The sequence below is a fragment of the Spinacia oleracea genome, chromosome 3 (genome assembly GCF_020520425.1).
Source record: "Spinacia oleracea cultivar Varoflay chromosome 3, BTI_SOV_V1, whole genome shotgun sequence".
NCBI lineage: Eukaryota > Viridiplantae > Streptophyta > Magnoliopsida > Caryophyllales > Amaranthaceae > Spinacia > Spinacia oleracea.
Window position 1 is genome coordinate 61,969,174 of NC_079489.1, and position 144,179 is coordinate 62,113,352.

Genomic DNA, 144,179 nt, shown 5'->3' on the forward strand with positions numbered 1-144,179 from the left:
TATTCTGCGACCCTATAGGCTTCGAACTCCAATTTCCGGATTGGTTAAACCCTGGTTTCCCTTGGTTTTCCCCAACATTTTACTCTTTTCTTTTCTCCCTAACAACAATATTTTTCTTGTCCCTTCTAGACAGCAAACCATAAATATGAGCAGTATCCAAAGATGTAAAGGTTTCCTTACCTAATCCTAATTGGATCTCCTTAGTCAAACCTTGCTTAAACCTCAGAGCCTTTAGCTCCTCTGTGGCTACAATCTCAGGTGCAAACCTTGAGGATATTATAAGTTTGCAATAGTAATCGGCAATGGTCATACTTTCATCCTAAGGTTTATGAATTCTTGTGCCTTTTGCTTTCTCATAAAAGGAGGATAAAACTTTTTTCCTTAGGGCAGTAACAAACGAATCTCAATTGAATCCCTCAACAGCGCTAAGTCTAGCTCCATTTTCTCTCAACCATAAATCAGCTTCATCTTTCAAGTACAGTACAACTTGACCCACTCTCATGTTCTCAATACAGTTCACAGCCCCAAACCGTTTCTCAAACTCTCTAACCCAGTTCTCTAAAAAGGTAAGATCAGTTTTCCCCTTAAAGTATGGTGACTTAACTTTGGCTAGTCTCTCGAACATGTTCCCAGCAGAATCAGAACGCTCAGTTCTCTCTTGGGTCAGCTTTTCCGCCAAGAGGCGAATAGCAACAACTAAGTCATTATTATTGGCCATTCTATAACACGCCCTGAAATTAATATACTCTATCTTAGGTTCTAAACACTACTTACATGTCATTCTATATCAAGCAATATTTGATTTGACCATAGAGATCGCCTCAATAAACAATATTCACATAAAATCATTTACGAAAGTGCAACAATCATTTACGAAAGTGCAATAATCATTGCAAAATAATCCTCCTCGATCATTCGTGAACGACATTCACATAAAGGACATCCGATCGAGGCAAAACAAATCAAATTCAATCATCACAATTAATAATAATAAAAGAAATTATTCCTCTTCGCGTGCCCAAACTAAATCATTAACCACTTGGATAATTAAATATTTAACTTTAATTCCTCAAAAGAAACTTGTAATCCTCAAAAGAAACTTTTATTCCTCCAAAGTATATTAATAACAATTTCTAAACCATAGTAACGTACTTGTCCCGAAATAAAATAAAAGCGCTATGCAATAAATTTAAACTACCGTTGGGCGACTTGTCCCACATTATTCCCAACATAAATAAATAATGAAACAATCCTAGAGGGAAACATTATCAATCTTGTTCTTTGATTTCTTATAGCTTTCTGGAGTAAAAGAGCTCGTATTTAAATTAATCATCATCCTCAGTATTAAAATATTAAGCTAGTTTTCTCTGCCTTGTGGATCTTCGTAGTCTCTGAGACTGAGGTCATCCTCTAGCTTAGTATCACTACATTATAAATATCAACTCTAGTGTGCCCTCTAGCACGGTCAAACTCACGAAGGGTTTCCTCATCCCTATCAGGGTCTCCTGTTCTTAATATATGACGCATTGTGCGTTCAACGCTGGTGTAACTATTAATGTCAGACTCATAATCCATTTCATTCTCATGATCACTTAGTACAATTGGGTTGCTCTTGAATCATAGCAAGATATTCACATCTAAACACTACTTTCTCACAAAAATATCAGTTGTCTCTATATCGATCTTTCTCGAGAGATCCTATGTTAGTGTACTTGGAAAGGAATATTTTATTCCTGAAATGAACAATTACAGGTCTCACTAATGACTTCCCAACCAAATCATAATCAAAATTCGATAACACAATAAGTTCGATGGAATCAAACAATCTCTCTAATGCACATTTAAATGCAACGCTTAAACATTTAACACATGCACATAGCAAGTAACTTCTTATGCTAGCAATTAACTACTAATGCACATATAATTCTATCCTATATGCCCTTTCCTATATTGCCCATCTCTCATAATAAATTATAATAGTTCAAACATTGAAGAATTTAAAGAATAAAACAAGAACGATTAATAAGAAATAATTTTATTAAACGAATAAATAATAAACGAATAAATAAATAAAGATTTTTTTTTTTTTTTAAACGAATTAATAATAAGAAATTTTTGTTAAACGAATAAATATTTATTAAACGAATAAATATTAAACGAATAAATATACTTAAGGAATAAGATTTTTATTTTTTTGAATATATTTAATTTAATTTCGAAAAGAAAGAAAAACGTATTTAATTCATAAAACGAAAAGTTTCGAATAAATAAGGTAATTTCGAACTTAAATAAGAAATATTAATATACTTTCAAACAAAATAAAATGAATTCGGTCCCCCAAAAAAAGGTACGCATTTTTGAATGATGTAATACGTAGAAGAGGAAATTCGTTTTAGGAAAATAGCTAGTTTAGGCGCCTAAAAATTATTGAAGTAAAACCATAAGCTTCTAGATACCACTTTGTAACACCCCGACAATTCCCTTTTTCTAAAACAACCCTTTTATAAATATAACTATAGAGAATTATCAAGGCATTATCGCCCGTGTGAAAACGTAACGGCTTATTCAGAATTTTGCAGCGGAAAACATAAAACTAACTTTTAGGTTCATAAATAATCGATTACATATTAATATTAAGTCCAAAACCAATTAACGGAAATAAGGAAATACGAATAGTACGACAACTTTCAAATCTAAGTTAACAAACCAAATCACTTAATAAAACAAATATAACTACGAGCTCTCTAATCCCGATCCCAATGATGCATCATCTTCAAACCTGCAGATGGACAATGCTTATTGATCCTTAGAGACTGCTCACCAAAGATTGGGTCATCACAGGATCAATAAGGCATAGCCATGATCAACATGCACAAGCAAAAGCACGTAATCAGCAAAGCTGAGTACTACATACTAAATCAATAATAATCCTAACATGATTCTATTAAACGAACAACCCTAACATGATACTAATGAACATAATTAAGGGCAGACAAAACATGATAATTTGACGACCATACTTGACTAGACTAGGCTAGACTTATAACAATAATATTATTTTAGTTGAAATAGACAATGGACCGAGTTTTCTAGCTAGAGGCTTCACTAAGGAAGACGAGGTACGGGCGCGACTCCGTAACCTCAGTGACCTGCGATATCGAGGAACGTTTGAATAAAAATAGGACACGCTGATCAATCCGGTCCGAATTAAAGGCCATGGGCTACCACCATGAACCCCAACTCCTGTTTGTCCGTCACTTTAGACGTGCACAGTCTAAAGCTATTGCTACTCAGTTTCACTTTACATGATTTACAAATTAAAAACCTGTTATGACTCAACAATCACATAAGGCATACAAACCACATGTATTCACAACTGTTTTTATCTTGGAATTAAGTAAGTGATCATAAAGGGGTCAAACAAGACTCATTCCAATTAAATCCAACCTTTCCTTTAATACTGATTAACCCCTCTATATGGGTACAAGGTTTCAACTTACTAAACAAGGTCCTCGGCCCTCATAAAGTAGTGAAAAGCTAAAAGGGAACAACAATCAACTGATCTGAATCAATATATACAAAGTAATCTAGTGTTCCCAATCAAACATGTTTGCATCAATCATCCATACTAACATGTTATAATTCTCATTATGCAATATAGGATCAATATGTCCATGCAACAGTATTAAACATGCAATTTCAACCTGACTAAGTTCGTCAATAATATCAACATCACCAAGTTCAACAATACTATCAACATAGCCAAGTTCAACAACGAATTCAACATGGTTTCAACAATTAGCACACATTCCAAGCACACAGGTATGTACGTACCTTGTGTAAACAAACTGCAAGACCACTTTAATAATTCAAAAGTCGCCTACAGAGAATTCTCCGCCTAAAACAACCAACAAATATTCCCAATCAACTTCTAATCATTCACAACTATACTAACACATTCTAACTACATCCTAAACATATTTAGAACTTTTCTCCAATAACAAAACTTGAATATTTGATTTCCTAGCATAACAATTATTGAATTAAAGATTGAAATTCGTTGAAAACTCTTTGCAAATATCATACTTAAATTTTCAGCAATATAAATTCGTTTACAAACTTCCCAAAACCAACTTATCATGCTTAGAACATAAAAATAATAGTTTCAATAATTCATACTCATTCTACCATGATTTAAAACCATTAAAACATTAAAATTCATGCCTTAAATAATTCAAATTCTTGTTTCAATCGAATTATGTAATCTGAAATTTGATAATTTAATTATGCAAACAAGTAAGTCTTAAATTCGTAATTAAATCATAAAATCATAAACTTAACTCAAGAAAAATATAAATTGAATTAATAAAACGTAATTAAATAATTAAATTAGCTTAGGGTTTAAAAGGAATTAACCAAAAGAGGGAGAGAGCAAGGCTGCCAGCAGGCAAGGCACGGCGGCAGCAGGTACGGTGGTCGCTGGCTGGGCGGCACGATTAGCGGGTACAGCCAACGGTGGTGGCGCGAATGGTGGTGTAGCTTGCGAAAGAAGAAAGCAAAGAAAAGGGAAGCAAGAAGAACGCTGGCCGAAGGCAACAACGATGGCTGACGCGCAGCTGGTCGGTGGCGCGGCGCGGGATGGTGATGCGAACGAAGGTGGGCGGAGGTGTCTGGTTGAGAAAAAAGAAAACAAACATTAAGGAGGAGAGAAAAACAAATTAAATAAAGAAAAAAAAAAGAAAAACGAAAGAGGAGAAGGGGGAGGACGACGAGTACCGACGACGGAGGAAGGAGGTCGGCGGCGACGACGGTGGTCCAGTGTGGCGGCTGGCTGACGGTTGAGCAAAGGGAGGAGTGCAGATTTGGTGTTAGAGGGTTCACGTTACGTGAATAGTGAAAAGCTTAGGTCTCTTTCTTTGGTTTCACGTGATTTGGAAAAGGGGAGGGAGTATTTGTTTTGGGTTTTATTGGTTTGGGCTTTATCCAATTGGGCTAGGAGTAGGATTTGGGTTGTTGATTCCAAAATGGTTGGGATTGTTTTATAATTTCAATCGAACGTGATTTCAAAATCCGAATTCGTTTTAACGTAAAATTCAAAAATAAATTTTGATTTCATAAATCATTAAAATATTCAAAATGTAATAAAATAATTATATTTTAATTACATATTCATTTCTAAAATTCGTAAATTACATTTAAATATATTAAATATACGTTAAAATATATAAATAAAATATAATAAAATTACGGGGGATTACAATTACAACCTGTTGGTGGGTCGTAATATTTCCTGATTAGATGTGTCCTATAAGTGGGTCCACACTGTGTATATTTTTGTTTAACGATATATTTTTTTTTGAGATATCCAAACATGATGTGGTGTGTGGCGCAGTCTGGAAATGTGATTTTGATTGCGCGCTCCTTGTTGGAGTCTATTTTTTGCGAGCCCCCAAGCGTTGGGGCTCGTCGGTTGTTTTTTTGTATCTTGTAATCATGTTTGGGGTCACGCTCGTATGTGCGAGCGACCTCCTATAGTAGTGTGCTATTTTAGCGAAGCCGTGGAGTGCGACTTTAGTTTTCAGGCGACATCCGGTTTTGGCTTGGCCCGGATTATCCCTTTGACAGACAGACAATGACTTGACGACACATATTTTTGGTGTTTCGAAGAATGACCATGATATTTAACTTGCTTTTTTTGAAAAGTGTACATGAGCGTTTTCTGAGACGAGTCTAAGTTTCGACCAAGTTTTAATGTTATTATTTTTTGCTTATTTGGGAGCTAAAGGTGCTTTGGGCTTGATCCTTCTTGCAATAGGGCCTCGTATTTTAGCAACACGGTCTTAAGTCTTTTCCTATTCCGTGTTTTGTGAAATCTGGGCCTTGGGCTGCATTTTCAGCGCCCAAGTTCAGGCGTCAAACATTTCGGCGCCCAGGCGTGGGCGCTGAAAGTCCTTTCCTGGTAATATTTGACTTTCGGATTTCCTAACACGTTTCCGAATGGGATCAGGATGTCATGGGGTGCGTTCAGCTATATATAGGGGCTAGATACGTCCTTATTTTCCATCACTCTCAAATTCTTTCTCTCTTTTTGCTGTGCTCTAATTATTTACTGCTTTTGCCATGTCGATCCCTACTTTCTCACTCCAACGGACTGTTAGGCGTTGGCTACGAGCCCTTACTCCCACAGAAAAAGCTTTGTTAAAAGAATACCACTTAGAGGCACTTTTAGGCTTACAACAAATTAATATTGATTATAACTTTCTGCATGCTGCCCTAAGCTTTTGGGACTCTGATCATCATGTTTTTTCCTTTCGGGGCAATGAAATATGTCCTTTGCCCGATGAATTTGCTGCGATCCTTGGTTATCCTACTAATGCTACTCCTGTTACCCCTGGTACTGTTGAAGAGGGTAAAGCAACCATAAGGGCTTTCCTAGGGTTAGATGATAACATGTTTGCTGAAATTGTCGTAGATGATAAGGTTAACTTGGCGAAACTTGTAAAACATCACTTTAGGCCTAGTAAGAATATGACTGAACAAAAATTGAACATTCGAGCCCTTGTATTTTGCTTGTTGAATCATTACTTGCTGTCGAATAATAGTGGTGAGTTCGGTGACATAAGGTTGATCCCCTTGATTAGCCAGATGGAAAGTTGCTATTCTATTATGCCGTTGGTTGTTGCTGAGACTTTGCTGAGTGCGGATGAGCTGAAGAAGGATGCCAAATCCGAATTTTTTAAGGGAAGCCCCCTATTACTGCAGGTAATCCATTTTTTTCTTTGCGCACACATACGCCACTTTTATATATTTCTTTTTGCCTAGGGCTGAGTTTCAGCGCCCACGGCTGGGCGCTGGTATTTTTGGCGCCTGGTCCTGGGCGTTGAAACTGCGCTCCAGGAACCGTTTTTTCTTTCTTTTCATTCTTTTGATTCGATCGTACCTGTTTTTGCAGATTTGGCTTGCGGAACGGCTTAGACTTTTGGAAGCTCCTGCCGATCCTAAACATTATCGCCCTATAGCTTTGGGTAACCGAAAATACTTGCACCAAGGCCAGGACGAGGCCGAATGGACCTCCTTTTTTACTTATGGCATTTGTTCTATTAAGTGGGTGGTACCATGGTGGGGTTTGACTACTATGACAAGGGGGTCTGATGTATCGGTTTATGTTTCTTTGTTGGGGCTTTCTCGTCCCATTTATATTTTCCCTTACCGAATCATGCGTCAATATGGTTTAAGGCAGACTATCCCCTTTTCTGATACGGTACCACCTAAGGTAGCGGCTTTTCACAAACACGGGTCTTAGCGTGGGCTAGGTATTATGATGGTCTCCCGCGTTGGGCCGTAGCTACAAATGGCTTTGTGGGTCTTTCTGAAAACTATAAGTTGTGGATGAGTTCCGATGACAAAGATGTGAGGACCGAGGCTCGAAATGGGGAGCCGGCTGAGCTTTTGATACCTCGTATTCGTGTTAAGTATGAGGGTCCTGATTCTGCCAGACCTCGTACCTATAGTTTTAAGACTGTGAAAGCTCGTCCTGATCGAAAGCGAAAGGAAGTTCCTCCCCGTTCCAGTGTCAGGCCTAAAAAGATGCCTAACATGAAGGGGCCTGCTGTTGTTAAAAGAAATGCAAGCTCTCGCGGAGATCGTCGCCGGAACAATGTATGGGTTAGGAAGGCTCAGTCGCCTGTAGAAACAGTGGCTAGCCCAGTTGATGATATTAACCCTTCTCCCATCATTGCCTGTGCCTTCGAGGCTGAGCGGGCTATAATTGAGAATGTTTTTGAAGCCTTGACATCTTTGGAAGTTAGTGTCCAGGAGCCGGTTCTTATGGAGATTGATATTGGGGCAGCGCAGAAGACTGTGGGGGTGGATCCTGCGAACATTGCTCTCTACAAGACTTTATTTGATGATCCGGAAGAACTAGAGTAGTGTAGTTCTTGCTAGGGTGTAGGTGCCCTTTATTTGTTTCAGTTGTGTTTGTTTTTTCCTTCTAGCACTTTGTTTCCCTTCTTATTATATTTTAATAAAGGCGTATTTTAGTTTTCATTTAATTTTGTTTCTCCTCTTTTATATGTCTAACACTTTTTTTACGCAAAGAATATATTTTTTATTTGGACCGAATCCTTGGTAAGGATTGCCTACGTATCTTGTCAGAATCAGGTCGCGCGTAGTTCTAGCTTTAGAATAAGTTCTAGTATGCCGGATTTCGGTAGATATGTCCTGAAGTGGAAACATATTACTTAATCGGTCAAATGAGTGAAGTATTTATCATTATTTTCATCTGCCATTTTTTTTTTTTTTTTTTTTGCCATAGGTTGCGTAAAATTCGACTAATTTGTTGGTAAACCTATTTGGATACGTACTGTACCCCCCCAAGTGTTCGTTGTTTTTCCGTTGCGTGTGGATAAAATGACGAGCACTTCCGAAAAGGAAAACCTTTGGCAGGCAGAGAGTTTTCAACGCCCAGGCTGTGGCGTCAAAAATTTCGGCGCCCAGCCCTGGGCGCTGAAAATGACTTGGGCGGTCAATTTTTGACGTTTTCCTTCACATGTTCTTGCGTTTATTTCTATTTCTCTTTTTTTGTTCCTTGGTATTTTGCTTCGTATTTAAAGTTAATTTTGAGGCTATTTTGGAGGCTTTTTTGACTGTTAGCGTGAAACGCATTTTTGTCCAGATTAATTTTTTTCTATTGGTGACTCAAAACAGTTTTGAAAATGGAGTCAGGGTGCGGAGCTTACGAAGATCTTTGTGTAGGCTTTGGAGGTAGGTTGGTAGTGAAGGGTATGATGGAATCTATCTATATTTTTTGGTAACATTTGCATTTGTTTTAAATTTGATTTCCTTTGATTTTGGGTTGCATGGATTGGCTCTTATGATGACATTGGTTGGCTTTTTAGGTTTTGGGGATGTGGTTTATTTTGTGGGTTTCGGGAACTGGTTCCCATGGCACTATTTCAAAACCGAATGGGCTTTGTTTGTTGGGCCTAGAGTGGGCCGCCTCTTTATTTTTGTATTTTGCAAGTACATTTGGTGTTTATTTAGTGTTAGAACAAAATTTTTAGGAGAAATATTACGCCTTTATTGATTTGGAAAGTAGGGAAAACACACTGAAATAAAATTGACCCATATTCTAAGGGGCCTTAGGACCATCTAAAGTCTCTATTATTTTTTTCTATCAATCTAAAGAACTACTAGGCGTTTTTTACTAATGGTGCTCTATATGGCTCAAGCCTGGGGTTTAGTCTCATAAAACTTCGGTCCTTCACCGGTACTCATCTTGAATTCCATTCCTTTTGCGTTGACCCACTGATATGTCTTCACCCATCCGTTCTCGACCTCTTCTAGTGTTGATGCAGGAGAGATTAACCGGGTTGGATCGAAACCTTCATCTTGTAAAGCTAGGGTAGTCATCACAGTCTCGTTCTCCATAGGCATCGATTCGTTAAACAATGTCCATAGAGCTTGGTTGTCCAATATTTCAGCTGTTTTAGCCTTAGCGAGGTGGGGTGCCTCATCCCAGGTGTGGCAGTCATGGAAAATTTCAAATCCGGGTTTTAGCAAGCCATCTTGAACGAAGGGTTCAGGGAAATCACAGCATGGGTGTTCTTCTCCTTCCCGAACGAACATCCCGTTAAGGGTCCTTTGATATGGGGGAAGGAGGGTGGTTTGTTTGGTTTTGTTAAGGCGTAGCTTAGATAGGCGGTCAGCAATATCTTCCTCCGTTGGTTCATAACCTAAGCCAAAGGGAGTAGATTTGTTGGGAAAAGGATGGAATGTGCATTCCTTCTTCCTTATGCCCAATGGGGTTCCTGGAAAATAGCCTTGAGCTAACAGCATTCTAGGGATGACTCGGGATGCATGCGGGTCTAGGAATGCTGGATCATAATCTTCGATGAACTGGATTGTTTCTTCCATTTGAAACCCATAAAGGTCGTCTGCAGTTTCAGCCGTTCCAACCATAGTACAACTGACGTCGAGAGGAGGGGCGCGGATTTCTAGTATTACCCCGTTATGGTTAAGTTTAACCATTTGGTGCAAGGTAGAAGCCACACCTCCTAAGTCATGGAGCCAAGGTCGCCCCAAGAGGAGGTTGAAAGTGGGCTTGATGTCGATTATTTGAAACTCCGTGGTGCGTGCCACAGGCCCAGTTTGTATGGTAAAGTTGATTTTTCCCAATACAGGCCTTCGGGAGTTATCATAAGCTCGTACCCCTTGTGAGGAGGTTTGGAAGTCATCGCTTCCTAGCCCCAAGCAATGGGCGGTTCGCAATGGGCAGACATTAACCGCCGAACCATTATCTACGAGCGCTAGGGGGATGTTTTGTCCTTTGCATCCAACCACTAGGTAAAGGGCTTTATTGTGAACACCCCCCTCTTTGGGTAAGTCTTTATCAGTGAAAACTATGGCCTTTTCTCCGGCATCTCTCGTGACATGGCTGACCAATGAGTCAGGTGTGATATCTGTAGGTACTGAGATGAGGTCAAGTGAGCGAATAAGCTTTTCGCGATGTTCCTTTGAAGTACACATAAGATCCCAGATGGTAATCTCAGCCTTGGTTCTTTTTAGTTGCTTCAGGAGAGGATTTTCAATGACTTCCGCGACGGTGGTGTGCCGTCCATTCTCAGGAGTTTGCCTAACCAGGATGTCGTCCATAGGAGGCGGGTGAATATCCGGTTGGTATATCCTTCCGGATCGGGTGAGGTTGTCGACCTCGGGCTCCTGAGGGGTGGTGTCAATGAGAGCATACCCGGGCCAAGTTTCAGTGAAGAGGTCCTGGCTCGAGACTTGAGATAGGTAAACATCTTCAGCATCATCATTCCACACACCGCACACTTCCCTCTCGATTCAATCCATAGGGACCACAGCGAGTGGTGCACCTTGGGGTGTAATATACACCGTGGGGTCGAAATTCTGTGGTTGGTCGAGAGAGATGTGACAAGAGCCGAGTGGGCTCTTGTTGTTGTTGGGTTTGCCAACGTTAGGGAGAGGTATCACTTCATCCTCTATCATGTCCTGGATCGTATGTTTTAGAGTCCAGCAGTTTTCAGTGTCATGCCCATTTCCTTGATGGAATTTGCAGTAAGTACCTTCGACCCAATATTTGTTTTTGACAGGAGGGTCACGGGTGGGGCCTATAGGTCTCAACTTTCCTTGATTGGTTAGTCTTTCAAAGGCTTGTACCAAAGTTGACCCGAGTGGGGCAAACTTTCGGTCTCGGACCCATCTTACAGGGTTTCTTCGGGCGGGAGCCTCTTCTACAGCATGGACTTCTTGGGCTTGGGATGTGTTACCCCGATTATAGGTGTTGGTCTTATATGTGGGTTTGCTCTGTATGGTTTTGGCGAGGTCGTCCTCGATCTTTATTCCCACATCATAAACTCTTTTGAAAGTGTCGAGTCCCAGGTACCTAAGGTGTTGTCTGTAAGCCGGGTCCAGGTTGTCAATGAATTTTTAGACCAATTCTGTTTCGGGAGGCCTATTGATTAGCTGGGCCGCCTGGTCCCTCCATCTAGCAAAGTAGGTTATGAAACCCTCATTTTTCTTTTGGAAGAGAACTTCCAGCTCGCGCATGGTGACTTGGAAATCCATGTTCGACGAGTATTGCTTGATGAAGACATTGACAAAGTCTTCCCAAGTGGGGAAGAGCTTAGGGTCCTGGTGATAGTACCATTTGAGCGGCACAGGTTCTAAGGACAAAGGAAAGGCAGGTAAGTACATGGACTTGTCCACGCCTTTCAAGTTCATGGTATTCACAAAGCTCAGTAGATGATCACGGGGGTTGTCCGTGGCCTTGAACTTTGGTAAGTCAGATGAACTGAACTTTTCTGGTAATTTGCCAGGAAAAGGTTCAGGCTCGAAGGAGAAGTATTTGCTCCCCATGGTTTGCTGTAGAACCATTTTTTCAATCCTCTTCTCGTTTTCGAGGTCATTTTTGGCTTGCGCAGCCGCTAAGGCTTCGTTTTCCATTTTCAGTTGGCCCATAAGTTGGGTCATTTGGACCATCTGGTCTCGCAAATCTTCGATGGACATGTTTGGAGGTGCGAATCGAGGTTGGGGAAGCGGAGATCCTTGAAATGAGGGACGACGGACGGAGCTTGGAGTTACTAAACCTGGTGTTGGTGATGTATCTTCGAGACGCACTAGCCGTTGATTCCCTGATCGGCACCAAGTGGCAGGACCAGTCCTAGGCATAAGATAAGCTAAAGTTTAGGTTCCCAAAGTTTCAAGCATTACTTAGTCTAGACTTCGACTCTCTAAATTGGTTTTTTTTTTCGCTCTTTCTTCTGTCGGTACACTTTTTGGTTGTTTTTTTTTTTTTTTTTTGGTCATCCTTTGGATTTTCGAAACACTTGCCCGTGTGACATTCATAGTTGTTAGCATGTTCGGTTTCGATGTCGAGCATTGCCGTCGTAGGAGGCCCAACAACGACACAAGGAGTTATTAATTTTTCACGAGTCGCTTTTTGAAATCGAGTGCTTTTCTTACGCCCTCGTAGCAATTTTTTTTATGAACATTTTTTTTTGCGCTACGTATTTTCCTTTCGCTCGGGCACCGAGGCTGCTGCACCTGACCAGAAGGCCAAGCAGCAACTTCAGCGCCCAGCTAGGGGCGTGAGAAATTCTGGCGCCCAGCCAGGGGCGTTGAAAATGCGTCCCTGGCTGGTTCTCGTTTTCTGTCTTCTGTTTATGCGACTTCGACTTGCGTGCTTGCCTAATAACGTCCTTTACGCGTAACAGCGTTTGTGGGATTCGTTACAGGCCATCCCGAGCGTCGCTTATTTTGTGGCGATCATTCGGGTTTGCGGAACACGTGTTTCGGTATAACTCTTTGGCCAATTAGTCTATGAATGTTTGGGCAGTTTTTAAGGTCGTTGGTTTTCTAGGATAGTTTGTCACACACAATCACATATTTCGCTAAACATAACTACATTACAAACATGGATTTGAAAATTAAATATGCCATGTAGTTTATGATAGGCTTCTATGGGTAGTTTATTTGCGTCTGGCTTGGTACCGCTTCTATCGTAGATCCAACACATGCCCCGGTCGAGGTAGTGTCTTCAACAGACGAATTTCGCTCAAGAGGCCAACCCGCAAGTGCAAGCCAAGGGGGCATGCAGGCGAGAGGGACCTAATGAGCGAGCGATTGGGTTCGGGATAGGTGTACTACCTGCACAAGTACCGAGTGGGAAACATGTGTGGCGTATTCACCCCCCTATTGGCGAAAAAAAGGTATCCTTATTCCCAACTCCCGAGGGAGCCGAGATTCGTTATGATGTTCTGCCCGTTCACATTAATATGCTGATTTTCAGGTCGTCCCAACTTGATGGGGAAATAAACGCGGGGTAGGATCGTTTCACCCTTCGGCTATTTTGATTACCTACAAGCACGAGTATTTCCTTCACTATCCCCAGTGGAGTCGCCACTGTGAGGGGGTCGAAAAAGCGCGAGGCTAATGCGTGACCTCGTCCCTCGTGGGTGTGACGATTCTTTTTATTCAATCAAGTGTAATTGGATTTCCTGTGAGTATACACCCAATTGACTAGTAATATAGGAGTCGCCATTCAGTTTTTAAGGACAATGAGAAAAACTGACAAAACCCGGTTATCGTGACATAAAGGGAGTGCAATTATGTGTGACCACGACGGCTGTAGGTTCCCTTGTGATCCCTGGTGTGGGGATCTCTCAATATACACCCGCAAGGTAGAGATTGAGGGTTCGGGGGACTGTAACTACCGAGAGGAGTAATTCGCTCGTCGATAACTCCAGAGGCAGGATATCCTTACTAGCTCAGCATAAATAATTGAAGGGACATGCGTTAACTATTAAACTAATCTGAGTTGATTTTAGCAATATGCAACATATAATACTAATTTGATCGTGATTATCTGATTTAAGTAGCATTAAGGGATCTAGCCTGATAATCCGATTTCCCAAAAATATTATATTTGTTAGGCGTGATAGAACAATCAGATTAGGTTAGTTTAACAGTTCATAAAAAGGGCGAGGAAAGCAGTTAAATCATCGAAAAGGGACACATTACGACGCACCCTTGAGAGGTGCGTCACGGTTCTCAGAAAACTAACCACTTTGACTTTGCTATTTCTCCTTTTTATTTAACGAATCTCAATTATGGGACAAGATACGTTCTGTTCGATTTATGGATCGATTGCGACAGAACGCGTGAACAGTTTCGCAGCGAGAGGCTTAGGCTAAGGGTTGGAGTCAATACTCAGAACATAATTGTGTGTTGTTGTCTGTTCTTTCACGTCGAAACTAGGGGCCTATTTATAGGGAAGAGTTCGTGGAAAGATAGAATTGCAGAGTTCTAATCCACAAAGAATTAGGAAAAGAGACGTACCCAGGTATTTTCAGCGCCCAGGCTTGGGCGCCGAAGATTTCGGCGCCCAGAGCCAGGCGTTGAAAATAGGGTCTGGGCAGTTTTGTTTAGTCAGATTCGGATTCCTAAAATCCGTAGAGTTTGAGATTAATTCGAGTCTTTTAGCGCGTATCAATTTTATGAAGGAATGCGTCTGGGCCCGTTACGAACTCTAGGCTCGTTAGGATTTTAATTAATACGTAACTCTTATTTCCGAATCCTATTAGGAATAGGATTCTCCCGGTTTTCTATCTCATTTAGGATTTATGTTGGAATGCAACACCTAATTCTGACAGGTTTCTATCCTTTATGATTTGCCACTTTTAGAAGCTACCTTTTACGGCAATTACTATTTTTAGCAGGTTTCCATAAATAGCAGGTTTCGGGTGAAATGAAATGGGGAATCGAGATTCGTTTATTTTATAGGAGATGCGTTGTCAAGTGGAGTTTTTATGCTTTCATCATCGAACCTTTCCCTTGCGGGAACGGGGACAAAAGTAGGTGTCTACACTCTATCTTCTCCTTTACTCTCAACCACAAATCGAATAATCCATTAATGATGATGTTATACCTCTAAGCCAACTTCAACATAGGAGATCCTTCTCTCCCTTACGCACAAAAAGGGTTATTTAGAAAGATGTCAATGACATGCGATAATCATCTGAATTATGCGGGCTAATAAGCAGAATATGGTAGTGTTTGACTGATGAACTTTTAATTCCCAGGTGATTACGATCAGAATGGAGAAATTTAATCCATTCAACGTGTTGTTTAAAACTGGCTTTTTGTTTTTAATTTATGCTTCGGAAACTAGAACACTTCTCATTTACAAGGAGATAGTTCACCATATGAAGCAACAACAAATCAAAATGAAAATCAACAGAAATTAAGGGATTCTCAGATGCTAAAATTAGGAACTTAATATGTGGACTACGAATTGACTAATTTTTCGGGATCGTTGTTGTAAAAAAGATTAAGAAAACCAGATTGAAGTTATAATTGTAGAAATATTGTTGTATGCTCCCCTTGACACGTTCATCGGAATTGAGATTAGCCGATTAACGCAACGCCTCGGAAATACAGAATTAAAAATAATTGATTAACAGAATAGTTGCAGAAATGTAAATTAAAATTCGAGAGAGTGGAAATTGCGATGACGGAGGTTGAAGATGATTCTGGGGAGGGGGGATTAGGGTTTCTTCAAAGAGCGCGAAGTTGACGACTAGAGTAGATGTTCTTGCTCTTAATTCTTAAATTGTAATGTTCTTAGTGATATTTAGTTTCTGATTGTAAGCTTTATTCTACTTGAATTTTGTAATTTTTAGTGGTTATACTATTGGAAATCTCTCACTGAAAAAACGAAAGAAATTACAAAATCAAACCTGGTTTCATCTGAAGAAATGGAGGGTTTATTCGAAGCAGAGCAAGTAAAAACAGGGAAGAACAACTTCTTCTTCTGTTACTGTTACACCCATAAATAGAGAGAGAGAAACCTTCCAAAAACATATTTTTGGTGAGAAAATCTGGAGCAGGTGTTAATCCTACTATTTTGAAAAGAGAAATTGTGGGGTTCCCATCTCATAAAATGCGAAACTTGGGGCACAACGACCATAATTTAGAGGACAATGTGAAGGGTGAAGAACATCAGCAATCAAAGTTCGTCAATGGCGAAAGTTAGTGTTAAACTGTTTGATTAAGGATACCCGTATTTTAATTTTTGGTGGGGTTACCCAAATATTTAAAGATTTTTTGAAGTTATTGAATATGGTAGTAGCTGTGTTTAAATAAGGGGTATAGGAAGTTAAAGTTGTTGAAGAAAGTCGTAGGGGTGAGGCCCACAAACGAAGAATTTTGACGTCTGTTGTTAACTGGTAGTGTTAATCAAACAAATGAAACTTATAAGGTAGGGAAATATAAAAAAGTTTTTATAAGGTAGTAATTCATAGAACGTACAAATATTAAGGTAGTGTTTCACAAAATTTCCTTATTTAATAGATGGAAATAATTAAATGTCGTAGCTAAAAATAACTAACAATGTAGTTAATGTTTTTCCTAATTACTGTTCAAGAGTTATAATTACTCTTACTTTTGATATACTTAATTTTTTTATTTCAATAATTAATAAGATATATATATATATATATATATATATATATATATATATATATATATATATATATATATATATATAATAGAAAAAGTTACTATATGACCTCTAAAGCATATTTATCATATTGTTTATTGTATAATATAGTAATTGTTTTATAGTTAAAATTACTTTTTTATATGATATAGTTACTCTTTGGATTGAGTAATTATTCTTATTTAAAAGAGAGAGGACCCTTCTCTTACGTGGGACATGGTGGGACCTACTTTCAGACTTAGCCAAGGAACGAGATTTTGAACATGAGAAAGACTGAGGCCTGATTCAGGAGGGGCTCCTCTTTCTCACCGGAACATCTTAATATTCTAAAGTATAATTAGTCCCCAACCTTAAAAATGAAGGATCAAAACTTTCCAAAACCCACGCAAACGGAGGCCGATGACCTCAGACTCATAACAGGGGTAGAACAAAGCTTTTCCATATAGCAACTTCCTCCATTATAGGAAGCCTCTGTCATTAGAAGAAGACCGCCTTGAAGTTAGAAAAAAAAATGAGCATTCCGGCGTTACGCGCCTTTTCCGTAAAGGAGCGAAAGGTTAGACCTTAGAAAGTAAGCGAACAACATAATGAAGAAGACTGCGAAAGTATGGAAAAAATATGGGAAGAGAACAAGGAGATCTAAGCATATATTGCACGAAAAGGAAATCCGATTTCGGTAAGACTTGATTTGAATCGTAGTTCGGATTCAAGTTGGTTTAGTGATTATTATTATGGTAAATTAGTATATCAAGATATCAATCTGAGATCTTATTTTAGTTCGATACGTCCACCTACGAGACTTACCTTTGGCTTTCGCCTCGGTAGGTGTATTATTATACATTTTCAAAAAAGAACATTCATTAATTTATTTCTTCCTCGTCTACCATTATTATAGGGGTATGGGGTTCGAGACAAAGAAAGATCAAGGCAGCATATTGAAGAGTCAAGACCAGGCTCCCTAATAGAATGTTTAACCGATCCATTCCGGATTGGCCGAATTGGTACAGAAGTTGTAACATGGGAAAACTACAGTCGGCCAACAAAGCTAGTTCCTATTCGAGCTTTTCTATTCTCTAGGCCAAGATGTTTCTTTTCCAGGAGAACTTTTCTAGGCGCCGTTCTTGGCTAGGCTAACTCTTATAGATAGAAAGATAGAACGCAGACGAGTATCAAACTCTTAAATACTCTAATTTGCATCCGGTACGCCTGTTACAATTTTTACTGCCCAATAGCCAATTTGGTCCCAAGGTAAGGAATAACCAATTACTCCAAAAGACGCGGTCAATATACCCAGATGAATGATCTTACTCCTGTTAGAATGGTTGAATGATCTTACTCCTGTTAGAATGGTTGAAAATGCTTTCACTTGGTGTAATAACCAATCTGGGGAGGATAGGATCTATTATTCTCAATTGGGATTGGGTTTTTATAAACGGAGCCTGGATATATTATTATTATTTGGAAAATTTGTAATTATTAATCCAACCTTTGCCTGATTTTCTTTAATTAAGCCTACCTATGCGATATTTCTAAATAATCCAACCTTTATGACCCAACTACTATTATTAAGCCTAACAAGTTACTAACCTGCTATAGGCGGTATAAACCCTTACGTGGCATATAACAATTATAATTCCCCCCCCCCCCCCCTTATTTTCTTTAATTGCTATTTTAATTTTCGTTCCTCTCTCCTCTGCGATTTTCTGCTTCATCTCTGCCCTCCTCTCCATTATTTCTCTTCTACCTCTTCTCCACCATTGTCGATCCCTCATACCTCTCCATTCGAAGTTCATCAAAAATAATCAGCAATTGCTATGGCTGGGGTAAAGCAATTGCCTGTTGGATCTGAATCTTCTTCAAATTCAGGGTTTTTTTTCTTTCTAAATTTTCAACAAGACCACAATAACCAACATCCCACAACATAAAAAAAAAACTATATTATTGCAACAACTCGGGTTTTTACGAACTGACCATCAAGGAAGCCCAAAATTCAAAATTTACCAAAAAAGGAACAAAAACGCTAAGGTTCGTAAGTTCACCTTCAATTGTACGATTTTGGAGACGAAATTTGAATGCGTGTGGATGAAGTCACCTATTTCCACAAGAAAATCGCTGATGATGTCATGAACCAGTACAATTGTGGTTGAAGCAGCAGTAATGGAGGAGAGAGGAATTGAAATACGGTACAGAGAAGAGAAGGGTTAAGGGTTTTTTGAAAAAAAAAATGAAATCCTTGTTTAGGTGGCAAGTGATGATGACGTGTCCAATATTTTAGGAGGGAAACCAACTTTAGATTGTCAACGTTTTTAACGTTGACTTTGTAGCAGGTAACCGATCATCCAGGCTTAATAATATTAGTTGGGTCATAAAGGTTGGATTATTTAGAAATATCGCATAGGTAGGTTTAACTAAAGAAAATCGGGCAAAGGTTGGATTAATAATTACAAATTTTCCTTGTATTTGTAGCAGGTAACCGGTCATCCAGGCTTAATAATAGTAGTTGGGTCATAAAGGTTGGATTATTTAGAAATATCGCATAGGTAGGCTTAATTAAAGAAAACCGGGCAAATGTTGGATTAATAATTACAAATTTTCCTTATTATTTTCATAGTTACTATTCTGAAAATATAATTACTTTATTAAATATTATAGTTTCTATAATTTACTCTTTTTGTCTGCAAGAATGCATATATAATTACTCTTATTTTTTATACAATACGTTACTCTTTTTTATAACATTAACTATATGATACTTCCTCCATTTTTTTATTATTGCACCATTTGGGTTAGGCACAAGATTTAAGAAAGGGGGTTAAAAGGTGATAAATGACAAATATACCCATGTGATCTAAGCACAAATGTGATTTAACAAATGATGATAAGGATAGAAATGTCATTTTATGTGGATAAACTTACCAAAAAAGGAAATGGTGCAATTAATATGCAACTTCCAAAAAAGGAAAACGGTGCAATTATAAAAAAATGGAGGAAGTATATAATAATAACTATAGAATAGGAGTTACTATATGATATAGAAGAGTAACTATTTCTATACGATAGAAATATTTACTATATGATATAAAACAATCAATATCTTTGTATACTTGGATTCTTGTCAAAATAGTATCAAAAAGTTATTGTATGACTATTAGAGTAATTATATTACATATAAGTACAACTATATCAACTTGAGTTACTATATGATCTTTGAAGTAACTATGTCACACTTATTAATTATTATATTGTTAAAATTTACTGTATTACTATATTACATATAAGTACAACTATATCAACGTAAGAGTTACTATATGCCGCGCGTTTTTTGGATCACGTAAACGGTTCTAGTACATGTCATCTTTAAATGTTGTAAAATACCATTGTACCTGGTCTATGCAAGTGAAATTGTATTTTCCGTGGATGTAAGACATGAGTAATGGACATCTAAAACAATATTCTCGTGACAAAAGTTTAAAAAAGAATGAGAAAAAGCATTACAGCAGGAACAATAAATACCGGTTGGTGAGGGTTTAGGGAGACTACACAATTTGAATTACACTGTAAAAAAATTTGTATTATTTATCAAACTGGATCTACAGAGCCCCACAACCCCCTCAAAAAAAAAACCCAACTAGAGCACATTATCATATATTCACAAGCACACCGTTCAGTTGGGAGAGGCACCAGTATCCTTAATCCCATCCATGACTTCATTTAAGGATTATTTAGCTGTGAGAATAGAGAGCATCTACGGCATAACAATTCGAGGGCTGTATCATTTTGAGAGTTGAATGGAACAAGTTTAGAGGGCCAGCACCAGGAACTTTGTGCAGGTAATGGACATAGGTGAGGAAATGTCTCATTTCGGACAAGGTTAATCATGTAATGAAAATAATGCTTAGGACATAGGATTCTGGACAAGCTTTGGATGAGTAGAAGCATAGACGGAAGAATTTACATCAGTTGTTAGGTGAGATAGAAGATGTTGTGCATCTGGTCGCAAACTTTCTAATGCTCTACTAAACAGTACCAAAACCTCTGCTCTAGGTTTACTTGTAGACTGCACTGGCCCAACCTGCCCTTCATAATGCACAACATGGTGCCTGAAACCAAAAAGAACAGTAAGTAATTGGTGAGGACGCAGGTAAGAAAGCAACAATAGATTGTACAGGAATAAGTTCAGATTCGTTCCAAACTTGCAACAAGTTCTTAGAACTAGAGAAGTACCAATAAATTTCAGTAAATTCAGATAAGTTCAATGCACAACAAAAAAAAGATCTGATAAAGTTAGAAAAAAGTTGCAACAAGTTCAGATGAGTTGTTTACAGGTGAATAGAACGAAGCCAAATACTTACAGGAAGTCAATCAAGTCAATTATCTCCGATGCCTGAGCAGGCACAGATGGTTGTGCGGTCTTCCCAAAGACATCCACCATTGAACCAAGTAGTAGAGACAGAGTCTACAAGATCACATAAGGTACTTCCAGAAGTTAGGATAATTAAGAAGGAAAATGGAGTCAGATAACTGAAAGATACTGAAATACCGAATTGAATACATTATAGCCCGCTGTTAAAAGAAAAGGAAAACCAAATTATTCCTGTGCTCTAGATTAAGGGCAACGATGACTAATAAATCCAATACCTGAGTACTCCGAGACTCTTTTGAGTTTGTATACAAACTACATGCCGCATTCCGCATTTCGTTTCCACAAGTTTTATTTGAAATTCCAATCCGTTTCAAAATATAAGTGGAAAATCAAACAATTATACAATATCTGCCCCTAGATCAAGGACAACCCATAGCATTGTAGTCCTCAATCTAAGGCAAAGGAATAATTTATTTTTCCTTTTCTTTTAACGGCGGGCTATACCATACTCCATTTTCCAAAAAGGATCATAAAATCGTACAAGATAAGATCCTACTTAGGATCATAATTGATCCCATATTTTAGGATCGCAAAATTTCAAAAATATCGAGATTTTAACAACAATGCTTTGAACTTTAGACTCCAAAGGGTTGTATAAGAATCCAAAACCTATATATTGAGTCCATACCAAGTCCAAAATTTCCCATGTTTATTCCCATGTAGCTATTCAAATAAATTGGATGTTTTGCAATTCATCCAAAAACCTACGCCGCTTGTTATTCAGCCTCTTTATTTTAACCTGCGATATCATTTGACCCTCAAACACAGATGAATTTGAACAAGGAGAGTTCAATTTTCTAACCCAGAGCAATACATAGCTGTACCCAGTCATTGTGGTGGGGTCGAATAAACATGGCCAATGTGTTCCACAACCTCTGAAGGAGACACTAATTAGATGAACATATATCATGATTTAATAGGAGATAACGCTATTCCAAGATGACAGAAATGCCAGAAGCATAGAGGATGTGCCTGCAGAAAATTTATGCAGAATTTTAGGGAAGAAAGGGCAAGTCATCTGCTGAAGATGTCTTGAACCATACACATCGTGCAATGGGGAATTCGTTGAGTTTCATGAAGCACGTATTAGAAGCTCCTCAGTGGATTTAGGAACTGACGATAGGTTTTTATGCATGATAGTACTGGATCTGGTGCTTTATTTCGCAGCACAGAATTATAGAAGCAGATCTCCAACCAAGTAGTCAGAAGTTTAAGGAAAACAACCTTGGAACTTTCGAATTTGAAAGGCCTAAAATCGAAGAACTTTCATATGACGAATATTGGCTAGTACTTTAGAAAACATTGGATAAATCAACAGTTCAAACATGATTCTGTTGAGGTTTCAAAGACAGGTGTTTTTCTCTATAGCTTAAGGTGAACACAGATCTTTCAGGAATACGTAATTCCTCTAGTGTCTTGACGAAACTTCCCTAGTGCTCATAAAGGTGTCCCAATTTATTCGGTGATAATAATGAGATTAGACTCAGTTTGAATTTGAGACTGTATGTAATTCGGTGGCTGTAACTTTAGAGTGCATAATCTCTACCATTTGAAACATACTAATATGCTCCTCTCTTTGAAACTCTGTCAATTCTGTGGAACCTTCTCGAACTGTGGCAAATTTGAATAACAACGAAGGAACAAATGCCAGAATGGCTATGTAGAACGGATGGGAGACATGAGCCACGGGGAGGAATTTGACCCGAGCCAACTAGCCAAGAAGCACTTATTTGAGAACACCGACGGAGAAGATGTCGACGGTAGGGTATTTTGGAGGCGGCTTGTATTATTGGAGGGCCATGTTACTTGGATCCTGGACACTCGGACATGGGTACGAACACAGGACACTTCAGTTTGGACAAAAATCAAGATTTTTTTTTCACAAAATAGCCGAGTCGGACACTTGGGTACCCGAGTCCGAGTAACATAGTGGAGGGAGGTTTAAGGTTTTGGGCGGAGATCAGGTAGATCTCAAGGAAGGTGGGTGGTTCCTCAGGAGGGTGTTGGTGACTTGGTGGTGGAAGAGGAGTAGGGGATTTCATTTCTTCCGAGAATTTTCTTGAATGAATATGGAAGATAGCAGCTTAAAAGAGGTGGGAAAAGAGGGTTTTAATGGGTCTTATGGGCGGTGGCTGTAATTGTGGAAGAAGAAAATGATGCGCCCCCGGAGTGAAAAGAAACGGTATGAGAAATGTTGCAGCACTGTAGTGAATCCCAGACAATCAGAGAGAAACTGATGGAGTATATATGCTCTTTTTTTTTTTTTTTTGAAAACAAATTAGCTTTTTTTGCTGGTTTTGAAATAGAAATAATCGGGAGTATTGGTTGCTTTGTTTGCAGGAGAAAGTATATGAATTTGGGAGAATTCATGCTTTGGGGGTTGGGCTGGGCGATGGGTTCTAATGGTGCGTGGGGTGGTTGGGCTGGGCAGATGGGGCCGAGCAAGGGCAGTGGGTGGTGGTTGGAGACCATGAGTGTCTTAGTGAGGTGTATTGTTTTGACAAAGTGGTGTATATTAACTAGAGGTCTAAGGGGTAGGTTAGTAATTACATAATCAGGGTTAGAAATATGCTCAATTAGTGGTGGGTTAGCAAAAAAATTAGTTGATAAACGCACTTAGTGTATCAAACAATACCATAAGGTCACTGAGTTAAATACTTTTTTTTTAGTTTCCACCATGTAGAATTTTCAAACCTCAACTCCCCCTTTCTAATTTAGGAACACCTGCTAGACAAATTATATTGTTTTACAGAAAGGTAAGGGAAAAGGTGATAACATGAAACATGACAAATTGTAGTTTGTAAGTTCCTTACCTTGTTAAAGAGTGTATGAGCATTCGCAAGTCTTGGGAGCAATGGACCCATTATACGGAAAACAATCCTCAGCATAGCCACTGAAGTAATTGGCCTGAGTTGCTTAATGATTACATGTGCCCCTTCAAGCCATTCTTGTGGAAGATTGCTAAAGAATGAATGGAGCAAACCGACAACATTTCCTGGCAAGTGGCAAAAACAATTAAACATTATAAGAATCTTACAAGGTATGATAGTAAACATAGTTTACAATTAAAAAATAAAGTTAAATGTTTAAGAAATATGAAAGACCGCATTATAATTGAAAAATTTACGTTAATTTTATTACAATTATTCTGCATAGTGCATTGTACTTTGGATTTGAAATAGGTTGCAACTATTTAGAGATGTTAAGTTAATTGGACAAAACTTTTTTTGAGAAAAGCGGTGACCAAAATATCCATCTTAGATTGTACAACAAAGATTTAGTTTCCGTACCATGCTATTGGGATATGTAACCAGTTTTGTTGTTGTCTGATAAATAAAAGGTTGAAATAAATTTTATGTCCATGTCTCAGGATTACCTTCGCTTCTCATTTACAAGACTTATGCAATACCTCAACACAACCCATTGTTGTTTAATTTTGAAGCAGAGACGAACACCACAGCACAGTGAGATACCACTTCACATAGTGGCTGGGCCCTGAAGTTCATTAAAGCAGTTTGTCCTATTACAGCTGCCGTCAAGGGCGGACCTATGTAGACCCCGTGGGGTCCATAGGGACCTCCATTATTTTTGGAAAAAAACTGTAAAATTGATATTGGGGTAATTAATTGCACTTGAAATAGTTAAATTATGTGTAATTAACTTACATTAATTACAATAAAATATACTTGTAGCATATTGGTTGCTTTACTATTATGTTACACATTTTGTCTAGGTTCGAATCCTCCTAAAAGGATGTTAAATATGATTTTTTTCCCCCTTTTTTTGTCTTTTACTTGTCCTTCCTTGATCATCTAAATTCTTCATGTATATTTTTTTTTCCTTTTTCCTTCATCTCTTTTTCTTTTTTTCCTATGGTTCATGATTTTGCTTTTACAAAAACACACAAAAAAATTCCACTTTTATAGACTTATAGTTGCATATTTCTTAGACTTAGAGGCTTAATTAATTCTCTGATACGTATACAATAGCATAATGCCCCATAACTGCTAATATTCCTTTTTTCATTAGTGTCTTTGTTTGTTATTTGTAGGGCAATTATTGTAATAAAGTAAATCTCCTTCAAATATGAAAAACTCGTTTTTTCCATTTTAAATTGATATCGCCCCAAGTTATTGTTGAAATTTGGACTAGGTGTTGAGTTTTATTGTTACGAAAACCCAAAAAAAAAGTTCCTAAATCCAACACATATTTTATCATGGTGTTTTTAATACTTCGACTACTTACCTCTCACCTTAAACCCCCTAAAGGAGTAAATATGAGAAATTAGAAATCAAATAATAAAATTTTTTTGGACCCCCATTTATAAATTCTTGGATCCGCCCCTGGCTGTCGTTATGTCTTAGCTACATCGCTTAATTGTTTTTGTCTCGTTCTAGTCTATTTTAAATAAAAGGGGAAGGGGGGAGATAGAGAAAGACATTTTGAGAGTAATTGGATTAAGTGGGAGAGTTGAGACCAACAACAACAACAACAAAGCCTTAGTCCCAACATGATTTGGGGTCGGCTAACATGAATCGTCGTAGGAGATCGTCAAAAAAAACAAGGAAGAGAAAATGGAATTAATGAAAGTAAGATAAGAGAAAAATGTATATATATTATAGAAGCAATATTGTAAGAGATAATAAAAATAAGTAAAGTTTAAAATAAATGAATAAGTAAAATAAGTATACTTCAAAATAGCATGTAAATTAAAAAAATATTTAAAGAATTTTAAAAATAAAATAAAAATAAAAATAAGAATAAAAATAAAATAAAAAATAGAAAGAAACAAAAACATGAAATCTGTTGTATAAATCAACTGAAGTCATCAATGTATATTCTCTTCCTCCACTCTGTCCTATCCAACGCCATATTTTCCTCAATCCCAAGAAAGCTCATATCGTGCTCAATCACCTTCCTCCAAGTTTTCTTAGGTCTTCCCCTACCCCTTGCAATTCTATCACTTTGCCCCCCTTCTATCCTCCTAACCGGGGCATCACTTGGTCTTCTGCTCACATGTCCAAACCATCTTAAACGATTTTCCATCATCTTAAACTCAATCGGTGCAACCCCTACTTTCTTCCTAATAATCTCATTCCTCAAACGATCCTTTCTTGTATGCCCACACATCCAACGTAACATGCGCATCTCCGCCACATTCATCTTGTGCACGTGACAATGTTTCACTGCCCAACATTCTGTGCCGTATAACAAAGCCGGTCGAATTGCCGTGCGGTAAAATTTTCCCTTCAATCTTTGGGGCATGCCTGAATCACATAGGAACCCCGTGGTATGGGCCACATCGTCATCCAATTCTCCATCCTTTTGGATAATAGATCCTAAATAACGGCACATTTCAGAGCCTTGGACAATTTTCCCATCTAAGATAATCTCCCCTGTCTCTCTAACTTGGACTCCACTAAACTTACACTCCATATATTCCGTCTTGTTTCTACTCAGCCTAAAACCCCGAGATTCCAAAGTTTGTCTCCATAACTCCAACTTACTTTCCACTCCTTCTTTTGTTTCATCAATCAACACAATATCATCTGCAAACATCATGCACCAGGGAATACCATCTTGGACTGACCTCGTCAATTCGTCCATGACTATAGGAAAAAGAAACGGGCTAAGTGCGGAACCTTGATGCACTCCAATCGTAATGGGGAATTCTTCGGTCTTACCAACACTAGTTCTCACACTCGTGCTAACTCCCTCATACATGTCCTTGATGATATCAATATACTTCCTCAGAATTCCTTTCTTACTTAATGCCCACCAAAGGATTTCCCTTGGTACCTTATCATACGCCTTCTCCAAATCTATGGAAACCATATGTAAGTCCTTCTTCTTATCCCGATAATTCTCCATTAGTTGCCTTATAAGATGAACGGCCTCCATAGTCGATCTCCCAGGCATAAAGGCATAAATCCAAACTGGTTCTCCGAAATTTTCACAGTTTTCCTCATTCTTTGCTCAATAATCCGCTCCCAAAGTTTCATAGTTGAGACCATGGTGTAAAAATGCGATATTGGTCGCGGTCGCGGAATCGTTTCGGTGATGCGGTAACGGAACGGTCTCGGTGGTCGCGGATCGTGTCGCGATGGTCATACATGATGAATTAGTGAGAAAAATAAAAATTAATTAAAAAATAAGAGTAGATTATTGAGGGATTAAAAAGAAACAAATAATTCAAAGATACTTGTATGAAAAAAGAGTATAACGAATTAAAAAGATAAGGCAAAATAGGTAGGTGAAAGTGAAAATGATGCAAAATAATGTTTATGGAAATAGATAAGTTTCTTTTCTGTTCCTAGGGATGAAGGTTAATGCATGAATTAAGGGCGATATCTCTAGGTTTTAAATGTCACCAGAGGCAGCATATTAAATATCAGTATACCATCGCGAGATTCGCAACTTCTATGTAAAGGTTTTTGAGCTCACACAACTAGTATGATAATAGGCCGCGACCGTTCCGTTACCGCATCACCGAAACGATTCCGCGACCGCGACCAATACCGCATTTTTACACCATGGTCTCAACTCTCCCACTTAATCCAATTACTCCCAAAATGTCTTTCTCTATCTCCCTAATTACACCTGGCCAGGAAGGCAGGTGTAACTAGGGAGTGGGGCATTGGCTGACTTTTTTACTTTTATTATTGTATTAAATATAATATGTGGCCAGGAAGGCAGGAACATATCTATTTTCACTTTTAAACTTTTATTAAAATATAATATGTGATATTTAACATGCTGCCTCTGGTAGGATTCTAATGTATATAGTGAGGTACGGAGTACTTTTCCTTTTTAGGAATAAAGTGAGGAAGTTTTTGAAATATTACGTTTAATGAGAGGTATTTTCTTTAATATGTAAATATTGAAATAATTGTTATATTTAAAAATGGGCACATATTATATTTTAATAAAAGTTTAAAAGTGAAAATAGATATGTTCCTGCCTTCCTGGCCACATATTATATTTAATACAATAATAAAGTAAAAAAGTCAGTCAATGCCCCACTCCCTAGTTACACCTGCCCCAAGCCTCACCCACCCACATGTTTTATTACTGTATTTATTATTAATAAAAGAAAAAAAGTTATCCAGTAAAAAAAAAAGAGGAAAAGGTATCCAGTAACCTAAAGCCCTGCCGCCCAGCAAGCCATCTCCTCCATCTCTCCTTCTGATTTTCTCCTTGATTCTAAAAATGGCCGAAACCAGAATGCTCTCCCAGAACCTTCTCTACAACATCCATGGCGGTAAGCTTCACCCTTCTACTTCTCTCCCAGGATAAAATACGAATTCTCTATTTCTCCTCCTTTTCTATGAAACAATTAGTCAATTTGCAGTCATATTGGTAATCCTCGGGCGAGTATCGGTATATCTCGGGAGATTTTTGATCGAAACGGTTAAACCGGACGAGATATCTCCTTTTTGTAAAACGACGTGATAAATCGGCAATTCTCGTATCGGCAACCTCAAAATCCGGTACAACTCGGCTGGTACGAGTTAACTCGGTCGAGTTTTTATTCCATGGTTGAGACCTCTCGAATGTCTCTTGGTTACTCTGTTTTATAAGGCTTGAAGCTCTATCATCAATATATCAATCAACCCTTTTCCATAGGTGATGTGTATTTTCTTGTTTGAATAGTTGTGCCGGCCAAAGAATTAACCAGCTCCTTGCACACTTGGTATCAGAGCAAGCACGAATCAGGGAAGGAAAAAAAACACACCATGTACTGTCTCACACACAGAGGATAGATGCCTTGGATATTGGATTAGTAGAGATTGGCAGCGTATGGACAGCCTTGAAGGTAAAATCCAGCAAGTCCTAGGGGAGGGTATGGCAGCCTTCCAAAAAACACTAGCCGAGAAATTCATGGCCAAGAGTGAGGAAGATACCAGGAGAAATCAAGAGGTTGTTGAAGAATAGACCGCTTCCGGGCTAGCAGATGAACTTGATGAAGAGGGATCAAGAGTGATGCCAGGAAGAGATGAAAGCATTGGTGGTTGGGCTCTACAAGACCACTGGTCCTCGACCACATATTGTGATATGAGAGGAGGCTAAAACTTCGGCAAAACGAGGAGAATAGGAGGATGTAGATGCCGTTGTTCTAAAGGAGCGATCCGGATGGGTGGATACTCTCATCATTATCATTACCCCATTGCCTCAAAGAGGCTCCCGCAAGAAGCGGGGTAAGGGGGGGTCGGGTGAACGCACCTTACCCCTGCAATTGCAGAGAGGTTGCTTTCAATTGACCCAAAAGCGATAACGGGACGACAACGGGAAGACCATCTTCTACTTCATGGAAAGGAAGCGAAGAGGTTTTAAGAGCCATTTTGAATTCGTCCATCACATCCCACAGCCAAAAGAACAAATGAATCTTTGGCTCCATACTTTGTGAGAAATATTTCATGGTCTTCGGGATCAATGAGGAAGAAAGATCGACGCGACGGATGTAGCCATGGAGGGCGACGCCTTGAAGTGGTACCAATGGGAGAATGGAAGAACTCCAGTACACTCTTGGTGAGAAAACCCGGATTTTGCAGCAATTTAGGCCTTTGAATGTTGGATCTCTCGATGAGCAACAGTTGGCCACCGTTAGATTTCCTCCATCTTGGAATATCAGTTGTGATTCATAGAGCTGCAGGCTCCATTAAACGACGTGTCGGTAGTTGGATCAATGGTTTTACGAAGGAAATCAAGGCGAAAGTGAGGCTACTTAACCCTTTTACCGTGGAACAAACCATGGAAGTAGCAGCTCGAGTCGAAGAATGGAATCGGGTTAGCGAGGTCAGGAGGGCAAGAACATTTTCCTCGGGCTAGGTCCGACCCGAATCTTTTTCTATATAATGGTCGCGGGGTCTTGCTTCTGGGTCGGGTGCAGACTTAAACCAACATAAGACATGAGGGGTAGGGTTAAGTAACCAACCAAATCTGCATACCCAAGGCATGTTTGGGCCAACACTTCAACAGGTTCTCAAAAACTTCAATCGATCTAATTCCACCTACACAAAACCAAGGGGGGCATTTAAGAGATTAATTGAGAGGGAACTCCAGGAGAAAAAAAACGAAGGGATTGTGCTTTAAATGTGACGGAAAATGGGAAATTGGCCACCTTTGCCAGCGGAAAGAATTAAGCGTGACCTTGATTAACGAAGATGAGGCCACTAAATTGGGAGGAGGGGAGGAGAGGTCGGAGACGGAGAACCTCCAAAGATGATCGAAGAACTCTCAGCGGAGGTAGCTTTGAACACTGTGATAGGGTTGTCAAATTCGAAAACAATGAAATTGTTGGGTGTAACAGGGGGGCATGATGTAGTAGTTATGATCGATCTTGGATCCACGCACAATTTAATCTCTTTGAAGACGAGTCGGGAGGTTTCGTGGTGGCTTTGGGCAATGGTAAATCGGTAAAGGAGATAGCAGTTTGGAAGGAGTGGTGTTGTTGTTTAACGACGAGGTGGTGTTGAGGGAGAATTTCTTTCCTTTAAGCTTGTGGAATTGGGATTACGGTATTCAATGGCTAGAGAAGCTGGGAGTGGTTATTAGAAATTAGAAATCCCAGAAAATGAGTTATCAAGGGCCATACTATCAATTTGCGACGCTGACTCAAACTACAATTCCCTTGAAAGCTTTGATTCACACCTTGTGTTAAGCTGCACCTAGTGTTTCATGTGTCCCAATTCAAGCAAGCATACGGTTAACAATACTCCTGTTCAACTAAGCTCGGACCTTGAGTGGATTGTAAAATCGGAGGAACTACGAAAGGCCCATAAGAACGGAGAGACTGTTGCGGAAGTGTTGTTGGAGTGGAAAGGCGTATCCGAATTTGAAGCTAAGATGTAAAGATGATTGTGCTATGTTTTCTAGAGTTCCACCTTGAGTACAAGTTGGGGGTATTTTTATTTGGGGAGGGGGGGGGGGGGGGGTTGTATTGCAACACCTCAACACAACCCTTTGTTGTTTCATACTTATGCAAGGAGAAGAAGAGGAAGGTCAGGACAATGTTAATGGAGCAGTTTGTCCTGGGATTCAATGAATCAGAGACAAACACCACACCACAATGAGATAACACTTCACATAATGGATGGAGCCCTGAAGTTCAGTTCATAAAGCAGTTTGGATTAATAGTAAAATCCCAAAAACATCAACAAAAAGCATGTAAAAATATAAAAAATTCCTACCGAATACGATGAAGAAAATTATACCTATTGCCGTGGAGGTATTATCTTGAGCAGCCCATGTCGGATCTAGTAAAGCATAATTAACAGCTGAATCCAGCTCACTAGGGGACCTTTTCCCATCAGTGAGCCACCAGGTCTCTTTAACAAGACGTGATACCTCAAGATAGAGTTGTATGTGGAAATCCTGTGGAAGCTGAGCCAGTAAGAGACCACAAGCTTGGATCAGCAAGCAAGATAACTGTTGACATGTATAGCCACTACGAGAAACAAAGTTGGACGTATTTAGTCCAGAAACTGGCGGGGCAGATCTGCTTGCATTCATAGAGTCTGTGCTTCCACCAGAAGGGGATGTTGGCAAAACAGAGGTTTGTCCCGAACTATTTGAAGTTCCATGCAACCCATTGCTGGACTGAATTAGTGTTGATTGGATATGGACAACAATTTGTACAAGTGACGCCACAATTTGGGATGCAGAAACTGGAAGAGAAAGCAATTCCATTACAGCTGTTTCAAGCACCAGCTGAGTGTATGTCCCAGGATCTTGGATCTGATAGAACGCTTTCTGAACCTCAGAAACATTTGTTTGCCCAGATTGATTTGTTATAGAAGTTTTGTTTGGCGGACAGCGAGACGAAAGGTATGAAGCATCTAAGATTGATCCTGATTTTGAGCTGCTACCAAGGGGAGGAATGACATTATTCACCAGACCCAACAGCAGGGAAGCAAAGTAATCCGGAGGAGGGCATGCTGATGAATTTGACAAGGCAATGTGCTGTGGAAATGACTCTGAAAATGGAATCTTAACCAAGTTTTGGATCACAAAAGGAATCAGCCACCAAAATGACAAGAAAACAATCAAATTAAAGAGACAAAGAAGCCTTCTTTTACCTTGGAAATATCAAGCACATTCAGTATGCGAACGATTAGCTTTCCTGGAAGATGGCCATAAAAATATGCTAGTATGTCACGGACAAAAGTAAACCTCAAAGGATGGTAGGCTAGCAATTGCTTATACATCACCAGAACTCTCTCAGCATGGTCCATAGCGTCATTTTCAATGAGTCGATAAACAACCAAAGGAATGACAGGCAGCAAACGGGCAGCAATGTCATCAAAAATAACAGGAAACCTGCAAGATAAGTGAAAAGTATAACTCTTCAATCAGTCTAACCACACTCAACGTTAATACAGAATATGCGAAGTAGGCTATGCTTAATCAGCCCGGACACCACAAAGAGGGTCCTTGTGATAATTGATGAACAACATTTATGTCGCTCGTAGCTTAGGATTTTCTTTCCTTTTCGTTGTTTTATTCCGTTTCTTACTCATTTCTTCTAGATTTTTGCCGTTTATATTTGCCTTGCTTCTTTATTTACTTACTTATTGTGTATATTTTATGGCCTTTTATGTGCTTCTTATTACTTGTAATTTGCATAGGCGATCCCGGAGCAAACAACATTGCATAAGAGGTTTTTCAGAGAAAACCGATCTGTGCGCACGCACAAAGACTGCACATGAAGAACTGGCAGCTATGCGCATGCACAGCCTCATTTTGTGCGCGCGCATAAAATGGGGTAAAATGAGGCAGGAACTTCTCCAAAGTCTGTGCACACGCACAAAGAACACTATGCCCACACACAAGATACTCGTTCCCACACAGCGCCCCAAGCATTTGCACGCATCGCCTCAGGCGTGCGCACAAATATTGTGTACGCGCACACTGCGAAGGAATGGTGGATTTCTCTCCGTCAGCTTGTGCGCGCATATACTTTCCCATGCGCGCGCACAACTGTCCGGAAAATGCAAATTTTTGTAAATAATTCTAATTTGAGGGAAGCATATATCCATATACTACCTCCGTCCCAAATTAGTCTTTACACTTATCATGACACAGTTTTAGAGGATAAGTTGTTTCGTTATCAAATATAATTTTTTGAAAAAGTAGATATGAAATGAGATAGTGGGATATTATTTTATTGAAAAGTAATTGTGAGATAAGATAATGGAGTATTTTTTTAAATTGAATGTGAGAGGGTATAGGGCCCTTACTTTTTGGTAATAGAAAGAGAGGTATTAAAATAATCGGATATTTCATGAAATACCCCCGAGTTATGAAGTAATTCACCAAATGCCCATCAAGTTCCAATAATTCACTAAATAACCCTGACAATTGACTTAATGTCCCAAATACCCTTACTTTTAACGGTCCGTTAGTCCGCCGTTAGCCTAGTTTCATAATTCCCCAAATACCCCTATTATTAAACTTATTTCACCAAATGCCTCAAACTTAAAATTAGTTATTCTGATGTTCCAACGGCTAGTTTTTTCGTTTGAAAAGTAGTTGTTGGTCTTGCTTGGCTATAAAAACCCACTTTCTGGATGTTTCTTGTAATTTAGATGTTGTTTTTATTTGTTTTTCTAATTGCATTAGATTTGTGTCATGAGTTTTTTTTCAAATTCATCATCCACACACAATGAGTCCACATATATTAGAGTACCTAACCAATTTTGCTATTGTGATAGGAAATTTGTCATCTGAAGCTCCGATACAACACTCAATCCGCAAAGGTTGTGTTACAAGTGTACAAGCGTGATCCTTGCAACAATCTGAGATGGTGCAAGGGAGTAGTTGAGCAAGAAAACAGAGGGCAGCAGCATGAAGGACAATACAGGGGAAGCTTAGACGAAGGAGAAAGTACTGAAAATAGGGGAAACAGTAAGATGCAATAGGACTTGAAGCAAATGAAGAAAAAGCTAATATTGTAATGTCAATACAAGGCATCTTACTTTGATTTTGAAATGAAGAAAGGCTAATCCTATTTATGTCATGGTTTGGGATGGACAGGCAGAACTTAGGACTCGGTAGAGTAAGCAAGTACTTTTAGCAAAGAAAGGTCAAGACTTCAGAGAACTCTTAGCAAAGAAATTGGGAGGCAAACAACATGTGAAAGAAGTCCGAGGGCAGGGTCTTATTATTGGTATAGAGTTGGATGTATAAGTTGGCCCGCTAGTTGATGCTTGTCGAAATTCGGGAATGTTAAATTGTTAATATTAACTACTAGAAAAGGAAAATATAGTGAGATTGGTTCCTCCACTGACCTTATTAGAACAGGAGCTCGAAACAGATTCTGAGATTCTCCTCAAGTGTTTCCCGTCCCTGGGTTGAAGCGGTGGAGTTGAATTTGTGTACGATGAGTCGATGCCTGTCAAATTTCCTTATGACATCAATAGATCCAAAGCTCATAATTGGCATCGTAGCTGTAAATCAGGAATAAGTTTCCTAGTAGCTTCTCTTTGGATTATGCCTTGGGTTTAATGTACAAATTGTCATTTCAAGATATCCCACTCGTTAATCAGAACATTGATTTTCTTTGTTGCTTGGATTCATTTCATAAGTATCTTTCTCCCTTATTATAAGGCTTAGTTTGTTATTTTGATACCTATAAATTACGTAGCTTTGTATTGAGTGGAACACACAATCAACATTATTATTTTCTCTTCGTACTACGTTTGTTCAAAATTAGCCTTTAGATATTATCACAACTTTAGTGGATCAAGAAGGCATAAGAAAACAATAAGCAATGACTAATTTTCAAACGAAAAAGCTAGCCGTTAGAACATCAGAATAACTATTTTTAAGGTTGGGGCATTTGGTGAAATTAGTTTAATAATAGGGGTATTTGGTGAAATAAATTTTTAAAAAAGGGGCATTTGGTGAATTATGAAACTAGGCTAACGGCGGACTAACGGACCGTTATCCGTAAGGGTATTTGGGGCATTAAGTCAATTGCAGGGGTATTTGGTGAATTATTGGAACTTGATGGGCATTTGGTGAATTACTTCAAAACTCGGGGGTATTTCATGAAATATCCGTAAAATAATTGTGGGATCTTTCCTAAAATAGAATTGCAAAAACTAATCTGGGACGGCTAATAATGGAAAGTGTAAAAACTAGTCTAGGACGGAGGTAGTAAATAGTAAGTTTTCTCTTTTTTAGAGGACATTCCATTTTTTTGATATTTTTCAGATATTCTTAGAGAGAGCTAGGTTTTAGTGTTGATACTCTTTGGATTCTTGAATAGTAAATTCTCTATCTTAATCTTTCATTGTTTCTTTGCTTAATCTTTTTTATTTTCCATTATTTTTGTTACAATTCCATAATATTGAAGAAAATCTCAAAAACAAGTTTGAATTTGATTCATGTTGATTTTGTTCAATGTTTTGCATTGATTGTGCCTTATTAAGTTGATTTAATTTGATAAATGTGGATTTTGTTCAATGTTTTGCATTGATTGTGCCATTCACTCCATACTATTATGGTTTGGTAGTTTCTTCCTTAGCAAGTAGAGAGAGATTTAGCAGAATTCAAGCTAGTGTTTGTGGTTGCTTTGATCATAGCATATATTCCAATTCCAGTTTGATTACGACATTAGTGATGATTACATAATGAAGTTGCTCATGAATTGATTGATGGCATTGATATGAGTAGTGACTAGTCATTCCTAGGGGTAGGGGTGTGGATATAGGTAGTAATTGGGGAACATAGAGGGTTGATTCATGCTAGTTATGAGATTAAACGATTTGGTGAAAAGGATCAGTAGTTGCAAATGTCAAGCTAGTAAATGAATTGGAGTGCTTCTTTGCTAATTTGTAAAGAAATTGAGGGTTAGTAAGAGCATACGGGTTAGCTCAATCATTAATACAGTCATTCTAGTTCCATGATGGAGCGAAAGCTTGCTAATAGAAATAGAGGACTATGGCTTTTCGCCGAAAGGCTTCAAAAGCTTATAACTTTGGTTGACTCCCTTTTGTACTTAGTCTTTACAATATCAAGCATGTTGCTCACTTGTCTTTGCCCTGTGAATTCATATTGAACCCCAATCCCCTAGTCTTTTATTCTTGGTCAATTCTTAGATTATCTTAGTTACTTCTTTGTAATTCAAACTCTTTTCTCTCTTTCCTAAACTAGGTCTTAGTTGATAAACCAAGAAAATTCATTCTCTTGGGATCATCCCTACACTTACCACTATAGTCAATACAATGCGTTAGTTAGGTGTTTCTACAAATATTGTTTGATTACGTGGCATTCGTAAATGACGCGAAAATCGCCTATCAATAATATTTTAAAAAAGTAGGAAACCATCGCAATGCTACTGCAGATCCGTCGAAATCAAAAAAAATGCTACTGCAGATCCGTCGAAATCAAAAAAAATGCTACTGCAGATACATTACTCTAAAAAATTTGGCACTCCTCCTTAGAGAGTATGGTCTTTTTGTGACACCAAGTAGGACCATCGCAATGCTACTGCAGATCCGTCGAAATCAAAAGATTGACCCTTGTTTGCTAAGGATGGCGAATCAAACAGTGTCAGTCAAGGTCTCGACACAAAAGAAAAGGCCGAGCGATTATGTTATAATATATAAACAACTGGATGCCCAATCATCCCCATGTTTCCGATTTGCTTGTACAAATCCATAACCCATGTCTCCCTCCCGCACAAACAAAAATAAAAGAGCAAAATTTCTATACAAACCAAGAAATTATGAATTTTACAAATAACCATTCACTATGGTTACTACGTAAAAGGTTCTTATTACCTTCAAAGGAAAAAAGTGTAAGAAACGGTGGTTGCCCAAAAGGAAGAAAAAGTGTTAGTTTAAAATAAACATAATCAACACTATACTATCCCCTTATTATGTTACTAGGACTTCATTAAATCTCAAGTACCCTTGTCAAATCCTCTAACACTCCAACATGGGTGTGGACCATAGATAAAAAATGCGGTATCGGTCACGGTCGCGGGATCGGTCGCGGAGTCTCGGTGTATTTAACTTTTGGAATAAATACATGTGAAATTTTATACTCTAACTGAGTTGGAGGGTTGGACTCACAGCCTCTGATGTGTGCTAGTCCAAGTAACATAGTCCCACTGCTCCTCCAGCCCACCACCACACTCAGAAGCCCACCCCCATCCCCCACCAAAGTTGGCTTTCCCTCCCATCCACCCCTCCCCGGATCCCGTTGTCCCCTTCCTCACAGGATTATTCAAAACTTGTCTTCCATATTTCACAAAATTGAAACCATCATTGCATCCACCCTAATCTGTAGAGCAACCAAAAAACACTAGTGAATTTGCCACATTCCCATACTCCTCTGAATGAAAGGAAGCCCCAACATATTGATGGATCAATGGTTTTGCCACTCAAACCCTCGATCTGAAAATTCTTAATTACAATGCCTTTCATGGTCATAAGCACAGTCTGCGTTAGAGTTTTGCAGAAACCCAATTACATGGCATCCTAGATCCTCAGCAGCCTGCTAGCCACTGCCCTCCGAAGATGACTACAACGAATTAATACAACTTAATTGAATAAATGATGGCAACTGTATTCAAATTCAATTTCCTATGCATTTAACCAAAAGAGATCTACCACACTGGTTGAGCATAATGTTGATAGAAGGAACAGAAATCACCTTTCCTTCCAAGAGAGATGATGTCCTAATGCCTTTTGCAGATCTACACGTTTGAACATTCCGGAGTATAGCCAATGCTCAGGGGGACCACGGGTCAAATAGAATAATTTCAATCTTTGCTGAAGTTCTTGTCTATCGAGCAGACTGATCTGCGAACCATTTTTGCGAGCAATTCATCATCAGAAAAGATATAGTATATCATAAGAGTTGACTCCCAATTTAAGAGACTATCAGCTGGATGACTTGTAAAAAAAATTATAGTTGACAGCTCCTGGAACTACATCATTTTCATATTTCACTATTTCAGTAACTAAGTCCATCATCAAATCAAATAGTTACTCTAATAACACCATATCATAAATGTCAAAGCATCCAATAGGAAAATATAATGGAACCGTGGATACTAAGGAGATTATTGCAAGGAAACAAAACTATCTTAAGGAGACAATATGAAAGCTCGAGTTCCCACTTGTAAAGACACTTAACTAAAAGAATCAGTCAAAAGATGAATTTATTTTGTTTATTTGTTAATATAGAGTCCTACATCCAATTGCCATGCTCTTGCATATCCTCAGCAATACTCGTGAGGAAGAATAATCAATTGTATTTGGACTAACCATTTTCCCGTAAATACAACTTCGTTAGATCAAAAGCAAGAAAAAAACACAAACTGAATCCACTTATACGGACAGGCTTGTTCCAGCACTAGAAATAGAATACAATACGTTATATGGGGAAACAAAAGTGGCAAAAAACTAACCACAATGTGTAAAGCATGTGCATCATCGTCACGGTCAATTAATGCAAGGATTAAAATATCCAAAGGAAGCAACTCATGAGTCCAAATAAAAAATGCCAAATTTGAAGATGCTTTCAAAAGAAGGTCCTGCAGAAGAGAAAATGAGATTATTAATTTTAAATTTCCAATTGTGAGTCAGAGAAAAGTTCAAAGATATATAAGGTGGCAAAAACCCACAGCATCACCTGCAAGGGATGTCCACGCTGAATTTCTACATGAATGTGATGAAGCAGAACATCAACCATTGTGTAAATGTTTGCAGTCACTTCTTCAGGAGAAAATTCTCTCAACACACGTGCCTGTGCTTAATTGCATGGAAACCTCACTTTAGGATATAGAAAAACAAGATCGCATAGCTTTCTAGACATAAGAATTATTCCACACACAATGAGGACACCATTTAAAAAGAAGAAATAGAAGCAGTCAAATGCAGGTACCAGGTTTGCACTATTTATACTTTCAGGGTGTCCATGCATTAGTATCCAAGCACCAGCACAAAGATATTGCCTGTGTTGAGGAAAGCTATGACTGATGTATGTCACTACATAAGTAGGATCGGCTGACGGTGAAAGAAGCTGGGTGCATTGATTGATAACAGTAGTCTCCGCCTGCCATAAACAAAAGTAAATTATAGAATCAGAAAATAGGTATCTATCTAAACAATTCTATGCTTAAGAAAATCAGTATAAACATACAGAAAAATACAGATGTTTTAAGCCTTCAGAGAAATGTAATATCGCGAAACTGTGAAAAGGCATAACAAGTGATCATTATGCTGCCATGCAAAGCTGATCACCATGAGTACAGCATGACCAAGAAAAGGTTTAGAAGCAGCATCAAAATTGTGTAAATCAAACTTGCAGCTGGGACAGACTGCTACAAGATAATTAACTAAATAAAAAAGGTTACTAAACCTGCTGCCATGCTTGAACGGCCAGCCCCCTTTTATCTGCACGGCCAACTAGCGTGTCACGCAGAACGGGAGGGAAATAACGTAGAGTTTTGTCAGACCAAGTATGTTGACTACTCGACAATATTTGCTCCACCATTGCAGGAAGATAAAGCAAGTGTTCAGATTCAGCTATTCCACGGGTCTTAATTATAATAGCGAGAGAAGTGATAGCAATTCGATTCAAAGTTTCAGTGAATTCAGTAGGACCCTGCAATTTAAAAATGATAAAATAAAAGAATGATACCCAGAGAAAAATATAACTTAATAAAAACATGTAAGCACTATCAAGAGCCGAGCACCTTTCCTTCCTTCTTCACTGAAAAGAAGTCTCTCAGGGACAAGATCAGGTTCAAGCACAGGTTTTCAGCCAGTCTAAATAAGCGATGATCCCCACGTTTCCCTTTCAAGGCAGCAACAATTTTTGTGACATCATACATTAAGCTTTTGTTCTTTCCTTCATACCTATATATAAAGGCAAGTAATATATCATCAATTTCCATCACTCAAGACCAGCAAAACAAAAAAGGGTACAACAAGAGGAGACCTGCTCCCAAATAACAGAGAGAACTATATGAAATGGTCATCTAATAGTTCCTCCGGATTCCGGAAACAGCTAGTGCAACTAAACAAAAACAAAAGATATAACAGAAATATAAAGAGGTATGTCACAAAATCTCATTCCATCTATCTCATTGAAAATTTTGACTACGGAAGAGTTCTCCAATAGATTTCACATAACTAACCCCTCGATATATATAGAACCCATAGAAAAAAAAACCCGGATGCGGTTACGTTCGCGGTAACGGTTGCGTTGTCGCGGAAATCGCTTGTAACGGAAGAATATAACGGATTGTGGCTGACGCTGTGTGAATTTTTTGAAAAAAACCACATTAGCATGTCTAAGCCTTATTATTACATTTTAAGTCTAAAAAGTATTATATCAACACAATGAGTGAAAATAATGGATCGACCATTTTTGGAGGCAGAGGCTTACATGAACTAAATCAAATGCTGGAAGTCTGGAACACAAAAGCAAAAGATCGGTTCACTGAGGCGAAAGCTGGCCGAAGCACCTAAGATCTCGGGCTAAAACCTTCACCCACGATGGCAAATCAAACTATTAATGATTTATGATCTTCCCTCCAGAGTTATATATGATAGAAATTTCTTCAGAAACGGAACTAGAGAAAAAGAGCTTTTATGGAGTTGGCTGAGAAGAAGGCTAAAAATATTGATTGGCGTTGGAAATGCTCAAACAGACGTTCACATCTAGGGTTTATTTTTCTGAATGGGGTTCCTTTTCAGAGAGAAGTCAGAGCTTCTGTCACCCCGGAGCAAAAAGCATATGAATCCTTAAAAGTAATAATCTTGAAAAGAGTGGTCTAGAACTCTAGATTCGTTTGTCAAGGAGAGTAGGGTACCAATGGAATCATCACTCCATAGGAATACATATATAAAGAAGCACACACACACAAATAAGTCAAACTCACCGATAGAGTGGGAGCAACCGATAATTCAGAATCTCTAGAACCAAAAGTGTCGCAAGTGGCTTGCTTAACGTGCTTGGATTCCTTTGAGTCAGATGCTGCAACAATGAAGAGATAAAACTTACACACTCAAAATACATACTTATATAAGTTGTAATCTTGTTTTATATCTTTAGAAGTTCAAATAAATCATCCGCATTACGACAACAACCAAGCCTTAGTCCCAAAATTGTTAGGGTCGGCTGATATGAATCGTCATAAGGAACCGTCATAAGGGTCAACTAACATCCGCATCTAAATAACATAATTTAAATATTATTCAGGTATACTGTTGTATGACACATAAATGCATGAATTGTATCCTACATAAAATTTCTTCGCCATGATAAACAATAAAAATAAAATAGAAAATAAAAAGGGAAAAACAAACTGGATAATGAAGTGAAAGATTGTAGTTGTTTCTTGTATTGAATGTTCATGTGTTTTCTTTACACTTTGCACACTCCTCAGTGATAAAAAAAATTATTAAAGAAAGGGATGTACCTCATGTACTTTTTCTGCAGATTTCTAGTTGCCTCTCTATTTGCACGTGTCTATTTATAAAAGTATATATCCCCTTACTATGGTAAAACATAAAAATAAAAACAGCTATACATCAGCCAGTTGATGGAAAAGAACTGTACACTGAAATGTGAGCGAAACAATGAATATGGCGCGATGAGAAGCAACCTTGTATAGGTTTCAACCATTCCGATGCTAGGAATGACCTGTACACATGAGGGGAAACTTGTCAGAGCCAGAGGAACATTCCAAGTCTATAATTTTGCAATGCACAAAAGCAATTGTTCCAATTTCAGATCAATATTCTTACACAAATGAAATGCAAGTGTCAGCAGGAAAGCAATATGATCTAATTATCCGGTATGTGAAATGGGCAGGAGTATGTAATTCAAGAGGTTGTTTACTTTGAGTTGTGTAGGAATTTGTAAATTGGTACACTTTTTGGTTAATCATATGCAATAAATCCACAATTTCTTGGAGAATTCTCATTGATAAGCCTTTTATAATTTCTATCTCTCTTTGGTCAACAAAAAAAACTTACTATCACTAATAAGCCTATACCAATTATGCATAATAATGATGAAATTAATGAGTAATTCCGGCCTATTTTCAGTTAAGAATTTATTAGACACAAACCATGGTCAACCATCCACCTCCCCTCTCAATTTCTCTCTCCTTAACAACGGTGTCATCTTCCTCTCCACCGCCGCAACTACTACTTTCAGATTACCCAAAACCTCCGTTAGGAATTCTGCTCCTTTTACCCGCACCACCACAACCAACTTCTTCCTCTCGATGCCTTTCTCCACCGTATTGGACCCCAACGAACGCCGCGATTATCGACGCTGACCTCGATAAATGTTATTCCCTCCTAAGCGGTAACCTCGCTTACTAGCAAGAGTTGTCGATTACTTCTACAGCTGCTGCCTCCATAGATTTAAAATGTGCGCCTAGGCGCGATTAAAGCGAGGGGCGAGTTGAGGCACAGTAGAAAACGCTTCAGCCTTCAAAGGCGAGGCGAACTACAGGGGTCGCGCGCTTTTTGCGCTTTTCCTTCGGGCGTGAGGAGGTTGAAGCGCACACTTTATGGGATTTGGGCATGCTGAGTTGTTTTTCAACGGACAAAAGAGTTTGCAATGTTTTAAAAAGACAAAAAGTGGATGTGACTACTGACTAGACCCATACACCCTTTTTTCACTGTCAAGAGAAGATAAAAAAAAAGCCATATTTTACAATTTTTTCCTTCCTTTGTCAGTAAATAGGTGCTAGATTCAGTCTCCTTGCCCACTATTCCCTCTTTCAATGCATTTATTTTTTGTCTTTTATAATCGTAATGTACTGCTGTAATGACACCAATTACTCTTTCTTTTTTCCATTTACTTTTTTCTTATTACATGCAACAAATCATCCATTACACACTTACATTCACAAATTTCTTTATTATTCTTCAGTAACCAAGTACAGTAGATGTTTGTATGATAGTTTCTTTATAGTCAGCTGCTTTATTTAATTTCAGCATTAGTGTTGATATAATATTAATCATATTAGTACAATTATTGATTTGTTCTATAGCTACAATGTTTTTACTAGTAAGAAGTATATTCATGAATCGATACGCACAAGTGCGCCTCACCTACAAAAAGTGTGTGCTTTCGCCATTTGCCTAGGTTACAGAGACCCTTGGCGCTCCGGTGCGTCCCGCGCTGTTTAAAACTAAGGTTGTCTCATGTTTCTTCATCGAAAACTACTGTCAAGTCCGCCATACAATGGTGGTAGAGGAGGCGGAAGTGCTGGTGGTAGAGGCGGCAGTGGATTTTTTAATGGTTTTGGGGGTTAAACATAGTTAATGTTTACATCAACCTTTAACGGAAAAATCGACGGAATTACTCATTAATGTCATCATATGCATATTTAATATACGCTTATTAGTGATATTAGTTTTTCTGTTGTTGACCAAAGAGAATCAGAAATTATAAAGGCTGCAATGAGAATTTCCCTAATTTCTTATTTGGACTTATCAAAAAAAGTTATCATAATTTGTAGGCTTACAACTACTCCCTCTGTATTTATTTAAGGGATACACTTGCCTTTTCCGGCCGTATTTATTTAAGAGATACACTTGCCATTTTTAGTAACTTATCAACCCCACCATCTAATTAAATAATCTATCTACACCCCACCCCCACTTCTCACCCCCTAAAATGACATGGTCCCCACTTGTTTTACTTATTAAAATATCAATCCAACTCCACTTGTTTTGTTACTTTATTTCACTAATTTTTTTTTCTTAATACCCGTGCCCGGCCAAGTGTATCTCTTAAATAAATACGGAGGGAGTATTACTTTGACCTTATTTTCAAAAATAAAATAATCATGTTACGGAGTTTCTGAAAAATGCTTTTCATAACAAGGGGTATATACAAAATTCTAATATTTTAGATATTTAAAAGAAGCTCCATTTTCCAGTAGAGTAAACAAGTAGATAAACTTTTAATTTTTACCTACTTTTTGGCTTAAAAATAACTAATTGAATAAAGCTATCTGAAAAAGGGATGAGTAAAAAAAGAAACGAATTCATTTTATTTGTACAGTACTTCCAAAGTATGACATGACTGTCAGCCTCCTCATCCTAAGGCCCCAAAATAATCCTTCGTATGACAGAAAAGTGGACGAAGGGTAGAATCAACTGTGAAAGAAAAGACTAACAATCAACAGCAGGTGCAGGCTTGTAGCGCTCAACGGTAAAGAATGCTGGAATAATTAACTGCACTACTGGTCATACTAACCAATTCGCCTTACGCTCCAAGCAATGAGAAGTGAAATTTTCTTGTCCAAGAAAATCCCCAACATTTAACAGATGTAGAGTTTACCATTTGAACCTTAAATCTGAAACTTTTTTTAATATCTGGCTTTCTCCATGCAACAGATTTGTTACTCATTGACACACAGTGATGTCCAAATGTTAGATACGCCAAATGAACCGCTATCCGGTTTAAACTCAGACATGGTTCATGGAGGTAGGAAACTAATTAGGAAAAATGGAGTTTGAATTTCTACAACTTTTAAATTTAGCCAAAACTCAACTTAACGAAGTCATGATGGTTGGATATGATAAAATTCGCCATTTAATTTCGAGGAGGAAATCCTTTCCAGATAGCACAACATTGCACTTGCAGAAATCTTTTCCTTCACAACACACGTAATTTTGAGTAATTGTGTATAATAAGCAGTTGACTTTGCTGCAGATACTTGTACGTGCTAAATAGAGGACAAGTTGTCCTCATTAGGAGGCCCTAAAAGACGAAGTTAGCAACTCATTTCTCTGTCGACGAACATGTCCCTTGTAGCTTCTAATATTCCCTTGATACTCGTATTTAGTTAGAAATGGCAGAATATACAAAGAGGATAAGGTGCCCTCAACAAGAAAAATGCGCCACGTGATTGAAACCCTAACTCGAGTAATCATTCTTAGAATAAACTTACATCCAGGCTTCTTTCCTTTTCCTATTGAATCAACTAAGTATACACTGAGATGCTGAGAAAAAGGCTGGGCTAGAGCATGAGCCAAGCATCTAATTTTTTCGTTCTAAATGTAAGCTGATAAACCAGTTAAGTGGGAAGAACTGGGGTGAGAAGAATCATCGATGTATACTCCTTTTGACCCCTTCTTAAGCATTGTCTCTCACCATAACAGGGGTATCCATGCCAGAAATCAGAACTTCCTTTCAGATGCATTGGACTATCCAGGTCAGGCTTTTGGATAAGCTTATAAACTAACAAAGAAAATAGAGCTCCAATCACCGTTGACCTGAATAGCTTTATAGATAAAAGAATCTACTATTGAATAAAGAGTAAAACAAAAAAAGGAAAATCTGAGGCTAGAACTAGTAATAGCAATGAACCAAGATTCAAATATATACAGCCAGTAAAACGAGTGGTAATGAATACCCATTCAATGATTTAGCTAGCTTGGCTAAATGGCAGAGTAATTCAGTTTGAAGTTTAATGAGATTTAGGATACCATAAGTCCATATTATCAGTATTAACGGAAAATCTATTGCCAAATTTAGTCATTGGTATAAATGGAAGAAACTTGCGAGATAAGCAATAACTCAAGGTCATTTAGATAGTCTATTGCCAAAGATTTGGACTTGGAGCACAGAAGGGAACCTTCACACAGGCATAAATGAGCTAAATTATAAGCCAAAGATCTTAAGGAAATCTAGTATACTCCATATAGGTCAATAATAGCATGCAAACTAAATTTGCAGCGAAACCCCAAAACGCATAAAGACAACTCTAGGGCACGGAAAGAGAATGAACGCAGCTTATATCAATGGCCATGGAACGATTTCTTAATGGAGCTTCTCAAATCTACCCCTAGAAATGGTGTTTCAGAAACCTTAACCGTACTACAATTCAACAGTTACTTCCTCCGTTTCTTAAAAGATGCATCATATTGACTTTTTACACTATACATTTCCCAACTTTGACCATAATTATTACTAACATGTAAAAACATATTTTGTACTTTTTATTGTTATTGGGTTAATCTCAATATATATTTTCAAAATATCTAACTTTTATTAATAAGATTGGTGGTCAAAATTGATATATAAATAGTGTCTAAAGTCAATATGATGCATCTATTGTGAAAAGGATGAAGTATTAAGTTTGCAAGCTAAAATCCAAAACAAGCAAAACAAAAACCACAAAATAAAGGAGTACCTGTCCAGAAAACAAGGAATCCTCCATTTGATATGCAAGTTTCATGCACAAATTGATTGAGAATCCAGATAATAGTGAAATTGGCAGAGGACTTGTTTCCCGCATCATTACTAGTCTCTCATTTGACTGTATACCAGAGACTGGCAGTACTTCTGTACCAGCAGAAGTAAGCCAACCCATCACCATCTCACAAGCAGGCTGTGCCATTGTGTAAGATACAACCCAAAACATTCCAATTGATCTTTCATCCATATTCATGTAATCGAGCATCCGTTCACCTGTACCAGAAAATCATAAAAAATCCAATTCGTTACGGATTTCTAGAGCAATTAGACATTAAAGTAAAAATGTTTATTCTATAATTTCTAAGGAAAATTCTCTTCTTTGCATTAGCAATGCAAATACACTTGTGCACTTACCTGGTAAAAGAAAAAATTGGAAGTTTAAGATCCGCATGAATTTAGCAATTTACATATTCTTCTAAGATCTTTGCCCTATTTCCACAATACAAAGTACTACCTCCGTTCCCGAATGATCTTTACGCTTATTAAGGAACTTTGATGAGCATGTGATGGTGGGTAACAAATAGAAAAATGAGAGGCTATAAAATTGCCCAACAATATAAGTGGGTGAAAATTAACATTAAAGTATTGTGAGTGGGTAAGTTGTGGAGGACTCCCGTGATAAAAATATGGCAAGTTGTATGTTGCGGTGGGCCAAATGAGGGTATAAATGTAAATTTATATGCCAAAAATGGAATAAAGTAGAGTGTAAAGAACTTTCAAGAACGGACTAAAACGGAAAGTGTAAAGAACTTTCAAGAATGGAGGTAGTAACTTTTTACCGGTGAAAAAGTTCTTACAATATACTATCATTTTTTAGAGAAATAGTGGCACTTTACGTAATACTTAAATTTTATAACAACAGATACTTATTATATAGAATCTAAAAATCAGAAAAATGAATGCAGCACTGTTAAAATAAATGAATGATCCTACAGAAATCAAGACAGAAGACCATGAAGATGATGCGGGTGTTTGAAGGATGTAGTTGTAATGTCTACCAAAATAGAAATATTCTCCTGTTCTCTCCACCCACTCAGTCACTCCTTTCTTTCTCCACTTCTCTAAATTAGGATCAAATTCATCTAAGGCCAACTTAATTGTTTTGATATCTCCAAATCAATGAGAGTACTAATGAAGGGGTTTATTAAGGATTCGGCAACCTTATTTTGTAAATCTCTGAATAGATTCTTCAAATTAGAATCCTACCAAAAAATAATGAAGTTTAAATGGAAGTGTTTAGGAAAATTCTAAATCTCTGTTTGGCCCTATGTTACTCGGACTCGGGTACCCACATAGGACACTTGGAGGTACGTGTCTCCGGTGCCCATCCCATGTCCGAGTGTTAGAGGATCCGACACGGGTACTTGAGGTAAAATGAAGAGTCCAAGTAACATAGCTTAGGCCCGATGATGCTAGCAGCCTCAAAGCCAAGAATAAACAACTTAGCACAAAACTAAAATCTTCAGCTTCCCCAACCATATTTTAAGTGATACAAAGAATTCCTATTACCCATGGATAGCCGAGCTATTGACATATTGTGATAAATCCACAACTATTTGACTGAAGCAACATGTACCATTGTAGTATAATTGACAGTTACCTTTGCTCACTTGCCTCCACCACTCATCTATTTGCTTTCCTTTCTGAAGCTGCTCATTATTCAAGTGATCTCTAGTTAGCGTGTTCAAAGACCAGATCCTCAAGTTCTGGCAACTGCTGATAAAGTCAAGCAGTATACTCTGTGGGCTGTTCGGGTCAGAACTCTTATCTTCTCTATGAAATGACAAGATCTTTTTTGTTGTTTCAACCTGTATGCAAGAAACGAAAACTCACACTATATACAGCCAAAAAGTGGGTTCAAAGCAAAGAAAAGGCATCAAAAGGGGAAAAAATACATCATTCCTGCAGCTGTTAAAAATTAGCTTACGCGACAAATATTATCACACGTAAAGTGCACCAGTAATAGTCATACTTACTGCAGGCACTAGTTATAAGTCCCTGCAAAACTATTTTATCAGCCTGCTATACAGCCTTTAGGATGGCAGAAAAGAGGGAACAATTTTAAGAATAAAGAAATTTTAATCTTAATAATCCAACTTTTGGACGGTCTTCTTAAACAGTCCCACCTTTGGATAATTCGGGAATAATCCAACCTTTAGGGATGTCTTCTAACAATAGTCTTGACCTCTTGGTAACCGGAATGACGAGTAAACATGACACGTGTATCTTTTTTACTGGTTTAGCTTTTTTATTTTATTTTAGTTAAAAAAATATCTCCTCTTTCCCCCTCCACATCACCTCTCCTCCTCCATGTCCACTTCCCCCTTCCTCTTCTCTGTGTTCAACTGTTCATCAATGGCATCAAAAATCATTAGATTTTTCTTTTCTTATATGCATTCCTAAGCCCTTCCTCGATTAAGTTTCTCTAAGTCTCTATCTCCCTCTTATTTCACATTGAATTTAACTTGATTTTCTCTTTGACTTTTTCTATTCATTTAATTTTTCGTTTTTTCGTCGAAAGGTTGCCGAAAGGGTTGGGAGGAGTGCATTCATTGATGTCACTGCACAGCACCTCGCCCTTTTTCTCTCCTCCTCCCCTTTCACTAAAACCACCGCCAACCATCGTCTGGTTGGATTTTTTCTTTCAAAGGTCTTAGACTAGTATTGTGATTTGTTTAGAGTGATTTGTTTAGAGTGATTTACAAGGCAGCGGTTCTTGAAACGATATAAATGGGATCTATGCTTGAGCAGTTTGTTTGTTTTTCTTTGTGATTTTGAGGTGCAACGAAATAATGAATTCTCAATTATTTCAACGTTATGGGTTACCAACTTACCATCTAGCTTATTGCAATTTGCAAATAGGCAACAAAAGTTCTTTTTTGTTTTTAGAACTGGAAATTACTGTAGCCTCTGTTTTTGTTTCTTCTGGTTTCTAGTTTCCTATTAGCTGACCAACGCTAATTATATCAGGTTCTCTTGAAAATGTCAGCTCCTAATAACTCTTTCTCAAAGAGAAACCCCGGTTAATCTTTCTCTGATTTTCTCTCTCCTCTAGTGGTGACCACCATTGTAGCATCTGCTAAACATGAAAGGTAGGTAGTTTGACTTAGATTTCAAAAAAATTACAGGTTTGTCAGGTTGTAGGTTATTAGAACCATTCTAAGAAGACACCCCTAAAAGTTGGGATTATTCCTAAATATCCAAAAGGTGGAATATTTTAAGAAGACCGCCCAAAGGTAGGATTATTTTAAAATCAAATTTTCTTAAAGATAAAAGGGATCATTAGCTAGCTATAAACAGCTGGAATGGCCTGGAATACCTTTCTGGAATCATTATTTAGAGCGTTCATAACAAGCTCAACACGAATTATTTGTGCAAGCAACCATGTAACATGATTTGTCCGAAGAATATGGTAGTCATCTTCAATGAGGCGCAAAACAAGCTTGTCCACAAAATCTACAAAGTCAATGCAACCGCTCTTCATCAGAAAGAAGAATATGTCTGAAAAGATAAGCCACTCCTGCCAACAATTTGACTCTGAAAATACATAGAAAAATCAATTAGCTCAATACAATCGCAACTTATTCTGACACAATATGATGCAGAATCACAGATTAAGACGCTAAAGAAAAAGGAAAAAAAAAAAACCACTGTTATAAACATGAGATCAACAACATTGGACATTCTTATGCGGTTATGCCTAGTGAAAACACTAATTAGGATGCTTAAGAAAATTGGGAAATATAAGTATACAACCCTTGGGGGTATTACATTCAAACTTCTGGATCATAAACCCTGTAAGTTGTTGGAACACTAATTTAAACATATATCAGAATATTCAGTTTACAGTAACATATTCCAATTGAACCACGGAAATTGTTGTAGTTAAATTATTAAATTGGCCTGGTATATTATATATTTTATACATTATATACAGAAAAATGTAACACTTTTTAACCTACACCTAGTACTTCTCTACAGTTCATATAGCAGTATTTCATTCAGGGGAATGAAAATAAAATAGAAATCAACTTTTGTATAGACAGCTGAGTGGTTGATAGGTCCAATCTTGAATACAAGCATGGTTCTTCAGCATGAACTACCAAGGGTACAATCCCTCTCCGAAGGAATACTTTTAACACCACAGTAAGTTATATTATTACTAGAGTGACCTAGAAATTACATTGCAATTCTTAGAAATGGTACAACAACGCATTAATGTATTACTACATTAAGCTTTGTGAACCTAACATACAGAACATTAAAAGCCAGACGATCACAATCCGGCTGGTGTTCTAATATATGTCTTGGCACGCATAAAATCCAGCTAATATTCTAGGACGTGACTTGGGCACGCATGGGAAGGTGGGGGCTGAGAAAATTAAGTAGCATTGTAGCATATACCCTAGAAGAGATTCAGGAGTCTCAAGATGTCCATTGATCCAAGCCCCTGTGATACCAAAGAGAGAAAAGGCCCAACAATACCACACACTATAGCAATACTTCATCAATCAGATCAACATCCAATTTAAAAACTAGGGCATCACCAAAATAATATTCAGAATATTTTCTGCTGCCTCGGCCCTTGGGGAAAAGCTGAACCGCAAATGGTGCTCAGACAGCAAGGACAAGGAGGATACTCAAACGATTCAAGGCTACTTAAGAAGGAGTCATAGCCCATTTTCTGTTATGTTACTCAGACTATTCACAGCACTCAGTGTCAATCTAGGTTGTCAGCCACTTCATGTTAATGGCGTGCCCCATCCCATATCTGACATGTTTGGACAACTACAGGGGTCTAAAAAAGCTCCATACATAAGGCATGCCAGAAGGCATACAGCTTTTTCTTACATTACAAACACTAATAATAAAGCACATGTGGGACACCTCTGGAACAGATGACATAAGTTTTCAACCGGAACCTTTCAAAAGAACAAAGAATTTCAAGAGAAGTGATTAAATAAGGGAAAAGGAAGAGAAAAGAAAGTAATCAAGAACAGAGGAAAAGAACCCAAAGGGGGGAAATTTTATTCATCGTTGGCTTGATAGTTGATACTCCTCAGAAACATCTTGCAACCTGTCTATTACCTTTTAATATAGATGTAGCCCCGTGTCCATATCCACTACTATTGGACTCGACATTTCCAGTGTCTACACCATATTTTTACCCAGATTTTGTATCCAGTTAGATGAAACTAGTGGTTTCCCTGGTTCGGTACTTGGTATTCAGACATAGGTGTGCGTTGACACTTGAAACTACATAATAAGAAAATTTTCACAAAAATTGAGTCTGATAATTTGGCGCACACCATGAACACCCAAGTCTGGATACCTTAAATATGTTGCGGAGGTTCTGAAAGATCAAACATATTCAGTATCTCACTCATGCCTAGAAACCCTAGAAAAACAGTATTCCAACTAACCATAGCAAAACACTTCAGCCATAAAACTAGTAATCTAGAAACTCAGTCCAGATAATACAAGAAACTGATCACAAGGATTCAAAAGCCATTGTCAGCTAACCATCAGAATTTGGTGGGAAGGGGCTGACTTCAAAAGTATGAAACAAGTTTCAGCTTCTTTTACAATGTTTACGACTTGTTGACAACTTGACATTACATTGAAGAAGAGGTAAGTGACATGGAACTAAATCAAGGTCATTCTGTTATGTAAAGGGCATGTGTTACGCCATAGCCTTCAGGTTACCTAATAACCAAAAACAGCACATTTCATATTTCTCCCTATACTTTATATAAAAATGCTCCTGTGTATAGATTTTTGACAAGAGAGAAAAATGAAAAACGGCCAACAAGTGTCTTGCCTGAATTTGTCAGCTTCAAAAGTTCAACAATTCTGTCAATTGTTGCCTCACAAATCATATCCCATGTGAAAACGGCTCCAGGAGAGGAGGATACATTTGGATGTGGCCGGTAACAGGGCGCGACAAGCAGCACACGCTTCCACCAGTCTGGAGAGGGAGTTGTGCGCAGAGCATGTCGGATACACCGCAAAGCTCTATCCCAGTCTAAAGTACCTTTTTGGATACAAACTGCCAGATCCTGCAACATGGTATATATGAGCCCCATAAAGACTATTACGAACGAATCAAACACTAAAAAGAAGCATTAACAATTAAAAAACAAACTACTTTGCAGGTGTCCAAATAGAAACTAATTATTCAAATAAAATACAGAACCTGATTATCCAAAATCCATTTCATGGACCCTTCGAAGCAAAAAAGCAACTGAATAAAATAATTGGATATTCCACCCTATCTTTGTGACTACTTCCTCTCATGAATTTCCAAAATGCCTTCACTCTCCAATCCTCATCTTATAGATGATTTCAATGCCCTTTAGCAACCTAATACTTATCTTCTCATCGTTAATGCATGTTTTGTGTCATCCTCAATGCCGGGCGGGACAAATCATTTACAAGAACAGTCAGAATAAAGATGAAGACACCTTGAATTTTTTGTTGATTTGTTGTCAATCTGAGCTGATATTAGAGTATTTCAAGACCTATGAGTTCTAGTAATATTGTTTAATGATAATGGACAGACAAAGGAATGACGGGTAAATCAACACAAGTCCAAAACGTTTGAACAAGAAGAAGGAAGACAGAAGAGTTGGTTAAGCATCTCATGTCTCCTGTTGTTGGTTTTATTTCTGTGGCTCTTATATTGTTTCTGTAGCCCTTATATTTAGCCTTTTTGTGGATGAGCTAGGTGCGGCCTTGTTCTGTAAAGTATGTTCTTAATGAATTGAAAAATAAGCAACCATCAATATTTTAGGGTAGGGATGATATCAAGAGTAAAAGTTCCGCTCTTTGAGGCAATTTTATAGCTGGAACCAAGTGTCAAGCATTGAGAAACACTTGGCATGTATTGATGTTGTAGATTAACCGTTACATGTTGGCGTTAAGGCATGACATCTTTTACCTCAGCCTTTGTTTGTACATGGATGACATCCTCTTGGTGTTTTCTAGTATGTCTATAACCATACGTATAAAGGAATTATACAAAGGTTTGGAGTAAATGGGCTAGGGTACGATTATCTAATAAGCTCAGCCAAGTTTAAATTTTTAAAAGAACAAATATAAAGTAAACATTTTAAATTTATCCAATAAAAAGAATAAAACTAATTGATTAACAGCTTATATCAGTACACCAAAGAGAGGTTTTTGAGCTTGTTAGAGTTCTACTAATTATCTTTTAGTACTTTGGTGCAGGAAAAAATATAAACAATGGAGACAAACTTTAAGTGTCCTGATCACCGTTACCTGATTCGCTAGTATGAGATTGGGTACGGGTTCGCCATTCGTTACCTAATTTGCTAAATAAGACCAATGTACCATTTTCATGTTATAATTCGCTTTTTTGGTTCGCGGTTCGTGGGGTGATTAAAGAATTAGGTAACATTGGTCCTGATAAAAGGGCTGCTGAGGTCTCCAACAGATAGCAACATGAGAAAGGTAAGCCACTATTAAATATTAATCATTTTGAGCAAGGACGGATTTGGGCAGACTGGAAAGAATACATGAATTTTGCTGATACTAATGGTGGAAGCTCACATGTCAGGGGGTTGTACAAATGGATTAAGGCTGCGGGACCTAATTCCAAATCTAAATGGATCATTAGTGGTTACCTAAAGTATCCAAGCTGGATAAAGGATGATTTCAGAGTTCTAACATGCAATGAGGACATGATTAAAAAGCTTTTGCTTCAAATACAGTTTAACAGGGTCCTTTTTGTGTTAAATGTTGAAGAGTGAGTTATGGACAACCAACATAGTTAAGGCGGGTTAGGTAGAACTTACGTATCCTAAATTCACCTTAGCAGACACTCCCAGTAAATATAAGCGACTAGAAGGTATCTTAGTCATCTAAGTTCTTGCTCTTGATTCGGGGTTTTTTTCCTTGCCTTTTCCCTCTGTTGTTGAGTTTGGACAATCTATCATGCGAAAGCAGCAGCAAGCAGCCAAGGATACTAAAATAAAGAAAAGAATAAAAGTATTGCTTTGGACAAACCAAAAAGATGCAACGTACATTAATAAGAAATTTAAGTTTTAGACAAGTGGTCTTGTTTCCAATACACATGCAAGCTACATCAGCGACAAACCCTCACTATAAATTTTTAATTGACAGCTCGCACTTCATAGATACCTCAGAAGGAAATCTAGAGTAAAGACAGTACAGCTGAAGTTAGGCAATAATTAACCTACGGGCTAATTAAACCAAAACATATGACAAAACAAAGATGATTTTTCACACAAGATAATTCTATATCAAACCCTCTTTTTTTATGACAAAAACTAGTTGTTAAGCAGTTGGGACAGGTTTTTAAGGCAAACTACCATAAACGAACACAGAAAATGTGTTGCAGGAGAAATTTAACTTATAATAGCATTAATATAATCACCTCTCCATGCAGTGGCTCCCCCAAAACACTTGGATATGTGATGGGTGAATAGCGCAAATTTGTTATCACCTCGCCTCCGAAATGAGGAGTTGCTAGAGGTAAAAATCGTTGGGTACCAAAAGTAGGACAGTGTAGGTGGTGGTCTAACATTTGCATATGCATAGCCATCATGTCCCGTCGTCGGTGAATCTCCATAATAAGTGTAAACAAGGATTCATCATCTGGTATGTTTTCAATAAACTGTAATCCGCTGCGCAGTAACTCATAAAATGGTACCCGACATTTGTCCTCCTTGACTAACAACCACACAACATCCAAACAACTATGAAGCCAATCAATGAGAGCCTTGTCAGGTCTCCAAGATTTTGTGATATCAGAATCATCACTGGCTTGATGTCTTTGATCCCAACTGACCAGCCAAGCTTGCATGTGACATAATATTTCAGCATGTGTGGCAGGTTTCAAAGTAGAATCTAGACTGATTAGAATAATTTTACAGCAGAGCTGACGCAGACTGCTTATGGCACTATCCCTTATAGCTGAACTAACCAACAATGGTGACTGTTGAAGGTTGCTAGAAATCTCATTCAGTTTTAGTGGAGATGATGTTAGAGCAGATGATGGTTCATTAGCAGACTGAGCAGGGGATCCTATACCCTGAGCTGAGATTAATGGGGATGCAGGATTAGACTGAAAAGTAGAGGATATTGATATTGTATTTGTGGATGGCGGCATCCCAGGTTGAGATACATTCGCTGAAGTGACAGCAGGTGTAGCTTGACTACCTTGACCAAATGACAACTCCGCAGAGGACACTGCACTGAGAAGGGATGGTACAAAAGTATCCCAATTTATATGCTCGATACTGCACAAGCTTCTCAGAGCGAACAGAAGAAATTCTGCTCGTGGTGAATGGCTACTGCACTGAATAACTAGAGAAATTAGAACAGATTCTGTTACCAAACGTAATTGCTCTTGATCCTGAAACAAATGTCACATCAATATCAATTTAAAGTCAAAGTTGAAACTACAAAATACAAAAACAAAAATTCATGTGAAAATTTCTTAGATCAGACATCCCAACTGAAACTCACAGGAAATTGCCTCAGAACTTGTTCAAAGTCTGAAACAAATCGCTCATTTGGAGGAGGAAGGTCTCTATTGAGTGCTGTTACACGCTTTTGTGCCTTGTTCCTAGAGACAATTGAGCCAAATAACTTATCAATGTATATATCCAATGTATGTTTAATTATTAACGTATACTTCCATGTGCCTTGTCTGTTACCTTTCTTATATCCAGTCGTTCATTGAATGATAAATCACCACAAGTGAAGAGTACACATGATTAAGATTATGGAAAATCTAATATTTCTAATTTGTATCTAATGACTGGAAAAGTTTTCCACCAAGGAAGATCTTGCTACAGGCAGGGTTTTGGAAATTCAAGATGAATGCACAGTTGTTAACTATCACTGGTGGAGAAGGCACATCAAATAACCCGCAACAAAAACAATTGACTATGAAAATTAGTACAGGATGCTAATAACAATATAGAAATAAAAGTAGCAGGTAGACAACTTGAGACCTATCTTAGTTTTCTCTTTCGTGCTCCTTTTTTACTTTCAAGATTCAACTAGCCCTCTTTACAAGCCTCCAACAATAAAACACTCTCGAACCGGAAAAAGATGAAGAAGAACAGCAGAGCAGAGAAACGTGTCAAAGTCCTAGAACAAAAACTGTGGATGACAACAAATACAAAAGTAAACCCCAATCTTAAGAGCAAGAACATCCACATACACACCAAACTGTCACAGTCCTTGAACAGAAACTACAGATGACATAGTTTATAAGGAAACACTGTATGTTTACCAATATCACCAACTCAGTGCCTTATGTTACCTCCATTCCACGGTAGGCAGTGTTAGCACACACTACTAGCAGTTGCAAAGCACAGCAGGCAGCCAGGCAGTGTTCCAGCAGTCATGGAACTTTCCACAATAATTCTTTTCTCATCTTTCAGCATTGTTCATTTCTGAATTTTGGTCCACTTAATATCATTGATAAGAATAAATAACCTTATCATCTAAGGTTCTAGGTCCTGTTTCCCTTTGATGATGTTTGATACGTAAGGGAGCCTTTTCAATAGGTGTGCTGAGATGATAAAGTTGGTGTGTTACCCATTGTTGGTTTGGTAGGCAGTAATACATGGATTATAATTGAACAGCAATGAGTTTATCTGTAAATATGTGAGAAAAACTCATGATAATGCCCCTTTATTATACTAATACAACCACTCCATCTACACAACCCGGTAAAAGATTGTCCAAAACCCCTGCGCTACTTCCACCATCTAGGCATCAATCACCAATCAAGAAAACTGTATATTGTCTTTGACAAGACAGCAACTTAAACTATCTACTGCATTCACACCTTTTTCATCTTATTCAAACTTGTTACCATTACGCATCAACCCTTACCAAATGGACCATCAGCATTTGTGATCCCTAAAAATCAAATACAAAAAATATGAGCAATGAGCTAGGAGTAATCATCAATGTTTTAACCTAATCAAAGATCGCTCAAAACCCTGACACCACTTTCACCATATACCACCAACAGTTTATAATTGTCATTAACGAGACGACATGAACTAAACTACTGCATTCATACCTTTTCCCACCTAATCAACGATGACGGTTCATAAACTGGAAACTGATCGTCATACCAAACGAGCCTACGTACGTTAAAAGCCAAGTGATGGCAATCCTAATTACTCCACCATAGACCAAATGAACTAACATGTAAAGTGGGTTATTAATTAATATGTTGACAAACCAATCTTAAGTAACTAAATTCCATAATATACGACATACATATGAAGAAGCAAAATTTATTCCGAAAAAATTAACCAATTAGCGAAAATAAAATGGGCGAAAATGTAACTTACGGTGGTTGTTCATCAGATTTTTGGCGCGAACTTCTCTGAAACAATGAAAAGAAACAAATAAAATTATAAAAAATTGAAAGGTGAGAGAAAAATGGGAGAAGAAACTGCAGTAATTATTGAAATTACCCCTAAATAAAGGTTGAAGAGATCGATGATAATGGGTTTAGCAGGGTGTAATTGGTAAGATCTTGAAGAAGATGGCCTTTGAATTTGCTCCATTTGATTTGGATTTGATTATTTTCAGCTCCGTGCAGCAGCTTTAAACAGGTTTAGCAGGGAAGGGGAGAGAGAGAGAGAACACTAGTGCTTACAGCAAGACTATTTCATTTTCAATTAACGCACGACTCGAAATTGACTGCCTAACTTCAAACAAACAAGTTATCGGGAGTTCGAGACCTTATTGGCTATTCGGGTATGGGCGGTGGTTGCAGTCTTGCATATGAGTTAACCTTACAATTGGGGTCTTAATTTTGACAAAAATTACCCATTGGAACCTCACTTATTTTACTCAAGAATTGGGACCTAAGGTTAAGAATCCGGCAACTTAACCCACGTTAAACTCATCAGAGCTAAAACTAGGTCCTTCTATATTATTTTTTAAAACTAGCTAAAATCATTTATTATTATTATTATTATTATTATTATTATTATTATTATTATTATTATGGGAAAACACCAAAACGTTACAACCTTAACAAGCTACAAAGATCAAATGAACTACAAGAAGTTGGAGGGGAGCCGAGATACAATCTGGGCCCCCACTCCTCTAGCTATGGCGAACCCGATCCTGCTGAAAATGTGGGCAGCTGCCCGTGCCCCAATGTCTTGAGCCCTGGAGTACGTCTGGACCCGTTTCAGCAAAGAAACAGCCCCTTTCTCCAATTCCCCAAAAGAAGAGAAGGAAAAAGGAAAGAAACCGTAACCCAAAGCCCTACAACGTGCCCCATACTTATCCTGCTTCCGCTGCGCTGCAACCGCCACAACCCGACCCGGAACGAAGCCTGACAACCCAGATTGCGTCATAGGGGAAGACCCAGTCAAGTCAACACACACATCTAAACCGCCATCTCATGAGTAAAGCAATATATCTGCAGGACGAAGAGCTCCATCACTCTCACTAGTCAGCCCAACATCAACCTCCTTGCGAGCAGAGATCCCCGACCGATAGCAAATATCCAAAAGGGTATCACGAACAACATTATGTCGATGTTTGATACCCACAATCCCAGCACAAGACACGGCATGATCCCCATAAATGTCCCCATCGAAAACCCGAGAGCAAGCAGAACACGGCGTCGAATAAGAGAACAACGGAATACCCAACCGATAGCAAAGAACCGAACGATAAGTCTTACCGTTCATAGTCTGGCCTAACCCCGAGATGGGGACTGCCCGCAACCAAGCTGAGGAGTGATCCCCCTGCTGTGATTTCCATAGGGCAACAAGACGTGAAGATAAGGAGTAGGCGGATTCCGCATCAGCAGTAACCTTCGTGAAATATATGTCTGCCAATTTCTTCATGAGTCTGGGGGCAGCGATCTCACTAGGGCTACGCATAAGGTCGGTCTCCACGGTCCTATTGAAAAGACCAAGAGCATCATCAAAGGCCGGTCCCGGACCATCAACACCTGAAAGCCGAAGAAGCGAATCCTGCAAACCAGAAGACTGCAAACGGGATGCAAGAAAAGCATAATGCCGAACATCACCAGCTGAATAAACACCCAATCCTCCATAAGAATAAGGCAAGGTGGAAAGGCGCCATTGCCAGTCACCGAACCCAGGTCTCGAAGCAGTCACGATGCGCTCTAAAGAAGCCCGCAGAGCCACATCAAAAGATAATTGGGCCGCTTCGAAAAGATGAGGCGGACAAGTGCGCATAGCAAAGTAGAGTTTAGAAACTCCAGTACACGCACGAAGAAGCAACAACTCACACTGGGGATCATTAAGCTTGGCTACAGCATCCATCAACACAACAGTCTTCGACACACGCGGCGAAACCAACTCCTTACAAAAAGAGGAATCCGTACTGACTGGGCCACCAAGCAACTTAACACCAAGCGCAGGACGAGCAATATCCGTAGGAAAGACACCCTCTAGACGACTGCGGGGGTCCTCTGAAGGCCAGAAAACCTCCGTCTTCTCAACATTAACATGGAGACCTAAATGAGGACCCTCCTCCAAAATCAACCCCAAGACCTGTCCAACCACCAAAGTGTCACCAACGATAGTGCCATCGTCCAAGTACCAAGCCTGAAGAGATAGATCAAATGAGTCTCTGATTCGACACACGAATGGATGTAGAACCAGAGAAAAAAGCAAAGGGCCGAGAGGATCCCCTTGCTGCACACCCTGAGAAGACCACAAGGTATGCTCCCCATAATACAGCCGCGCTGGAGAAGAGTAGCAGAATTCAACCCAACGCGAAAGAGCAGGACAATGTAGCCGTACCTCACGCAACAAAGTCGATCGATCAACTAAATTGAACGCATTCCGAAAATCCACCAATAACATAGAGAGGCCAACATCAGCCCCACGAGCCTCAACCAACCGATTGACAGCATGGAGAATGGCCTCACCACCTGCTGGAACCCCAACTCCAAACTTAAGACCTCCAAAGTAGTTTCCTAAACGCGGACCAATCAAAGCTGCCCCGACCTTAGAAACAAGGCGCCTCCAAATAGTGCCCACGGCAATAGGCCGAATACCCCCACCAGGCTTAATAAGTGGCGTAAGAGGAGCACTAGCAATGTATCCTCCAAGCTCAGCAGGACCTTTTCCAGCAAGAAAGAGATTAACTACCTGAGTGATAGCATCCACCAACTCATCAGAAACAGCTACAGCAGCACCACCCAAGCAATCCAAAAGGTGTTGAGCACGCAAGCCATCTCTACCGCACAAAGTACCACGCGGAAAGCCCATAATCCGCTCCAAAACAACAGCGGAGGAAGCAATAAGGTGATGATCAACAGGGATATCCGGTAAGGTAGGGACCGGAACGGAAGGGTGCTTTGCTTGCAAATCTGCAAGAGTAGCATCATCGTAAGGGGCAAGACCTGAGGAAGAAAGAACCCTAACGGCAGCAGTGTAGTGACCGTCAGAAATCTTTCTCTTGCATTGCTTAATATTACGCTCTGCCAAATCATGGTCGTCGTCAACCTCCAATAGAGGGGGAGACACGCTAGCCAATGTGTCTATGACAAGTTGCTCAGAACCACCAGGCACACCCCAAGAACGAATAGCAGAGGTGATACACTCTTCCTGTTGTCGCCGCCTAACACCGGAGGAACACTCACGATTAATTCGTGGAGAAAAAGTCTTGAGGACACAAAGAGGTAACACGAGCAACTGGACCCAACAAGCGATGTCATTATTATTATTATTATTACTCCAACATTTTTATTTTATTTTTGACAGAAAGCCAACGGGCCTTAGGAATTATCATTAAAAGCTAAGCAAAAATATGCCGCAACAATGTCAACAACAACACTCGAAGTACTCCCTACCCAAAGTCCTGTAGAGTAATTATCTGGGTTAAGATGTGCTAGAGTATGTGTCCCTTCATTGGCTTACCTAAAAATGTGATTAAAAATAACATGCTCAAAATTACTAGCTAAAGAAACAATCTCTCGCAAGATAACCCAAAGATAAGAGCCATCTTCACTCCTGGACTTCAATTTAGATATGACTTGTAGATTATCAGACTCCACTTTGATTATTAACCCATGTGAAAATAATAATAGATAACAAAATTGATTTTGTATAGGCTTAATTTTTTGGGTATAATTTTCTTTAAAAAAAATCAAGAGCATGCATACTAATCAATTTAGGAGTAATTTATCGGTGAGGCAATAGTAGAATCCTCTAAAGGTGAGATTACGTTGAGGTATTATGTTTTATTCAACAATTAGACGAATTAGTAAGATTAAATTTGAATTACATTATTCATGCATTACTTTAGACTCTTTAGTTGCTAAGTCAATAACCATGAGTGGAAAAGAGGAATTGGAGGAGAAAAAAAAATATATGGTATGAATTATGGATAATGAATTAGTTTGTATTTTTGTGTAAATAAAATATATTTTCTCTATTTCTTAACTCATGGACCTATCTTTTTTAACTAAAATGGTTAACTTTGACCGGAAAAAAGGAGATGAGGTCCCAATTATTGATTAAAAAAAAAGTGAGATCCTCATCGGTGATTTTTTGTAAAACTTGGGCCCCAATCATGGGGTTAACTCGGTTGCAGATCAAAAAACTACTATGGTAACAATATATGAAGTACAAATCACATTACAAAATCGTAAATAAATACTCCCTCCGTCCCGGAATACTCGACCCGGTTTGACCGGCACATAGTTTAAGGAACTTGAATTGACTTATTTAATTTAATAGGTAGTAGTTGATAGTGGGGTATTATTTTAATGTAGTTAGTGGGATGTGGGTTAAGAGGTGGGGTTGGGGGAGAGTAGGGGTTGAATTTTTAATTATTTTTTGTATGGAGTAGGGGGTGGGTGGGTTAATAGGGGTGGAGTGAGAAATGATATAATATTGTTAGAATATTTCCATTTTTAGAAACAGGTCAAGTATTAAGGGACGGCCCGATAAGGAAAACAGGTCAAGTATTCCGGGACGGAGGGAGTAAACTTTTACAATACTCTATATACATTTAAAATCAACTTTTGGTCATTTAAGATTAAATTATATTTATTTAACATCAAAGTTTATTCATTTAAGGTAATTGTCAAAAATTAACTTCTTTTTGTCTCACTTTGTGAACTAGTACCTTATTTATTCAGTTTTTTAAATAGTACCTTGAATTAAAAATTGTATTAAAAATGGCACCTTACAGCAACAATCCGGCCAAAGTGTCAACTTTATGGCCATTGATTCCGTTTGTTGGCACAATTTGAGATGGAAATAAACGTGTGTGAACACGCGCTCAACAATCAACCACATTCAAAGTTTACAGCGCCATTTCTTCTTCTCATTTACTCCTCTGTATTCTATTCTCTCATTACTTCACTCAACCACCATTTTTTCAGTCAAAAGTAAAACCTCAACCACACCATTTATCTCTTTTATCTTCCTTGTTGTCATTGATTCCTTAATGTTGTCATCGTCCTTGTGGTCCAGAAATTGACAGTGTAACGTTGAAAAAGAAGGAAAAAGTGTTGTCTTTTGTACCTTGGACAAAAGGAGAATCAATCTGGATTTTCTTACTTTCATATGAGAGAATCAATCTCAAATTTTATTCATTTAATTCACTTTTTTCGTTTCTTTTTTATTTCCACTTTTTGAAAAAAAATTCTTACCGATTTAATTACGAAACGGTCATGTTATTTGCACTTTTGATAAATCACAAGTATTAATAGATATGAATTTTCGTTCTGAATCCTATAGGCTATAACTGGCCCAACTGGCTCAATAATCATTTTTCACATATATAAATGTTTTTCATGGAAATCATTTGTCGTGATAAATGTTTTCTGTCAAATCACATGGAGCCATAGTAGAAAATGAAAATATTTTTTTTGTTTCAGTCATTTTTCGTTGTTTGTTTTGGTGACAGGCGGAAACAATTTTCCCAATATAGAAAATGGGTGGAATATATTTTCCATTTGAAAGGTTGTGGAAGCATTTTTCTTCCTAACATACATATTCCCTCTTCTCATCAACTACTCACATCAACTTCCATTTTTCTTTTCTTGATAACTTTTTCTTGTAAAGAAACAAACAAACACTAGTAGAAAAAAGGTCATATGCCTCACCTCAAATGTGCCACTCTTTTAAAAAGTGTCACCTTTGACTATTAACTTTAACTTTTTGGAAAAAAAAAACTTGACATTGGTGGCGCTATAAGTAAAAGTGTCACATTTGAACACTAGATATGCCAAATGTGGCATTTATCTTTCAAGTGCCACCTTTTCCACATTGCTGGAATTCCTCTTTTCCCTCTTCTTTCCCTCGACTTTCCCTCAAATAAAAAACAAAACATGGTTGGTCTCCATCCCAGCTCCTCCATCCCAACTCCTCTTCACTCTCTCTCAGAACTCTCCGGCAACCATGATTATGTAACAACCCCGATTCTAGACCTTATGAATATATTACTTAAAATAATAAAATATTAATTTGAGTATAAAATCCGGCAAAATTTCCTTTGTAAATTTAACAAACCCAGATTTGGGATTATTTAAAACCTGAAATAAATTCAAACAAAACCAACATCCATCCAAAAATGGGATTTACAAACCTGTATATTTTTAAACATAGGCGGAAGCAACAACAAAGAATCGGAGTATTACTGCCGCAATTACCTAAGGGCAAATGCAAGGCTACAAATCTAAAGAACGATAAAAGATAATCAAGATTACGAACCTTTCTACATTAACTAAATTAAAACTTGACAAATATATAAACCTTATAAACTCAATTAACTATTAAGAATTTAAGATTGAAAACCCCCGTTGTAATACATTTACTTCTATTAGCATCATCCCCACTCGAACAACCTATGGAATCAAAGATACTTGTAGATAATGGTCATCTTCTCAACATAATAAAATGGGTCATCGCAGGTTCAATCCCAAATGGGAGAACAACAAAAACAACAACAACGGAATACACACGTCAGCAAAAGCTGAGTACCACAACCCCACCTTAATCGAGCATTAAGAAAACTCATGTACACATTTAAGGAATAAACAATAATACACTAACACTGAGTACACACAAATGTCAAAGTGTAATACCCCAAATTTTTAAAACTCGATTAATTGTGATTAATTATTTTTATTTAGTTTAAAATCGTTTTAAATCCTAATTTCGAACTTTATTTTAATTAATGAAGCTTTATTTCGCTTGAATTTTTGATATTGTTACACGATTTACTTTTCAGATTTTATAATTTAATTTTTATATTTACGAGCTTAACGAACTTTTTAAATCTGAATTATTTTTGGATTTTTAATAATTTCGAAACGTTCTTATTTTATTCGAAAACTAAATTATTTTTTTCCGTTAACGATATTTTTATAAAGAATTAATTACAAAACTTAGTTTTAAGTAAACATTTCTATTTCGATTAATTTCCTAAAAATAACACCAATTTTCAGAAATTTGCCTAACCATGTGAAATTACAAAAAATACCCCTCAAGAGCAAAGATTCCATTTTCCTTCTCTTCCCTTTCTCTTCACGTACAAACAAGAAGGAAGCAATTCCTTCCTTCCTCTCTTCCCCTAAATCAGTCCATGTTCATGCCTTGTTCTCCAAGGACTTCAAGCTTCATCTTCACTCCACTTAACACTATAAACAAACCACAAATTGTCTCAATTTTTCCAACCAAATCAGTTATAAAAACTGAAAACAATCACCACCAATATCCACCACCATTGTTGCCTCTTTCTTCCCTTCGCTGAAACCACCGCCACCACCATTATTCGCCACCACCACTGTCCACCACCACGGCCAACTACCCCGCACTGCCCCGACCACCCATCACCACCTCAACCACCCCCTTGCTTTCTCTCCTCTCCTCGCAACTTCAAACTCCCCTGCCCCCATCTTTCTTGCCTCCGCCACACCACCCAGCCACACAACCACCACATTTCAGCCACCCTCACCAGTTGACAACCAACCTCCGCACTATATTCTCCGGCGAGTCGCCACTTCCACCGCCTAGAACCACCCTCATCTCCCATGTTTTATTCGCCCTGCTCGTGCCCCTACTCCCTCTCTCTCTCGGCGTTCTGCCGCCGCAAAACCACCACCCTCACCGCCGCCCTCCGGCGCGCGCATCCCCGGCGTTGAGCCACCCAACCCAGCCTCCTTTCCTCCCTCCTCTCTTCCCTCCTCTTCGTGCTTCCCTTTCCCCTGTTTCGGCTCCCCTGTTCCCAATTCGTGCCTCCCCCCCTTTTTTTTTCCAAAAACCCAAAACCAAGGTTTCAAAATCAAACCCATATTTAAGTTGGGCCGTTTGGGCTTTTGAGTAAGTTAGGAACTAAATTGTTATTTCAGATTTCCGTAATTATTAGTTTCTATGTTTTAATGAATCATTTTTATAATTATTACTAATAAAATTGGTTATTATTTTTCAGGTTTAATTATCGATTTACTAAAATAAATTACTAGTTTTTTTTTTTGGCAAATAATTTTCTTTATTACCAAAGAATAGGATTAAAACTAGCAAGCTAGCTACCAATCATACAGACCAACAGGCCAAACAACAGAACAACAGCAACAAAGACACCAAAACAAGGCTAGCCTAGCCTAGAACAAAAGTAACTGCTTCTGTTTATCAGTAGCTTTACAAGCTACTTTAAATTTGATCTCATTCAAGACATCAGTAGGGCTCTTGCAGGCTTGAGTAAAGACTTTTGCATTGCGTTGCAGCCAAATTCCATAAATGCACTCAGCAAAGAACATCATCAGAAGTTTGTATTTGTCACTGGTTCTCTTTGCTACCGTTATCATCCACATCAGTTCATGATCAAATGTGCTAGGGGTTCTGGTAAAGTTCAGACTCACTAACACCTTCTGCCAAATAACAGCTGAGTAAGAGCACTCAAAGAATAGATGCTGAACAGATTCAGGTGAGCTGGTACACAAAGGACAGACATTGGTATTCACAACTTTCCAAGTGATCAATCTATCTAGAGTAGGCAACCTACCCCATAAGGTGAGCCAAGTAATGAACACGCTTTTTGGGGTAGCTTTGTATTACAAAGCACTCTTCTCCAGTTAACGTTCTCATAAGAACCCAAGAGCTTTTGGTACATACTCTTAATAGAGAATCTCCCATTTTTGCATAAAGAGTCCCAACCACCAACATCATTAACTACCTGGTGAGATTACAAGATCTTCCTCAGTGACCAAGACATAGAGGCTGGCCATTGAGCAGTTGCAATATTCCTACCTTTAATATAGTAACTATGGACCCATCTGCTCCACAGTTTATCTTTCTTATGAGAAATAGCCCAAAGTAGTTTAGCAACAACTACCTTATTCCAAATTGTCATATCCTTCAAGTTCAGACCACCATCACACCTAGGGAGGCATAAAGTTTGCTAGGCAACCAAAGATTTTCTAGATGGGTCAGTGTTGCCTGTCCACAGGAAAATTCTGCAGAAATTATGGATTTCTTTGATGACTTTCTTGGGCAAAATAAAAATCTGGCACCAAGGATTGTAAGCTAAGAAAAATATTCTGCACCAGTTGTAATCTACCAGCATATGACAGGTGTTTAACAGTCCATGACTTGGCTCTAGCAACAACTTTATCAACCAAGGACTTGCACTGGTTGTAAGCCAGTTTTTTTTGTGTGCAAAGGCACTCCAAGATACCTGAAAGGGAACAACCCTTCAGGAATATGAATTGCATCCAAGATAGAAGTCTTAGTATCTGCATTGACACCCCCAATGTAAATGTTTCTTTTATCCAAGTTAGCTTCCAGACCAGAAGCTTTAGAGAAAGTAGAGAATGCATCAAATAGAAGGGAAATAGACACAAGATCATCTCTGCAGATGTAGACACCTAATTTGTGTCTCCCCTTTGGGATGATGACGATACCATTATCCTTTCTAGGTAATTGGAGTAACTCTAGGCGGAAATCCCAATTGCTAAGAACATCTCCCAAATTCAAGGTCCAAAATCCAATCCCCGAGGCCGTTCCCCTCCCGGAACTCGGTACAAAATACAACTTCCAAAATCCAATTTCAAAATACAAGTTCAATCTCAATTATTAGACCATCCCATTGGTTTTACTAGGCCTTTTCCACTCAAAATCATATAAGGCAAGACAAATTCGGGCGCCGACCCACAAAACCGAGCATGCCGGGCCCCGTCCCGTAAAACCGGAATTCAAAAACCCGAGAAAGGCTTGTTTTTAGACGCTAAACAATGCCTTAACCTCCAAGAAAATACAAGACGCCAAACCTAGTACAATTCGTACAACGGGTACAACACTACAAGACGAAACAAGGACGATTCCCCGTCCTTGCTTTGGCGGCATTCAAGCCACGTCAGCAGCGCGCAGCGCTGGCCTGGCGCCAGGCGCTGGCGTGTGCTGGCGTTTTGCACCATTCCCTCCTATAAATACCCCTCATTTCCATCGGAAAAAAGGGGAGCACAAAACATACAACATCGTAATTTCGACATTACTCCTCACAATACAAACTCAAAAACTCCTCAAAAACACATACAAAATTCCTAAATTCAAAAGCAATTGGGAGCTCTTGCCTAAACCTAAATAGGTAAATCCGAATCCCATTTCAATCAATCATGCTATTTTGATTTCAAATGATTAGCAAGTTAGTGTTTTTTGCCATAAAAAACACCACTTGCAACAATCATACACATTTTTCAAAAATACAAACTTTCAAGATTCAAGGATGTTCAAAGTTGCTTGCATTCATCTCTTTGAACTAGAATAACCTTCAAGTATGGAGTAATCAAAGATGACACCTTTTTAGCATTTAAAGGTTTAGTCTTTTGAGATTCAAGACTCCATTTTTCAATATACAAGTTCAAGTTTTCAAATTTCAAGATCCCACCATGTTTAGGGTTGTTCATAACTACCTCTCTAAACTAGGATCATTTCAAGTTCAAGTTTCAATCATTTCAAGTTCAAACCTTTCAATATTCAAGCTTTCAATTTCAAGTTCAATATGCAAAATCTAGGACATTTAGGTTGAGCAACCTCTCCCAAGTTGAGATTTTTGGCTTTGAATTCGTGTCGGGCGCACTTATTTTTAAGGAGCCGCTTGGCGTTCGAATCTCATGTGCCCAAGTACAAGTTTCAATTATGCAATTTCAATATCGGAATTTCAATATCGCACTTTCAATTATGCCATTTCAATATCGCAATTTCAATACCGCACTTTCAATACCGCACTTTCAATTCCGCAATTTCAATTATGCACTTTCATTTCCGCAATTTCAATTCCGCACTTTCAATTCCGCACCTTTACTTGCCTAGTCCATTTCTAGGCAATGTGGACCTACTCCCTAGTCCATTTCTAGGGGGTCTTGTATTTACTAATTCCGCATTTTATTTAGTATTGTGATGTTGCTTTATTTGCTTTATTGCTTTCATCACCAACATGCTAAATACAACAAACTACAAAGGTTACATCACGCTTAACAAAGATAATTTCTTGGACAAACCGGCCTTAGGTTCCTTAAATTAATCTTTAAAGCAAAGTGACCACCATACAATTAGAAATTCTATTTTCTCTAAATTCAAACCCACATAGTCTAATCTAGGGTGTATTTTCGAAATAATGTTGTGCCAACGTACTTGAATATTTCTAAAGCTCGCCGAATAAGCATTTTCGTTCCCGATCCCAGATCTCACCCATCCGTTTCAAGGATTCAAGGCCTTATCCAAAAATAGAGTCATTTTGCGGTCTTCCCAAACGGGACCTAAAATAAAGTTTGGTGGCGACTCCTTCGAGGTGCAAAAACAATTCAACGGTTCTCTAAACGAGCCGCCGCGTGCCAACCCCCCTTGTAGGAAACGGGAAAAAACAAAAAAAAAAACCCCTACAATTCTGGCGACTTCACTGGGGACATTTCTAATTTCAATTTCGAAAATGAGAGCAGATTTCGAGTAACCGGCCACTGATCTGCCAAAGTACTGGATGCCAGCATTGGCGCCAGGCGCAGCCCCTGCGCCCAACGCCACTGCCTGCATCCAGGACAGTGGCTCACAGTGGCTTGTCGCCCACTTTTTCTCAACTTTTCGTGTTGGGAGTTAGTCTGTTTTTGCATCTGGAAGGACGCTCCCAAACCTCGTGAACGAGTGCCGAAAAACGAGCTTTACAAATACAAATTCAAGTACGATTTCAATTTCAATTTCTAGGCATTTCATGCATTTTTCGAAAACCATATTGCGCAAAATGAATTTCTACCTTTGCCCAAACGGATGTGTTCTACATTCGGGCTAGCCCCGGGGGCAACGAAATGGTGACTCTCCATAACCAAAGTGTGTGACCATTTCCGCGCCTACCGAAACTTGGCATTTACTTGACATTCCCGATGTCAAGTATGGAGGCCGTCTGCCGACACACACTTCCTTAGACGGATGTGCAAGCATGTCGCCGGATCCGTGTCTTAGCCGAGTACCTTTTGACACCCAAAGCCGACCACTTGCATCATACAAAACTTAGACCGACCTTAGGTTGAGAACTTTGCATGTCGCATTCATATTCATGATTAGTGTGACAACGTGCTACTTGTGCATTGTGTGGGCGTCTTTGCACGCGTGAATGGCTAACCTCGAGTTCTAGCTTGCCAAAACCAATTAGCCTCCAACTAGGAAACCAAACCCCTAGGAGCATCATTCAACCTCATGCATCTAAATAGCCGATTTTAGGGTCTTTAGAAGTGCCACTCCGTTTGATTCAAAACCCTCAAACACGCCTCACGCACAAATCAATCCAACGGCGTCATAATGCCGGATTTTCAAGTCCAAATTCCAAGCTACAAATTCAAAATCAATCCAACGGCGTCATAATGTCGGATTTTCGAGTTCCAAATTCCAAATTTCGAATTTCAAATTCAATCCAACGGCGTCATAATGCCGGATTTTCCATTTCGAGTTCCAAATTTCAAGTTTCAAGTCAAATCCAATCCAACGGCGTCATAATGCCGGGTCTTCAATTCCAAATTTCAAGCTTCCCATTCAAAACCCAATTTTCTAGTCCAAAACCTCAATTGTCAAGTCCAAATCCAACGGCGTCATAATGCCGAATTTTCTAGTTCAAATTTCGAGTTTCAAGTTTCAAGTCAAATCCAAATCCAACGGCACCATAATGCCGGATTCTCTAGTCAAAATTTCAAAACCAACGGCGTCATAATGCCGGATTTTCTAGTTCAAGTTTCGAGTTTCAAAGTTCCAATTCAAAACCCAAATCCAACGGCTTCATAATGCCGGATTCTCTAGTCAAATTTCAAGATCAAATCCAACGGCGTCATGCCGGATTCCCTATTTCAAACATTCAAGTCTTCAAACCTCAAACTCAAGTTGCTAACTCCAATCTCAAAACCTCAAGTTCAAATATCCAAACTCGTTGCCGGCGTAATGCCAACTTTTCAACTTAAACCTCAAGTTCCATGTTCAACCTTTCGAACTTCAAGTCCTATACTCAAAGTTTCAAGTTCCAAATTCACACCGTCATAACGCCGACTTTCCCATTCCATATTTCAAACCTCAAGTTCGAAGTTTAAAAATTCCAAACCTTCAAACCTCAAGTCCTATACTTCAAGATTCCAAGTCCACGACGGCATAATGTGAGGGGGTCGAAAAAGCGCGAGGCTAATGCATGACCTCGTCCCTCGTGGGCGTGACGTCGTAAGATCAAGTGTAGTAAGATTTCCTGTGAGTTTACACCCAATCGACTAGTAATATAGGAGTCGGCGTTCAGTTTTTAACGACAATGAGAAAAACTGACAAAACCCGATTATCGTGACATAAAGGGAGTGCAATTATGTTCGACCACGACGGCCATAGGTTCCCTTGTGATCCCTGGTGTGGGGATCGCTCAACCTACACCCGCAGGGCAGAGATTGAGAGTTTGGGGGACTGTAACTACCGAGAGGAGTGCTCATCGATAACTCTAGGGGCAGGTTATCCTTACTAGCTCAGCATAAATAATTGAAGGGACATGCGTTAACTATTAAAATATTCTGAATTAATTTTAGCAATATGCAACACATAATACTAAATCGATCGTGATTATCTTGTTTAGATTGATTAAAGGTACCTATCATGATAGTTCGTTTGTCCAAGATATTATTTTTATTAGGCGTGATAGATCAATCAGATTAATAGTTTAACAATTTTATAAAGGGTGATGAAAGAGATTAAATCATGCGAAGGGACACATTACGACGCACCCTTGAGAGGTGCGTCACGGTTCTCAGAAAACTAACCACTTGACTTTGCTATTTCTCCTTTTATCTAACGAATCTCGGGTTTCTGAGCAGTGTTCCAGTATTTAGGCTTAGTTCATCAGCTACAAGGGACAAGATACGTTCTGTTCGACTTTTGGGTCGATTGTGACAGAACGCGGGATCAATTTCGCAGCGTGAGGCTTAGGCTTAGGGTTGGAGTCAATACTCAGATTATGAATTGTGTGTTTCTTTTCGTCGATTATGAGGCTGTATTTATAGGAAAAGAGTTGGTGGAAAGATAGATCTTTAGAATTCGAACCCAAAGAGAATTCAGAGACAACACGTCCCAGGTATTTTCAGCGCCCAGGGCTGGGCGCCGAAGATTTTGGCGCCCAGACCCAGGCGTTGAAAATAGGGTCTAACCCGAGCCTTTTGTCAGATTTGGACTCTTAATCACGGAGCTTTTGAGACTTAACCGAGTTTCTTAGTGCGTATCAACTTATGACGGAATGCGTCTGGGCCCGTTACAAACTCTGGGTTCGTTAGGAATTTAAGTAATACGTAACTCTTATTTTCGAATTATAACAGGAATAGAATTCCTTTGCCAATTCTATCTCTTTTAGGACTTTATGGTTGAGTGCAACACCTAATTCTGAAAGATTTCTATCTTTTATGTCTTGCCACTTTTAACAACTACTTCTTACGGCAGTTACCATTTTTAGTAGGTTTCTATAAATAGCAGGTTTGGCTGAAATGAAAGGGTGATTTGAGATTCGTTATTTTATAGGAGATGCGTTGCCAAGCGGAGATTTACGTTCTCATCATTGAACCTTCCCTTTCGGGAATGGGGACAAAAGTAGGTGTCTACAGTTAGCCCCCACTTTGACTGAGTCTTGGAGTAAGACGATGGTCAAAGTATCAGACGGAATGCGTCATACAAGCCATGGTGTATGTGACCTGTTTTGCGAGGGTCTCACGAGCCCCCGAGTGATAACATTTGACTTAAGGGTCATCACTTGAAGTGTTAACATATTCCTCACGTGTGATTGGAATTTGTTAAGTATAGGAACTCCCTCACTTTGTCATTGGAAGTATCTACAGACGTTTTCGAAATCAAAGCTATAAAGTGTAACCAGGCCTGGCCAAGCCTGATCACAAGGTAAAAATGTTTTTTTAAAGATTCTCATTTTCAGGGTTAGCTAAACGAGAAAACCCCCTTTGTTTTTATAGGACGTAAAACGAAGGAAAATCCAGCACATCGCTCTTTTTTGGAAAAGCGGAAAACCAATCCTTTGATTTCTTGAAAATAGAAAAGGTCCTTTGATTTTTGGGAAAGGGAAACCATCCTTTGATTTTTGGAAAAGGGAAACCATCTTTTGATTTTTGGAAAAAGATAAACCATCTTTTGATTTTTGGAAAAAGATAAACCATCCTTTGTTTTGGAAAAGGGAAACCATCTTTTGATTTTTGGAAAAAGATAAACCATCTTTTGATTTTTGGAAAAAGATAAACCAGGAAAAGTTATCGCTGCAGCGACTAAGGACCTGTGCGGTTAGTGATGCAGACCCTGCCCGCTGAAGGTGGGCGAGCCTGTCCGCTGAGGGTGGACGCCCCATCCGATAGAAGTGGACGAATCTGTTTTGATGTTTTTGAAAATAAGGACCTACGCGGTTTGGTGACGTAGACCCCGCCGGCTGCAGATGGCGAGCCTGTTTTTTTATTTTTGAAGAATTTATTTTCTTTTCATTTTTCGAAAACTGAGGACCTGTGCGGTTTAGTGACGCAGACCCCGCCGGCTGAAGATGGCGAGCCTGTTTTTGTTTTGTTTTGAAGAATTTTATTTTCTTTAGAGGGATTCTCGGATTTAGTTGCAACCTGAATGTGGGTTGACAACGTGCTTAGACAGACCATTGTCTCGTGGTCATCATCTTTCATGGTTTTGAGCTAGTCTTTACGGCTCAATTTTGCCACTACTCGGGTCCTTGATTAGGGGACTATGTATAAGTATCAACGGCGACCTTTGTCTTGAGGTCGTAATCTGGTTTTATCTTTTGAGATTTCGTACAGCGTAGTCTGGGAATATTGTTTTAACTTTGCATACTATATATTTTCTTTCGAGCCCCCAAGCACTCGTGCTTGACGGTCATTTCTTGTCAAAGAGATTCCTTGGGGATACGCATTTTGTAATGTCCTTGATCGTGTTTGGGATCGTGCTCGTAAGTGCGAGCGATCTTTGAAGTGGTGTGCTACTCTTAACAAAGCCGTGAGGTGCGACTTTTTCTAAAGAAATCGGCAAATTTTCAAGTCGAATGGATACGGAAGGGCCCTATAGAAGTTAGGGCCTCTTTTGGGCCTAGGCTTATTTTCGGCGCCCAGGCCTGGGCGCTGAAATAATTCATGCCAAGTGGGGCGTTGATAATATTGTTTGGGTTGGTCTTTTGATGACATAGTTGGCCTCTTGTTCGTTCGTTTATTTTTCACTTGGAAATTCTACATATTCTCTTCTCTTTTGTTTTTCTTTATTTTGATTTTCAGCGCCCAGAGCTGGGCGTCGGAATATCTGGCACCTGGTCCTGGGCGTTGAAAGTGCGTCCCAAGCAGGACTTTCTCGTGATGATTTCTCGAGAAGCCGTAGCCGATTGGTGGACAACGGTGTTTGTCGCTTTGGGGCGATTATTTAAAGGAACTGTTGCTCTTAAGGTGTACAGTTATTGCAATAGTCGGGCGAGTCTATATGGCCCGAGGAACATACCTTGAGGTGTAAGACTTTGATCGCTCTTATATTTTTTTCTTTTGAACGTGTTCGTGAATGTTCGATACTTAGAATGTATGTGCGAACGAGCGTTCATAGAATGGCCGTTGCGTGCGGTCCATTAATCAGTTCGCTTGAATCTTTTTTTTTGACCAATGACTGATATTGAATAGTTTTCTTAGAAGCTTGATAGGGTTCAGGCCCATTCATGAAGTGGGCTCAAGCATCGTGCCCTTTTGATCATTCAAACATTTGCTTTGAGATTTTTTATTTTGCTACGGTCGTTTCGTAGCTTAGAGCCCCCAAGTATGCATGTTGGGATGCTTCCTTTTGGCGTACGATTTTTGTAGGTTCTTTCGAGAAAGATGCCTTGGGGTTCCGCTCGTGTAGGTGCGAGCTATCCCTTCCGTGGTAGGTAATGTTTTGCTACCTTTAATCCTTAATGTAGAAGTCGTGTGGCTTGCATCTTGAATTTGGGCGATAAGTAGTCTTTGCCTCTTTTACACATGCTCTTGGTCGTGCCTGCATTAGTGAAATATGCCTTACTCTTTTTTTTTAGACTTGTACCGTGGGATGGTTAAACTTATGGTGCGACGTAGGCTTGTGTGGCCTAACAGCGTGTCTTAGATCATTCCTCCAGGTGTTGGGATATTATTATTATTTTTTGCATTGGAGTACTTCATCACGCCTCGTTCATGTGCTTGAACAAGTGTAGCACCTTCTGCGTGGGTGTGCACGGCTTATTACTTCATATGATGCGAGGATTCATAGATGTTTCTTTCTTCTTTTTTATTTTTTATCCTTGATTTTTTTTTTCGCTTTTGCTTCGGAATGACGTAGACTGTGTAACGGGCGCTTGTAGGGCGAGCGTTATGTGCAGTAGTTTGATCGGAGTTTTGGTGACTCGCGATTTTCAATTACCCTTGTTAGTGGGGTGACTTTATATATTCTAAGTAGCGCTTAGAATTTGGGAGGGTTAATAGCCATTCTAAGGTTCGTTTTACACGGTCAAACCTTAGGATTGTGCCCCTATGACGTGTGTATAGCATTAGCGTCGAGAATTTGCGATAAAATCGTCATTTCGAGCATTTTTAGAGTGTTTTTCTCAAGCCCCCAATTGTAGCTACGGGATTGGCCTGGTTCTATAATGCTTGGCATACGTTTTTATGCATTCACGGTGACATGGATCATGAATAGTTTGAACCAGACTCGTTTAGTGCAAGGTACGTTCGAGTAGTGATTTGCTACTTCTCTTGTAAATGTCGTATTGTGCGACATTGCCATAGTCAAGGTAGTCACATGTTGAAGTGTGCCTTGACCAAAAGCTAGGTGCATTTCTTTACCCATAATCATATTTAGAGATCTTTTTGACTCACTTGCAACATCGAGATAAACGCATACTTAGCTTAAACCAACGACACTTTATTATGTTCGAAGAAGTCTTTGAAAATTATTTGAAACCGAGTCCTACTATGTACAATCCGAGGTGTCCTAAGTAAGTTGACTTATAGAAGGGTTCGTACAGGATTACATGAGTGAATCAAAATACTGTTACGATTTTTGGAATGCTGTCTAAGGATTTGCTGGAAGCCAGGGTGCAGGCGTCAAGATATTACTTGTGCCCGTGTGGCACATGCTTTAGGATTTTAGGGCCACCTTTTCCAGAATTGCGGGAATATAAACCGCTTTCAAATTGACTTAGATTTACTTGGTGTATGTCTGTACAAAAGGTCAAGGTATACTTAGTTCTTTCCCTAGCTCTTTCATTAGGAATTTAATTAATACGTAACTCTTATTTTCGAATTATAACAGGAATAGAATTCCTTTGCCAATTCTATCTCTTTTAGGACTTTATGTTGGAGTGCAACACCTAATTCTGACAGATTTCTATCTTTTATGTCTTGCCAATTTTAACAACTACTTCTTACGGCAGTTACCATTTTTAGCAGGTTTCTATAAATAGCAGGTTTGGCTGAAATGAAAGGGTGATTTGAGATTCGTTATTTTATAGGAGATGCGTTGCCAAACGGAGATTTACGTTCTCATCATCGAACCTTCCCTTTCGGGAATGGGGACAAAAGTAGGTGTCTACACATAATGCCGGACTTTCAAGTTCCCAAATTCAATGTTTCAAATCCAACGGCGGTACAATGCCGGATTTTCCAAACACAAAGCCTCATATTCTATATACGAAAGTGCATCTCCTCCCATTTCAAAATTCAAACTTCAAGTCAAATTCAAACTTCAAGCTCATCTTCAAGCTACAAAAAATTCCTTGCCTTCCCAATACAAAAGTCAAAATACTTCCAACGGGTTGAAAATCCCCTAAAATAATACAAGTCCAATTGTTCAACGGGTTGAAAATCCCCTAAAATAATACAAGTCCAATTGTTCAACGGGTTGAAAATCCCCTAAAATAATACAAGTCCAATTGTTTAACGGGTTGAAAATCCCCTAAAATAATACAAGCCCAATTGTTCAACGGGTTGAAAATCCCCTAAAATAATACAAGTCCAATTGTTCAATGGGTTGAAAATCCTCTGAAATAATACAAGTTTCTAATCGGGTTGATAATCCCCTGAATTAGGCTCAACTTTCCCACGGGTTGAAAGTCCCCTGAAATAATACAAACCCCTTTCCAATCTTCCAATGGGTTGAAACTCCCCTAAAATATTGACGGGTTGAAATTCCCTTTAAATAATACAAAATCAGTCCCCTTTCAACTGGGTTGAAATTCCCTTCAAATATTCCAAGTCCAATGGGTTGAAACTCCCCTAAAATATTGACGGGTTGAAATTCCCTTTAAATAATACAAAATCAATCCCCTTTAAATTGGGTTGAAATTCCCTTCAAATATTCCAAGTCCAATGGGTTGAAACTTGATATGCATGTTTTATATAGTATTTTTACCCCCGTCCCTTAGTACTTTTATGTGTCAAACGCGCTCTTAGGAGCCGTTTCTAGTACTAATGTGTGTTATTGAGTGTGCCTTGAGTTTCAGGTTTGATTATGAGAAATTGGTCTTTTTAGACCCGTTTCATGTTGATCTAGGCCACTATATGAGCCCGAGGAAGTTCGGGACCTCCATCGTCGACTTTCGGGAGCCTTGGATACTTATGGTTGAGCCCCGAGAGTTAGACTCAGTGATATGGGCGAGCTACATTGAAGATTGCAAACCTGGAAGCTGAGGGCGAAATGCAACCATCGGGCGGAATTATTGGCAATTTGGATTCATCAACGCACGCCCGATCGGGCGCAGCTCGCCCGATCCGGATCGGGCGGTCATCCTGGAGCCTATGTGGAGAGTTCACAAACCGCCCGATCGGGCGAATTTTGGCCCGATCGGGCGAATTTTGGCCCGATCGGGCCGACTATCGAGTGGATCGCCCGATCGGGCGAAGCGACGCCCGATCGGGCGACGCCAACCTCCAACAGTTTTTCGCGCAGTTATTTTCCGTTTTTAGGCTTTATTTTGGTAAACTATATAAGCAAGCTTTAATTATTTTTAGAGGACACTTTATTTTCTAGTATTGAAGCTTAGTATTATTTTCCTTAGCCTAGTTTTCTCTCTAGTTTATGCAAAAACACTTAGTTTAATTCTCAATAAAAATTCAAGCTTTCACTTTCCTTTGTTCTTCAAATAGGTATTATTTCTTATTTCAATTCATTGTCTTGCTTGAATAATGCTTTCAATTATGATTATTGCTTTGTTTATTGTCAACATGCTTGAGTAGTTTAATTTCTAGGGTTGGGGATCCATGAATAATATGAAGGGATGATTGAATGATTATGATTATTGGCATTGTAATTGATTCCTATTGATTGGTTTATTTCACTATACAATTAGATTTGCGCAGGTTTAATTGTGGTAGTTATGCAATATCAAATTAAGATTCGAGAGATGCAATTTAATGTTTAGGCTTGTGTCAATAGGTGGAATTAGAGTTAATACGTAGCGAGAGCCCGTTAATTCTAAGTCTATGATTAGTATCGACTTGAGAGAGCATGCTAATCTAATTAATTTCTTTGTTGATTATCGTGATTGTTCAATGTCCTGGATTATTATTTGTTGGCGAACCTATACCCTAGATTCCTTAATATATTGATTCATTCGTGTTTAATTATCGTTCGTAGTCTTAGTATACAAACCACCAACCAACTTTTATTCACAATAGTCTAGATTAATTAATTGATAGTAGAAAGAACGCCTGTTTCCCTGTGGATTCGATCCTGACTTCCCTTGCTACCTAGCTAGTGGACCTTAGGTTATTTTTGATTAGGTGATACGACTTTAGCCTGTGAAATTTTGGCGCCGTTGCCGGGGAAACGGTTTTATTTTCTGTTGTTGATTTCTTATCCTAGATTATTGTTTGTTACTACTCAAGGAACTCACGTTCCTTGAGACCGGATCTCACATTGTTTTGTAGTCTTTGTCTATGCCCAGGACCGTAGGTACTAGTAATCTGACTCCATTCGATCCTGAGCCCGAAAGAACCTTTCGTAGACGAAGAACTTTCATTACACAGTGTGGGAATTACTCTGATTCTGATCATAATATTGGCGATCTTTTTCCTTCAGATACAGATTCAGTTTCAGAGATAGAGATGGGTGACGAAAATCTGATACCGCCACCTCCCCCACAGCTTACAGACTATTCTAAGCCAAGTCTGTCCGTGCTACCAAAGGCGATCATGCCTTCTATTGCAGCTGAGACCTTCAAGATTGAGCCTGCATTGATTAACATGATCGAGAGACGCCAGTACGGTGGGGAACCAGGTGAAGATCCGAACCTTCACATTCAGTCCTTTATCCAATATTGTTCCACCATCAAGCAAAGGGGATTGACTCCGGAGCAGACTATGGAGATACTTTTCCCGTTCTCTTTGAGTGGGAAAGCTAAACTGTGGATTAATGGGTTGAATCGGACGGCTTTGAAAATCACAAGTTAGGAATCCTTGGCTCTTGCTTTTTATGTTAAATATTTTCCACCTGAGAAAATGGCTCGTCTGAGGGGTCAGATATTAGGTATCTCACAACAAGCGGATGAGAGTTTGTTCGAGGTCTGGGAGAGATTCAAGGATTTGCAAAGAGAATGCCCGCACCATGGTTTGGAAGATTGGTTCTTGATTCAGCAGTTTTATAATGGTCTGGGCAATGAGTCTAGATGTTTGTTGGATTCAGCTGCCAGTGGGAGGTTCATGCAACTTGAGGTGCCTAGAGCTATGGAGGTGATTGAGGAGATAGCCATTCACAATGCCCAGTATGGAAATCCTAGAGGTCTATCTAATAGGGGTGGTAAGCATGATTTAAATTCTATTGAACAATTAACTGCCCAATTGACTGCTTTACACTATAAGTTTGATAATATGCAAGCAGCCAATACTCAATCTGCCCAACCTACTAGTGTAGCTGCTATGAGTGCCCAACCTGCTACTGTTTGTGAAAGTTGTGGAATGTCTGGTCATTATGCACCGGAATGTAGGAGCTCTGTTGAACAATGTCACGCATTTCAATCCTACAAACAAAATAACCCATTCTCCAACTCTTACAATGAGGGCTACAAAAACAACCCTCTACTATCCTACAGGAGCAACAATATCCAGAACCCTCACCAAGTCCAACATCCACCACAACAACCATGCCAACCCTACCAACCACGGAAGAACTACAACCAACAGTCTAGTGGACCACCTGGGTTCCCTAGACAACACACATCACCTCCACCACCACCACCTCAAACCACACAGCCTGACCCTATGCTAGTAGAGATGAGAAACATGATGTTACAAATGCAAAAATCTCTAAGTGAAAAGGATGCAAAAATCGATGCTCTTACTGCTCACAACAAGATCATTGATACACAGTTGGCACAGATGTCTACTACTATTGCAGGGAGGCCACCAGGCCAATTTCCTTCACAGCCCGAAAATAGGGAGACTGCTAATGCAATTACATTGAGGAGTGGTAGGGATTATGATGGTCCTTCTATGCCGGTTGAGGTTGATTCCGGGGTGTCTGCTAGTGATCTGGTCAGTGAGGAAATCCCGAAGATAGTTATGGATGAAAAGGAAGCTGAAAAGGTAGTCAATGAGAATGAGGCTACAATTGCGGTTAAGAAGGGGGCGGATATTCAAGTACCACCTATTGCACTCCCCTTCCCAAACCGACAACTCAAGAATAAGCTAGACAAGCAGTTTGGCAGATTCTTGGAAGTGGTCAAAAATTTGCAGGTAACGGTTCCTTTTACTGAATTAATTTTACAGGTTCCTGCTTATGCTAAATTTATGAAAGTTATTTTGACCAGGAAACGTGCTTTTTGTGAGGTAGAGACTGTAGCTTTCACTGAGGAATGTAGTGATTATTTGCAAAACAAGTCTCCACCTAAACTTCAAGACCCCGGGAGTTTTTCCATCCCATGTAACATTGGCACCGTATTTATTGATAAAGCTTTATGTGATCTAGGTGCTAGTGTGTCTGTCATGCCTTTGTCTGTCTGTACTAAACTGAATATGGGTGAGCTTAAGGTTACCAATATCACTCTACAAATGGCCGACCGTTCTGTCAAATACCCCTTAGGTGTTTTAGAGGACGTCCCTGTTAGAGTAGGTAAATTCTATATACCTGTAGACTTTGTAGTATTAGACATGCAGGAGGATTCTCAAATTCCTATAATCTTAGGTAGACCCTTCCTTCACACGGCGGGGGCGGTAATTGACGTTAAAAGTGGGAAATTGACATTGTCTGTTGGGGATGATAAGGTGACTTTTAATCTGAATAGTGCCTTAAAAAGTCCCATGCTAGAGGAGGAACAATGATATCGCATAGATGTAGTTGATTTTATTACTCGTGATAACGTCTCCCAAGTTCTCGAAAGAGACCCTTTGGAGGCAGTGCTTTGTTGTGAGTCTTCTGCAGGTGATAGCAGTTCTTGGAGTGCTGAAGTGGATGCTCTGGAGTTGGCTCTTAATGGTGGAGAATCTGAGCCGGAGAGCACCAAATTGAAGAGGTTAGTTCGGCCGGTTTGTTTTGTTAAAGAGGTAAAGAAACCCGAACTTAAGCCTCTTCCTGCTAACCTTAAATATGCGTTTTTAGATGATGAACAACTTTGCCCTGTGATCGTCAGTACTGCACTTGATGCAGACCAGTTATCCCAACTTCTTATTGTGTTGAAAAGGCACAAAAGGCCATTGGGTACAGTATTGATGATTTAAAGGGTATTAGCCCTGACTTTTGTATGCATAGGATACATCTAGATGAAAATCATAAACCATGCATCCAACCCCAACGTCGTTTGAACCCTGTCATGCAAGATGTTTTAAAAGCTGAAGTTATGAAATTGCTTGATGCGGGTATTGTGTATGCTGTGTCTGATTCTAAGTGGGTGAGTCCTGTTCAGGTAGTGCCTAAGAAAGGGGGGACAACTGTGGTGAGAAATGAAAAAAATGAGTTGATACCAACTAGGGTAGTCACAGGTTGGCGCATGTGCATTGATTATAGGCGTCTTAATGTTGCTACTAAAAAGGACCATTTTCCCCTTCCCTTCATTGATCAAATGTTAGAAAGGCTAGCCTGTCACAAGTTTTTCTGTTATCTGGATGGTTATTCTATTGCCGGAAACGGTAATATGGATCGTATCGGAAATATAAATATCGTCCAAGTCGTAGATGTTGCCGGAAACGGAAACATGGTACGTATCGGAAAATATTATCGGAAATGGAAATATTGCCGGAACCGGAAATATTGCCGGAAACGGAAATATTGTCAGAATCGGAAATATTATCGGAATCGGAAAATAATTCCGGAAACGGAAATATTGAATATTTGTTCGAAACGGAAATTGATTCCGGAAACGGAAATATTGAATATTGTTCGTATCGGAAATGAATTCCGGAATCGGGAAATTAATCGGAAGCGTATCGTACGAATTAGCATCGGACGAGGCCTGCCAGACGAAGGCCCAGCACGAAGCCGGGCCATCGCCCAGCAAGCCAGCGCGCCACAAACGCACCAGCCAAGGCTGCGCCAGGCCCACCGCAAGGCAGGCCCAGCGCGCGCCAAGGCTGCGGCAGCGTGTGGGCTTGCGGCAGTGGGCTGCGAGCTCATGGGCTGCGCGCGCGCGCATGGCGCCCCTCGTGGGCTGCTGTGCGTGCGTGTGTGTTTGTGTGCTACTCGAATCCTGAAGCTACCGGGATTTGTCATATGATTAAATCTAATCCGAAAAGATTTAGTTTATTCAATTAGAGTCCTAGTAGGATTATAATTAAATAAATTAGTATCCTAGTAGGATTCCAAATCCTTTTCCATAACTCTATAAATAGGTGCCTAGGGTCACATATTTACATCGAGCATTCAAGTATTCAAAGTGAGTTTTTGAGAGCAAAATTCAATTACACAATTGCCTATAAAAGTGCCGAAAATAATAGTACCTTAAGGGCGATTCTAGTTGGTCAATCTTAAGGCGGATCCGGACGTGCTGTGGACTATCTACGGAGGGACGACACTTGGATTCCTAAAGACTTGTTCTTGTTCGGTTCGGGCGCAGCTAGGGAAGGCACGCAACAAAGAGTATGCATCTAAACTATGCTAAATGATTATGTGTAAATAATATGTTTTCCTGGCTTTATGGTTTTTCCGCATGATTTATGAATTGTCATATGTATCATAACCTAACAGTGGTATCACGTGCCTCTTATTATTTTCATAATCTAAATTGCATGAACATGGTTAAATATTACAAATTTGCAAGAATTAAAAGGGGTGATTAATTTTCGTAATTGTTAATTAATTGCAAATTGCGTTTATTTAATTATACGTACGCAGTTTTTCGGCAGTTTCTTCGTTACTCATCCAAATCGAGTGATTTTTGTGTCAATTCCGCATGTAAAAGGCATTCTAAAATTTTGACAAAACAAGTATTTTTCTGCCGAACCCAGAATTCTCAAATTCGAAGCCTAACTATGACTTTTCGGAGGTTTTAGTTTTTCGAATGCAAAATTTTGTAAATTTAAGATGTTAAATTAAATATTTGCGATTCTTGTTGATAAATCTTGAATTTTTGATTGACCTACTGTATATGTTTAACAAGTTTGAATGCCTAGCCTTGTTAATTATGCAATCTAATTTGTAATTATGATTAATTTGTTGAAAATTAGAATAATTTAGAATTAATTTGATTTTCATAATTAATTATAATTTAATTAGATACCTATGATTAAAAACCACCATAAAAATTGTAAATTTATGTTAAATTTTAAATTTTTATGACCTAGACTTGAATCCATGTTAATCGGAAATCAATTGAATAATAAATTTTCGATTTTTCGCCCTAAAATTATGAAATTAATATTATTTATTAATTTGTCATTAATTTTAAATATAAATTTTTTAAATTTTATGCGATTCGCTCATATAACTTGCACGCACAAAGCAATGGACGCTACGTGTTACCCTTAAGGGGTGTGGTATAGTGCGGACATGTGACGACGAGCAAGGGAGCTCGTCGCCCATGCGGCACGAATGCAATGAGCAAGGCCATGGTGCACGAGCACAAGGCAGCAGCCCTGCCTTATGTCGTGGGCTGTGAGCAATGGACGAATGGGCGAGGGCGAAAGCAAGGCACAGCAGTCGCGTGTGGGCAGCAAGCGAGCTGCGCCACAGCGCGCACTGCCTCGCGCAAGCGTGCGGAGCCTCGCGCGCAGAGAGCGCAAGCTCGCGTGCCACGAGTGCTACGCCCAGCGTCGATGCCTCCGGCAGCGAGCGATGGCTCGCAGGATCGAGCGCTGGCGAGCGCGCGCAGCGAGCGATGGCTCGCATGAAGCAAGCGCTGGCGAGCGCGCGCAGCGAGCGATGGCTCGCATGAAGCGAGCGCTGGCGAGCGCGCGCAGCGAGCGCTGGCTCGCATGAAGCGAGCGCTGGCGAGCGAACGCAGCGAGCGATGGCTCGCGTGCATCGAGCGCTGGCGCGCGCGCAGCGAGCACCAGCTCGCATGATGCCTTGCGAAGGAGAGCAGCAGCAGCGATGCGACGCAGCGCATGGGCTGCGCGTACATGGCCAGCGATGGCTGTGTGCGTGGGGCCCATGGGCGTACGTTGCGTGGGGTTGTTGCGTTGCGATTAGATCGTTTTGAAATTTTAATTTGAAATTTTCAGTTTACGTAATTTTAATTAATTTTAAAATTAATAATTTAAATTATTTTCTTGGATTTTAATTTTGAATATTGTAATTATAATAAATTTTATTTATTCTAATTATTTTACTAAAATTAAAATCATGAATTAATTTAAACACGACTGAAATTAAATTAAACTTTTTGGATTCAATAATAAATTTATATGAGCTTTAAATTTTAATTAAATTTGTATGTTTTCGGTTAGACTAGAAATACATTTTTATGTTTAAAATTAGTAAAGCATATGAATTTATTGGTTTAAGTGGGAGCCCTTTTAGTCATAAACTCTTGATTAGGTCTACAAATCCTTAAGGTTAAAACAACTTGATTATAATTAATAAGGACTGAATAATTGGTAGATTATTGGTGCCCTTGATTAATTGCTGCAAATGTTTACGTGATGCATAATGTGTTTTACTAACCAGCTATGTGGACCATTCATGATAATGAATGGGTGAATGGTATATATTGTATATGTACTGTTTTGCAGGTTATGAAGTGACTAGTATGGCCCAAATAGGATAGAAAATATGGTCTGCGTACCATTAATTTGAATGTAATTGGTCTAAAGTACCAAAGTTGTTTTTCAATTCAAATATGGTCTGCGTACCATCAAATAGTTGTAATTAGTTTTAATTATAACTTATCCTATTTGAAGAAAATGGTGCCTCCCACGGAGATTTTCAAGACGGACTTTGAAGTTAAAGCTTCAAGATGAAGTCGGGCCATACTAGATCACATTTATCTTATGCATGTTTTAAGTTATTTATTGCTTTTAAATATGTCTTAAAATGCATGAGATCAAAAGCTTGATTATGTTGCATGATTAAGGATTTTAGTTCACTTAAAATCTAACCAACATAGTAAGAGCCTTAAGTTCCAAACTTAAAAATTGAGTTAAAAGGTGCCATGCCAAAATATACACTTGCTTGGATATCCTTTACATCAATCTAGTAATAGTTTTCGCTCAGCGAGGTGTTACTTATTGGTCCTAAAGGGGCAAGGTACACAAATAATTGTGAGTACATGTTAGTTTTGGTGAAACTCAACGATATAAGTAAGGAGTCCTTTTATGTCGTGGCAAAATCGATAGGTTTACCTAATAAGTTCTTAGACGTACCTATCAACCAAGAATAGTTTCTAGACTATTAGCAAAAGGCTTTTGCTTACCTAAGATGTTTTAGGATTAAGTCGACAAACTGTGCTTAGTTCTTCAATGATTTTAGGATCTTGGAATCATTTTATTCACACCTGCCGAAACACATAACTTGAATAAAATGCTTAATAAACATTGAATTATGCATGTATGCTAGAATTTAAGTATTTAAGAGAAACTGTGAATGGTTATTTATTTGTTTATTCTTTTCAATTGTAGTTTTAAATATGGCAAACAACAATTCATTCAACATTCGATCAATTCTCGAAAAGGAGAAGTTGAACGGGAAGAACTTCCTTGACTGGCAAAGGAACTTGCAAATAGTTCTTATGCAGGAAGAAAAGGAGTATGTCCTAGAAGAGGCGATGCCCGAAGCCGCAGGCGACGGGGTCACTCAGGCAGCCCTCAATCGTTGGATTAATGCCAACAAGGATGTGAAATGTCTAATGCTCGCCACCATGAGTGCGGATCTGCAGAAAACGTTCATCAACTCAGATGCTTTCACAATCATCAGTGAGTTGAAGAACATGTTCCAAGATCTGGCTCGAGTCGAAAGATTCGAGACTCATAGGAAATGTTTTGAGACCAAGCTTAAGAAAGGCGAGCCCGTAAGTCCACATGTTCTCAAAATGATTGGACTCATTGAGAATATGAGTCGGCTGGATCATCAATTTTCTCAGGAAATAGCTATAGACACCATCCTCCATTCTCTTCATAGCGGGTATGATCAGTTCAAACTGAACTACAGTATGAATAGTCTGGACAAAACGCTCACTGAGCTTCACGGTATGCTGAAGACCGCTGAAAAGACGCTCAAAAGTGATAAGCAGGATGTGCTTATGGTGCGTGGGGGCAAGTTCAAGAAATCTGGAAAGAAGAGGAATGCTAAGAAAGGTGGAAACAAGGCCAGCCCAACTAAGCAAACTGGCGCCAAATCTATAAAGAGGAAGGTCAGTCAACCCACTTCTGAATCCGAATGCTTCTACTGCAAGAAGAAGGGGCATTGGAAGAGAGATTGCTTGAAGCTAAAGGAAGATCAGAAGAACGGAACAGTCGTTCCATCTTCAGGTATTTTCGTTATAGACTGTATACTTGCTAATTCAACTTCTTGGGTATTAGATACAGGTTGTGGCTCACACTTATGTTCCAATCCACAGGGACTAAGAAGAAGTAGAAAGTTAAGCAAGGGTGAAGTCGACCTACGAGTGGGAAATGGAGCACGGATTGCTGCATTAGCTGTAGGAACTTATTATTTGTCGTTGCCCTCCGGGCTAGTTTTGGAACTGGAAGAATGTTTCCATGTTCCAAGTCTTACTAAAAACATCATTTCAGTTTCTTGCTTAGATGCTAAGGGATTTTCCTTTTTAATAAAAGACAATAGTTGTTCGTTTTATTTTAAAGAGATGTTTTATGGATCTGCTAGATTAGTCAATGGACTTTATTTATTAGATCACGACAAACAAGTATATAACATAAATACCAAAAAGGCCAAAAAGGATGATTCAGATCTCACCTATCTGTGGCATTGTCGATTAGGCCATATAAACTTGAAACTCTTAGAAAGACTTCAAAAGGAAGGAATTCTAGAACCATTTGACTTAGAGGATTATGGTAAATGCGAATCATGTTTACTTGGCAAAATGACAAAGCAACCTTTCTCTAAAGTTGGAGAAAGAGCAAATGAACTATTGGGTTTAATCCATACAGATGTATGTGGACCAATGAGTACAAATGCTAGAGGTGGTTTCAGCTACTTTATCACTTTCACTGATGACTTCAGTAGATATGGTTATGTCTACCTAATGAAGCATAAGTCTGAATCCTTTGACAAATTCAAGGAATTTCAGAGTGAAGTAGAGAATCACTTAGGCAAGAAGATTAAGGCACTGCGGTCTAATAGTGGCGGTGAATATCTGAGCTATGAATTTGATGACCATCTGAAAGAATGTGGAATTCTATCAGAATTGACTCCTCCTGGAACACCACAATGGAACGGTGTGTCGGAACGGAGGAACAGAACCTTGCTAGACATGGTCAGGTCAATGATTGGTCAGGCCAAACTTCCATTAGAATTTTGGGGACATGCACTAAATATAGCTGCACTCACTATAAATAGAGCTCCGTCTAAAGCTGTCGAAAAGACTCCATATGAATTATGGTTTGGAAAGCCTCCAAATGTGTCTTTTCTAAAGATTTGGGGATGTGAAGTATATGTCAAACGATTAATTTCAGACAAACTTCATCCAAAATCTGACAAATGTATCCTTGTGGGCTATCCAAAGGAAACAAAGGGGTATTACTTCTACAATACATCTGAGAACAAGGTGTTTGTTGCTCGAGATGGTGTCTTTTTGGAGAAAGATCACATTTCCAAAATGACAAGTGGGAGAAAAGTAGACCTCGAAGAAATTCGAGTCGAACAACAAACTCTAGAGAATGCTCAAGATGACATTCAGGATGAAACTCAGAGATCTTTAGAAGAATCTGGTGAGAATCATGGTCAATCTAGAAATGTTACCCCGCGTAGATCGCAAAGATATAGATCTCAACCGGAAAGGTACTTAGGTATTTTGACGAACGAGAGCTATGACGTTCTATTACTTGAAAGTGATGAACCTGCGACTTACAAACAAGCTATGACGAGCCCTAGCTCCAAGCAATGGCAAGAAGCCATGCAATCTGAATTAGACTCCATGTCTGAAAACTAAGTATGGGATTTGGTCGATTTGCCAGATGGCTACCAAGCCATTGGAAGCAAATGGGTTTTCAAACTGAAAAAGGACAAGGATGGGAAACTTGAAGTTTTCAAGGCTAGATTGGTTGCAAAAGGTTACAGGCAAGTCCACGGTGTGGATTACGATGAAACCTTTTCACCAGTTGCAATGCTAAAGTCTATTCGGATAATGTTAGCAATCGCTGCATATTACGATTACGAAATATGGCAGATGGATGTCAAAACTGCTTTCTTAAACGGCGTTTTAACAGAAACTGTGTTTATGACACAGCCTGAAGGTTTTGAGGATCCAAAGAATGCTAAAAAGGTATGCAAGATAAAGAAGTCAATCTACGGATTGAAGCAGGCATCCAGGAGCTGGAATATACGTTTTGATGAAGCAGTCAGTGACTTTGGTTTCATCAAGAACGCAGACGAATCTTGTGTATACAAGAAGGTCAGTGGGAGCAAAATTGCTTTCCTAGTATTATATGTCGACGACATATTACTTATCGGAAATGACATTCCTATGTTGAACTCTGTCAAGATTTGGCTTGGGAAATGTTTTTCGATGAAAGATCTAGGAGAAGCACAGTACATATTGGGCATCAAGATTTACAGAGATAGATCTAAAAGGATGGTTGGACTTAGTCAAAGCACTTATATCAATAAGGTACTTGATAGGTTCAAGATGGCGGACTCCAAGCGAGGCTAACTACCCATGTCTCATGGAATGACTCTAAGCAAGAATCAGTGTCCAAAAACACTTGATGAGCGTAGACGAATGAATGGGATTCCATATGCATCATTGATTGGTTCAATAATGTATGCTATGATACGTACACGCCCGGATGTTGCGTATGCACTCAGTGCTACGAGCAGATACCAGTCAGACCCAGGAGAGGCGCATTGGACTGCTGCCAAGAATATTCTGAAGTACCTGAAAAGGCACAAAGATGACTTCCGGGTCTATGGTGGAGATGATGAATTAATTGTTAAAGGCTATACAGACGCAAGTTTCCAAACCGACAAAGATGATTTCAGATCACAGTCTGGGTTTGTCTTCTGCCTCAACGGAGGTGCAGTAAGCTGGAAAAGTGCTAAGCAAAGCACCATTGCGGATTCTACAACTGAAGCGGAGTACATTGCTGCACATGAAGCAGCAAAGGAAGCTATATGGCTAAGGAAGTTCATAGGTGAACTTGGTGTAGTCCCCTCCATTAAAGGACCAATAGCCCTGTATTGTGATAACAACGGAGCTATTGCACAGGCAAAGGAGTCTAGACACCACCAGAGAAAAGCATGTACTTTGTAGATTTCACCTTCTACGAGAGTTCGTTGAAAGAAAAGAAGTCGAGATAAACAAGATTGGAACTGATGACAACATATCAGATCCATTGACTAAACCTCTGCCGCAGGCGAAGCACAACTCGCACACTGCAGCTATGGGAATCAAGCATATTGGAGAATGGCTTTGATATCCCTGTTTAATGTTTTAAAGTTTTAGAGTTTAAATCTTTGTAAAACATTATCGGTTAATCATTCACAATAAATGAAAAGAATTCATTTTTCCATTTAATTTGTGGTTTATTAAATGATGAGTCCCTTCAATTTGACAATATATTCAAGATAGACTGTCAGGACCAGTCCTGTGACTAAGAAATGTCTATCAAGTGAACTTGAATGTCAAAGGTTGAAAATGGTCCCTAGTCGGAGTTTTCTATAAAATTGGACGCATAGAAAACGTTAGACGACTAGAATGCAAGATGACTAGTAGTTATGTTTCTTGAACTATGTGGACATGGCAATGTCATAATCATTTGCATAGATACTTACTTTGGGAAGACTAGTATAGGACAAGACCTATGAAACTTTACTGTAAGAGATGAAAATCTGTCATAAGTAAATTTCATTAAAATTATTAGACACTAAATCCTCAATACCTGAGTGATTTGAGATTACTTGTTTGAGAACTGGTTGCTTTGACGTTGACCAACCGTCGCACCGTAAAAGGAGGCTATAAAGGCAACGCTCAGGTAATCACCTATCAAACGAAGTCTAATCTCATGATCGCAAGATTGGGATTGTCCTCCCATAAACCGGGATGAGATGCTTAAAAGTTGTACAAGGCCACTCGGAGAGCTAGAAACTGTGAAATGCATGGCCGTGCTCGGATGAATCATAGGCTATGATTATCTGTTTATTTGATCAGTTGAACTCTGAAACCGAGAAACACCTCTGGACATAATAAGGATGACAACTCTTACCTTATGTTCAAGAGCAAGCATCGAGCGACAAAGGAATTAGGAAATGCACACTTGTCCCTAAGGACAAGTGGGAGACTGAAGGAAATAATGCCCTTGGTCCAAGTACGCATTCAATGTTAAGTCTAATAAATGCGGTTCAGTATTAATTAACAAGTTAATAATTCAGTGAGATCAAGTGAGCTGAATGCCTAGCTAGAGGCCGCTTCAGTTCAAGTGGAATTAATGATATTAATCCACAGCTTACTCTTGACTGAACCCGTAGGGTCACACAAATAGTACGTAAACGGATCAAGTATTTAATGGCATTTAAATACTCCATCTATGGATATTCGGAATCGGGATCTTGGTTTCAGTGGGAGCTGAGATCGTCACAGGCAAGAAATGAATACTCCGGAAACGATGATATTGCCGGAAACGGAAATATGGATCGTATCGGAAATATAAATATTGTCCAAGTCGTAGATGTTGCCGGAAACGGAAACATGGTACGTATCGGAAAATATTATCGGAAATGGAAATATTGCCGGAATCGGAAATATTGCCGGAAACGGAAATATTGTCAGAATCGGAAATATTATCGGAATCGGAAAATAATTCCGGAAACGGAAATATTAAATATTTGTTCGAAACGGAAATTGATTCCGGAATCGGAAATATTGAATATCGTTCGTATCGGAAATGAATTCCGGAATCGGGAAATTAATCGGAAGCGTATCGTACGAATTAGCATCAGACGAGGCCTGCCAGACGAAGGCCCAGCACGAAGCCGGGCCATCGCCCAGCAAGCCAGCGCGCCACAAACGCACCAGCCAAGGCTGCGCTAGGCCCGCCGCAAGGCAGGCCCAGCGCGCGCTAAGGCTGCGGCAACGTGTGGGCTTGCGGCAGTGGGCTGCGAGCTCATGGGCTGCGCGCGCGCGCATGGCGCCCCTCGTGGGCTGCTGTGCGTGCGTGTGTGTTTGTGTGCTACTCGAATCCTGAAGCTACCGGGATTTGTCATATGATTAAATCTAATCCGAAAAGATTTAGTTTATTTAATTAGAGTCCTAGTAGGATTATAATTAAATAAATTAGTATCCTAGTAGGATTCCAAATCCTTTTCCATAACTCTATAAATAGGTGCCTAGGGTCACATATTTACATCGAGCATTCAAGTATTCAAAGTGAGTTTTTGAGAGCAAAATTCAATTACACAATTGCCTATAAAAGTGCCGAAAATAATAGTACCTTAAGGGCGATTCTAGTTGGTCAATCTTAAGGCGGATCCGGACGTGCTGTGGACTATCTACGGAGGGACGACACTTGGAGTCCTAAAGACTTGTTTTTGTTCGGTTCGGGCGCAGCTAGGGAAGGCACGCAACAAAGAGTATGCATCTAAACTATGCTAAATGATTATGTGTAAATAATATGTTTTCCTGGATTTATGGTTTTTTTCCGCATGATTTATGAATTGTCATATGTATCATAACCTAACATATTCTGGTTTCTTTTAAATTCCCATACATCCTGACGACCAGGAAAAGACCACCTTCACCTGCCCCTATGGTACCTTTGCATATCGTAGGATGCCCTTTGGTCTGTGTAATGCACCTGCTACTTTCCAACGTTGCATGATGAGTATCTTTTTCTGATTTTATTGAGTCTATCATGGAAGTGTTTATGGATGATTTTAGCGTCTATGGTACTTCTTTTGATTCTTGCTTGCTAAATCTGACTAAAGTCTTGAAAAGATGTGAAGAGTGTAATTTAGTCTTGAACTGGGAAAAGTGTCATTTCATGGTTATTGAGGGGGTGGTTTTGGGACATTTGATATCTGATAAGGGCATTCAGGTGGATCGAGCTAAGGTCCAAGTGATTGAACAATTACCCCCTCCAGTTAATGTGAAGGGGTGTTAGAAGTTTTCTTGGTCATGCGGGGTTTTATCGCCGCTTTATCAAGGATTTTTCTAAAATTGTTAAACCACTTACCCAGCTCCTCCTCAAGGATGCCCCGTTTGTGTTTACTGATGCTTGTCTTGAGGCATTTCACAGGATTAAACAGGCACTGATTTCGGCTCCCATCATTCGTTCTCCCGAATGGGATCTTCCGTTTGAGATAATGTGTGATGCAAGTGATTATGCAGTTGGGGAAGTTTTGGGTCAGAGAAAGGAGAAGGTTTTACATGCCATATATTATGCAAGTAAGACCTTAGATGAAGCTCAAGTTAATTATGCTACTACTGAGAAGGAGCTTCTAGCTATAGTCTATGCCTTGGATAAATTCCGCACCTATCTGATTGGATCCAAGGTGATAGTCTATACTGACCATGTGGCCCTTAAGTATCTGCTCGCTAAGAAGGAAGCCAAGCCTAGGCTTATTCGATGGATACTACTGCTACAGGAGTTCGATCTAGAGATCCGCGACAAGAAAGGGGCTGAGAATGTGGATGCAGATCACTTGTCTAGATTGAGGTATGACGATGGTACACTAGTAGAAAAAACCCTTATTGCAGCGGGCTTTTAGACCCCTGTTGCAGCGTACATCGTATGCTGCAACTGGGGGGCCTGCAACAAGTCTGAACTTGTTGCAGCGTACATGTTCGCTGCAAAAAGTGATTTGTTGCAGCGGGCTTTTAGATGTACGCTGCAACAAGTGCCAAAAAATTGGCAAAATTTTGGACTTGTTGCAGCGTACATATAAAAGCCCGCTGCAACAGACCCAACTTTTTGCAGCGTACATTTATTTGTACGCTGCAACAAGTCTGAATTACTCAATTTTTTGCAGCGTACATTTATTTGTACGCTGCAACAAGTCTGAATTTTTGCGAAATTTTTTTCCCTTGTTGCAGCGTACAACATATATGTACGCTGCAAAAAAGCACTTTTGGCGGGAAAATTCTAATTTTGTTTAGGGATACCTAGAGTGCCTTGCACCAAATATAGAAACCTGTCAAAACAATAATAGAATAACGCAACCTGTATAACAAATATAAAAACAACAACTGGAGTTTTGTATACTATATATCCCAAAACCAAAGTGCACATATTACATTTAAATATATGTTCCAATTTCAACATAAACATACATTTTAATATAAAATTTATTCTATAACAACTAAACCAACTCGATCAAGCGCGCTAAAGCCAATAATAAATACTTGCTGGTAAAAAACTTAGCCCATTGCTCACGAACCACATCAAATTCCTCGCATAAGGCGCAATCCTCGGAGTGTAGACCTTTACAAAAACAGAAATTTAAATTAAACATTAGATTAAATACAAATTAAATATCACATTTTAACATTCAAGAAACTAACGACAATGTCCTAATAGTCTAAAATGAGTCCTTAGGTTCTTTAGTTCAAAGTTGGGAGCGAAAATGTCATTTTAGCCTAAATATGACCTATAACGACCCAATGAGCCTATAGGTGCATAAATAGATTGGAACGAGTCTTAGATCGTTAAAATTATGCATCTTAAAAATGTAATAAGTTTTAAATGAGTCCTTAGGTTCTTTATTTTAAAGTTGGGAGCGAAAATGCCTTATTTTAGCCTAGATATGACCTATAACGATCAAACAAGCATTAAATGGGTATAAGTAGATTAGAATAAGTCCTAGAAACTCAAAACTAAGCTTATTAATCATATAATAATTTAAAAATGAGTCCTTAGGTTCTTAAGTTCAAAGTTGGGAGCGAAAATGTCATTTTAGCCTAAATATGACCTAAAATGACACAATGAGCCTTAAATGGGCATAAATGGATTGGAATGAGTCCTAGAAAGTTAAAACTAGAATATAAAACATTTAGTAGGTTTAAAATGAGTCCTTAGGTTCTTTAGTTCATAGTTGGGAGCCAAAATGTCATTTTAGCCTAAATATGTCCTATAACGACCAAACAAGCCTTAAATGTGTATAAGTAGTTAGAATAAGTCTTAGAAACTTAAAACTAAGCATATTAAACATGTAATAAGTTTAAAATAAGTCCTTAGGTTCTTTATTTTAAAGTTGGGAGCGAAAATGCCTTATTTTATCCTAAATATGACCTATAACGATAAAACAAGCATTAAATGTGCATAAATAGATTAGAATAAGTCTTAGAAACTTAAAACTAAGCATATTTATCATATAATAAGTTTAAAATGAGTCATTAGGTTCTTAAGTTCAAAGTTGGGAGCGAAAATGGCACTTTAGCCTAAATATGACCTATAACGACACAATGAGCCTTAAATATGCATAAATGGATTGGAATGAGTTCTAGAAAGTTAAAAATAAGCATATAAAACATTTAGTAAGTTTAAAATGAGTCCTTAGGTTCTTTAGTTCATAGTTTGGAGCGAAAATGTCATTTTAGCCTAAATATGTCCTATAACGACCAAACAAGCCTTAAATGTGTATAAGTAGTTAGAATAAGTCTTAGAAACTTAAAACTAAGCATATTAATCATGTAATAAGTTTAAAATGAGTCCTTAGGTTCTTTAGTTCAAAGTTAGGAGCGCAAATACCTCATTTTAGCCTAAATATGACCTATAACGATAAAACAAACATTAAATGTGCATAAATAGATTAGAATAAGTCTTAGAAACTTAAAACTAAGCATATTAATCATGTAATAAGTTTAAAATGAGTCCTTAGGTTCTTTAGTTCAAAGTTAGGAGCGCAAATGCCTCAATTTAGCCTAAATATGACCTATAACGATAAAACAAACATTAAATGTGCATAAATAGATTAGAATAAGTCTTAGAAACTTAAAACTAAGCATATTTATCATATAATAAGTTTAAAATGAGTCATTAGGTTCTTAAGTTCAAAGTTGGGAGCGAAAATGACACTTTAGCCTAAATATGACCTATAACGACACAATGAGCCTTAAATATGCATAAATGGATTGGAATGAGTCCTAGAAAGTTAAAACTAAGCATATAAAACATTTAGTAAGTTTAAAATGAGTCCTTAGTTTCTTTGGTTCATAGTTGGGAGCGAAAATGTCATTTTAGCCTAAATGTGTATAAGTAGTTAGAATAAGTCTTAGAAACTTAAAACTAAGCATATTAAACATGTAATAAGTTTAAAATAAGTCATTAGGTTCTTTATTTTAAAGTTGGGAGCGAAAATGCCTTATTTTATCCTAAATATGACCTATAACGATAAAACAAGCATTAAATGTGCATAAATAGATTAGAATAAGTCTTAGAAACTTAAAACTAAGCATATTTATCATATAATAAGTTTAAAATGAGTCATTAGGTTCTTAAGTTCAAAGTTGGGAGCGAAAATGGCACTTTAGCCTAAATATGACCTATAACGACACAATGAGCCTTAAATATGCATAAATGGATTGGAATGAGTTCTAGAAAGTTAAAAATAAGCATATAAAACATTTATTAAGTTTAAAATGAGTCCTTAGGTTCTTTAGTTCATAGTTTGGAGCGAAAATGTCATTATAATAATAGTGAGACATTTATCGAAATAGAACTGTAAAAACCAATATGGAACAAATAAAAATGAAAGTCTAAAAAAGTAATTTGGGACATAGGGAGTTTTTTTTTTTTTTAAAAAAGTGATGATAGTGTTCCAACCATAAAAAAGTTCCCATTTACAAGAAAGTTGCATTCGCAAAAAGGAGGCAGAAAAGCAAGTGGTGAGAACATAAAATAGAAAAGACCATGACAATGACTAAGGTTATCCTGTAGCAAATATCAGGGGAAAGGATATACAAGTAATAAGGAAACGAACCTCCAATGGAAAATATTCCAGCATTATTTATTAGTACATGCAAAGGTCCAGGCTTCTGCAAATTGCGCAACAGAGTCCAAAGATAGCAAATCAAGTTCCATAACCTACAAAGGAAGGATTAAAAGCTAATCTTTCAGCAACGAAGTAGTGTTGGATGTAAAATGAGACTTCTATCTTTTCTCTCCCCCATTTATAGGGAAGAAAAACATAAAGTCCTCTAATTAGTTGCTCGTACTAAAACCCCAGAATATCATACATGCCAACGATGAAAAAGTTGAATTAACACATATTCAGTAGCACATAAAAAGGGTGGCAAACAAAAACAATGAGAAAGAATTAATTTACATATATGCAATGTTTCACAATAAAACGAACTGTCAACGATGTCATTGTTTGACTCAACTTATTGCCTAACTTATCTGAACGTATTTAAAATTATCAGAAATTATTTGAACTTGTTTAAAAGTATCTGAAATTGCTTCTTTGTTTGTGAAATTGTCTGAAATTGTATGAAAAAACCTCATTTTATTTGAATTTGTCTGAACATGTTTTGTTGAAATAAAACGAAAACATTAAAAAACATGTAACCAAACAGGGTGTCGGTGTCATACCAATTACCTGGATAACAGAAACAAGAAACTTCCCTGGACATAATGTCTAAGACAAATCAAACAAGTTCTTAGTACCTCAATATTTAGAGGAAGGCCTTTCCCAGACCAGTCAGTTTGCCATTTTTGGATCAGCTCATTAGCTGCTTTAGGATTCCTCACAGCCATGACAACATGTGCACCAGACTCTGCCAGTTGCCTAAAGATATAACAAAACAATCACACGGTAAGAAAGTGATCCTTGGGTCATTTGTTCAGTGATTCTTAGCTCATTTATTCAAGTATAGAGTCTACAGTAGTATTTCTAGAGTAAAAAACATTGAATATAATTCACTATGTATATACTGACACCAATTCACCAATAACAGTTGAAGGTATGGGTCTGATTCCCGCAATCCCACCTCCATCACTTGCCTCTCCATCGCCATTTCCCATCCATCCCCCATGTCATATTACCACAGATAAGCACACAATGAAAACAAAAGGAAATTACATACTGCCTAGGACTAGGGGACTCCAACAGTCAAACAGCCTGAGCATGTACACCTCCAATTTGTATGCGTGCCAAAAACAAGCAATTCCAAACCATCATTAAGATATACTTTTTTAAATAGAAGTATGTATCTTTTTTATATTAAAAAAAAAAAAAAAATTGGTATGTAATTTTCATTTTGTTTTCCTCGTTAGCTATTGTATATCTGTATCACATTCAGGAATTTAGGTGTATAGGTAATAAATAGTTTTCTATGTATTCTGACATTTAGTTATGAAAGATATACATGCCTAAACACATATTAGAAATTATAGCACTCATTACTTTCTTCATCTTATCATATTCTTATCATATCATGGCATCAGTGTGTGCTCCAATTGATACAGCAAAGAAATCAGAATAATTATTAGCTTTCTTGAGGCTCAAAGCATACCAACACAAAGTTTGGCCAAGCTAGCAAGAAAACAGTGTGGTTATTTCCCTCAGAAAATTTCAATCCACTAACAAATCATACATTTTATTTACGATACTAAGATAATCATTGGGCAAGATTTCTAAAGAACAATCTCAAGTCCGTACTGTTCTTTTATTCAGATATTTATATCTCCAAAAAGTTTATGTTTCATGATTTTGCAAGCTAATATGGACAAAAATTAGCCTTAAATATGCCATTTTTCACATCTAATCACAAGTTTAGTTTATACACATTTTGACCATCAGAACATTTCTTTTATAAAAATTTCTCAACACTCTAAAAAGAACTCAATCATTCGAACAAACCCTAAAAAAAACCAATCATTTCCCCCAAACAATTAACGAAATGGACCAAAAATAATAGGTATACACCAACATACAAAAAGTTGCTAAATCAACTCCAGATCTGGCGATTTGAACCATACACAAACCCCAACACCACAGACATGTTAATTGACGAATAGATTAGAAATATACCTGTGCAATCGACGAAGTTTCTTACGAATTGAGATAGCAAAGACAAACGAACTATAGGAGGAGATAGAGTCTGGATATAGCTTAGTTTTCCGAGCAGGGAATGACTTCGCCGGTTGTTTTTTCGAGTAGGGAACCACCAGTGAGAGGCGAGGAAGTTAAATAGACTCTTGCTGGAGTACCACCGGCGACGGGCGACACCCAGCGGCGACGACCACTGGTGAGAACCACCGGCGAGAAGCAGGGTAAGCCGAGAGAAGAAGAAGGGAGTACTGAGAGTACGTGGGATATTCGCTGCTATGAGATTTGAGATAGAAATGTTTGGTCTGAGTTAAAGTTGCAGCGAAAAAAATTTACAAATATGTTATTGCAGGGGGCTTTTACCATGTACGCTGCAAAATAAAAGGCCTATTGCAGGGGGCTTTTATTATGTACGCTGCAAAAATCTCTTTTGCAGGGGGCAATTAATTTGTACGCTGCAACAACCCTTTAAAGGGTTTGACCCGCGTTGACCGACTGGTTGTTGAAGCGTATTAATACTTGTACGCTGCAACAAGGGGGTTGCAACAAGGGTTTTTTCTACTAGTGGTAAGGGATCTACACCGATTGATGATTCATTTCCGGATGATCATTTACTTGCACTTGCCAGTCAGTCACCATGGTTCGCAGATTTTGCTAACTACATTGTGGGGAGAATTCTTCCGGCCGATCTTTCATATCAACAGAAGAAGAAATTCCTACATGATGTCCGATTTTACTTTTGGGACGACCCTTATTTGTTTCGTGAGACTGCTGAAGGGTTGTACAAGCGTTGTATTCCAGAATGGGAAGTTCAAGGTGTTATCAGTAGGTGTCATTCTTCACCTTATGGTGGTCACCATGGACCGTCTAAAACAAACGCTAAGTTGTCACAATGTAGTTTTTACTGGCCTACTATGTTCAAGGATGCACAGGCTTTTATTATGGCTTGTGATGCATGCCAGAGGGCCGGCACTATTTCGAGGAGGTATGAGATGCCACAGAATGGGATCCTTGAGGTTGAGATTTTCGATGTGTGGGGAATTGATTACATGGGATCATTGCCATCGTCCAAGGGTAACTTGTATATCCTTGTTGCTGTAGATTATGTGTCAAAGTGGGTGGAAGCCGTTGCCTCACCTACTAACGATGCTAAGACAGTCATCTCCCTGTTCAAGAAGATCATATTTCCTAGATTTGGGGTTCCGCGCGCTTTGATCAGTGATGGAGGCTCACACTTCCATGAGAGGCATCTGGATGCGCTCCTGCGCAAGTATGGGGTTTATCACCGCACTGGGCTAGCCTACCACCCTCAGACGAGTGGTCAAGTTGAGGTCTCCAACCGAGAGATCAAATCTATCCTTGAGAAAGTGGTGGCGAAGTCTAGGAAGGATTGGAGCGATAAGCTAGATGATACTCTATGGGCATACAGAACCGCCTTTAAGACACCTATTGGTACCTCCCCATATCGGTTGGTGTATGGCAAGGCATGTCACTTACCAGTAGAAATGGAGTACAAGGCTTATTGGGCAATCAAACAGCTCAACATGGCTGCAAAGCTAGCCGGTGAGAAGCGGTTACTTCAATTGGGTGAGCTCGATGAATTCCGACTACAAGCCTATGATAGTGCCCGGATTTACAAGGAAAAGACCAAGAAGTGGCACGACAATCACATTTTGCATAGAGAGTTCGCGGTAGGCGACAAGGTTCTACTTTTTAACTCTAGGCTTAAGTTATTTCCTGGAAAACTTAAGTCTAGGTGGTCTGGGCCATTCACCGTGACTATGGTAAGCAAGTTTGGGTCTGTTGAAGTAGAGAATGATAATGGTGAACGATTCAAGGTCAACGGGCAACGTCTGAAGTTGTACCATGATGAGGCTACTGTAGGAGTGGTTGAGGTCCATCACCTCAATCCCTCCGCCTCATAGACTGCATATTCCAGGTAACAAGGTCGAGCGGGAGCTAGAAATAAACCAGCGCTTTGCGGGAGGCAACCCGTATTTTATCGCTTTAGTAGTATAAGTTTGATTTTTTTTTTATTCTATTTTTGTGTGTTTAGTTAGTATTTCCCATACCTAAGTGTGTTTAAGTATTGTTTTTGGTGTTAGTGAGGCGAGAAGAGGGCATTACGCTGTTTGGGTGTTTAATAATGTGCAGGCCTAAAGCTCCAAGTTCAAGAAAGTGAAATTACGCAAAAGGCCAAGCACGCTGCAAACCGCCCGATCCGGATCGGGCGAGGTGCGCCCGATCGGGCGCGCACGGACAAAACTATTGCAGCTAATCTTTGCCCGATCGGGCGTAGCATGCCCGATTGGGCGGTGTGGCGAGTGGAATGCTCGATCGGGCGAAATTATTTTGCCCGATCGGGCGGTCTGGCGAGTGGAATGCCCGAGTCGGGCGATTGTCTGCCCGATCGAGCGCAGAAGGCCAGTGGTATGCCCGATCGGGCGAAATTATTTTGCCCGATCGGGCGGTTGAGGAAAATTTCGTGGAAAAGTCAAGGAGGAATTCTGAGCAGGAAAAGTCAAGAAAAATAACATTCGCAAATCGCCCGATCCGGATCGGGCAAGGTGCGCCCGATCGGGCGCGCACGTATGAGAAGAAAAGGATCGCAAACCGCCCGATCGGGCGACATTCCGCCCGACCGGGCGAGATGCGATTTCAGCGACAAATACACGGATTCTCTTTTCTTTCTTCACTTCCTCTTCATCTTCAACCTAACTTTCTCTCACTTCCTCCATTAAACTCCAACCTCCAAAAACTTCCAACCACCATATCTCCCACAAATCTCCACCAAATTCAACAATTTTTTCATCAAAATCATCCTCTCATCATCCTCTACAACCTACACCTAACCGATTTGAGTTTTCTCTCATCCCCACAAAATCCCCAAATTCACCCAAAAAGCTCAAAAACTCAAAAAAATCAGATTTTCATCAATGGCAAACCGACCACAAAGGAAATGCACAAGGGTACCAAGAAATCAACATGAAGCTTCCACGAGCCGAGCTCGGGAACCGACACCACCACCTCCGCCGCCGCAATTCGAGCCCGACACGGATTTTCCGGATGTCATCTTTGTTACGGAGGAGCAACGAGCACGATTCATGCACCTCAAATTGAGGGAGGTAATCCCTACTCGCTTTATATGCCAAAAATCATTACATGAAATGGGTATTGAGCGTGATGTCAAACGTGTCTTTGTTGGTGTTGGTATGAGTAACATGTATAGTATGCTCCGTCTCACATTTAGACGGTTGACTCTAGAATTTTTGAGTAGTTTCAATGTGCGTAGGGATGGTTATCGAACCGTGTCGTCGGTTCAATTTCGTGTGATGAACCGAACCTACACCATGAGTTTAGCTGATTTTGGTAGGATTTTTGGATTGTCTACCACTTATAGTAGGAAACCTAAGGAGACCCATAATAACTGCACCATGTGGGGAAAGCTTACGGGTAATGCTAATCCCGGGAGTATGCAACATTTGCATGCTTCCAAGATACAACACTCGGTACCCATTGTCTTTTACAGGTTTCTAGGATTTACAATCTTTGGTAGGGATGAGACCCAGAATATTAGGAGTACGGAGCTAGAGATCCTAGGTGGCTACGTTTCAGAAGGAGAGGAGGGCTACAAAATGAACCTTGCACATCATATGGCCTCTCAATTTTATTCCATAGCCACTTCCACACATACTACCAAAATTACCATTGGTGGGTTGATCACCCACATAGCCATGGCCACGACCAACTTTACTGAGGCTAACCAGACTCCAGTTCTGGGTAGCAACTTGCTTGATTTGGCTTACTTTGCTGGACTCCGTAGGCTACAGGGGGAGCATGGGTTGTTTAGGCCGGGAGCTATGTACTGGATGTTCGAGGGAAACAGGCTTTTCACCTTGCCTGACCCTCAGGGCCGCACTAGTTTCAGACCCGGTCAGGCTCATTACTTATTTGTTGGATTTGAGCAAGAGCCTCAGCCTGACTCCCAGCCTCAGCCTGACCCATAGCCAGAGCCCCATCAGTACCAGCCAGAGCCTCGCACCTACTTTAGGAGGGGGCGTCGAGACGCGGGGAGGCCCCAGGGTGGCCCGGTAGTAGAGGAGGAGCAGGGGTCCATTGATGAGCGGTTGAGAAGACTTGAGCTCGGTTTCCGGGAGTTTGCAACTGATCACCAGAGGACCATGTTCCCATTCTATGATCAGTATGCCAGGAAGGGCTACATTGCCCCAGATTACGAGCACCCTACCTGGTATACCTATCCCGCGGAGGGATATGGAGCTCCGGGTTCTATGGGCACCTTCACACCTACCCAGTACGGAGGTTGGGGAGCGGGTCCTAGTGGGCATGGTGGCAGAGATGATGGTGATGATGATGATGATGGCGGCCATGGCCGTCAACGATGGAGATGAGATCGAGTTGGTTCGATACCCTTGAGCCAATGAGGACATTGTCTGATTTGGTTTGGGGAGGGTTTCACATCACTTGTACATTGTAGGTATATTTTTCTTTTCTTTTCGCATTTCTTTATTTTGGTGTGTTTCTTTGGTGTGTTTAATGCTTTCTAGATTAGTTTATTGCTTTGAAAAAAAAAAAATACAAAAATACGTTCCGATGAATACAATATCATGCTTCCCTGTGCCCCTTAAGCGGAAATTGTTTTGATTCTTGGTATTTGATGATGGGCAATGTAGATGTGTTAGCCATGATTTTATATTCGATTGCTTTGATGCCTAAACATGAGTCAACTCCGACTAACTACTTGTGGACTTGGTGCTTGACTAGTTGACTTGGTTAGGATGTGTGATAGCTTCCTGGTGTGTCATTGATTTTGAGTATTGGTTTGCAACTATTAGTAATGTTTTATGACTCATATACATGCACATTGTGGAGGACGAAGGCATTTTTCTATTTAGGTAGCCTTCAGATGAAATTAGATACATTTGTTCCCTCTTTTTCTACCCATGTTGTGCTTGTGCCCTTTATTCGGTGACTAACCACATTACAAGCCCGTAAATTCCCCATTGGTTACTAGTCCCAAGCCTAGCTTGGGGGAGCTAATAGTAGTGAGGTGAGGGAGTTGTAGTGTGGTACATTTTGAGCATATTGAGTATTGAAAAGGGGAGTTCTTCTTATCATGATTGTTGTTGAAAAAATGAGCTGAAAAATGAATGAGATGAGGAGAATAAAAAAAATGTGAAGGTTCCAAAAGGAAAAAAGAAAAAGAGATTGAGCAAGAAAAAAAAAAGGAAGAAAAAAAAATCGTTATTCTCAAGATAATTCAAGCTTTTGTCACTCCGGTATTACAATTTCTTATCTTCATGAGTGATTGGTTATAATTGTGAAATCAAGGCAAGAAAGTATAGTGTGGTTGTTTGTTGTTTTTATTCATGTGTTGAGTGGGAGATTATGGTCATTATGTTGATTGATCACGGTTGTTTTTAGGATTTTTGCTCCCCAAAGAAAAGGCTTTAAGCTCACATTTTACCCAAATTTACCACACAAGCCTAAGCCTATCATTACAAGCTTGAAAGACCTTCCGACCTTTGTGCATAGAGTTGTATTAATGTGAAAGTAGTTGTTTACCAATGCAAGTTATGACATGACACATTCTGAGTCGACTACTAGGTTGAGTGCATGTTTTTCTAAACACACGAGTGTTGTGAGTTTGGGAGGGCATCGTACACATATATGTTTGGAGGGGAGCGAACGGGTACATTTTTTATCCGCAACATAAATGAGTGACGAGTGTGTAAGCACTAGTCTTGAATTCCATTGTACACTTGTAGTTCGCTTTGCGTGACGATTGTTAAGGTGGATTGACGATTGAATGAATTTGATTGGTTGACATTGATGCATGCTTGTTGGATTTTGCCTCGAATTATGTTTTTCATTTTGAATTATGTCGGGGATGAAGTTGGTTTTGTGTTCATCGATGATTTCCTTGCTTAGGGACAAGCAAGGATCTAGCTTGGGGAGGTTTGATATGCATGTTTTATATAGTATTTTTACCCCCGTCCCTTAGTACTTTTATGTGTCAAACGCGCTCTTAGGAGCCGTTTCTAGTACTAATGTGTGTTATTGAGTGTGCCTTGAGTTTCAGGTTTGATTATGAGAAATTGGTCTTTTTAGACCCGTTTCATGTTGATCTAGGCCACTATATGAGCCCGAGGAAGTTCGGGACCTCCATCGTCGACTTTCGGGAGCCTTGGATACTTATGGTTGAGCCCCGGGAGTTAGACTCAGTGATATGGGCGAGCTACATTGAAGATTGCAAATCGCCCTGGAAGCTGAGGGCGAAATGCAACCATCGGGCGGAATTATTGGCAATTTGGATTCATCAACGCGCGCCCGATCGGGCGCAGCTCACCCGATCGGGCGCAGCTCACCCGATCCGGATCGGGCGGTCATCCTGGAGCCTATGTGGAGAGTTCACAAACCGCCCGATCGGGCGAATTTTGGCCCGATCGGGCCGACTATCGAGTGGATCGCCCGATCGGGCGAAGCGACGCCCGATCGGGCGACGCCAACCTCCAACAGTTTTTCGCGCATTTATTTTCCGTTTTTTAGGCTTTATTTTGGTAAACTATATAAGCAAGCTTTAATTATTTTTAGAGGACACTTTATTTTCTAGTATTGAAGCTTAGTATTATTTTCCTTAGCCTAGTTTTCTCTCTAGTTTATGCAAAAACACTTAGTTTAATTCTCAATAAAAATTCAAGCTTTCACTTTCCTTTGTTCTTCAAATAGGTATTATTTCTTATTCCAATTCATTGTCTTGCTTGAATAATGCTTTCAATTATGATTATTGCTTTGTTTATTGTCAGCATGCTTGAGTAGTTTAGTTTCTAGGGTTGGGGATCCATGAATAATATGAAGGGATGATTGAATGATTATGATTATTGGCATTGTAATTGATTCCTATTGATTGGTTTATTTCACTATACAATTAGATTTGCGCAGGTTTAATTGTGGTAGTTATGCAATATCAAATTAAGATTCGAGAGATGCAATTTGATGTTTAGGCTTGTGTCAATAGGTGGAATTAGAGTTAATACGTAGCGAGAGCCCGTTAATTCTAAGTCTATGATTAGTATCGACTTGAGAGAGCATGCTAATCTAATTAATTACTTTGTTGATTATCGTGATTGTTCAATGTCCTGGATTATTATTTGTTGGCGAACCTATACCCTAGATTCCTTAATATATTGATTCATTCGTGTTTAATTATCGTTCGTAGTCTTAGTATACAAACCACCAACCAACTTTTGTTCACAATAGTCTAGATTAATTAATTGATAGTAGAAAGAACGCCTGTTTCCCTGTGGATTCGATCCTGACTTCCCTTTCTACCTAGCTAGTGGACCTTAGGTTATTTTTGATTAGGTGATACGAGTTTAGCCTGTCAAAACTCCCCTAAAATATTGACGTGTTGAAATTCCCTTTAAATAATACAAAATCAATCCCCTTTCAATTGGGTTGAAATTCCCTTAAAATATTCCAAGTCCAATGGGTTGAAACTCCCCTAAAATATTGACGGGTTGAAATTCCCTTTTAAATAATACAAAACCAGTTCTCTTTCAATCGGGTTGAAATTCCCTTCAAATATTCCAAGTCCAATGGGTCGAAATTCCCTTGAAAATTCAATTTCCTAGTACAAGTCCAATTTCCAATTTCCAATTACCAATTTCCAATAGGTCGAAATATTCTTTTTCGACATTCCAAGTTCTAGTACAAGAGCCAACTTTCACCAAAGAAAGAACGCTCCTCTCAAACATTTCCAACGGGTTGCAAATCCCGAATACAAGTACAAAATCCAAAATCCCGAATCTTCGGAGTGGCACTTAGAGTCAAGTCTAGGTCTCATTCATTGCATGCGTATCATATCATGTGTCGGGAAGTCCAAGTTCTAAAATTGTCTGGTGTGTCCTAACTAGGAGTCCAAAGATCCTGTGGGTTCGCCGAAGAGGGGAGAGGTTGAAAAGAACTCTATCAGCCCTAGCCTCCCTCATAGCCGGCATCGAACGAACAGTCAACTCACCTTCTACAAATCAAGCTTCAAGTCCCTCAAGATATCTGCTCCAAATGGTAAAATATTCAAGATTACTGTGGGCGAAGGATCTATGATGAGCGAGTCCGAGTCAAAGGATGAGTCTGGATATGAGTCTAGCAATGAGTCTAAGAGTCTAGGGCTAGAGTCTTGCATCAATCAAGAGCCTCTAAAGGCCGAGCTTCAAGTCAAAGCTGTCGATGTAATGATTGCCAATTTCAATAACACTTCAATTTCTACTTACTCCTCGAGTTCTAATTCAAAACACAATCCTAATCCAAAAAACTTTGCTTTACAAGAAACTGACTTTGAATTTCTAAAAGCTATCGAAAATCATGAAAACAGGACGCCCATAATTAAGGAAACAAAAAAAATCAACCTTTCTAACAGCGGTGACTCAAAACTAGTTCAGATTGGTTTAACTCTTTCTCCAGCAAAGCGGGACGATCTTATCAAGCTACTTTCAGAGTATGTAGACGTCTTCCCATGGTCCTATAATGATATGCCAGGGGTTGATCCAAGTATCGGTCATCATACAATTCCCCTTATTCCAAGTTCAAAACCCATCAAGCAGAAACTCCGTCGCATGAAACCGGATGTTTCCCTCAAAATTCAAGAAGAGGTCTCTAAGCAGCTAGAGGCCGGGTTTAATTGAGAGTCCAAGTTTCCAGATCTTTGAAGGTATTGGGTTCCAAGCAAGTGTCCCAGTGCATTCAAGAAAACATTATATGCATATATGGTGTTCCTCACAAGTCCATCAGTGATCAAGGAACCCATTTCCAAGGAGAATGTGAAGACCCATTCTACAATTCCAAGATTCAAAATTCAAGTTATATAATCTCTAACCGAGAAAGGTTGTGCCAAGCAAGGCATCTACAATTAAGAAGTACAAAATTCAAGTTACAAATTCCAAAGGTTCAAGTTCTAGAAACATCTACAAGCTTCAATAGTTCAATCTTCAATACAACAATCCCAACGGACCCATGCTTCGGGAAATTCAACATCACCGTTCTTCGCCTTATCGCCCACAAACCAATGGGGTAGTCGAAGCAGCCAACAATAATGTCAAGACCATCATCATGAAAATGATTACCAATTACAAGGACTGGCCCCAAAAGCTGCACTTCGCATTGTGGGGATATCGAACTTCAATTCGCACTTCAACAGGTGCAACTCCGTTCTCATTGGTCTATGGAATGGAGGCAGTACAACCTATCGAACTGGAGATACCTTCTCTAAGGATAGTCCTTGTGAGGGGGTCGAAAAAGCATGAGGCTAATGCGTGACCTCGTCCCTCGTGGGCGTGACGCTTCTTTTTGTCAAATCAAGTGTAATTGGATTTCCTGTGAGTTTACACCCAATTGACTAGTAATATAGGAGTCGCCATTCAGTTTTTAACGACAATGAGAAAAACTGACAAAACCCGGTTATCGTGACATAAAGGGAGTGCAATTATGTTTGACCACGACGGCCGTAGGTTCCCTTGTGATCCCTGGTGGTGGGGATCGCTCAACGTACACCCGCAGGGTAGAGATTGAGGGTTCGGGGGACTGTAACTACCGAGAGGAGTACTCGCTCTTTGATAACTCCAGAGGCAGGATATCCTTACTAGCTCAGCATAAATAATTGAAGGGACATGCGTTAACTATTAAACTAATCTGAGTTGATTTTAACAATATGCAACATATAGTACTAGATCGAACGCGATTATCTGATTTAGATTGTTTTAAGGGACCTAGCATGATAATCCAATTTCCCAAAAATGTCATATTTATTAAGCGTGATCGAACAATAAGATTTTAGTTAGTTTAACAGTTCATAAAAGGGCGAGGAAAGCAATTAAACCATGGAAAAGGGACACATTACGACGCACCCTTGAGAGGTGCGTCACGGTTCTCAAAAAACTAACCACTTTGACTTTGCTATTTCTTCTTTTATTTAATGAATCTCAAATTATGGGACGGGATACGTTCTGTTCGATTTATGGATCGATTGCGACAGAACGCGTGATCAGTTTTGCAGCGTGAGGCTTAGGCTTAGGGGTTTAGAGTCAATACTCAGAATAATAATTGTGTGTTGTTGTCTTTTTCACGTCGAACTTAAGGCCCTATTTATAGAAAAGAGTTCGTGGAAATATAGAATTGCAGAACTCTAATCCACGAGGAATTAGGAAAAAACACGTACTAGGTATTTTCAGCGCCCAGGCCTGGGTGCCGAAGATTTCGGCGCCCAGAGCCAGGCGTTGAAAATAGGATTTGGGCTGTTTTTCTTAGTCAGATTCGGATTCCTAGAATCCGGAGTATTTGAGATTTAATTTGAGTCTTTTAGTGCGTATTAACCTTGTGACGGGATGCGTCTGGGCCCGTTACGAACTCTAGGCTCGTTAGGATTTTAATTAATACGTGACTCTTACTTTCGAATCATATTAGGAATAGGATTCTCTCGCAATTTCTATCTCATTTAGGATTTATGTTGGAGTGCAACACCTAATTCTGACAGGTTTCTATCTTTTATGATTTGCCACTTTTAACAACTACCATTACGGCAGTTACTATTTTTAGCAGGTTTCCATAAATAGCAGGTTTCTATAAATAGCAGGTTTCGGGTGACATGAAAATGGGAATTGAGATTCGTTATTTTATAGGAGATGCGTTGTCAAGTGGAGATTTACGTTTTCATCATCGAACCTTCCCTTTCGGGAATGGGGACAAAAGTAGGTGCCTACAGTTAGCCCCCACTTTGACTGAGTCTTGGAGTAAGACGATGGTCAAAGTATTAGACGGAGTGCGTCACACAAGCCACGGTGACCTGCTTTTGCGAGGGTCTCACGAGCCCCCGAGTGATAACATTTGACTTAAGGGTTATCACTTGAAGTGTCGACATACCCCTCACGTGTCATTGGGATTTGTTAACGGATAGTATAGAAACTCCCTCACTTTGTCAATGGAAGTATCTAAAGAGGCGTAGAAACTCCCTCACTTTGTCATTGGAAGTAGCTACAGATGTTTTCGAAATCAAAGCTATAAAGTGTAATTGGGCCTGGCCAAGCCCAATCACGAGGTAAAAATGTTTTTAAAGATTCTCATTTTCAGGGTTAGCTAAACGAGAAAACCCCCTTGTTTTTATGGGACGTAAAACGAAGGAAAATCCAGCACATCGTTCTTTTTTGGAAAAAACGGAAAACCAATCTTTTAAATTTTGGAAAAAAGAGAAACTACTCACATCGCTTTTTTCTGGAAAAAATGGAAAACCAAAAGCTACTCACATCGTTCTTTTTTGGAAAAACGGAAAACCAAAAGCTACTCACATCGTTCTTTTTTGGAAAAACGGAAAACCAAAAGCTACTCACATCGTTCTTTTTTGGAAAAAACGGAAAACCAATCCTTTAATTTTTGGAAAAAGGGAAAACCAGTCCTTTAATTTTTGGAAAAAGGGAAAACCAGAAAAAGTTATCGCTGCAGCGACTAAGGACCTGCGCGGTTAGTGGCGCAGACCCCGCCGGCTAAAGATGGCGAGCCTGTCCGCTAAGGGTGGACACCCCGTCCGATAGAAGTGGACGAATCTGTTTTTGAAATTTGAAAATAAGGACCTACGCGGTTTTGTGACGTAGACCCCGCCGGCTAAAGATGGCGAACCTGTCTGCTAAGGGTGGACACCCCGTCCGATAGGAGTGGACGAATCTATTTTGAAACTTGTTTGTGCTTTTTGAAAATAAGGACCTACGTGGTTTATGACGTAGACCCCGCCGGCTAAAGATGGCGAGCCTGTTTTGAATTTGAAGATTTTATTTTTTGAAAACTGAGGACCTGCGCGGCTAGTGACGCAGACCCCGCCCGCTGAAGGTAGGCGAGCCCTGTCCACTGAGGATGGACGTCCCTGAATTCGTTTTTCGATTTGGAACTCGCGTGGTTTGTGACACGATCTTGCCCGCTGAAGATGGGAAAGTTCCTATTTCTTTTGTTCATCGTGATTTCTTTTGAGAATTTCTTTTATTCATTCTTGTAAGAGAGAATTCTTTCGAGGGATGCTCGGATTTAGTTGTAACCTGAATGTGGGTTGACAACGTGCTTAGACGGACCATTGTCTCGTGGTCATCATCTTTCATGGTTATGAGCTAGTCTTTTTGGCTCAATTTTGCTACTACCTGGGTCCTTGATTAGGGGACTACGTATAGGTATCAACGGCGACCTTTGTCTTGAGGTCGTAAACCGGTTTTATCTTTTGAGACATCCAGACACGGGACTTCGTACAGCGTAGTCTGGGAATATTGTTTTAACTTTGCACACTTTCTTTTGAAATATATATTTCCTTTCGAGCCACCAAGCATTCGTGCTTGGCGGTCAGTTCTTGTCAAAGAGGTTCTTTGGGGTTACGCATTTTATAATGTCCTTGATTGTGTTTGGGATCATGCTCGTAAGTGCGAGCGATCTTCGTAGTGGTGTGCTACTCTTGACAAAGTCGTGAGGTGCGACTTTCAGTAAGGAAATCGGCAATTTTCGAGTCGAATGGATGCGGCAGGGCCCAATAGAAGTTAGGGCCTTTTTTGAGCCTGGGTTCATTTTCGGCGCCCAGGCCTGGGCGTTGAAATAATTCACGCCCAGGTGGGGCGTTGAAAGTGTTGTTTGGGCTGGTCTTTTGATGACACAGTCGGCCTCTTGTTCATTCGTTTATTTCACTTGGAAGTTCTATGTATTCTCTTCTCTTTTGTTTTTTCTTTATTTTTAGAACGTGATGATTTTCTTGAGAAGCCGTAGCCGATTGGTGGACAACGGTGTTTGTCGCTTTGGGGCGCTTATTTAAAAGAACCGTCGCTCTTAAGGCGTGCGGTTATTGCAATAGCTGGGCGAGTCTATATGGCCCGAGGAACATACCTTGAGGTGTAAGATTTTGATCGCTCTTGTATATTTTTTTTTTCTTTTGAACGCGTTCGTGAATGTTCGATACTTAAAATGATGATATGTATGTGCGAACGAGCGTTCATAGAATGGCCGTCGTGTGCGGTCCATTAATCAGTTTGCTTGAATCATTTTTTTGAACAATGAGTGATTTTGAATAGTTTTCTTAGAAGCTTTATAGGGTTCAGGCCCATTCATGAAGTGGGCTCAAGCATCGTGCCCTTTCGATCGTTCAAACATTTTCTTCGAGATTTTTTATTTTGCTATGGTCGTTTCGTAGCTTGGAGCCCCCAAGTATGCATGCTGGGATGCTTCCTTTTGGCGTACGATTTTTGTAGGTTCTTTCAAGACAGATGCCCTGGGGTTCCGCTCGTGTAGGTGTGAGCTATCCCTTTCGTGGTAGGTAATATTTTTCTACCTTTAATCCTTAATGTAGAAGTCGTGTGGCTTTCATTTTGAATTTGGGCGATAAGTAGTCTTTGCCTCTTTTACACATGCTCTTTGGTCGTGCCCGCATTAGTGCAATATGCCTTACTCTCCTTTTTTAGACTTGTACCGTGGGATGGTTGAACTTATGGTGCGACGTAGGCTTGTGTGGCCTAACGGCGTGTCTTAGAACATTCCTCCAGGTGTTGGGATATCATTATTTTTTTTTGCATTGGAGTACTTCATCACGCCTCGTTCAGGTCCTCGAACAAGTGTAGCACCTTCTGTGTGGGTTTGCACGGCTTATTACTTCGTTCGATGCGAGGATTCATAGGTGTTTTTTTTTTCTTATTTTTATATCTGGGCGAAACTTGGCTAGCAGAAAGATTCAGCGCCCAGGATGGGGCGTTAAAGATATAGGCGCCCAGCTCTGGGCGTTGAAAATGATTTCTGGGTATATTTTGACAGTTCTTATCCTTGATTTTTTTTCTTTCGCTTTTGCTTTGGAACGAGGTAGACTGTGTAACAGGAGCTTGTAGGGCGAGCGTTATGTGTAGTAGTTTGATCGGAGTTTTGGTGACTCACGATTTTCAGTTACCCTTGTTAGTGGGGTGACTTTATATATTCTAAGTAGTGCTTTAGAATTTAGGAGGGGTTGTAGCCATTCTAAGGTTCGTTTTACACGATTAAAGCTTAGGATTGTGCCCCTATGATGTATGTATAGCATTAGCGCCAAGAATTTGCGATAAAATCGTCATTTCGAGCATTTTTAGAGTGTTTTTCTCAAGCCCCAATTGTAGCTACGGGATTGGCTTGGTGCTATAATGCTTTGCATACGTCTCTATGCATTCATGGCGACATGGATCATGAATAGTTTGAACCAGACTCGTTTAGTGCGAGGTACGTTCGAGTAGTGACCTGCTACTTCTCTTGTAAATGTCGTATTATGCGACATCGCCATGGTCAAGGCAGTAACATGTGGAAGTGTGCCTTGACCAAAAGTTAGGTGCCTTTCTTTACCCATAATCATATTTAGAAATCGTTTTGACTCACTTGCAACATCGGGATAAACACATACTTAGATTAAACCAACGACTCTTTATTATGTTCGAAGAAGTCTTTGAAAATTATTTGGAAATTATTTAAAATCCGAATCCTACTGTGTACAGTTCGAGGTGTCCTAAGTAAGTTTACTTATAGAAGGGTTCGTACAGGATTATATGAATGAATCAAAATACTGTTACGATTTTTAGAATGCTGTCTAAGGATTTGCTGGAAGCCAGGGTGCAGGCGACAAGATATACTTGTGCCCGTTTGGCATATGCTTTAGGCTTTTAAGGCCATCTTTTCCAGAATTGCGGGAATATAAACCGTTTTCAAATTGAGTTAGATTTACTTGGTGTATGTCTGTACAAAAGGTCAAGGTATATTTAGTTCTTTCCCTAGCTCTTTCATTTCAATTTTTAGCCCCCAGTTGCTATTATGTCTTCCCATTAATGATGCTTTTAGATTTCGATTTTAGATGCCCGTGTCATATGTCTACGTAGGGTGAGCCTTGGTTAAGTGCCAAGTCGTATTGACAATGTCTGTTTTTTTTTCAAAGGGGATTCGCAAGCATTTGAATTACCATGGTCGAGTGCCCTGAGTTCGAAGGAACGATGGGGCGACGCCGTAGAACAATCCTCTTTATTGCAAGCTTACTGCCTTTATTACTTGTTGGCGATTATGACTGTGTCTAGTGGTGAAAGAAGGTCTTTAAGCGAACGACTATGTCTAGTTGTGAAAGAAAGTCTTTAAGTGAGTTAGTTCGCTTTAGGGAGGGTCAAGTCGAGTACTTTAGAGGTCATGGATGCTTGCGCTAGCCCCATTCAATTGAGGCAAAGCGATCTTTTTGAGTCTTGGCTAAGTGCCTAGGAGTGTGAGTGCTCCTTCTGGCAATGGTACGTGCCCTTATTATTTTTCGATGTGTGCTCATTAATTTTGGCATCTTGATGACTTGGATTCTTCCTTTGACTTTAAATTTTTCTTTCGACTTGGATTGCAAGTAATTAAATTTCAATAAGGGACTCTATTCTTTATTCTTGTTATTCTATAGGCTTTAATATTTTTGCAAATTGGTTGGACCGAATCATGGATTGCCTACGTATCCGATTTTATTTGGAATCAGGTCTTGCGTAGTTCTTAGCCTAGAAAATGGTTTCTTAAAATGCCGATTTTAAACAAGTACGTTATGAGGTGGAAACATATTATTTGAAACGGTAGAATAAGTAAAGTTTATTATTATTTCAATCTACTGCCTTGCCGTAAGCCAAAAATTTGTTTTATATTTTTTTTGATTGAGTACATGTATTTTTTGGTGGCACGTATATCTGAATACGTGCTGTACCCCCCCAAGTGTTCGTTATTGTTCCGTGTATGTGCGGATAAAATGACGAGCACTTCTGGACAAATTTTAGCAAGCAGAGAGATTCAGCGCCCAGGCTGGGGCGCTAAAGATTTCGGCGCCTAGCTGTGGGCGCTGAAAATGATTTCTGGGCGGATCTTTTTTTTGGTGCGCTAAATGCTTCTTTTTCTTTTAGACTAACTTTAGAGGCGCTTTGCAAAGTTCCTTTTTCATTATTTATTACTTTTTTGTACTTTTCATTTGTCTTCTTTTTTTATTCGTGACTCAAGACGGTTTGAAAGACGGGTTGAATGAGATAGGATAAGTTGTATAGGTATTAGTCGAGCACGAGGATTACATCAACCAAGGCCAATGAATAGCATGGGGACAGCTCAAGGGTATAGGATGTATCCACACAAGTTATATGGTCATTATGCTAATGGTGGCGTAAGAACAGGTTTGGGCTTTGGAAATAATGGGTATGACGCACGTGTCAATGGCCGTGCGTGGTTTGCGGTTGACAACAAGTTCGAGAACAAGAGTCGAGGTAATGGTTTCTTGGGTTATGGAGATGAGAACATGGATGGGTTAAATGAGCTGAACAGGGGCCGCAGAGCGAAGGCGTCTAAGAACATAAAGACTGGAAATGGTAGACATCGTAGAACTTTATGTAGCTTTTGTGGCATGATTTGGATTGGTTGACTCAGTTCTTTTCCTTCGTTTACTTGGGTAAATATTGCGCTTTGGGAGGTACGGGATAAGTATTCCATGGCTCGCTCTTTTCGCTCTCCCTTTTCTCTTTCTCTTTTTTCTTTCTTTGCACTTTGGGAGGTGCGGGCTAAGTATTTCATGGCTCGCTCTTTCGCTCTCCCTTTTCTTTTTCTCTTTTTTCTTTTTCGCTTGAGATTTCCCTCCCCTTTTTATTTAGGCTAAAAGGTAGATGGTTGTGGTATTTGAGTCACGAGGCGAGACTGAGTGAGCCTCGTTTGGTAGGCCTATAGTGGACCTTTAGCTTTAATAGGCCTAGGGTGGACCTTTTAATTGTCTTACTTTGCAAGCGTATTTAGTCGTTTCTTAAAGTGTGCAAATAGCGTAGATTCGAAACCTTGTTTTTACCTTATTGAAATTTAACGAAAGAATTGCATCGAAAATAACCTTTTTTTGCTTCTTTTCAGATTCCAGTTTCTGGGATTTAATTGGAAGTTGTGATTTAGACTCGAACTTTCATTAATCTTTCTGATTATAACCCGTGTAGGAATATAAGGAGGTGGCCTAGACTCAAAATAATGACGTGGCATAAGCCTATAATACTTGACCAAGCGACTCTCAGACTTAGGCTAATTGGACCATAACTTTCGTTGGTTGACACTTTAGATTTTAACCCTTGGGTGTTCATTTGTCATGCGCCATTTTGCTTAATGTTGGCAAGGTAGTTAATTAGGGAGATCGGATTTTCATTTTTGCAAGACTAGAATCATTAGTGCGGCTTCTCTCTTAGTTTGTATTGCTTTTACCCCAATGGTAGTCTTATGGCATGCCGATTTGGGTATTTTCATGGTTCGTCATGTTGTATTCATGGAAAATCTTTTAGTCCGTACTTAGGAGCACTTCAAGGAGCGAGTGGCTCGAGAGGACTATGATAGTCGTGACCCAATGTGATCATAAGCCTTGAGGCCATTAATTTTTTGCCAATGGTATTGATACCTTAGGTTCACTTTGGGAGTTGTGCGACTATGGGGGAATGATTTTCAGAATGTGACTGTTTCCATTTTGCAAATACTATAATATATTCTTTTTATTGGTGAGAGAGTATTGAGGCCGTAGACTCTTAGCAAGGGATGACAATTACATATGGGTGCTTATTGATTTAAATGTCAGGAAGGGAGACTCAATATGGTTTAACCTTTTGACTTGCAGAACGACACCAAGCATTAGGACCGATTCTATGGATAGGACAACTAAGACTTAGGATTTAGATTGTACTCTTGGCATAGCCTAGTCTAGACTCGGATTTATTTATTTTTTATTTGAACATTTTTTTTTTCTTGAAGACTTTATTCGAACATTTTTTTTTTTTGAATACTTTGCCCATGTGACATTCAAGGTCGTTTAATTAGCATGCTCGGTTTTGGTGCCGAGCATTATCGTCGTAGGAGGCCTAACAACGACACAAAGAGTTATTTTTTTTAGTCGTTTTTAGAATCGAGTGCCTTTCATACGCCCTTGCAGCAATCTTTACGAATAGTTTTTGTTACGTATTTTTTTTTATGCGCAGGCACCGAGGCTGCTGCGCCTGACCAAAAGGCCAGGCAGCAACTCCAGCGCCTAGCATAGGGCGTGAGAAATAATGGCGCCCAGCCAGGGGCGTTGAAAATGCGTCCCTGGCTGGTTCTCGTTTTCTGTTTGCGTCTACTTTTTGTTTTTGCGACTTCGATTTTGCGTGCTTGCCTAATAACGTCCTTTACGCGTTGTGCAGCGTTTGTGGGATTCGTTACAGGCCATCCCGAGCGTCGCTTATTTTTGTGGCGATCGTTCGGGTTTGCTGAACACGTATTTCGGTATAACTCTTTGGCCAATTGATTTATGAATGTTTGGGCAATTTTTTTAAGGTCGTTGGTTTTCTAACATTGTATGTCACACACAATCACATAATTCGCTACACATAACTAACATTACATCATGAGGCAAAATAATAATATGTCATATAGTTTATGATAGGCTTCTATGGTAGTTATTTGCGCCTGGCTTGGTACCGCTTCTATCGCAGATCCACCACATGCCCCGGTCGGGGTAGTGCTTTCAACAGACGAATTTCGTCCCAGAAGGCCAACCGCAAGTGCAAGCCAAGGGGGCATGCAGGCGAGAGGGACCTAGTGGGCGAGCGATAGCGTTTGGGACGGGTGTACTATTAGCGAAAGTGCCGAGTGGACAACATTCGAGGCGTATGCACCCCCCGGTTGGCGATGGGTATCCTTAGTCCCAACTCCCGAGATGAAACACCAAGGGAGCCAAGATTCGTTATGCGGTTCTGTCCGTTCACATTAATATGCTGATTTTCAGGTCGTCCCAACTTGATGGGGAAACAAACGCGGGGTAGGATCGTTTCACCCTTCGGCTATTTTGATTACCTACAAGCACGAGTATTTCCTACACTTTCCCCAGCGGAGTCGCCACTGTGAGGGGGTCGAAAAAGCATGAGGCTAATGCGTGACCTCGTCCCTCGTGGGTGTGACGCTTCTTTTTGTCAAATCAAGTGTAATTGGATTTCCTGTGAGTTTACACCCAATTAACTAGTAATATAGGAGTCGCCATTCAGTTTTTAACGACAATGAGAAAAACTGCCAAAACCCGGTTATCGTGACATAAAGGGAGTGCAATTATGTTTACCACGACGGCCGTAGGTTCCCTTGTGATCCCTGGTGGTGGGGATCGCTCAACATACACCCGCAGGGTAGAGATTGAGGGTTCGGGGGACTGTAACTACCGAGAGGAGTACTCACTCTTCGATAACTCCAGAGGCAGGATATCCTTACTAGCTCAGCATAAATAATTGAAGGGACATGCGTTAACTATTAAACTAATCTGAGTTGATTTTAACAATATGCAACATATAGTACTAGATCGAACGCGATTATCTGATTTAGATTGTTTTAAGGGACCTAGCATGATAATCCAATTTCCCAAAAATATCATATTTATTAAGCGTGATCGAACAATCAGATTTTAGTTAGTTTAACAGTTCATAAAAGGGCGAGGAAAGCAATTAAACCATGGAAAAGGGACACATTACGACGCACCCTTGAGAGGTGCGTCACGGTTCTCAGAAAACTAACCACTTTGACTTTGCTATTTCTCCTTTTATTTAACGAATCTCAAATTATGGGACGGGATACGTTCTGTTCGATTTATGGATCGATTGCGACAGAACGCGTGATCAGTTTTGCAGCGTGAGGCTTAGGCTTAGGGGCTTAGAGTCAATACTCAGAATAATAATTGTGTGTTGTTGTCTTTTCACGTCGAACTTAAGGCCCTATTTATAGAAAAGAGTTCGTGGAAAGATAGAATTGCAGAACTCTAATCCACAAGTAATTAGGAAAAAACATGTACCAGGTATTTTCAGCGCCCAGGCCTGGGCGCCGATGATTTCGGCGCCCAGAGCCAGGCGTTGAAAATAGGATCTGGGCTGTTTTTCTTAGTCAGATTCGGATTCCTAGAATCCGGAGTATTTGAGATTTAATTTGAGTCTTTTAGTGCGTATTAACCTTGTGACGGGATGCGTCTGGGCCCGTTACGAACTCTAGGCTCGTTAGGATTTTAATTAATACGTGACTCTTACTTTCGAATCATATTAGGAATAGGATTCTCTCGCAATTTCTATCTCATTTAGGATTTATGTTGGAGTGCAACACCTAATTCTGACAGGTTTCTATCTTTTATGATTTGCCACTTTTAACAACTACCATTATGGCAGTTACTGTTTTTAGCAGGTTTCCATAAATAGCAGGTTTCTATAAATAGCAGGTTTCGGGTGAAATGAAAAGGGGAATTGAGATTCGTTATTTTATAGGAGATGCGTTGCCAAGTGGAGATTTACGTTTTCATCATCGCACCTTCCCTTTCGGGAATGGGGACAAAAGTAGGTGTCTACAGTCCTAGAAAGAAAAATCCCAGAAGCTGCATGGGAACAAGCAAGGTATGACGAGCTAGTCATGCTCGATGAGCGTCGGCTTCAAGCCGCTCACCATGTACAAGTCTATCAGCGCCGAGTGGCTAGACATTTCAACAAAAGGGTCAGAACCCGAAACATCAATGAAGGCGAGCTTGTCCTGAAATCCCTTCGCAAAAGCACCATGGACCCAAGGGGAAAATTCAAACCCAACTGGGCAGGCCCATACATTGTCAAGAAGATCCTCTCAGGGGGAGCAGTCGAACTAACAGACATCGATGGAACATAATTCAGATCTCTGACCAACCTCGATCAACTCAAGAAGTTCTATGTCTAAGTTCCATGTTCAAATTCAAGAATCCAAATTCAGGTCTTGTAAGGTAGGCAGAACTACGCCCGGCCTGATTCCCTAACGGGACACGTAGGCAACCTCATTCTGAGGCCCGGCCACTTTAATACAAAAAATTCAAAGTTTCCTCAATTAAGGGCATCCTAAAAATCAAATCAAATCAAAACTCAAATTTAAAAATTCAATCGTTGTTATTCCAAATGTGCCAATTCAAAGCAAAGCATGTTCAAGCGGAATTTAACACAATAACTCTTTATTTGGGCCCTAAGGCCTTCAAAGCTAATTCAAATACAAAGTCAGGATCAAGTGAAGCAAAGTTCAAAAGCCTTTTCACTTCCTAAAAATATCTTCTAAACACATCTTCTAAACACATCTTCCAAACACATTATAAACACATTCCAAACAAAATTCATTCCAAACACATTTAGCCTCCAAAGATCTAGGGTCGGGCGACTATGCTCTCGAGTCTTGGCACCTTGAGTACTATCCCCTGGCTCCTCCCACAATCAATCATCAATCTTCCCCTTGCCCAAGAGGCGGGAGAAGGAACTTGCAAGCCTTCCAAGACGGGAGGACGACGAACCTCCTTTGGATTCCGAACGGCCAAGCACCGGATGGGCCACACTCCCGTCACCTTCCTCATAGTCAGTTGATGCAGGACGTCTAGATCTAGAACCTCGGACTCTAGCTGGTCTTGAGAAAGAAATGTCCCTCTGGCTTAGGCCTCTCATCCATACAATATACCCCGCAGACAGAGTAACTGACTCAGGTGGGAACTGAATACTCAAGAATGGTTTGGCAACCCAATACCGCCTCCAAACTTCAAGTCGACTCGCATTCAGCACAACAGGTTTCGGGTTCTCTTCAGTACGGTCCGAGATCTCCTGTTTCAAGCCATATTGTCTCATCACTCGAGCAGGCGAGTAGAAGACCAGCATTGTGAGGTTTGGCACCCTCAAAGCAGTAGAACCAGGGGCATGTCTCATAGCAGCAATTTCCCACCAAGGAAATACCCACCTTATACAAGATTCAATCCCAAAGAGTGCGCATCTCCACTCGTCCAATGAAAGCCGGCCATACACCATGGGCCGCACGGTGAATCCTTTTCTATTGTAGCTCTCCATGTTCTCCGGAGGTGTTACCAGCATGAGCCTCTCCATAAGCCAAACCTTGGGGAGTGTACAAGAAACGCATTTCAAAATTCAATATTCAAAATTCAATATTCAAAATTCAAATACAAGTACAAGTTCAACAATACAAAGAAGGCTCCGGATCCTTACTTGGAGTAATACCGGACTTCCCGACGGCAATGAAGAGGGGTCCGACTTCAGCATGTCAAGGCCCATCAATGTTTCTCCAACCACGAGCGGCATTGAGTCCCGACCATTAGCAAACTGCTCTACAATCTCAATTAGGGAGGCATCGCCATTGCCAAACCCCTGCTTCGAAAAGAGGAAGCGAGCAAATATACAAAAACTCAAGGCTCTCAAGCGGAAAACTTTGGGAACATCAAACCCAGCAAAGTAGATGACAAAGAGGGACAAATCCACCCCTCTTTTATATACAACAGCACTCAAAAGTGGGGGCTTCAGGCCCAAATACCTTTCAAAGCTCAAGAAAAAGTGTTCTTCAACACTAGGCATGCATGGCTCCAGCATCATGGGCCACCCCAATATGGCACTAAATTCCTCAGGGAGGGGACATACCTCATTATTTCCAAAGCGGAAGACATGATGATTCGGGTCCCAAGCCTCCAGAGCAGCAAGAATGAAGTGCAAATCCAATTTTACAAACCGGAAAGAGACGGGCACCCCAAGATGCATGCCATCAAGCTCCCTCTTCTCCAACTTGCCTAGCGAACCAAGCCACGAGTTCAAGGCATTTTCAAAAGACACAGCCATATTTTCTCTTCGTGAGGAAGCAATATGCAATGATAGCAGGGAAGGATTGATACAAGAAATGACCCGAAATGCTCCCTATTTATACAAGATTTGGCTTGCACGACAGCTCACAAGCGCCAGGCGCCAAGCCCGCGCTGAGCGCAGGGAGCCTGCATCAAAGGACGAGGCCACCGTCCCCTCTTATGCCTCCAAGTACACACTCTTTAGTGTTTCGGACAGCAGAGTACAACCTCCATTATTCAAGATTCCAAAGCCGCAAGCCGCGCAATTTCAATCAGTCCGGATCAACGCTTCGAGCAGATGTCGGGTCAATTTTATTCAAAATTCAAGCATTCTAGTCCTAGATCGGCGTCCTAAGGCGAGTCTGCATGTGCATAAGTAAGAGTTGAATATACTTTGACTTGCGCTTTTCCTAACCAAAAAACCTCAGTCAAAGTGGGGGCTTATAGTGGGTATATACACCCGAAAAAAATGGGCAAATTTTTTCAAATTTTTTCGCAAAATTGTCATGCATGCATATAGCTACAAAATTTCAAGGCACACACAACGCATACAATTCCAAATTTTCAAACATAAAAATCCCAATCTTTAAAATTTTTCAAGCCGATTCAAGTTCGAAGCCAATACAACCATACAAAAAATTTCAAGTTTTCAATCCATACAAATACAATACAACCCATCCAATACAAAATCAACCCAGGCAAGTTGGAACTCGCTACCATGCAGGGTCAGTCTGAATCATCATCGACAGCAACCTCAATCACAGGCGCCTTGTCCCTATTCCGCCTCCTAAGACGCTCCAGCTCTTGATCCAACTCCGTCCCAGGGGTACTAGGATCCTGCTCCGAGATACGAAGAGCACCGGGAGAGGGATGGACTCCCTGCTGAGGAGAAGAATACTGATAAGGCGGCGGCATCGCCATGTACTGGTATGGCCCAAACATCTGAGCCTGGCGCATCCTATCCATCTCCGACTAGTAGGCCCATGAATCGGCACCCCAAGGTTGAGGACCACTCCCTTCGAAGTAGCAACCGGGAGGAGGAACAAAGGGCCTCGAACTACCAGCACCCCCAAATGAATGTCTGGTGGGATCAACATATGCAAAAGGGGAAGCTCCCCGCTCAGCATCAGAATGCCTCTGATGAGCACTGGCACCGGACCCCTGTCCCAGCTCCAAACTCGGTCTTTCCTGCCTCAAGGACGTCTCCACCTGGAGCTCTCTGTCAAAGGAACCTCTACGGTCTCGACGGCGTTCCTATACAACATACAAGTTCAAAGATCAATATCCAAGTCCGAATTTCCATAATACAAGTTTCAAGATCAAGAAAGGCACCTCTCTGTTCCGGCCAGCAAGCTTCCGGGTCAGTTTGGCACACTGCCTCTTCCAAGAATCAAGCAAGAGCATCCAGCGACGCACTCTCACCCGAGGCGCCTGCATACAAAATCCAAGATCAATTTCCAAATACAAGGTTACACACAGTTCAAAGAGATGCAGCAGTACTTACAGGGGCGTAATGCTCGGGTACAACATCATATGATTTCCGGTGTGGAGGAGAAGCCCAAGGGATGGTCTCCACCACATCTTCCCCGTCCGAGTTCTCATAGCGGAGGATCCTATCAGCATGAGGAATGTCCTCAGGATCAACCTCCTCCTCCTACATACAATCATGCAATCAATACAAGAATACAATCAATACAAGAATACAAGATACAAGGTCCAAAGCTCACCGGCAGTACGAAGCGTACTGGTGGAGCCAACCTCCTCAAGAAGTCATCATAGCTACCTTTCTTGTACACAAACTCCCTCCAAGAGCGGCAAACCGCATCGCCCCTAGCCTCCGCGTAGAGCCGGGCAAGATCTTCATCTAGAGCCAGCATGGACTCTGGTGGATCCTTGGGGACAAGCCTATCCCCCGGATGATGTTGAAGGGACAGCCGCTCCCCCAGATACCACATATGGCGGTACACCCCTAGAACCAAAACCCGCCGCCCAGACAGGAAATGGGCACGAGCAGCTGAGGCAGGTACAACCGCGTTGGCAAAAGGACGCCATACCACCTGCTAAACCAACAACTAAGGCAACATTACAAATACAAATACAAGAGAGCAAAACAGTACAAGAACATTACCCTATCAGCAGGTAAAACTCTCCAAGCTCTGCGAGAAGCCGCCAGGGACGCACCCACGCGCACCGCTCCTATCCAAGAGGCAGCATACGGGTAAGCCGCATCTCTAGTACGCTCCGGCGCCAAAGTCGAAAAGTGCTCATAGATCCAAATCTTTCAAGGAACAAACAAAACATCAGTCTAGTTCAAGCATACAAATACAAAGTACAAAGTACAAGGAGTGTTGAATACCTCCAGCACGCTCCATAGAGCAGCCATGCTCGGGTCACTCCCCATTGCAGTCCGGGAGGCCCGCCCCATTTCATACAAGAGGTGGCTATATGCCACACCACCTCAGTTATAACTCGAGACAGCTCTCAAGTCCCTCAGAGTGGACAAGAAGCTAATATGCACCCGACTGTTCCTACTCGGGGCAATCACTCTGCTAACCAAGACAAGGAGGAAGAGCCTAACCCTCTACTCCGCGGACACACCCTCACCACAGATAGCATCCACAAGCACCGTCACAAAAGCGTGGGAGTCGTCCTCTGACAAATCAACAACAGGGCCGAGCAAGTCCCTGGCAATGGCCGAGCGCCACGTCAGCTCAGAATCAAAGGTCACATTCCTCTCAAATAAAGGAAGAGCTGTAATCATAGCAAACTCAAGAGGGGAAACAGTGATCTTTCCCCATGCCATGTGGAAAGTGTTGGTGGTATCCCACCACCGCTCTAACAAAGCCCACAAACGGTATTTAATTCCCGTTCTCTTCGAAGAACCTCCCATGGTACGCCAAAAGTCGGCTAGGCCCGACTGCGACCAAATCTCCATAGCCTCCTCGTCAGCACGAAGAGCTCTAAAGGCTCTCTAGGCCTCCACCAAGGACCAGTAGGTGCGGAACGGCTTCCCCTCAGCCTACGGGTGAACAAGTTAGCCCAAGGCCCATACAAGTACGAAATACCAAATTAAAAACACAGTACAAGACTCACCATGCCAGCGCGAGGCCGCTGAGACAAGTGCCAATCCGGCCGAAACACCAGGTCGGAAGGGGTCCAACCAGCACCAGGGAAAGCAGGCGCATCTCGGGGAACCATACCCCCACCTGGCGCATTTATTGCAGCCACTTCTGTAGGGGAATGCAGTTAAACATAATAACATGTGCGGAACAATCCCCAAAGCCAGGAAACATGTATAAAGCACAGATTAAGCAAACTTACATTCGAAGCTTGTTTTCCACAATAATCTGTCAACGAACACGAACAAAGAACTCCACTTATCGTTCCTCATCTTGGTTCACCGACACGATCAGATTCGTCTTGATTATCGTAGCTTAGACAATTGATCAAGATACTTTGCTTTTGGGAATAACTCACTTTGGAGGCACAGAGAGAATTAGGGTTCTCTGTGTCTCTAGGGTTTGAGTAATATGAATTGTCTGTTGTTGGAATAATACAATTTGCCTATTGTATTAAATGATGTAACCGGCCAAGAACCAAAGGCCTTGACCGGCCACATCACGCAAGCACACACGGACCGCACGCCCGCGCCCAGCGACACACTGGCCGAAGCCCACAGCGCGCGCGCCGAGCAGCTGGGCCGTGGGTGTAGACACCTACTTTTGTCCCCATTCCCGAAAGGGAAGGTTCGATGATGAGAACATAAATCTCCACTTGACAACACATCTTCTATAAAATAACGAATCTCAATCCTCTTTTCATTTCACCCGAAATCTGCTATTTATAGAAACCTGCCATTTATGGAAACCTGCTAAAAATAGTAACTGCCGTAATGGGTAGTTGTTAAAAGTGGCAAGTCATAAAAGATAGAAACCTGTCAGAATTAGGTGTTGCACTCCAACATAAATCCTAAATGAGATAGAAGTTGCGAGAGAATCCTATTCCTAATACGATTCGAAAATAAGAGTTACGTATTAAATTAAAATCCTAACGAGCCTAGAGTTCGTAACGGGCCAGACGCACCCCGTCATAAAATTAATACGCACTAAAAGACCCGATTAAGTCTCATACACTCCGGATTCTAAAAGTCCGAATCTGACAAAGAAAAGGCCTTAAACATCAATTTCAACGCCCAGCCCCGGGCGCTGAAAATACCTGGGACGTGTTCTTTCCTAATTCCTCGTGGATTAGAGTTCTACAATTCTATCTTTCCTCGAACTCTTTTCTATAAATATAGCCCCAAGTTCGACGTGAAAGGAACACACAATTATTATTCTGAGTATTGACTCTAAACCCCTAAGCCTAAGCCTCACGCTGCAAAATTGATCACGCGTTCTGTCGCAATCGATCCAAAAATCGAACAGAACGTATCCTGTCTCGTAATTTGAGATTCGTTAAATAAAAGGAGAAATAGCAAAGTTAAAGTGGTTATTTTTCCGAGAACCGTGACGCACCTCTCATGGGTGCGTCGTAATGTGTCCCTTTTCCATGGTTTAATTGCTTTCCTCGCCCTTTTTATAAACTGTTAAACTAATCAAATCTGATTGATCTATCACGCCTAATAAAGATAATATGTTGGGAAATTGGATTATCATGCTAGGTCCCTTAATACAATCTAAATCAGATAATCGCGCTCGGTCTAGTATTATATGTTGCATATTGTTAAACTCAACTCAGATTAGTTTAATAGTTAACGCATGTCCCTTCAATTATTTATGCTGAGCTAGTAAGGATATTTTGCCTCTGGAGTTATCGAAGAGCGAGTACTCCTCTCGGTAGTTACAGTCCCCCGAACCCTCAATCTCTACCTTGCGGGTGTATGTTGAGAGATCCCCACACCAAGGATCACAAGGGAACCTACGGCCGTCGTGGTCAAACATAATTGCACTCCCTTTATGTCACGATAACCGGGTTTTGTCAGTTTTTCTCATTGTCGTTAAAAACTGAATGGCGACTCCTATATTACTAGTCAATTGGGTGTAAACTCACAGGAAATCCAATTACACTTGATTTGACAAAAAAGAAGCGTCACAGCCACGAGGGACGAGGTCACGCATTAGCCTCGTGCTTTTTCGACCCCCTCACAGTGGCGACTCCACTGGGGATAGTGAAGGAAATACTCGTGCTTGTAGGTAATCAAAATAGCCGAAGAGTGAAACGATCCTACCCCGCGTTTATTTCCCCATCAAGTTGGGACGACCTGAAAATCAGCATATTAATGTGAACGGGCAGAACCGCATAACGAATCTTGGCTCCCTCAGGGAGTTTGGACTAAGGATACCCATCGCCAACCGGGGGGTGCATACGCTTCGAATGTTGTCCACTCGGCACTTTCCCTAGTAGTACACCCTTCCCAAACCCAATCGCTCGCCCACTAAGGTCCCTCTCATTGGTGCATGCCCCCTTGGCTTACATCGTGATTGGCCTCTTGGTCGAAATTCGTCTGTTGAAGGCACTACCTCGACCGGGGCATGTGTTGGATCTGCGATAGAAGCGGTACCAAGCCAGGCGCAAATACTACCCATAGAAGCCTATCATAAAACTACATGACATGTTATTATTGCCTCATGATGTAATGTTAATTATGTGTAGCGAAATATATGATTGTGTGTGACAAACAATCCTAGAAAACCAACGACTTTAAAAAATTGCCCAAACATTCATAAACCAATTGGCCAAAGAGTTATACCAAAATACGTGTTCCGCAAACCCGAACGACCGCCACAAAAATAAGCGACGCTCGGGATGGCCTGTAACAAATCCCACAAACGCTGCACAACACGTAAAGGACGTTATAAGGCAAGCACGCAAAATTAAAGTCGCAAAAACAAAAGTAGACGAAAACTGAAACGAGAACCAGCCAGGGACGCATTTTCAACGCCCCCGGCTGGGCGCCAAAATTTCTCACGCCCTACGCTGGGCGCTGAAGTTGCTGCCTGGCCTTTTGGTCAGGCGCAGCAGCCTCGGTGCCCGTGCAAAAAATATGTAGCAAAAAAAACCATTCGTAAAAATTGCTGCAAGGGCGTATGAAAAGCACTCGATTCTTAAAGCGACTAAAAAAAATATATAAATAACTCTTTGTGTCGTTGTTAGGCCTCCTATGACGACAATGTTCGGCTCCAAAACCGAGCACGCTAATTAAAATAACCTTGAATGTCACATGGGCAAAGTATTCAAAAAATAATGATCAAATGAAGTTTTCAAGGAAAAATAATGATCGAATAAAAAATAAATCCGAGTCTAGACTAGGCTATGCCAAAGTACAATCTAAATCCTAAGTCTTAGTTGTCTTATCCATAGGATTGGTCCTAATGCTTGGTGTCATTCTGCAAGTTAAAAGGTTAAACCATATTGAGTCTCCCTTCCTAACATTTAAATCAATAAGCACCCATATGTAATTGTCATCCCTTGCTAAGAATCTACGGCCCCAATACTCTCTCTCACCAATAAAAAGAATATATTATGAAATTCAAGTATTTGCAAATGGAAACAGTCACATTCTGAAAATCATTCCTCCATAGTCGCACAACCCCCAAAATGAGCCTAAGGTGTCAATACCGTTAGCAAAGAAATTTAATGGCCTCAAGGCTTATGATCACATTGGGTCACGACTATCATAGTCCTCTCGAGCCACTCACTCCTTTAAGTACCCCTAAGTACGGACTAAGAGGGATACACACTAAGAGGGAAGCCGCACTAATGATTCTAGTCTTGCAAAAATGAAAATTCGATCTCCCCAACCAACTACCTTGCCAACATTAAGCAAAATGGCGCATGACAAATGAACACCCAAGGGTTAAAATCTAAAGTGTCAACCAACGAAAGTTATGGTCCAATTAGCCTAAATCCGAAAGTTGCTTGGTCAAGTATTATAGGTTTACACCGCGTCATTATTTTGAGTCTAGGCCACCTCCTTGTATTCATACACGGGTTATAACCAGAAAAATTAATGAAAGTTCGAGTCTAAATCACAACTTCCAATTAAATCCGAGAAACTGGAATCTGAAAAGAAGCAAAAAATTATTTTCGATGTAATTCTTTCGTTAAATTTCAATAAGGTAAAAACAACATTTCGAATCTACGCTACTTGCACATTTTAAGAAACGACTAAATACACTTGCAAAATAAGACAATTTAAAGGTCCACCCTAGGCCTACTAAAATTAAAGGTCCACCCTAGGCCTACTAAAATTAAAGGTCCACTATAGGCCTACCAAACGAGGCTCACTCAGTCTCGCCTCGTGACCCAAAGACCACAACCATCCACCTTTTAGCCCAAATAAAAAGGGGGAGAAATCCCAAGCAAAAAAGAACAAAAAAAGAAAAGAAAAGGGAGAGCGAAAAGAGCGAACCATGGAATACTTATCCCGTACCTCCCAAAGTGCAACATTCAGCCAAGTAAACGAAGGAAAATAATTGAGTCAACTAATCCAAATCATGCCACAAAAACTACATAAAGTTCTGCGATGTCTACCCTTTCCAATCCTTATGTTCTTAGACGCCTTTGCTCTGGGGCCCCTGTTCAGCTCATTTAACCCATCCATGTTCTCATTGCCATAACCCAAGAAACCATTACCTCGACTCTTGTTCTTGAACTTGTTATCAACTGCAAACCACGTACGGCCATTGACACGTGCGTCATACCCATTATTTCCAAAGCCCAAACCTGCTCTTACACCACCATTAGCATAATGACCATATAACTTGTTTGGATACATCCTGTTGATATACCCTTGAGCCGTCCCCATGCTACTCATTGGCCATGGTTGATGTAAACTCATGACACTAGTTTGAGGCTGCAAATTGTGAGTCCTAGTAGATATAATCCTCATGCTTGACCAATACCTATACAAATTATCCTATCTCATTCAACCCATCTTTCAAACCGTCTTGAGTCACGAATAAAAAAAAAGACAAATGAAAAGTACAAAAAAAAAAAAAACATAAGAAAGCAAACTTTGCAAAGCGCCTTTAAAAGTTCGTAGGAGCATTTAGCGCACCAAAAAAGATCCGCCCATAAATCATTTTCAGCGCCCAAGACTGGGCGCCGAAATCTTTAACGCCCCAGCCTGGGCGCTGAATCTCTCTGCTTGCCAAATTTTGTCCAGAAGTGCTCGTCATTTTATCCGCACATGCACGGAAAAATAACGAACACTTGGAGGGGTACAACACGTATTCAGATATACGTACCAAAAAACACGTGAAAAGATATACGTACCAAAAAACACATGAAAAGATTTTTGTGCAAATACATGTACTTAAAAAATAAAACAAAATTTTGGCTTACGGCAAAGCGGCAGATTAAAATAATAATAAACTTCACTTATTTCACCCTATTTCAAACATTACGATTCCACTCGAACGTACTTGTTTAAAATTGGCATTCTAAGAAACCATTTTCTGGCTAAGAACTACGCAAGACCTGATTCCAAATTAAATTTATTTAAGGCGGATACGTAGGCAATCTATGATTCGGTCCAACCAATTTGCAAAAATGTTAAATCCTATAGAATAACAAGAATAAGAAATAGAGTCCCTTATTGAAATTTAATTACTTGCAATCCAAGTCGAGAGAAACTTTAAGTCAAAGGAAGAATCCAAGTCATCAAGATGCCAAAATAAGCACACATCGGAAAATAATAAGGGCACGTACCCTTGCCGGAAGGAGCACTCACACTCCTAGGCACTTAGCCAAGACTCAAAAGATCGCTTTGCCTCAATTGAATGGGGGCTAGCGCAAGCGTCCATGACCTCTAAAGTACTCGACTTGACCCTCCCTAAAGCGAACTAACTCACTTAAAGACCTTCTTTCACCACTAGACATAGTCGTTCGCTTAAAGACCTTCTTTCACCACTAGACACAGTCATGATCGCCAACAAGTACTAAAGGCAGTAAGCTTGCAATAAGGAGGATTGTTCTACGGCATCGCCCCATCGTTCCTTCGAACTCAGGGCACCCGTTCATGGTAATTCAAATGCTTGCGAATCCCCTTTGAAAAAAAATCAGACATTGTCAATGGGACTTGGCACTTAACCAAGGCTCACCCTACTCAGACATATGACACGGGCATCCAAAATTGAAATCTAAAAGCATCATTAATGGGAAGACATAATAGCAACTGGGGGATAAAGATTGAAATGAAAGAGCTAGGGAAAGAACTAAGTATACCTTGACCTTTTGTACAGACATACACCAAGTAAATCTAAGTCAATTTGAAAGCGGTTTATATTGCCGCAATTCTGGAAATGATGGCCCTAAAACCTAAAGCACGTGCCACACGGGCACAAGTAATATCTTGACGCCTGCACCCTGGCTTCCAACAAATCCTTAGACAGCATTCCAAAAATCGTAACAGTATGTAATCCTGTACGAACCTTTCTATAAGTCAACTTACCTAGGACACCTGGGGTTGTACACAGTAGGACTCGGATTTCAAATAATTTTCAAAGACTTCTTCGAACATAATAAAGTGTCGTTGGTTTAAGCTAAGTATGTGTTTATCTCGATGTTGCAAGTGAGTCAAAAGATTTCTAATTATGATTAGGGGTAAAGAAAGGCACCTAGCTTTTGGTCAAGGCATACTTCAACATGTGACTACCTTGACCATGGCAATGTCGCACAATACGACATTTACAAAAGAAGTAGCAAATCACTACTCGAACGTACCTCGCACTAAACGAGTCTGTTTCAAACTATTCATGATCCATGTCACCATGAATGCATAAAAACGTATGCCAAGCATTATAGCACCAGGCCAATCCCGTAGCAACAATCGGGGGCTTGAGAAAAACACTCTAAAAATGCTCGAAATGACGATTTTATCGCAAATTCTCGACGCTAATTATGCTATACATACATCATAGGGGCACAATCCTAAGGTTTGATCGTGTAAAACGAACCTTAGAATGGCTACAACCCCTCCCAAATTCTAAGCGCTCCTTAGAATATATAAAGTCACCCCACTAACAAGGGTAACTGAAAATCGCGAGTCACCAAAACTCCGATCAAACTACTGCACATAACGCTCGCCCTACAAGCGCCCGTTACACAGTCTACGTCGTTCCAAAGCAAAAGCGAAAAAAATCAAGGATGATAAAAGAAATAAAGAAAGAAGCATCTATGAATCCTCGCATCGAACGAATAAACCGTGCACACCCACGCAGAAGGTGCTACACTTGTTCGAGCACCTGAACGAGGCGTGATGAAGTACTCCAATGCAAAAAATAATAATGATATCCCAACACCTGGAGGAATGTTCTAAGACACGCTGTTGGGCCACACAAGCCTACGTCGCACCATAAGTTCAACCATCCCACGGTACAAGTCTAAAGAAAAAAAAAAAGAGTAAGGCATATTGCACTAATGTGGGCACGACCAAGAGCAGGAGGCAAAGACTACTTATCGCCAAAATTCAAAATGCAAGCCACACGACTTCTACATTAGGGATTAAAGGTAGCAAAATATTACCTACCACGGAAGGGATAGCTCGCACCTACACGAGCGGAACCCCAAGGCATCTTTCTCGAAAGAACCTACAAAAATCGTACGCCAAAAGGAAGCATCCCAACATGCATACTTGGGGGCTCCAAGCTACGAAACGACCATAGCAAAATAAAAAATCTCGAAGCAAATGTTTGAACGATCGAAAGGGCACGATGCTTGAACCCACTTCATGAACGGGCCTGAACCCTATCAAGCCTCTAAGCAAATTATTCAAAATCAGTCATTGCTAAAAAAAAAAATGATTCAAGCGAACTGATTAATGGACCGCACACAACGGCCATTCTATGAACGCTCGTTCGCACATACATATCATCATTCACGAACGCGTTCAAAAGGAAAAATATATACAAGAGCGATCAAAGTCTTACGCCTCAAGATATGTTCCTCGGGCCATATAGACTCGCCCAACTATTGCAATAACTATACACCTTAAAGAGCGAAAGTTCCTTTAAATAATCGCCCCAAAGCGACAAACACCGTAGTCCACCAATCGGCTACGGCTTCTCGAGAAAATCATCACGTTCTAAAAATAAGGAAAAAACAAAAGAGAAGAAAATACGTAGAATTTCCAAGTAAAAAAGAGGCCAACTGGGTCATCAAAAGACCAGCCCAAATAACATTTTCAACGCCCCACCTGGGCGTGAGTTATTTCTAACGCCCAGGCCTAGGCGCCGAAAATGAGCCCAGGCCCAAAAATAGCTCCGACGTCTATGGGGCCCTGCCGTATCCATTCGACTCAAAAATTGCCGATTTCTTTACTGAAAGTCGCACCTCACGACTTTGTTAAGAGTAGCACACCACTACAAAGGTCGCTCGCACTTACGAGCACAATCCCAGACACGATCAAGGACATTACAGAATGCGTATCCCCAAGGAACCTCTTTGACAAGAAATGACCGTCAAGCACGAGTGCTTGGGGGCTCGAAAGAAAATATATATCATGCAAAGGTAAAACAATATTGCCAGACTACGCTGTACGAAGTCCCGTGTCTGGATGTCTCAAAAGATAAAACCGGTTTACGACCTCAAGACAAAGGTCGTCGTTGATACCTATACGTAGTCCCCTAATCAAGGACCCAAGTAGTGGCAAAATTGAGCAGTAAAGACTAGCTCAAAACCATGAAAGATGATGACCACGAGACAATGGTCCGTCTAAGCACGTTGTCAACCCACATTCTGGTTGCAACTAAATCCGAGCATCCCTCGAAAGAATTCGCTCCTACAAGAATGAATAAAAAGAAATTCTAAAAAAGAAATCACAATGAACAAAGAAATAGGGACTTGCCTACCTCAATCAGGCAAAATCGCGTCACGAATCACGCAAGTTCCAAATTGAAAAAAAAAAAACGAATTCCGGGACGTCCACCCTCAGCGGACATGGCTCGCCATCTTTAGCCGGCGGGGTCTACGTCACATACCGCGTAGGTCCTTATTTTCAAAAAAAAAAACCCAAACAAACTTCAAAACAGATTCGTCCACTTCTATCGGACGGGGTGTCCACCCTTAGCGGACAAGCTCGCCATCTTTAGCCGGCGGGGTCTGCGCCATTAACCGCGCAGGTCCTTAGTCGCTGCAGCGATAACTTTTTACTGGTTTTCCCTTTTTTCCAAAAATTAAAAGATCGGTTTTTCCTTTTTCCAAAAATTAAAGGATCGGTTTTCCCTTTTTCCAAAAATTAAAGGATCGGTTTTCCCTTTTTCCAAAAATTAAAGGATCGGTTTTCCCTTTTTCCAAAAATTAAAGGATTGGTTTCCCGTTTTTTCCAAAAAAGAGCGATGTGATTGGTTTTCCCTTTTTCCAAAAATTAAAGGATTGGTTTTCCGTTTTTCCAAAAAAGAACGATGTGATTGGTTTTCCCTTTTTCCAAAAATTAAAGGATTGTTTTTCCGTTTTTCCAAAAAAGAACGATATGCTGGATTTTCCTTCGTTTTACGTCCCATAAAAACAAGGGGGTTTTCTCGTTTAGCTAACCCTGAAAATGAGAATCTTTAAAAATATTTTTACCTCGTGATTGGGCTTGGCCAGGCCCAATTACACTTTATAGCTTTGATTTCGAAAACGTCTGTAGCTACTCCCAATGACAAAGTGAGGGAGTTCCTACGCCTCTTTAGATACTTCCAATGACAAAGTGAGGGAGTTTCTATACTATCCGTTGACAAATCCCAATGACACGTGAGGGATATGTCGACACTTCAAGTGATGACCCTTAAGTCAAATGTTATCACTCGGGGGCTCGTGAGACCCTCGCAAAACAAGTCACCTACACTATGGCTTGTGTGACGCACTCCGTCTAATACTTTGACCATCGTCTTACTCCAAGACTCAGTCAAAGTGAGGGCTAACTGTAGACACCTACTTTTGTCCCCATTCCCGAAAGGGAAGGTTCGATGATGAGAACATAAATCTCCACTTGACAACGCATCTCCTATAAAATAACGAATCTCAATCACCTTTTCATTTCACCCGAAACCTGCTATTTATAGAAACCTGCTATTTATGGAAACCTGCTAAAAATAGTAACTGCCGTAATGGGTAGTTGTTAAAAGTGGAAAGTCATAATAGATAGAAACCTGTCAGAATTAGGTGTTGCACTCCAACATAAATCCTAAATGAGATAGAAGTTGCGAGAGAATCTTATTCCTAATACGATTCGAAAATAAGAGTTACGTATTAAATTAAAATCCTAACGAGCCTAGAGTTCGTAACGGGCCTAGACGCATCCCGTCATAAAATTAATACGCACTAAAAGACTCGATTAAGTCTCATACACTCCAGATTCTAAAAGTCCGAATTTGACAAGGAAAAGGCCTTAAACATCAATTTCAACGCCCAGCCCTGGGCGCTGAAATTGCCTGGATCCTATTTTCAAAGCCCAGATCTGGGCGCCGAAATCTTTGACGCCCACCCCCGGGCGCTGAAAATACCTGGGACATTTTCTTTCCTAATTCCTGGTGGATTAGAGTTCTACAATTCTATCTTTCCACGAACTCTTTTCTATAAATATAGCCCCAAGTTCGACGTGAAAGGAACACACAATTATTATTCTGAGTATTGACTCTAAACCCCTAAGCCTAAGCCTCACGCTGCAAAATTGATCATGCGTTCTGTCGCAATCGATCCAAAAATCGAACAGAACGTATCTTGTCCCGTAATTTGAGATTCGTTAAATAAAAGGAGAAATAGCAAAGTCAAAGTGGTTAGTTTTCTGAGAACCGTGACGCACCTCTCAAGGGTGCGTCGTAATGTGTCCCTTTTCCATGGTTTAATTGCTTTCCTCGCCCTTTTTAGAAACTGTTAAACTAATCAAATCTGATTGTTCTATCACGCCTAATAAAGATAATATGTTGGGAAATTGGATTATCATGCTAGGTCCCTTAATACAATCTAAATCAGATAATCGCGCTCGATCTAGTATTATATGTTGCATATTGTTAAAATCAACTCAGATTAGTTTAATAGTTAACGCATGTCCCTTCAATTATTTATGCTGAGCTAGTAAGGATATCCTGCCTCTGGAGTTATCGAAGAGCGAGTACTCCTCTCGGTAGTTACAGTCCTCCGAACCCTCAATCTCTACCTTGCGGGTGTATGTTGAGAGATCCCCACACCTGGGATCACAAGGGAACCTACGGCCGTCGTGGTCAAACATAATTGCACTCACTTTATGTCACGGTAACCGGGTATTGTCAGTTTTTCTCATTGTCGTTAAAAACTGAATGGCGACTCCTATATTACTAGTCAATTGGGTGTAAACTCACAGGAAATCCAATTACACTTGATTTGACAAAAAAGAAGCGTCACACCCACGAGGGACGAGGTCACGCATTAGCCTCGTGCTTTTTTGACCCCCTCACAGTGGGCCTGCTCGCTCGTTGCTGCGATGCGCTGTTGCGTGCTGTTGCGTGCTCGCGCCCAATGGGCTGGCCTTGCTCGCCTTTGCTCGCGAGCTTGCTGGCATGTTGGGCCTTGCACGCTTACGTGCTTGGCTCGACGGGCCGGCAACTCCGATGCCCTTCGTATTCGCGATTTAATATATTTCCGATGTATATTATTTATCGTTTCGTATACGACGAATCACCGTCGTACGATACGATTTATTCGTGTCGCCCAGCTTACGAATATTCGCGATACGATATACGATTCCGACAAAGGTCGTATCGTATAATACGTTTCCAACTAATTCCCGAAAAGCTATTAAATGAATTTCCGATTCATTTAATCCGGTGATCTGTTACGGGTCATTGTTGTGACCTTGTAGGTTCAGTCAAGAGTAAGTTGTGAGTTCAATATCCATTAGAACTCACTGATCGGAAGCATTGCTCCAGCTAGCTGTTCCGATCACTTGATCTCACTGAATTAATTATTCGCAATTAATCTGAACCTTGGTATTAGACTTAATGCACCTTGGGTGAAGGACATATTTCCTTCAATCTTCCACTTGTCATTCAGACAAGTGTGCATCCACATTCCTTTGTCTCTTAGTGTTACTTACTGAACATAAGGTAAGATCCAAGCCATCCTTATTAGGTCCAGAAGTGTTTCTCGGATTACAGAGTTCAACTGTCAAACTTTTGCAGAAGGTTAAGCCTAACCATTCTGAGCACGGCCATGCATTTTACAGTATCTAACTCTCCGAGAGGCCTTGTTACACAACAACACCATATCATATCAAAGATAGGAGGACAATCCATTCTTGGAATCTATGAACACTCACTTTGATTCATAGTACGCCCAATAACTGCTTTTATAGCCTCCTTTTACGGTGCGACGTTTAGCTAGTATCAAAGCGAACTAATTCTCAAACGAGCAGACATAATCGCTCATGTTCTGAGGAACGGTTTCTAATCCCCATTAATGAGAACTACCTATGACATGACTTTAATCTCTTAAAGCGTTCTCATGGTCAATCCGATACAAGATCCAATAAGTATCTATGCAAAAGATTCTGACATCCAGTCACTCTAGTTCAAGAAACAGAACTAAGTAATCTACTTGCAATCTAATCTTCATTATTCATTGGTCGTCCACCTTTGAATGACCTGGATTAGGGATCCTTTGTGACTTCAATATTCAAGTTCACTTATGGGTGTTTCTTTGTCGAAGAATCCATCTTGACATCCCATTTGAATGATTTGAATCACATGGACTTATCATTTAATTCTAAACCACAATTAAATGAATATGAAATAAATAAATTTCATAAATATGAAATGGTTAAACCAATTGTTTTAAAGATAGATCTAACAGATGTTCTAAAATAATACTTAGAAAATCAAAGCCATCCCTCCAACATGCTTGATTCCCATGGTTGCTACATGTGCGTTGTGTTTCACTTGTGGCAACGGTTTAGTCAATGGATCCGCGACGTTGTCGTCAGTTACAACCTTGCAAATCTCGATTTCCTTTCTTTCAACGATCTCTCGAAGTATATGAAATCGCCGTAGTACGTGCTTGGACTTCTGGTGGCTCCTAGGCTCCTTTTCCTGGACAATGGCTCCGCTGTTGTTGCAATACAAAGCCACTGGTCCTTTAATGGAGGGGACAACACCAAGTTCTTCGATGAACTTCCGAATCCAAACAGCTTACTTTGCTGCTTCCGAGGCAGCAATGTACTCGGCTTTAGTTGTAGAATCTGCAATAGTGCTTTGCTTAGCACTTTTCCAGCTTACTGCTCCGCCGTTGAGGCAGAACACAAACCCAGACTGTGATCTGAAATCATCTCTTTCGGTTTGAAAGCTTGCGTCCGTATGTCCCTTAACAATCAACTCATCTGTACCACCGTAAACCAGAAACTGATCCTTACTCCTTTTCAGGTACTTTAGGATGTTCTTGGCAGTAGTCCAATGCGCCTCACCTGGTTCTGACTGGTACCTGCTCGTTGCACTGAGTGCGAACGAAACATCCGGCCTTGTACAAATCATAGCATACATGATGGATCCAATAGCCGAAGCGTATGGAATTCCACTCATCTTTCTACGCTCATCAGATGTTTTGGGACACTGATTCTTGCTTAGATATACGCCATGTGACATGGGTAGATGGCCTCTCTTGGCTTCCATCATATTGAACCTAGCTAGAACTTTGTCAATGTAAGTGCTTTGGCTTAGTCTAATCATCCTCTTATATCTATCCCTATAGATCTTGATGCCCAATATGTACTGTGCCTCTCCTAAGTCCTTCATTGAGAAACACTTCCTGAGCCAAGTCTTTACAAACTCCAACATAGGAATGTCGTTTCCAATAAGTAATATGTCGTCAACATACAAGACTAGGAATGCAATTTTACTCCCACTGACCTTCTTGTATACACAAGATTCGTCCTGATTCTTGATGAAACAAAACTTATTGACTGCTTCATCAAATCGTTTATTCCAACTCCTTGATGCCTGCTTTAGTCCGTAGATGGACTTCTTAAGCTTGCATACCTTTCCTTGGTTCTTTTGATCGACAAAACCCTCCGGCTGTGTCATAAACACAGTCTCTTCAAGAACACCGTTCAAGAAGGCAGTTTTGACATCCATTTGCCATATTTCATAGTCATGAAAAGCGGCAATCGCAAGGATTATCCGAATAGACTTAAGCATCGCGACTGGAGAAAAGGTTTCATCGTAGTCAACGCCGTGAACTTTCCTGTAACCTTTTGCTACCAATCTAGCCTTGTATATGTATACAATTCCATCTTTGTCTTTCTTCAACTTGAAGACCCATTTGCATCCGATAGGTGTGAACCCATCCGGCAAATCAACCAAATCCCAGACTTGATTTTCAGACATGGAGTCTATTTCAGATTGCATGGCCTCTAACCATTTAATGGAGCTTGGGCTCGTCATAGCTTTCTTGTAAGTCAAAGGTTCATCACTATCCAATATGAGAACGTCTAAGTTTTCAGTCAAGAGGACGCCTGTCCATCTGTCCGGCTGAAAAATAGTTCTATTTGACCTACGAGGGCCAACAACGTTTTGAGGAACTACTCCCACTGGCTCTTCTAAAGACCTTGGAGGTTCATCAACCTGAACTGCTTCTAAAGAGTTCTGAGTTCGTTGTTCGTCTCGAATCTCTTCGAGGTCTATTATTCTCCCACTCATAAATTTGGAAATATGATTTCTTTTCAGAAAGACACCGTCACGAGCAACGAATACTTTGTTGTCTGACTTGTTGTAGAAGTAATACCCCATAGTTTCTTTTGGATACCCAACGAAGAAACATTTGTCAGATTTAGGTTGTAGCTTGTCCGAAATCAATCGCTTGACATATGCTTCGCAACCCCAAATCTTCAGAAAAGACAACTTTGGAAGTTTCCCAATCCATAATTCGTATGGAGTCTTTTCAACAGCTTTTGACGGAGCACGATTCAGTGTGAGTGCTGCAGTTTGCAATGCATGTCCCTAGAACTGTAAAGGAAGTTCGGCCTGACCCATGATTGACCTGACCATATCGAGTAAGGTCCTATTTCTCCGTTCTGACACTCCATTCCATTGAGGTGTCCCCGGAGCAGTCAATTCAGAAAGAATACCGCATTCTTTTAGATGGTCATCAAACTCGTGGCTAAGATATTCACCTCCTCGATCCGATCTTAGAGCTTTGATTTTCTTGCCATGTTGATTCTCTACTTCATTTTGAAATTCTCTGAATGTCTCAAACGATTCAGACTTGTGCTTCATTAAGTAAATATAGCCATATCTACTGAAGTCGTCCGTAAACGTTATGAAATAGCTGAACTCACCTCTAGCTTTCGTACTCATAGGCCCACATACGTCCGTATGTATTAGCCCTAGTAGTTCGCTTGCTCTTTCTCCCACCTTTGAGAAAGGTTGTTGTGTCATTTTGCCAAGTAAACAAGATTCGCATTGATCAATCTTCTCCAAGTCGAATGATTCTAGAATTCCTTTCCGTTGAAGTAATTCCATGCGCTTTATGTTTATATTGCCTAATCGACAATGCCACAGAAATGTGAGATCCGAATCACCAGTTTTAGCCTTTTTGGTATTTATGTTATAAATGTGTTTGCTCGTATCTAGCACATAAAGACCGTTTTCTTGTTGTGCTAAACCATAAACATTCCATTCAAAGAAAAAGAACAACTATTGTCTTTAAATTGAAAACTAAAACCTTTAGAATCCAAACTTGAAACGGAAATGATGTTTCTTGTGATACTAGGAACATAGTAACAGTTTTCTAGTTCCAAAACAAACCCACTAGGCAAAGAAATAAAATAAGATCCTACGGCTAATGCAGCAATCCATGCTCCATTTCCCACGCGTAGATCCATCTCGCCTTTATCAAGCCTTCTACTTCTCCTTAGTCCCTGTGAATTGGAACATAAGTGTGAGCCACAACCAGTATCTAATACCCAAGAAGTAGAATTAGCAAGATTACAATATATAACATACATACCTGAAGGAGAAGCAACGTTTCCGTCCTTCTTCTCTTCCTTTAGTTTGGGGCAATCTCGCTTGTAATGACCAATTTCATTACAATTGAAGCATTGCGATGTAGAAGGAGAAGCATTCCTCTTTATCTTGCTCTTGGAAGGCGCCAGATGCCCTCCGGGAGTGGACGAAGATGCATCCTTGCTTTTCTTCCCCTTGCCTACTTTCTTGAATTTAGTGCACCTCACATTCAAAGGGTCTTGATTGAACTTAAAGATTTTCTCCCATTTCATGAGTAATTCCACAAGTTCACAGAATGTGCTCTCTTGCTGATGAAAGAGATAGTGCATCTTAAAACCCTCATAATCCTTATGAAGAGAATTCAGCACTAGTGCAATAGCTACCGACTCTTTGATGGAACCACCAAGTCTCTCAATTGTGAAAAATAATCCAGACATCATATCCACATGAGATCGAATTGATGTGTTTTTGTCCATCTTGACAGAGTAGATGCGCCTTTGTGCCTCCAGAAGTTCGATTTCTAGGCACGATTTGCGTGGGGTTATGAGCTTGAGATCGTTCATCGAATTAGCCAATTCGTCAACCCCATTGCCACCAGTTTGGCACAAGGGTCGAAAACCCGCACACTTATCCTCGAGGCTACTTAGGAGAGCTTGAGGTTCAAAAGTAATGAACTTCCCTCTCCAACTCTCAGGGATAGACTTAAGGATGAACTCCGTGACAAGGTACTTGTGAAGTGCCCAACTTCTGTACCTTTCAGGAGTCATGCCTCGCGCATCATAGCTAGGGAAAGGTTGTTCAATGACATAGTGTATGCCATTAACTTTCAAAACTTCGACAAGTTTCTCTTTCCATTCAAGAAAATTAGTCAAGTCTAACTCGACATCCAGAATTTCAGATGATATGATTGTTGTTATGTTTGCGACCATTTTGATTACTACAATCGAAAAGAATTTGCAATAAATAACCATTCATACAATTTAATAACTTTAAAATAAAAGCAAAAACATGCAATCATTAAAGCTATTAAAACATTTCATTCATGCAAAAAGCAAAAACATGGTCCAAAATGAATGAAACGATTCCAAGACCCCAAAAGTCCTAAATCCTTAAGCAGCTTTAGCATGTCTTAAGTAGTTTAAGATTTTAGGTAAGCAAAACCTATTGCTAGTAATCTCCAAATTACTCTTGGTTAATAAATTAATGCCATAATTTATCTCATTGCCACAACTTAATGCCATTGTTGTTTGAGTTGTAACCACAATCAACATGCTCCTTTAGGACGCCTTACCACCTAAGTCAACTAAAATAGCACCTCGCTTTAGCGTAAACCTACTATCTTAGATCCCTAGATATTTGTAAGTGTTGATTTGGAAGGCAATTTTTAAACTCAATATTACTTGGACCTAGTTGTTTCTATGTTGGTTCGATTATTAAGTGAACTTAAAACTAATCGATTCATAGGAAACAACCTGTTCATGCAAAGCATGCATACATTCATACATTCACGCATAATATATATATATATATATATATATATATATATATATATATATATATATATATATATATATATATATATATATATATATATATATATATATATATATTAAATTGCATAAATAAATGGTGATCTAGTATGGCCCAAAACATCTTGTCTTGAAGCATCCAATCTTCATCACCTCCTTGTTAGCTTGGCATCGTCTTGAATCTTCGTTCAAATGCTAACTTAAAGTTCTAAACTTAGAAATACTTGAAAATAATAAATTACATCAAAATTTCCATGGTACGCAGACCATATTTAAAACTTTACATTCAAAGATAGAACGGTACGCAAACCGTATTTAACTATCCTAAATTAGCCATACTAGTCACTTGGAGTACTTGCATTACATAAAATATATATTCTATGCATTCACCCATTCGTGTGCTAAAACGAATGGCCCATATTAATATGCAAGTATTTACGTGAATTAATTAAAATTCACGTTCACATAAACGCGTCCTAAAAGATTAATCAATTTCCAAATTATTAATCCTTAGACTTTATTCTAATTAAAATTGAATTTAATTAAAATAATGCGACCTACGAAAATAATTAAAAATAATTATTTCATTTTAATTTCATTTAGTGGCTCCCACTCAAACCAATAATTATTCCGGATAATTAATTATGAAATATTAAATTAAATATCCCGTTAGCCCAAATTAATGCAAATATACGAAGCCCAACGAATTAAACGATTTTTAACAAAAAAAAGTCCAATTACTTAGTCGGGCTAGGCTTGCGCCCAGCCCCGTGCCTTGCGTGAAGCCCAAGAGCGCACGAGCAAGGCTCGCACACCCCCAGCCCCATCGCGCGCGCGCACCGCGTCCCCGCAGCGTAGCTGCCCCTGCGTGCGTGTTGTGCATCGTGTGTGTGTTGGACGTCGCAAGGCTTGCGCCTCGCTTCGTCGCAGCCCCGCAAGCTCACCCGCCTGCCCCTTCCTTGCCCAGCGTGCACGAGGCACGCAACATAGCTGCTGTTGCCCGTGTCGCATGCGGCTCGGTCCAAGCACAATGGCCTCGTATGGCTCGACGAGCCATACGTCCACCATGCTCATGTTCGTGCCTTTGGTTCGTAATACGGACCAACTTAATTAAAATTAAATTTAATTCACGAACTTGCATTAATTTTTTTTTTCAAAAAAGTTACGATTTTTATTTTCGAAAAACAACGATTTTTAACGATTTAATAAACTTTAACGACAATCCAATTTCGTAAAATTAATAAATCAAGGGCTAACAATATTCAAACTTTTAAGAACGATCGAATCAACATTAAAGTTTGAACTTTTAATTAATAAAATCCGAAGCTTTAAATCGTCCATAAACAATTAAATTTCAGATTTTTAATAATTTGGTTTAAGTGAGATTAAAATTAACGAAACCATTCAAAATTTTAATCCAATAATTTTTAAAATTAGCCACTGACCCATGAAATTATATCCCCTTACCGAATTATTAAACCAAAATTAATTAAAATTCAATTAGGGTTTCAAATTTTACGAATTGGGGAAAGGCAAAACTAGGGTTTATACTTATTGGAAAAATCTGAAATTTTTACCATAGATCAAGCATGTACCCAGGAACATTGTGTCAAAATTTCAAGAAATTCCGAGTAGTTAAGGCGACCTTTTAATTGAATTAATGTCCGACACTTTTAATTTTTAATGAAAAATTAACAAAAACGCCAAAAAACGATACTTCGAGGCCTGTTTTCGCAATTCTATTCTCATGTGTTCTTAGAAAATCGTTTTCCGTCAGATTAGGGTTTTAAAAATCGAAAAAGAGAAGATTTTTGATTTCAGACCTGATTATTACGCAATTCATCCAATAATTCGTAAAAATTCCGAAAAATCAACAAAAATTCCAAATATTTCGACAGATGCAAAAACAATAATAATCATGCTAATTCATGCTTTGAATACATAAGGCTCATGATACCACTGTAGGGGAATACAGTTAAACATAATAACATGTGCGGAACAATCCCCAAAGCCAGGAAACATGTATAAAGCACAGATTAAGCAAACTTACATTCGAAGCGTGTTTTCCACAATAATCTGTCAACGAACACGAACAAAGAGCTCCACTTGTCGTTCCTCTACTTGGTTCACCGACACGATCAGATCCGTCTTGATTATCGTAGCTTAGACATTTGATCAAGATACTTTGCTTTTGGGAAGAACTCACTTTGGAGGCACAGAGAGAATTAGGGTTCTCTGTGTCTCTAGGGTTTGAGTAATATGAATTGTGTGTTGTTGGAATAATACAATTTGCCTATTGTATTAAATGATGTAACCGGCCAAGAACTAAAGGCCTTGACCGGCCACATCACGCAAGCACACACGGACCGCACGCCCGCGCCCAGCGACACACTGCAGGCCGAAGCCCATAGCGCGCGCGCCGAGCAGTTGGGTCGTGGGCCTGCTTGCTCGTTGCTGCGATGCACTGTTGCGTGCTCGCGCCCAATGGGTTGGCCTTGCTCGCCTTTGCTCACGAGCTTGCTGGCTCGTTGGGCCTTCCATGCTTACGTGCTTGGCTCGACGGGCCGGCAACTCCGATGCCCTTAGTATTCGCGATTTAATATATTTCCGATATATATTATTTATCGGTTCGCTATGCGACAAATCACCGTCGTACGATACGATTTATTCGTATCGCCCAGCTTACGAATATTCGCGATACGATATACGATTCCGGCAAAGGTCGAATCGTA

General features: G+C 39.9%; 1 protein-coding gene and 2 non-coding genes across 6 annotated transcripts; all 3 read right to left on the reverse strand.

Annotated features, from left to right (window-relative positions):
- Nucleotides 1–15,093: 15,093 nt before the first annotated feature.
- LOC130471241 (small nucleolar RNA snoR137) lies at nucleotides 15,094–15,237 on the reverse strand. The gene has a single exon (XR_008931900.1). It is a non-coding gene; the product is annotated as a small nucleolar RNA snoR137 (small nucleolar RNA).
- Nucleotides 15,238–19,911: 4,674 nt separating this feature from the next.
- Nucleotides 19,912–57,915, reverse strand: LOC110783225 (mediator of RNA polymerase II transcription subunit 23). Of its 4 annotated transcripts, none has more exons than XM_021987535.2 (21): nucleotides 57,695–57,915; nucleotides 57,569–57,603; nucleotides 55,716–55,815; nucleotides 54,622–55,545; nucleotides 52,024–52,261; nucleotides 49,522–49,739; nucleotides 47,803–48,010; nucleotides 46,138–46,415; nucleotides 41,532–41,615; nucleotides 40,852–40,946; nucleotides 39,661–39,823; nucleotides 39,324–39,569; nucleotides 38,847–39,017; nucleotides 38,595–38,708; nucleotides 38,371–38,496; nucleotides 37,611–37,759; nucleotides 32,024–32,264; nucleotides 31,160–31,934; nucleotides 23,759–23,940; nucleotides 20,875–20,978; nucleotides 19,912–20,622 (listed from the first exon to the last, which is right to left on the reverse strand). In XM_021987535.2, the coding sequence occupies exons 1-21, from the start codon at nucleotides 57,785–57,787 to the stop codon at nucleotides 20,418–20,420; spliced, it is 4,749 nt and encodes a 1,582-aa protein (XP_021843227.1). In that variant the 5' UTR covers nucleotides 57,788–57,915; the 3' UTR covers nucleotides 19,912–20,417. The 4 variants fall into 4 exon arrangements, with proteins under 4 accessions (XP_021843227.1, XP_021843226.1, XP_056696358.1 ...); XM_021987534.2 differs by having other exon boundaries at nucleotides 54,622–55,602; XM_056840380.1 differs by lacking the exon at nucleotides 55,716–55,815 and having other exon boundaries at nucleotides 57,695–57,799.
- A 21,300-nt stretch (nucleotides 57,916–79,215) lies between these two features.
- Nucleotides 79,216–79,322, reverse strand: LOC130470933 (small nucleolar RNA R71). Its single transcript, XR_008931648.1, has one exon. It is a non-coding gene; the product is annotated as a small nucleolar RNA R71 (small nucleolar RNA).
- Nucleotides 79,323–144,179: the final 64,857 nt, after the last annotated feature.

Bases quoted from the DNA above. Each gene is read 5' to 3' on its own strand.
- LOC110783225 (XM_021987534.2), bottom strand. From the start codon at position 57,787: ATGGAGCAAATTCAAAGGCCATCTTCTTCAAGATCTTACCAATTACAC. The intron at 39,018-39,323 runs GTTTAGTAACCT...TGTTTATGGCAG, and splicing joins CCGTTCAAGCATGGCAGCAG to GCGGAGACTACTGTTATCAA. The intron at 38,497-38,594 runs GTGATGCTGTGG...TCTCTTCTGCAG, and splicing joins AGCGTGGACATCCCTTGCAG to GACCTTCTTTTGAAAGCATC.